Consider the following 129,020-nt stretch of genomic DNA (forward strand, 5'->3'; position numbering starts at 1 on the left):
TAATTAATGAGATAAAACATGAAATGATTTACAATAATAAAAATAGAATCATATCCTATGTCACTTGTCAAATTTTTATTGGCCATTGGAGATACCTTATCTCCTTGGTTTTAAAAGAAAAATGCAAAATAATAATTATATAAGTTTTTTGGTGGGCCCCCTGCAGCAGCCCACTTTTCCCCCCATCTTTTCCTTCTTTCCTCCTTTCTTTCTTTCTCCCTCACTCCTCATTCACGCACACACACACACAGCAGCCCCTTTTTCCCATTTTCCCTCACTCTTTCTCCTTCCACAAACCCACACACATGGCCTAGATTGGGAGAGAAAGGGCTGCAGATTGAGAGAAAGAGGGAGAGGGGTACTGCTGGCTGGGAGAAAGAAAGAGAAAGAAGAAGGAGAAGAAGAAAGAAGAAAAAGAAAAGAAAAGGAAAGTGACGAAATTTGAAGGGGGTTCCGGCTAGGGTGCTTGAGAGGTAAAATCTTTAGTCTTTCCTTGTAATTTTCGTGTTACCCATGAGATTAGAAGCTAGAAATTGTGTAGATTTGTGAGGCTTTGATTTGGGTCCGAAAATTAGGGTTCTTGAGAGGAATTTTGGGGATTTTGTTATATTGTTAAAATCTTTAGTTTCTCTTTAAGCTTTTGTTCTGCCCATTGGATTCCAAGCTTGAAATCACAATGATTTGGAGGATTTTTAATTAGGCTCGAAAATTGGAGAAATTTGATAAGAAAACCTAATTCATAAAATTAAAGTGGGTCTTGTATGTGTAGTAGATTGCTATGCATTATTCAAGTTTTGGGTTATTTAATTTATAGGTTGAAACTCTAATTTTACTTATTGGTAAAATATGGGCATAAACCCTAATTTTATATGGATTGTATTAATTTGGGGTTTTAGGTGTGTGAACACTAAGAATGTTGTTTGAATGGGTTAATTATATTTAAAGTGTTAATTAATCCTAGATTTTCATAGGTTCCATGGAAATTGATAATTATAGGATTAAGTGTAATGCTTAACCTAGAGTGTATGTATATGCCTCAAGATTTAGTGATTTAACATATTACGATGTAGAATCATAGTTCAATGTAACTAAGTTATTAGATAATTAATGCATTAGCATATATATATGTATTAAATGTAAGTAAAGGATTTTAAGGGCTTTAGTTGAATAGATTTGGGATGACCTATAGAATGTGATACTTGTGGTGCTCAAGTATCTTTATATAGAGTATGAGTTGTTAAGCTAAGAATAGAGCTTAATTATGTGTTTATGTTGTAAATGCTTAGGTGTATCGCGGTTGAGTCAAGAGTTCACTGGAGGGTACTCAACTAAACAAGGTAAGTATTTTACTTACTGGGCAAAAGATACTATATTCTAAGGTTTAAAATGTGTTTTGTAATGCATTTGCCAATTTAATGATGTTTCATGAAATATTTGATGAAAGGTTTCTATGAGCTTTTATGAGCTTATGAGATAAAATGATGTTTATGTCATGAGTATGATTCTATGAAATGATTCATAAAATAGCCTATGAGCATTTATAGCATGAGCATGAGCATGAGCATGGATGATATAAATGAGATGATATTATGTTATGTATATATGTATGGTGGATGTTATGAAGGAGATGATGTTATATATGTATATATATGGCGAATGTATGAAGAGATGATGTTATGTTATGTTATGTATATGTGCATGGCGGATGTTATGAAGGAGATGATGCTATATATGTATATGTATGGTGGATGCTATGAGGAGATGAGGTTATATTATGTATATATGTATGGTGGATGTTATGAGGAGATGATGTTATATTATGTATATATGTATGGTGGATGTTATGAGGAGATGATGTTATATTATGTATACATGCATGGTGGATGTTATGAGGAGATGATGTTATATTATGTATATATGTGTGGTAGTTGTTATGAGGAGATGATGTTATATTATGTATACATGCATGACGAATGTTATGAGGAGATGATGTTATATTATGTATATATGCATGGCGAATGTTATGAGGAGATGATGTTATGTGGTGTATATATGCATGGCGAATGTCATGAGGAGATGATGTTATGTTATGTATATATGCATGGCGGATGTTATGAGGAGATGATGTTATATATGTATATGTATGGATGATATGAAAAGATGATGTTGCATGAGCATGCATAGCATATGATTTTGTGATAATGATGACTATCAATATGTTTTATTGTTAAGCTAATTAAATTGTAAGTATATTTTCAAATGATGGTTATTTGGAAAGCCTAGTAATTTCTATACTACTGAGCATCTCTATTTTATGGAGACGGCGGGCTCACAAATCCGCCTGCATCATGGGTGGTGTTGATCCCCGTGGTGCAGGCGATGTGGTTAATGTTGATGCAGGTGCGGGGATTATTGAGGATGACCCAGTAGCTATGTATTTGGGTTACTACAACATTTGAAGCATAGTTGCATCAAATGTTATTTTGTTGGACTAGATAATAGCCCCTTTTTGTAGAGCTTACATGTATATGCTTAGACATTGTTATTTTGTATATGGCTCGTGTCGCATGTGACACTTTTGTATAGCCATTCTTTTGTATGTAAGCTTTAATCACTTAGATGTATTAATCAGCTCTGATGTGTTATATTATATCTTAAGTTATTTATATTCTGTTGCAAGTATATAAACTCTGATGAATTATTGATGTTGCATATAGCTCTGTGTGGCATATGATATTGTCAAACAGGTTAATGCACGGGTTCATGGCATACTACGGTATCGCCATGCCACTGTGACAATCTGCGTTGTGGGTATGTTAAAAAAAAAAAAAAAAAAAAAAAAAAAAAATTAGTCTCGTTTCAATCAAGCGGGTCGTCACACTTTATATAGCCTTCAAACTCTCGGTCGAACGTGTCTTGTGTTGGGATTATGCCCATAATCCCAGTGAATCTTTAATCCACGAAGATATTCCATGTTTAGATATGAATACATTGTTTATTCATTATATCATCCATGAGCTATGACATATATTATATTTTACATGAGTATTACAGAAATGTTCATCCAATATGTAAAAGGGTTCTAGGATAACATTGAATATGGATAAGGGTGTGAGTAACGTTGTTATCACAGGTCTTAATCCATAGATCCTTGTATCCTTAAAGGTTTAAAGTTCTCAGCCAGTAAATAGAATTGAGCATTCCATTTTGATTAGACTGTTACACATTAAATCTTAAACGATCTACCTTGATCAAGCGAAGCGGCATCCTTGAGATTGTTGTGTAGTGTGCTGAGTTCCTAAAGCACTGAACAGACCAAGGAGTTGTTTTTTCAAGAAAAAGACTATACATTGAGAAAAAGGCAATAAACTCCTTAAAAGACTTATTTGGACTTTGGTTCTAAATTCTGAAAAGTTCGTAGAACCAAATGTGAAAGTGTTGATTATTTAGATGCATCATAGAGTGAGACCTATTGGCGGTCAACTGAACTCACTACATTGGGTAATCACATTTGAACATTGTGGGAATACAGACCTCAAGAAGAAATCCAAATCTTTTGTCAGGTAGATAAAGAGATAAGAAATTTTCCCTTAAGATAGATTTTATGGATATTGTTCTTGAGTCTCTGGCCAGAGCATTTTGGTTGGCATACCAAAATATATACATATGATTTATCACATTATGAGAATATCATAAAATCAGTGACTTAAGGAAAAGAGGTAAAGAATTAAGTGGCAGTATCTTTGGCCTTAATTATGCTACGAAAGATTTCATGGAGGAACCATAAGTTATTATTAAGTTAAATGAATTAATTGTTTTAAGCAAAAATATTTATTGGAGTACAGTCAAAATTATTTAGTGGAATTAATTATGATTAAAATATTATCGCATAAAGAATGTTGTGAGACATGATTACAAAAATATTTAAGTCAATAATGATTTTTTCCTTTAGGTCCTCATCAAGCTGATATATATGTTAACCATATAATAGGCTCTTATTTATATTTAGCTAAGTGTTTTATTTAATTAAAACATGGGCCAGAGAAATGATTTAAAGTTGGGCTTGGGATAAAACCCATGGACTTTAAATAAAGCATAAGGCCAGAAATTAATTTCTCAACCTGTGCAATGGGTGCAGTGAGAAAGAGCTGGGATTAAAATCCCAGGCCCAACTCTCAAGAGGGGTGGCCGCATGGCCCAGGGAGTTTTCTCCCTAGACCATGCGGCAAGCATGGATAAAGCTAGGGTTTTAAACCCTAGCCGTCCATGTTGTCCTAGTTGGACTGCAACTCCTACTTTGATTTTTGTCCCACATTGCACAGAATTAATATTTCTCTCCCTAGCTATGCCTACAAATAGAGACGAACCTAGGGCTATCAAAATATTCAATCAAGTGTTCTTGATCATAGTTTCATAAATTCTCTAAAAACTATATTAGTTCTTTGTGTTAACTCACGAAGAACAAAGGTTTAAGTTTTGAGGAGCCAAGCAAGAGCCCACACTCTCTTGGTTACAATTAGTCATTGGTGAGAAGATCTAAAGGCCACAATCTTTCATGTTCTTGGAGTTCTTGAAGAACAAAAGAAAAGTTCTTTTGTCAAAAGCCATAAAATTGGCCGTTGATCTTCTATGTAAGTGATTCTTGTTCTAGCTATTGTTAAATAGCCACTAATTCTTCGTATGTTCTTCATAAAGAATTCTTGGGCATGGGAATATGATTCCTTTCCGCTGCGCAAATACTCGATTTTCATACGTGTTCGCAGCACCATGGAGCACAGTTGATCGAGCTTCCATTGAGGTGGCCCAATTTATTGTTGCCATGTGTCCAACCCTCTTTGAATAGTTGGCTAGCCACCCCATGTGTCTTGCCACATGTTCGAGTTGCCCAAGTGTTACTGTTCACCTGCCACATTAACATGCAGCCGCCCACGTTTTTTATTGTATGCCTCTCGATTTAACAAACCACTTAGCTCGGTCAACTGAGCTTGCTTTGGGAAGAATACCTTTCTGGCTTCTCCGTCCATTTTCGATCCCTTTTCAAACTCCAATCAATGTGATGTTTTGAGCCATACTAAATGAACCATAGATAAACGTTTTGTTATTTTACTTGAATCAATTTATGTGATGACCCAAACATTTTACCATAATAAAAAGGGGAAGAGGCGAGCCCTTCACAATAATCGTAACATCAACAACATCATTACATTAGATATTATAAATCACACATCGGAATAACTTTTCTTTCTTTAACATCTAAACATTAATTTCGCATAATACAATAGAGTTAATAAAGAGACATCCATATCGTTAAACGTTTACATTGTACCATTACATTGAAAATACATTGTCTAAATATAAGTGCCACACATGGCATAATAACCAAGACATCACAAGTGTATATATACTAACAAAATGATGTACAACAAAAGATAGACTACCAAACTTGTCCAACAAGATACAAGGCAACTAAGAGCTTCAACCCTAATAACCCAGGTATAAGGCTAATAGGTCATCCTCTTCTTCCTTGACAACTGCAACAACAATTGTGGGGTTACCACAATAACATAGGCAGATATATGAGTCTATAGTCTTAGTAAGTATAGAGATCACTAACCTTTAACAATAAGCCGTGTTTTATAAAGATATTTCTACTATGAGTTTATAGCATCAACTACGATAGGTTTTCGCAAAACACACGATTTACAAACCAAATCACAGCTAATGAAATAGATCCTATAGAGAAGTTTGCAACACATATTCATGTTCGTACCTCATAGTACGTTAATCGTAAACTGATTCACATATTCCAAATCCCACACAAGAAATATGTATATACATACTCATCTAAGCCTTTAGCATAACTTTTATATCATATAACTAAGCTAAATGCATATTCTTGCATTTCGCAACCCATTAACCAAAATAGGTGCATATGAGCATATCTAAGCAAGAAACAGTTCATAAACATCAATACCATTCTATTATATTCATTTTAAAAACATTAAGACAAAACTCATGTAATGTTTTCTTAACTTTCTTTCATTTATTCTCTTTTCCATTCTTTCCCATATCTCATATAAAGGCCTGTAGTCCTATCGGCTAACTAGAGGTCCATAGTACTCTATGTTTGTGGCCGAAAAGGGTCTAGTCCACTCATTTAACATTCTCACTTTTCTTTTAGAATTAGGTCTCGTACTTCACTAGTCTGGGGTCCGTAGTCTTGATATTATTAACTTAACAACGTCGTAGCCCGTAGTCCACCAATTCTACAGTCTGTGGTCCAATACGTGAATCTCTTATTCTCATTTTTTGAATTTGTAACTCATTCTCGTTTGAACATTCGTAGCTTATTCACACTTTTACATTCATATGTGTCATCATGATATATTCACAAAAACAATCAAGCCTTTTTTTTCATAATCATTGCTTGCTTAACATCATTTCTTAACACATTTTTTAACACATGTAAAATCATCAAAAGTACTCACTGTCATATTCATTCCCAAAATATTCAGCTTGTGTGAAACACAAGGTTCATGCTTTCAAAACAAATATCTTTTCCTAAGTAAGTAATATACTTACCAATATCCTTGATGGTTAAGAAGGATCCCCAACTCAAGAACACATATTGCAATATCACATTGCATAGACTATTAGACTCAAATTTAGAATCAAAGCTCTAAAGTGCTTAAACACTTCAAGCACTAAGCTTCTCTCAAATGGCCAAAGCAAACCTAGGGTTAAACACCATTACACCTTCAATTAACTCAATCTTGACAGAAATTTGGGGTTTAATACCAAAACCCATAATTTAACCCAACTACCTTTGCTAGTATTCTTTGTTGGCTAAATTCGGTGATCAAAATGTACTCCATGCATTGAAGTGTCAAAAGTTCATCGCCGATGCAAGACCATCCGAACGGGAACCAAGGCCGTCTAGACGCGAAGCAAGGCTGTTTGGACAAGGGAAGCAAAGCTGTCCGGACCTGCTTTCCAGAAAGTTCCGTCTGCAAGCCGTTTGCATGCTATCCGAAACTGCTTTCTATAGAGTTTCATCTGCAAGCCCGTCTGCATGCTGTTTGGACACCCGCATCGTAGAACTAGGGTTTTGTGTTGTTTTACTTTGTTCCATCCAAACGGGTCTAGGGTTTCATGAGCTTATGTTTATACATCTCTATAGAACTACAGACATATGGATTTTCTGCCCTAGAGTTCGTGAGAGGCTAAGCTAAGAGAGATCTTATGTATGTGAGCTAGAAATCGTTTCCCTTAGAGTGATTGGGATTGTGAAGTAGTTCATTGATAAACTACGATTGAGAAGTCTATAGGCAGGATACGATAAAGGGCAATCATGTTGAAGAAGATTGTAAGCAATGAGACAAGTTGGAGGTTTGTCGATCTTACAGAGTCAAGGACTTGCAAAGGGTTGTACGTGTCCATGTGTCTATAATCTCTAAAACATTTTTTCTATAGTGATTTCTTGGGTTTGGTTGCCCCGTAAAGGTTTTATTTTTAGAACGGTTTCTAAAAAGTTTCCTCTTCGTTACCAAAATATCTATGTTTGTTTAATTTACTACTTTACATGTTTTGGTGATTGATTGCATATTTTAATTCCGCATATATTGGTTGAACGCTTAGATTATCTCTAATTGAGTGTGTATTGGAGTCTTCTTAGTTTTTCAATTAATATCAAAGCCGGTTCACTTTGTGAAGGATTAAATTCTTGAGTGTGATCTTAGACTCCTTGTTTAAGATGTCTCAAACTCTTTATACTGTGCCTAATTTTGATGGATCTAATTATGGCAATTGGAAGTCTTGTATGAGATTTTTCTTAAAATCCATAGCCGGTTGGTCAGTCATCGAAATTGGATGGGAAGCTCTAGATAAGCTGACAGCCGAATGGTCTAATCTTGAAAAACAATCTCGTATGGCGAATGACAAAGCTATGAATGTCATATGCTTGGCAATTTCACAAAGTGAGTTTTCTAGAATTTCACATTGTGATAGTTCCAACGATGCATGGGAGATCCTAGAAACTACATATGAAGGTACTCATCTTGTTAAATCTACAAAACTTCAAATGTTAGTTTCTCAATTTGAGGCAATTAGAATGTTAGAGGATGAGACATTCAATGAATTTTTTGGTAAACTTAGTGAAATTCGAAATTCCGTGATTAATCTAGGAAAGAAAGTTTTTCACAGTAAGCTGATTAGAAAGATCATAAGATCTCTTCCTAAAAGATTTAGAACAAAAGTAACTGTTATTGAGTCATGCATTAATTATGAAACCATGAGGATAGAAGAATTAGTTGGTGCCCTTCAAACTTATGAGTTTTCTTTGCCTCAACCTAAGAAAAACAAGGATCTTGCCCTTAGAACTCTTAAGAAAAACTTTGATGAGTTATCTAATGAGGAATCACCAGATGATGAGGAACTTGCCTTGATAGCTAGAAGGTTTCACAAAAATGAACATAAAATTTCCATGAGGTTTGGAAAACAAAAAGATAATACTCAAGAGAGAAATGAAAGAGACCCACACAGTCCAAAATGTTAGGAGTGCTCTGGCTATGGTCATGTTCGTAAGGACTGTACAAATCTCAAGAATAATATGTCAAAAGATCAAAAAGCTTTTAATATTACTTTAAGTGACTCCAACGAGGAGAAACTTGATGAAAATGCTAATTATTTAGCTTTTGGTGTGTCTTATGATTATGATGATTCTAAACTTTCTGATATACAGTCTACTTCTGATAATGAATCTAAAAAGGAAAATGATCTTCAAAACTCCTTCAACAATTTGTTGGGAAAATTCTTTATGCTGAGAAATGATAACTTGAAAATTGTTAAGGATCTTGAGTTTTAAAGGGATAAATTATTGAAATCCTTGAGTGATTCACATGCTATTTGCAATACTCTTAAATCTGAAAATCATGTGTTAATTACTAAGAATAAATCCATACAAAATGATTTGAATGAATCTAGAAATCACTTGAGAAAATTCTCTAGTGAAGTGCTTGATATGTATAGAAGCATTCTAGTGACAGATCTGGGTTAGGATTTGATAAAACTGCTAATGTGTCATCTAACCTTGCTTCGACTTCAAAGACAATTTTTGTTAAACCAGTGAAAGTAGAAGAATCTTCAATTGAAGGACATCAAGCAGTTGTTCCGACTCCACAAGGTAATAAATGTAAGAAAATTTATGTTGAGCCTCATGCATCTTACTTCAAGCTTAGAGTTGTGCATCCTCCTAAGAAATTACCTTTTCAAAGGTGTGTCCCTACATGTCATCATCATGGAAAATTTGAGCATATTTGACCTAACTGTTTTAAATTGAAACCCCATGTACATAAAAGTGAGAATTCCTATTCTAGGAAAGATAGTGAGAGTTTGTTCATGATGATGAAAGAAGTGTTATCTAGGTTAGATGAGTTTGAGAAAAATCATAAATCTGGACCTAAGGTCAGTCAAGTATGGGTTAGAAAGGATGATACCACTCACTCATTAAGGGGGAGTGGTAGTGATATCTCACCTTAAGTTAGGTGAGTCAATAACATGTCTAGGATTGTTTGTCTTGCATATTTTTGCATATCCTAGAGCCATTTTCTTTTTCTTTTTCTTTTTTCCTTTTTTTTTTTTTTTTTTTTTTTGCATTTTTTCTATTCATGCATTATTATTATTATTATTATTGTGCATTTTTTTTTTTTGAAAAAAATCAAAAAGACAAATATTGTGTTTTGGTTGTATTCTTCATGCTTTTGTCATACGCACCTTGATAGTCCATTAATTTTTCATGCATTATTCATGGATTTAATTCCGTATGTCTTAGAAAGTTCCTAATATGCATGAGATGAAGAATTGTTTCAATAAACTAGTTTTTGTTTTTACCTAAAGCCTAAGCTTATGTGGTATGTTTTACCTATGCTTAAACTTTTGCACACATTTAAGCTTAAATTGAGTTTATTCTTAACTTTAAATGTGAGTCTTGTTTGGTAACTATATGTGACGAGTTTTGACTAGTTGTATCTATCAAATTGATCATACTCTAGTTGAACCTAGGGCTTAAATATTATAGCATTCCTCCAATTGTGTTAAGCACCAAATGATTAAAGACACTTTCTCAAAGAAAAAAATAGTGAAACAAGAAAACAAAATATCATATTCCAAAAGGATTTTTTTTTTTTTCTTTTTTTCTGTGTCAAACATGTGCCATTTTCAAAAGATGAATGTATTGGATGAGAGTAGCTAGGCTATAGTATGATAAGGTTTGACTTTTGATATGATATACTTATCAAAACCTCTATTTGGTGAACCTTACTCCTCATATTGTAAGTTGTTTACCTTCTCAATGGATGGCTTACACACCCAACACACAAGCATGGGTTTAATGAAACTTTTTTTTTTTTTTTGCTTGTGTTAAACAAGACGATGTTCTTGTCATTTCAAGTCTCATGTAAATTTTGAATATTTGGAGATTTTTTGAGACATTCATTGCTTAAAAACATGGGTCATTGATGTGTGTATCATGGGCGTTTACTTGACTGTTGAGGGGGAGAAATTTTTTTTCAAGTTTCTTGTTGATATTGGCTCATGCTTTAAGGGGGAGTTTTGTTTATGTTATACATGATCTTGCATTTTATAGTTCATGCATTTTCTTTAAACCTTTGATCATGAGTATGTTTACGTTGTTGATATCCTTAACCATTCATGTTCAACATATGCTTAATGTATTTTGTGAGTGTTTCAGGAGAACTTTTGTCAATTTGTGACGAAAAGGGGGATTAATATTGGGGTGATGATGGGTTGGCTTGGGCTATAGGTTTTGTCACTGAATTGCCAAAGGGGGAGTTTGTTAGTATTCTTTGTTAGCTAAATTCGGTGATCAAAATGTACATCTCCATGCATTGAAGTGTCAAAAGTTTATCCCCGACGCAAGACCGTCCGAATGGGAACCAAGGTCGTCCGGACGTGAAGTAAGGCAATCCGGACGGTGGAAGCAAAGCTGTCCGGACCTGCTTTCCAGAGAGTTCCATTTGCAAGCCCATCCGCATGCTATCCAGACCTGCTTCCCAAAGAGTTTCGTCTGCAAGCCCATCTATATGCTTTTCGGACATGCCGCATCGTAGAATTAGGGTTTTGTGTTGTTTTACTTTGTTCCGTACGGACGTGCGTATTCCTCATCCAGACGCCCTGTAATATTTTATGTAAAAATTGTTTAAATTATGTGGGTTTGGGTCTAGGGTTTCATGAGCTTAAATTTATACATATTTGTAGAACTACAGACGTACGGATTTTCTACCCTATAGTTCGTGAGAGGTTGAGCGAAGAGAGATCTTATGTATGTGAGCTAGAAATCGTTTCTCTTAGAGTGATTGGGATTGTGAAGTAGTTCATTGATAAACTACGGTTGAGAAGTCTATTGGCAGGGTTCGATAAAGGAGAATCATATTGAAGAAGATTGTGAGCGAGGAGATAAGTTGGAGGCTTGTCGATCTTACAGAGTCGAGGACTTGCAAAGGGTTGTAAGTGTTCCCGTGTCTATAATCTCTGGAACATGTTCTTATAGTGATTTCTTGAGTTTGGCTACCCCGAAGAGGTTTTCCTTTTAGAAAGGTTTCTAAAAGGTTTCTAAAAGGTTTCCTCTTTTAGAACGGTTTCTAAACGGTTTTTAAACGGTTTCTATGTTTGTTTAATTTACAGCTTTACATATTTTGGTGATTGATTGCATATTTTAATTCGAATATATTGGTTGAACACAGATTATCTCTAATTAAGTGTGTATTGGAGTCTTCTTAGTTTTTTAACCTTGATTTTTTGAAGAAATCCAAGTTCCAATACAACGAATCTCCTACCCAAAGCACAGGCATTCTATTGAACCCTTCCTCTCACAAAAACATAAGGATATTTCTAGGATTAAAGATCATACCCCAAATATTTAACCTAACTTATAGAAAATCTAAGGTTTAAAATCATATCTTTATTAAAGAAAGATATCGAAGTTCCAGTAGCAAGAATCTCCAATCCATAACTTGAAAATGGTGGAGAAAGCTTTCCTTAGCTTAAAAACTGCAATTTTGGCCACATCCAATGGGAGAGAGAGCGAGAACAAATGAGAGAGTGAAAATGCGTGTTTTGGGTGAACTGAAATTGTGGGTCTGCTATTTATACTGTCATGGCTCATCCAGACGAACAAGTGGTTTGTCTAAACAAAGTGACTCATTCAATAATCTCGTCCAAACGTATCACTGGACCAAAATCTTTGCCTATAGTCGTCTTCATGGCTCGTCTGAACCAACTGTGGATAGGAAACTTTGTCAATACTCATCTTACGACTCCTTCAAAGGCCACAAATAATGACATCCTTTTGCGTTCTATCCCATCCTTTTGGGTAGCAAGTCCGAACGCTACAATAGATAATGACACTAGGCAACCTGTTTGGTCACTCGTCTAAACACCTATTGTGGATGAGCACACGTGGCAACTAACTCTTAAAAAATCTATTAATCACAATTCTATTCATAGTATTTTGGGTTAAGAACTAACTAATTAATTTCCTAATTATTGTCTTGTGCATTAAAAATTAAGAGCATTTTCCTGTTATTTTATGTAACCCAATTTCTAGGTCATAACATTGCAAGGTAGAATAGGCTAAGAATTTGAGAAGATCAGATGTGCATTGCTTTAATTAAGAAGGAGAGAGAGAGAGAGAGAGAGAGAAGTTAGGAACTCTTTACCTGATCAAAAGCTGGAACTCAAGGATTCTGCGTATAAGTGAATTTGTAGGGGTTCTTGATATGCCTTTCATAACATTCCAATAAACAACTCACATAACGAGCACTTCTATGATGAATGGCTCTAATTTTCAATTTTGGGTGGAAATTGGTTTTGATGCAATTTTTCATGATTTCAAAACTAATTGGGTTTTTGTACATATTGATATCAGATAAGCAGTGTTCAAAAACTTCAAAAATACAAGTTTCATATAAAAAGTCGGGGAATGGCCATGTGCTTTTAATACTTTGACAAAGCACTTCAATTTTATGTTTAAGGCACCCATGTACTTATTAGAAAAAAAAAAAAAAAAAGGTACCCATGTACTATTTGATACACTGTATCATCAAGTTCAAGGAAAAAAGAAAGTACGATGGGAGGTGGAGATGGAACAAATGAGGTAAGGGCACCATCATTGGCTTGCGCACATAGGAGAATAAGAATAACCAATTCTGTCATTACCAACATAAGCTTTTTAATACATTTCGCAGCCATCGTTTTTTGAACACTTTCGAAACTGTCTTATTTTAAGTTTAACTCAAAATGATAACTAAGGCTCAAAGTATTACATTTATATGCAAGTGAAGTGGCTTTTACTTGGACCAAAAGTTTACAAATTTTCGAATTGACTTATTCCTAAAATAATTTTATTCAAAAAAACTCTTGTTTAGCTCTTATTTTTAGAAGTCTGACTTTTAGATAGTAAATTGAATTTTGGTTAGAGTAAAAGGTTCAAGATAATATTTTTGTTTAACATGTGACTTTTAGCAAAATTAAAAGTATACTTGTAAGCGTTCAATTATTCACAACAAACAAGTTCAATTATTCCTTAAATAACTATGAGGAAAAATACACTTTAGCCCGATATATCACCCCATTTTGCATTTACGCCGTAAAACTTTAAAAAGTGACATCGGTGCGTCCCATACTACAACCGCATGTGAAATTAGACAATTTTGCATTTTCCTCCCAAAATTAACCTTAAAGTTATTAAAAAATAACAAGAAAAATTAAAATAATTAAAAAATTAAACCAAAAGAAAATTGAAAACACCAAAAATGGGTGGCCCTTTTCATATTAGCCCCCTTATTTATTTTTTCCAATGGTTACTTTTATATATTTTTAAAATTTTATAACTTCAAGGGTATTGTGGGAAGAAAAATGCAAAAGTGTCAAAATTAGTGATAGTTCAGGAGACTAAAATATATTTTTCCCTAATTATGATATATTATATCAATTTACCAAATCAAAACATGTAGCTCAAAAAGCATGGTAAACAAATCATGTAAGAATATATCAAATTTGAAGTATATGGAGAGACACTTTATATTAAAGATAATAATCAAAAGCCTTTGTTTATAGAAAGGAAATATTACAAAAGATAATAGAGTTTCATAAACTACAAAGAGACATTTGAGGCAAATACATAACTTACTTGTGATGGGAAAATTTAATGATTCAATGCTTAAGCAACTCAAAATGCTATGCCGCACCATAAAGAAATTTTATTTCAAGTTGTTATAAAATAGTAACTTTTGACCGAGTAAGATAATCATAATGTTTAGTGATTTTTTTTCTTAATTAGAATATGAAATTTTGTCTGTTAGTAAGGTTTATAAGTGCTTTCAAATGAGTAACTCCTAGGTTGGCAATTTTTTGCATGACCCATGAATTCATTACGAAATTTACAGTTTAGGGTTTGGTATAATCGGGTTTCAGTCACTACTGGGTCGACCTGCTTGACACCTTTAATAAACGGGTCAATCTAGGGTCAACTTGCTTAACTTGTAGATGACTTGGTTGATTCGTATAAAATAAATTTTTTTTTACAATAATTGAGATATCAAACTTCTATTTTCTTCTACATTTCTCACTTTTGTTTTCTTTCTCTATACTTTTTTTCTTTACCTTTTCAGTCTACTCACCCAGCCTACTTGTACAATTCAATAGTCACCCTTGCATTTAGCTTGATTTACTTTCAATTTTCCTTTGATGCATAAGGACTCCATAACAAGAAAATAGAGCGTGTCTAAAGAAAGGAGTACATTGTACTTCTCTTAGCACTTTGGCTCTTGGAATTACTCAAACCCACCAACCCATCTACTGGACTTGTAATACAATGTTGGTGCCCCCAACCATTCTATGCTATCGTTCATATACTACCAGCTCGAACGAGTCCGACCTCGGGTAATGTAATACCCCAACAAATCACCATTTTTTTTTTTTTTGAGTTAAAGATTTCTTACCCATTTAATAATTCCTTAAAAGAAAGCCTTAAACCAAGCGGCCTAAACCTTCTTTGAATAACCCAAGCCCCTTAAGACTTTTTAGAAGCCAAAACTCCAAAAAAAACATCCTCACTAGATGAACACTTGCCCCAAGACCACATAGGCACGCGCTCTTGTCCCACATGCGAGCGCTCGCCCATGGACCACACGAGCGCTCGCATGAACATTGCAATACCCCTTGAGCATTTTTTACTTTTTATGAACAGTACATGAGCGCTTGCTGCTACAGTACGCGAGCACTCGTTGACCAGTTTTCAGACTATTGGACAATACCCAATCATACGCCTGAAAAGCATTTTCAACCAGTTGTGAATAGTACACGAGCGCTCGACACCATAGTACACCTTTCCAGAATTTCTCTTGCAGCGCCCTCAGCTTTTTTCCTTATATAAACCCACCCCCCATACGACCTTCAACCCTCATTTCAGCCCTTATTGCCCTAGAGAAACCTTGCTTGGTTGATTTTTGAGAGGTTGTGAGGTTTATGAGTGTTCTTGGAGAATGAAGAGGTTTGGAGCTCTAGCTATCTTCTAAGGTGACTTCTAAATCTCTCTTATATGCTTTTCTAATTATTGTTGCTACTCTCTTAGTCTTACAAGTTTCAAATATGCCATAACAAGTTCTTGTACCCTTTTTTCTTGTAAAACCAAGAACAATTTCGAAAAGCTTTCAACCCACCCTTGTTCTCGTTAAAAGTTGCATGACAATGTGTTTTGCACTTGGATGTGCCTATTTCTTAAAATGATCAAGAAATGTTTTCAAAAGGCTTTTAAACACCTCTTTTCTTTGTGACGTGCTTTCTTGTGATGTATGTGTTTATTTTGGGCCTAGGGAGGAAAATACCAACCCATAGCTAGAAGCCTAGAATGCATTTTTAGGGTTTTCTAGCCGAGTCTTACTCTCTGGCCGAACGCTCGCCCTAGGGAGCGAGCACTCGTGTAGAGAGCAAGCCACCCATCCCATTAACCCCAAATGTGTGGTACCATGCTTTAGCAGCCCTTTTCGTTAGATGAAACCTCGTGAAGTTCTCTAGTACTACTTATAACGATGAGTTATGTTTCATTATAGCCGAGATTCGTGATGTTGGAGGACTCGAGTGAGTGAACGAGGTAAGTAAACACTTACAAAAACTTTCCTAAAAAACATGGGATATGTCAGCTGATTAACCACGCATATGATATAAACATGTCTACTTTTTGTAATAACTTGGTAACTGTTTTAATAACTAGTTGATAAGATGCATTTTATGACATGGTATACTAGTACGTGCGGTATAACGGCCATAGGCTTACTATATAGACTTGATTCTGTGGTCAAATGTGTGCGTGGTTATATGGGCTTTAGATCCAATTGTTGTTTCGTGACTGGCGCAGTCTTAACGGGCGATCACTACAGGACGTACGTCATTAGTAGCGTGCGTCACCCGAGGTCGGACTAGGTCAGGCTACTAGTGTTATGGATGGTAGCATACAATGGTCGAGGCACTGGCATTGTATTACAGGTCCCTCGGGACACCCTACTAAGAAAGGGTAATATCTCGGGTAGACCATATATGATAATTATGACCTATAAAGCATTAGTCTTCTACATTAAAATACTTAGGCGATTGTCGTTGGTAGTGCACCACCCTTTATCAAACTAAACGATATTTTTATGGTGTATAAATGGAGACAAAACCTCATTTTCAATGTTTACCAAAAACTGCATGTTTATTTCTGCTTAATAATCATGAGCTCATGTCATACTCAATTATAAGGTTTACTTACTAAGTTGTTAGACTTACACGGTTATTACTCTTATACAAAGCTTGTTCCCATAACCCAAGAGTTGTATGGTTGCCACTGCAGACCTTTCTTTAAGATCTTCATGTTGTTAGCAGGTTTCCCCCATTCTATTGTTAGTTGCTCTATATCTTTAATTTGAGGCTTATACTTACACTCGAAATGATTATAGACTTCTCATATTTATTTCACCTTCCTATGCATTAACTTTGATAATGCTTAGATAGGCGATTCCCTATTTAGACACCAGTTGGTTAAACTGGGATAGTTGCCAATAACCTTGTCAGGCTGGCCAACACCAATTTTGAGGGCATTACAGGCCCACGCTACTAATAATGTAAGTCCTGTAGTGACCCCTCAATAAAACATGCTTATGTCGGTCACGAAACAACCATTAGATCCAAAGCCCATATAACACATCTGTACACATTTAAAAAATAGAATCAAGTATATATTGTAAGCCCATGGACATTATACCGCATCTACCAGTGTACCATATTATACGATGCATCTTATCAATCAATTATTAAGACAATTACTAAGTTGCGTAAAAAAGTAAATATGCTCACGTCATACGCATGCTTAGTTAGCTGACATATTGTATGTTTTTAAGGAAAATGGTTATAAGTGTTTACTTACCGCGTACGCTCGCTTGAGTCGTCTGACATTCCGAATCCCTGCTATAACCAAACATGACTATCGTTATACGTAGTGCTAGAGGGTTTGCAAAAGACGCAAAAGGTCCTAATCGAATACGTCTAGCAAAAAGGTCACAAAACCTCACTTCTATGTAATTCTAGGCTCTGGTCGAACGTTCTATCCAAGGAGCGAACGTTCAGGCAAAGTCAAAATGCAAAGTTAACACTTATATCATCAGGTCACCCAGTTACAAACTATACCCTAGGCCCTAAGCAAGTTCATAAAAACATAGTAAAGCATGACATTCATGAAAACCAAAGAAAACAATGAGTGCTTCCAAAACATTTGAAAACCCCTCTTTCCATCTAAGGAGAAATGGTACACAAGTTTAGCATGGAATCTTTAGAACTTGAAGAAAACAAGAATAGCATTAAAACAACATGAAGGATTGGTGAAAGGTCAAGAGTTACCTTTGAAGATAGCAAAAATCTCCTCTCACTTTAGGGTTAGGGTTTCAGGTGTAAGGAGAACTTAGGGACGAAGGGGGTATTTATAGGGGTGGGGAGGCGTGCTCCCTTCTGCAAAAGTGGAGAATAGGTTAAAAATACTTTTCAGACTATCACCGATCGTTCGATACTATTGGGCGAATGTTTGGTTTACTATTACACAGTGGTTCAAGGGTTGCGAGTGGAATTTTTGGTCCATTCCAAGTGGTCAAACTTTGGTCAACGAATGTTTGGTGTGGCCCCTTGCCGAATGTGTGGTGAGAGAGTTCGAATTAGGATTTTATCGCTATTTTCAAGTGAGAGCTTGATTAAAGGTTAAGACCTTCCTTGAGGTTTATAAAAAGGTTTTCTAAGCTCAAGTGGACGGTTCCTTTTTGGAAAAAAAATCAAACTTAGAAATTTTGGGGCATTACAACAGTCCATGGGTATAGAAAGTCGCTAACCCAGGGCATGTGTGAGCTCCTAGATAAGATTGGGAGTAACTGGATAGTGTGACCATGAAGCAGTGTCATAAAGGTACCATCCTGGTTGTTGTCCATGTTTACATAAAACTCTCAAGCCAGAATCGAAGATGCTCCCTCCAAAGTGGATAGCATTGCCTCCCATCCCTAATGGATGAACATGCCCAAGATCCGTGAGAGAGACTCATTGACGAAATCATCGAAGACCACCCTCCTCCCACTGACAAAGTTCCTACTAATATAGCAATCGAAATAGGTGTCGATGGCCTCATGATAATATAAACATGGTAGGGTAGTATCACCTAGGCGACGAGGGCGATGCGATGGATAGGGTACCCATGGACCCGTGGGGAGTCGCTGCTGACTCTAAGACAGTCGCCTCCAAGTCTGCAGTGCCCTGTGCGGCCTAGGAAGTAGAAGTTGCTGATGCCTTGGACTCTCGTCTTCTTTTGCAAGCTATCGACCTGCTGCAAAAGAAACACCTATCAATCTTCTATTCTAAGTGAAGTCCTAACCATACCCAATAGTCTATCGGATTCCATTGCAAATGAGGAAGAAAATTCCCAATACACCCAATGTCAAACGCTAGATTAGGTCAAAAATAATGGAATGGTATGTTTGGAGGCTTAGGTAAGGATTAGGTATGGTCCATGAGAAAATCTCGTCAAGTGATAAAGATTTTGAGGTGACCCTTCAAATTCTTCCGCAGAGTGGAAGACTCGACGATGTAAAGGGATAAGTGGGTTTATCAAGACCTTTTTGTCAAACAATTAAAGGTCCGTGAAATTTTAGGCACAGCAGGTCATTAGGATGGTTCTTAACACGGGTATGCCCAGAGTGGGCGTTAGCTCACAAAATCAAAGTTCGGTTGAATCAAGGCTATTTTGGTCATTTTTGGACTTGGGTGAAATTTCCAGATCCGAGTGGTCAACGGGTAGGGTTTGGAGTTTCCAATTCCATTTCAATTTTGATGGTGACTATAAGTCATGCATCCAACAAGGTTTAGGCTGGAGGCATTGGTATTTGCTTTAAATGCAAACCCAATCCAAGGGGGTCTCGAAGACATGTATGGGTGACGGTGTAAAGTCTGGCTCTTTAGGTTTCTCTCGGGAAAGTTAAAGGTGACGGTGTAAAGTCTTCAACCGATGTTCGGCTGAGGAGTAGAGTACGGTGGATATAGTCAGGAAGCAGTAGGGAAGGAAATGGTAGAGCAATTGGCGATCATGTGTGACAGAATTTCTCTTACTGAGGGGGAGAAGGAAAGAATTACAATTGTGGAAGGGGAGATTGAGGATCTTCGGGAGAAAGGTGAACGATGTATTGTTGGCAGGATTGGTTCGGAGAAGCGAATCAATAAGGAAGCTTTTATGTTGATGATCAGGAGGTTATGGAAGATTGTGGGAAGTATTGTTGTTAAAGAATTGCAAGATAATATGTGGATCTTTGAGTTCTCCAAAGTAGAAGATAAGTGTAGGGTGCTTGGAGGGAGACCGTGGTTGTTTGATCGCTATTTACTGATTTTGAATGAATTTGATGGTAGCCCTCCATCTCAGATGGATTTTTCCAAGTCGCCTTTTTGGATTCAAATTCATGATATGCCTTTGGTCTGTATGAATGGAGGGGTTGGACGTAAAATTGGAGAGTCTCTGGGCGAGGTGTGGGATGTGGATGTAGCCGGTGATGGGGTTGGATGGGGAAGCTTCTTAAGGATTCGGGTCCTACTTGATTTATTAAAACCGCTTGAACGAAGGAGATCCCTTCACATTGCTGGGAAAGTGCATTGGGTTACATTTAAATATGAAAAGCTACCTCTTTTCTGTTTTACTTGTGGTCGAATTATTCATGGCCCAAGGGGTTGTCCTGAATTTAATGTGGGACGTATGGGTGATAAAACTGTTGAGAAGAAAGGGGGGGTGTGGTTGCGTGCAGATGGTTACAAACGTTTACTTGGAGATGGTGGAAGGGGGTCGGTTTCTGATTTCAGGGAACATGGTAGATATCCATTTGGATATGGTGGTGTGGTGTGGAGCATGTGATTGAGCATTCATATCTGGGAAAAGATGGGGGTAGCCAACTATCTTCTGCTGGTGGTCGAGCAAATCATGATGGTGGTGATATAGGTAAGTCTTATATCTCGGTTTCTGACGATGGAAAGGGCAGTAGCCGAGTTGGTCAGATTGGAGATTATGACCAGTGTGTTGGAAATCTGGAAGCGGCATATTCCAACAAGCAGAAAGTGGGTGAGCACCCTTGTCCAGAAAGAGAGGGTGGTAGGCAGGTCCCGTGTTCTGGCGGTAGTGCAAGTTCCGATGGTGGAGCTCCAGTTGATTTATCTCTTCCGGTTTCTGAGGCGGTTAACGATGAATGCCGAGTTTCCAGGAGTGGGAATTATGATAACTGCTATGTGGGCATATCTCCTAGATTTGTGGTCGCAGCAAATGGGATCTCTCAGTTGGGCCATGTGGTTAGTGTGGGAGGACCGGATAAGTTGGAATCTTTGCATGAGTTGAAGTTAAATTCTGGTGGGTCCGAGCCGATACTCTCTACTGAGGGGGAGCATATTCTGCGTGGAATGGAACCATCTAGGAGTCATGGTATACAAGTGGGCGATGCTAAGTGGCTAAAGGATATTCCCCAAGTTAAGGGGGATGTTTTTTTGGATGTCCAGAGAACTGCACCTACTTTTTCTTTAGAGGTGGGCCCAGCAAAGGGTTCTATGTTAAGCAAGCAGGGGGATGACGTGGTAAAGTTGAATACAAAGAGGCCCATCAGAAAAATACAAAAGGTTCAAAAGAAGGGAAAGCAGGCGATGGGGTCTTCTTGTAGGGGCCAGGGTGGGCCAATTATTTCTGAAGTTGCTGCCCTGTTAAAGAAACATCTCTCCCAAGACAAAAGCTGTGATAGTCCATTCTCCAAAAGAAACAGAGAATCCGTAGGAGAGGATGAAATGCAGAACGAGATGCCTGATGGTTTGGTGAGTCCGATGGGGAAGATAAGGCTAGGGAAAAAAGGGAAATGGCAAGGGGATGCATCTGAGGTCAGTATAAGGAATTTGGAGGAGGCTGTTACACAACCCCGCCAATCTCCATGAGTATATTGAGTTGGAATTGCCGGGGGCTTGGGAACCCTTGGACAATTCGTGATCTTTGCCGTCTGGTAAAAGAAAAGAAACCCAAGATGGTTTTCCTCATCGAAACCAAACTAGTAGCCCATCGGATGGAAACTGTAAAAGCTAAGGTGGGGTTTGAGAATTTGATTGTGGTTGACAGTGTTGGTAGGAGCGAAGGATTGGTGTTGTTGTGGAGTGCTGACATTCGGGTGGATATACAAAATTTTAGTAGACGGCACATTAATGCTGACATCAGAGAAGAGTCAAATGGTCAACATTGGAAGTTCACTGGTTTCTACAGGCATCCCGAAGTGGGGAAACGTTGTGAGGCTTGGAGTCTTCTTCGCCATCTCCGGTCTTTTTCTCCCATACCTTGGCTATGTGTGGGGGATTTTAATGAAATAATGGAGGAGTCTGAAAAGTTTGGTGCTGGTACAAAGCCACGGGGACAGATGTCTGTTTTTCATAATACAATGGAAGTATGCAATCTGGAGGATCTTGGGTTTTGGGGTTCAAAAATACACTTGGTGTAATATGAGGGCTGGGGGACAATTTATAAAGGAGAGGCTAGAATGTGCCACGGCTAATGTACAGTGGCGGGATTTATTCCCAGTGACGAAGGTGGAAGTTTTAGCCAGTACGTGCTCTGATCATACTCCATTATTCATCATGTTCCAGCAAACTAGTAGACGCATGAATTCACATCATAGATGGTTTATGTATGAAGCCATGTGGGGGAAACAATAGCAGGCCCGTGATTTGATTAAAAAAGTTTGGAGAGTTAAAACTCCAGGGGCAAGAGTTTGGCGGGAGGTTTGCTGTAAAATTGAGAATAGCAAGAAGGTGCTTTTGAGATGGAGAAGAGTGCAGCAAGGACCCACGGAGGGAGCTATTGTTAGTAAAACTAAAAATCTGCAGATGCTACAGGAGGTAGAGGGGCTCCTTGATTTGGTTCAAATCAAAGTGGTACAGAAAGAAGTCAATGCTCTTCTAGAACAGGAGGATTTACAATGGCGACAAAGAGCTAAGGAGCATTGGTTGAAGCAGGGGGACAAGAACTCAAAGTTTTTTCATGCCAGTGTTAAACAGAGAAGAAGGACTAACAAAATCAGTAGTATCCTTGATGAAAGAAGGCAACTTCATAATAACCCGGAGGCGGTTGAGGGTGCGTTTATTCAGTACTATACATCCCTCTTTACCTCTACTACCTCCGAAGGTATTCAAGCTTGTTTGGAACCATTACCGAGTAGTGTTTCTGAGGGTAAGAATGAGAATTTGCTTCGGATGTTCACAAGGGAAGAAATCTGTGCAGCTATTTCTCAGATGGCTCATTTGAAGTCTCCAGGACCGGATGGGTTACCGGTATGTTTTTATCAAGATAATTGGGCGGAGCTAGGTGATGAGGTATGTGAAATAGCTCTCCAATTTTTTAATTCTGGTATTCTTGAGGAAAATGTTAATTTTACTCATATAGCATTGATCCCTAAAATCCGAAATCCTACTAGAGTCACAGAATTCCGACCCATAAGTCTTTGTAATGTACTCTACAAGATTTTGTCTAAAGTTTTGGCAAATAGGTTGAAAACTATTTTGCCTCACATTATTTCTGGTACTCAAAGTGCGTTTATTCCGGGACGTCTGATTTCTGATAACATCTTAGCTGCCTATGAAACCTTACATACAATGCATTCTCGTATGTGGGGTAGAGTAGGGTACATGGCTCTGAAGCTTGATATGAGTAAGGCGTATGACCGGGTGGAATGGGGATTTTTGGAGGAGGTCATGAAAACGATGGGATTTGCATCAAGATGGGTTGGATTGATTATGGCTTGCATTACTTCGGTTAAATATTCCATTATCATCAATGGTCAACCGGTGGGCCATATTAGTCCGTCACGAGGGATAAGACAAGGGGATCCTCTCTCGCCTTATCTTTTTCTTCTTTGTGCGGAGGTTTTGAGTTGTCAATTTCAGCGCGCTGCAGTTTTGGGGCAACTGAGGGGGGTTCCCACATCTTTGGGTGGACCAAGGCTTAATCATTTGTTCTTCGCTGATGATAGTTTAATTTTTTGTACGGCTTCCCCAATAGAGTGGCAACATTTATCTGTTTTGCTTGATGTGTATGAGAAGGCTTCCGGGCAAAGACTTAATAAAAATAAAACTGCTGTCTTTTTTAGTAGAAATACTAATAGGGAGGTGAGGGAATGTATCCTTAATCTAACGGGAATTCCAGTCTCACATCGTTATGATAAATATCTAGGGCTGCCAGCTTTGGTGGGAAAATCTCGAGTTTGTGAATTTCGGGATATTATTGACCGTGCATGTAAGAGAGTTTCGGATTGGAAGACTAAATTTCTCTCTCTAGCTGGAAAGGAAATCCTATTAAAAGCAATGATTCAAGCGATCCCAACTTATAGTATGAGCATCTTCCTTTTACCCAAGACTTTATGTAGGGAGTTGAATAGTATTATGCAAAAATTTTGGTGGGGACATAAGGATAATGATAAGAAAATTCATTGGATGAGTTGGAAGAAGATGGGGTTTGCCAAGAATAAGGGTGGTATGGGATTTCGTGATCTTATGGTCTTTAATAAAGCTTTGCTTGCAAAACAATGCTGGAGATTGGTACAGTTTCCAGAGAGTTTGGCAGGACAAATCATCAAAGCAAAATATTTTCCTAGGGGTTCACTGCTTAGAGCTAAGTTGGGAAGCAGACCCTCTTATGCTTGGAGAAGTCTTCTTTCAACTAAGGATGTGCTTACGGAGGGATTATTGTGGCGTATTGGAGATGGGAAATCGGTCCGGATATGGGGTGATAAATGGCTGCCCACCCCTACTACTTTTGAAGTGCAATCTCCATGTAGGAGATTGGCGGTAGATGCAAGAGTTGAATTACTGATAGACTAGAATTTGGGGGGCTGGAACACAACGCTTATCTATGATATTTTTTTGAAAGAAGAAGCAGAAATTATCTGTAATATTCTGATAAGTAGATATGGATATCCAGATAAGTTAATTTGGAGAGCTACTACCTCAGGCATGTTTACGGTGAGAAGCGGGTACCACATGGAAAAAGAGAGACAGGCTTTACAAATGGGAGAGGGTTCGGATGGCTCTGGATATACGACTCTGTGGAAAAACTTTGGCAGTTGCAGGTCCCAAATGCAGGCTAAGGTCTTCTTGTGGAGAGCATGTAGTAACATACTTCCTACAAAGGATAACCTATTAAAAAGGAAAATTGTTAAGGAGGATGGTTGTATTTTTTGCTGCAGAGCCACAGAATCTGTTGTGCATATCTTATGGGAATGTCCATCGGCGACGGATGTTTGGAGTGCTAGCTGCCGCAGTTTACAAAAAAGTCATGACTATTTTGATTCTTTTATAGACGTATTTGCGAGACTGGTGGAGAGATGCAGCATCCATGATCTTAATTTATTTGCTCTCATTGCGAAGAGGATATGGGCTAGGCGGAACACTGTAGTCCATGGAGGTGAGTTCCTGCATCCTTGTAAAATTGCGCAAGAGGTTGAATCCATGCTATCTAATTATCATATGGCTTTGTGTGTCACATTGGAGGGAGAAGGGAATCAAGTAGTAAGGAATGTGGTGCAGTGGAAGAATCCTCCAGTTGGTTACTATAAACTAAACTGGGACGTGGCTTTAGACAACATTCATAAATGAATGGGCTTTGGCATGATAGCTCGTGATGATCAAGGGAATGTTATAGCTGCCCAAAGCAAACGTATCAGTGTTATACAGGCTCCAGTTGTTGGTGAAGCTATGGCAGCTTTGGAAGCGGTGGAGTTTAGTAGGGAGGTGGGGTTACAAGATGTCATCTTAGAAGGAGATTCCTTACAAGTTGTCCAAGCCATACAAAAAATAGAGCAGAACTGGATTCCCTATGGGCATATTGTTAAAGATGCAAGGTTGATGTTAAATACACGTAGGAGATGGTTGGTGCAACATGTAAACCGCGAAGCTAATGGAGCAGCTCATGTGTTAGCTAAGTATGCTTTGAGTGGTCCTTCTGAGCGAGTTTGGTTGGAAGAGATTCCTTTGTGTATTTATGACATAGTTTCTATAGAGCAACATGCTCTTCCTGTTTAGAGCTTTTTGGCTCTAGATGTTTCCTTATTCTAAATGAATGAAATGATATTCTTATTTACCAAAAAAAAAAATCCAAGGGGGTCTCATGCAAGCGCCCGAGGTTGCAAAAATAAATTGTTATAGAATTCAAAGGTCATGGGCATATTTTGGTCATATTCGGATTTAGACAAAAATTTCCAAATCCGAATGGTAAAAGACATAGATCGAGCCACTAATTAATGTATTTGAGGCTTAATGTGACAGTAGGACCCAATTTATTAACGAAAATTGGACAAGCTTAAGGCAAAAACCCCCAATTTCGAATGGTATAGGATTTGGGCAATTCAAAATTAAGCAATTGGTCAAGCCCCAAACACTCAACCACAACAATTGGTATATTGCTTATGCACAAATAATAAGAATCATAAAGAGATTCAAGGAGATTTTCAGATTTCGTCGAAAGATTTTCAAATTTGGGGGAAAGATTTCCCCAAATCCGAATGGGTATAAATTTGGGGTAATGTGCATGGAATCAAGCCAAACATCAAACCAAAACTAACCTAAGACAGTGATACAACATCTGCACGCTCAATCCTAAGCAAGAATTTAAAGAAAAGAGGAAATCCCTAAATTCAAATTTTTAGAAACCTAGAAATTGAAATCTTGGAATTTAATCGGTGAAAATCGCCTACATTTCTTATAATTTTAGAATAAAGCTTGAACCTTGCAGAGACACGGCTGCAAATTAATTTGGGAGCATTTGGGTTGAGAGAAAACGAGGGAAAATGAGAGAAAGTGAGTGTTAGAAAGCGTTCAGCCGTCTTGAATCGCAAACATGGGTCTAACGTTCGGTTTTTAAATAACGTTTGTCCAGGCCAGCCGAATGTTCGATTGGTCAAATCATTTTAAAATTTTGAATTTTCAAAGTTCTTTATTTCAAGTAAAGTTTAAATGTGAAATAGTATTTTTAACGAAAGGCATCTATCTTTTAAGGACCGCTATTGAAAAATTGTGGAAAATTAAATCCATATAAATTTTTTTGTGTAAAGAAATGTTTTCAAATCTCGGAAAATAATTGGAGGTAGATACTTATACTTAGAAAATATCATTCTGATACTAAAAATTTTAATGCAAGGAAATGCCATTTTAAACATCAAGCAGGCATTTCAAATTCGTTTACTTTTTAATCGATCATTTTCTAAATACAAAAGCAGGGCTACCATTGCTACGTGCTTGTGCCTATCCTGACTATAATAACCACCTAACATCTAATCCTCGGTGGATCCTTCCTCCACGGAATCTTTCGATGGGTCTTCTGTGTCCTTAATCATGGCCACGTAGTCCTTTTCAACACTCAGGAGAAAAGGTAAATATTATTTTTTTGGCCTTGTGAATTGACAAACATATCCCTCAAATAGAATTAGCTAGAGAGAATCCTATTTCGAAGTGTAATATCCCGATAAAGTACTAAGTTTTAAAAGGCTAATAATTTACTACCAAGCAACAAAATGTTTTCATAAAACATAATTTTATAACCCAAAGGCCAAAACCCCTTGTGAGTAGCCTAACTCGTTGAACTTTTTAAGTAAAACCCAAAGCCACCCACTCACTGACCAAACGTACGCTAGGGGGAGCACCTGAACGTATGCCCTTGACCTAGAGTGCGAGCGTACACTAAGGGGACCACCATGAGCGTTCGTTGACCAATCTTTGAACCACTAGGTAATACCCCATAACGTACGCCTGAACCCTTTTACCCATTGTACAATAGTACATGAACGTTCGCCCAAATAGTTGTAACGCCGCCAAATCTAGCATTAACCAGTCTGGTAGGGTTACTGGCAATTACCCTAATTTAGCTAATTGGTAGCTAAATGGAGAACCACTCCAAAGGATCATTTCCATTTCACTTGAAATGGAGAGGATCCAATTAGTGCATTTAGGAGGACAATAGTGTCCATTTGTTTTTTGAGCAAAATGTTTTGGACAAGTATGCCCACCTAATTGCACTAAATGGATGCTCTCCATTTCAAGTGAAATGGAGAGGATCCGTTTCCCTAAGAAACATTAGTGTTATTTCATAGGAAGGTGAAATAATTAGAGAAGTCTATTAATCATCAAAGGAACAAGTATAATTCTCAATACATGGACACAGAGCAACTAACATAAATAATAACTTAAGCAAACCTGATAACAATGTGAAGATATTTCTTAAGCAAAGTCTGTAGTGGCAACCGTGCCACTCTTTGGTTCTAGAAATGGGTTCCCTACAAGATGTAATAGCCGTGTAAGTCTAACGACTTAGTAAGTAAACCTCACAGTTGGGTATGACATGAGTGAGTCATCATTAAGTAGAAATAAACGCACAGTGTTGGTAAACATTTAGAAGAGGCATTGTCTCTGTTAATACACCATAAAACATCGTTTTGTTTGAGAGAAACAGGTGTACGTCCAGCGGCAATCACCTAGGTATTTTTAATGCAGAAAACTAATGTTTTATAGGCCATAACATATATACTCTACTTGAGATATTACCCCTTCTCATCAGGGTTGATGTTGTCTCGTGTGACCTATAATACAATGCCGATGCCCCGACCACCATACGCTACCATCCATAACACTAGTAGCCCGACCGAGTCCAACCTCGGGTGACCCACACTACTAATGATGTATGTCTTGTAGTGACCCGTCCGTTTAGGCTGCTAGGGTTTATATATCTCACCCTATGTTACTAAGTAGACACATGCAAAGTAACCTTTTTAAAATGGGCGTTTTCTCGAGGTAGTACAATAATACCCGAATGTTCGCTGACAACTCTAAAAGGCAATTTTAACCCATTCTCCACCTTTTTTAGAGCAAGGTACACCTCCACAACCTATAAAAACCCCTCCATTTGACCCTCAGCCTCTCCCAACCACAGAAAACCCTAATCCTAGTTTAAGGAGTGACATGGAGAGAGAATGAGGAGATTTTGGTGCTTTCGCTATCTTCTAAGGTAACTTCTTGTTCAAACATCTAGCATTTTTAAGCTATACTTCTTATTTTGTGTCCATTCAAGTTTTAAAGATGCTTTGACAAGTTCTTGTACCTATTTCCTTACAAAGACCAAGAATGTTTTAAGGAACTTAAAACCTGCCTTTTATTGCTTTAAGTTTGCATGAGAGCATGATGTGTTACTTTGCATGTGTCTACTAGGAACCTAGAATGGGATATTATACCACACCTTAGGAGCGTAAGACCATGTTTGGAGCTTCTGGCTGAGAGTTCTACTCTCTGGCCGAACTTACGTCCACGAGGCCGAGCGTTCGCCCAGAGAGCAGGATGTACGCCCAGTGACTCAAATATGTGAGTTTAGGGTTTTGACGACCCTTTTCGCTAGGTAGAAACTTATTGTCTCACTCAAGGAGTTTGCTAGTACTGCTTATAATGGTGTGTCGTATTTCGTTATAGCAGGGGTTTGTGATGTCAGACAACTCAAGCAAGCGCGCGAGGTAAATAAACACTTACAACCACTTTCCGTAAAAATGTGCAATTTGTCAGCTGACTGAGCACGCGTATGATATGAGCATACCTATGTTTTCGCATAACTTGGTAACTGTTTTAATAACTGGTTGATAAGATGCATCGTGTGACATAGTACACCGGTACATACAGTAAAACGGTTGTTGTGCAAATTTATTTAACTCGCAAGTGCACAAATCGTTTGCAATATAATGTTTTGCAAGTGCGAGGTTAAACCCACAGGGAATTTTGTTTTTGAAAGAGCAATTTATATCTAAACTAATTAAATCCTAACTTAGTTCTAAAAGGGTTTTGAATTTTGAGTTTTGAAAATTAAAGATGAAACATAAACTAATTAAAATAAACTAAGAGATAAAATACTAAGGTTTGAGAATTCACACCCACCGAATCATAACAACATACTTCTATGTTTATCAATATTAATCTGAAGTTCTCACAATTAGAATCTTAGATATGTTTTATTATGCTTCAAACAATTAATCAAAACCATCACATGTATCCATTCATTGCACAAATCACAAGAGGAATCCAATATCAATTAAATCATCAGATGTATCCGTAAATCACAAAAGATATCCAATCTTAATTGAAACACTAAATGTATCCGTAGAACAAATCACAAGAGATATCCAATTATTTAGGCAAATAAAATCAAACAATCAATTATGTGAAATTATCTTAAATCATCAAGTGTATCCTTGAATCACAAAAGATATGCAAGAATCACTCCACGCATTGAAAAGAACTAAAACAATTAAAATATTAAACCCAAAAAAATCAGATAAATAAAGACTTACATGAAAGTATTGATGTTTTTCATCGGTGAGGCTTCATCCCAACCTTGGTTGGGAATTTAGCTCCACATAAAAATAAAACCTAAACTAAAAAGAGAAAAACTGTAGAATTTTGCTCTCTAGAATTGTGTATATTTTCTTGAATGCAAAGAAGTCTATTTATAGGCTTAGGAAAGTCCTAGAAGCCCGAGTAAACCTAGATAATTCGGAGGTCTGTCTCCCAGTCCAAATAGAAGTCTAAAATCGAAATAGGATTCGTCCACATTTGTGTCCTTTAATTGTGGGGCGATTTTAGCATAGTAACCATCCGAATTAAAAAAATTAAAAAAAAAAAAAATTCTATTTCACAATGAACTGTAGCATTTTGTCCAATGACGCTCAAATCACCTCAATCCGATACTTGAGTGAAAAGTTATGATCAAAATACCGAGACGTGTGCAGAATCTGAATTTGAATACAATCCGAAATTTTATCCAATCTGATCTTTAATCTGATTTAACATTTTTCTTGGATTTGGTTAAACTTAACCACATCATCTAGGTCTTCTCAAGTGTGCTTTCTTCCAAACTTTGCATTTTTCCCTTTAAAGCTATTGTTTTTCTTCAACGACCTATAAAACATTAAAAACACAAAACTAAAACAAAACATTAGATAATGACACAGCTAAAGGATTAACTAATGTAAATAAAAGGGGTCCAAATATGCAATATTTGACATTTATCAATGGTCATGGCCTTACTATATAGACTTGATTCTATAGTCAAATGTGTGTGGATGTGATATATGGGTCTTGGATCCAATAGTTATTTCGTGACCAGCACAGCCTTAACGGACGGGTCACTATAGGACGTACATCATTAGTAACGTGGGCCACCCGAGGTCTGACTCGGTCGGGCTGCTAGTGTTATGGACAGTATCGTACAATGGTCGGGGCAGCAGTATTGTATTACTGGTCCTTCGGGATAGTGCCAACCTTACTGAGAAGGACTAATATCTCGAGTAGACCATATATGATAGTTATGACCTATAAAGCATTAAATTTTTGCATTAAAACACTTAGGCAATTGCCATTGGAAGTGCACCCATTTTCTTCAATAAAATAATATTTTTGGATGTATTAACAGAAACACCTCTTTCAAACTTTTGTCAAAATTGCACATTTATTTCTGCTAAATAATAACTGGCTCATGTCGTACCCAATTGTAAGGTTTACTTACTAAGTTGTTAGACTTATGCAGTTATTACATCTTGTAGGAATCCTATTTCTAGGAAAAGAAGAGTGGCAAGGTTGCCACCACGTACTTTGCATAAAATTAAGATCTTCACATTGCTACCAAGTTTGCTTAAGTTATTATTTCTAATAGTTGCTATGTGTCTATGCATTGAGGATAATACTTGTTCCCTTTATGATTATTAGATGTCTCATATTTATTTCACCTTACTATGCATTAACTCTAATGACGCTTAGAAGGGCGGTTCCCCATTTAGCTACCAGTTAGCTAAAACTAGGTTAATTGCCAGTAACCCTACCAGACTTGTCAAGGCCAGATTTGGGAGCTGTTGTGCAAATTTATTTAACTCGCAAGTGCACAAATCGATTGTAGTTTAATGGATTACAAGTGAGAGGTCGATCCCACAGAGAATTGTATTTTTGAAAGAACAATTTAAATCTAAACTAATTAAATCCTAACCTATTTCCAAAAGGGTTTTGAATTTTGGTTTTTAAAATTAAAAGACAAACATAAACTAATTAAAATAAACTAAGAGATAAAATACTAAGGTTTGAGAATTCACACTCACCAAATCATAACAACATACTTTCATGTTTATCAATATTAATCCGAAATTCTCACAATTAAAATCTTAGATATGTTTTACTATGCTTCAAACAATTAATCAAAACCATCCCATGTATCCATTCATTGCACAAATCACAAAAGGAATCTAATATCAATTAAATCATCAGATGTATCCGTAAATCACAAAAGATATCCAATCTTAATTGAAACACCAAATCTATCTGTAGAACAAATCACAAGGAATATCCAATTATTTAGGCAAATAAAATCAAGCAATCAATTATGTGGAATTATCTTAATCATCAAGTGTATCCTTGAATCACAAAAGATATCCAAGAATCACTCCACACATTGAAAAAAAAAGTAAAACAATTGAAATATTAAACCCAATAAAATCAGATAAATAAAGACTTACATGAAAGTATTGATGTTTTTCATCGGTGAGGCTTCATCTCCAACCTTAGTTGGGAATTAGCTCCACATAAAAAGAAAACCTAAACTAAAGAAAAACTAAACTAAAAGAAAAGTTGTGGATTACATTCTCTCTCCAAAATTGTATCCCAAAACTAGTCTCTAGAATTGTGTATCTTTTCTTGAATGTAAAGAAGTCTATTTATAGGCTTAAGGAAGTACTAGAAGCCCTATTAAACCTAGATAATTCGGAGGTCTGTCTTCCGGTCAAAATAAAAGTCTGAAATCAGAATAGGATTCGTCCAGATTTGTGACCTTTTATTGAAGGGAGATTTTGGCATAGTAAACATCCAAATTAGGAAAATCCTATTTCACAACGAATTGTATTATTTTGAGTTTGCTTTTCAATGCCGCTTGAATCACTTCAATCCAATAGTTGACAAGAAAGTTATGGTCAAAATACTGAGACATGTATAGAATGAATTTGAATCCGATCTAAAATCTTATCCAATCTGATCTTTTATCCAATTTAATCTAATTTAATATTTTTCTTGAATTTGGTTAAACTTAACCACATCATATAGGTCTTCTCAAAGTATGCTTTCTTCCAAACTTTACATTTTTTTCCTTTAAAGTTGTAGTTCTTCTTTATTGACCTACAAAACATTAATAACACAAAACTAACACAAAATATTAAATAACGACACAGCTAAATGATTAACTAATATAAATAAAGGGGTCCAAATATGGAATATTTGGTACTTCTCAGGGGAGTTACACAAAGATTGTGTTCAACGTTTAAAATCAAATGGGAAAAATAAATAAATAAATGCTAGAAGATGGAAAGTTTCTAATATATTTTATTCAATTACAAAATCGTCTCTTTATAAATTTCCATTTTTCTCTTTATATCCCTATTCAAGCCTTATTCAATTTGAATTCTTGTGAATCTCTTCTTCTCCATAATTTCCTTATTTGCGAGCAACTCAGTCTTTAAGTTATTAAAATCATTCCATAGTTGATCAACGATAAAAAATAAATAAAAAAGGTTATTTACCAAAAACTCAATCAATCACTTTCATTATTATTTTTTATTTGATTTTTCAAAATATACTAATGATGAGACAACAAAATCTATTGAAGAATCTTTTAGAACTGATTACCTCTTATATATAGTAGCTCAAGCTATTTTTTCAATTCAAAGTAGATTTGAACAATTTCATATATACGAAAATATTTTTGGTTTCTTATTTAATTTTAAAAAATTAAAATCACTTGACAATGATAGTTAGCAAAACAAATGTCTTAATCTTGATGGTTTTCTAAAACATGATATCTATTATGATATTGATGATTTAGACTTATTTTCAGAACTTAAAGTTTTGAAAGAAAGTTTACAAATAGAAAAAAGTGCTCCAATTGGCATATTAAATTATATAAAAAGACTTGATTCTTTTCCAAATGCATGTATCGCTTATAGAATTTTCAATTTTATTGACAATGCATGTTTCAGTTGCTTCTGTAGAAAGAAGTATTTCAAAATTAAAATTGATAAAATCCTACTTAAGATCAACAATGTTACAAGAGATATTAAATGAATTAGCCATATTCTCAATTAAAAAGAGGATTTAGAAAATTTTGAATATAAAAACTTAATCAGTAATTTTGCATTCTAAAAAGCCAGAAGAATGATTTTTAAATAGAAATATAATGAATATTAAAATAAATATTATTTAATTAATATTTAATTTTTCTTTTTTTTTTAAAAAAAAAAAGGGCCTCACTTAAACTTTTCACCTAAGGCCTCAAAATATATCGAGCTGGCCCTGCCTGGTGGGGTCCCGACTAGGTTCGGGTGGTGGCCTAGTCGAGTCTGGGTGATGTCCGAGCGGTAGCCAGGCCGGGTCCCGATCGTGTTCTGGTGGGGTTCCAACCGGGTTCTAGGTGAGGTTCCGATCGTGTCTCGACTGAGTCCTTGCGAAGTCTAGGCGGTGGTTCGGCGGAGTCCCGGCGAGTCCCGACCAAGTCTTGGCAAAGCCTCGACCGAGTATCGATGGGTCTCGAATAATACCCCGCAACATCCTAACTAGATCTGTCAATTTGAGAATAAGATACTTAAATATGAAAAATGGTTTATAATTTTCAAAAATGAAAATTATTTTAAAAAAATTAATTAAGTTTTTTCGGTTAAACTAAAAATATTTGTTGTTAACTATTATCTTTCATCGCATGAAACACACAAAAATATGAAAAATAGTTTTTAAATATCACTCTGCACGGAAACAAACAAAGCGTAAATTAGAAAACAAACCCTACAAATCAGCAAAGTCTAGCAATTAATACTCTGCACAGCCTGGATATTTGCCTATCATCCAAAAAGTTAAAATAAACTCCAAGTTTGAATTGACAAATAATATCAATTATGGTCTCCTTTTTCTTCATTGTCTTATATTTTGGGTACAAATGCTCCCATCATTTTCTTGATGCAACCTTTTCTCCATCCCGTTCTGGTGGAAGATTGGTGGAAGTAAGCTTTCACTTGGACTTGAGTCATGATACAACTTATGCCGGTGTGCTTCAACAGTGAAGCACGCCAGGCTAAAATTTTTTTTTAAAAAAAAAAAAAAAAAAATTAAAATAATAAAATAATAATAAAAAAAAAAAAATCACGGCCAACGTGTTTCACTGTTGAAACACGCCGGGTGTGCTCTATATCTTTACCCATAAAAATAATAAAAATAATATATTTTGACACCAAGACAAGACAATATGATTCGTCGGCAACAACTTTTGGCAAGTTCCAAGCCCCGGCAGCACTTCTGTCATTTCTTATGATTGTTTACTTGTTTTTGTTGAGGTGATTAAGTCAATAGAAGGTACAAACTCATAAAAATAAGCATTGGGGAAAACGTAATTAAGAAGTTGACATGGGTGATGCTAAACATCACGCCTGGCGTGATGTAGGCCGGGGTAATTTGATATTTTAAAATAATAAAATATTATATTTTATTATTATAATTAGAAAAAAAAAAAAAAAAAAAGTTTCTTGGCGTGCATTAACCGTTATACACGCTAGCGTTCTTAGTATCATGGCCAAGATGACATATACATACACTTTTTGGGGTAGCTGGGTTGACGATGTGAGATTTTCGAGGCATAAAAGGTTAGGTGCGCAATTTTATCCGTGAATTCGATACAAACATGACATATAATTTTGAAATTAGAAATTATGTTAAATTGACGTGTGATGTTTGGGTTGACATGTTTGACCCCTTTACTAAATGGATCGGTTTCGTGTTGGTCGGAGTTGGCGGGCCAAACAGGTCGACCCGAACCCGTTTTGCCACCCCTATAAAAGGGTAAAGAATTAGGGTCGAGGAGATTAACCCGTTTAATTAAATGGGTTTAGTTAAAGTTAACATATATAATCTTATACGCATACCTTAACTTAAACTGAACCCGATACGTGACATAATGTAAGCAATTTTTGACATGACTTGGGAACCTGACATGAATCCAATACAAAATTAGAGGGTTAAGGTTAATGAGCTTGACTCCTTTAATTAAATTAGTCTGGTTAAGATTGATCTTTATAATTTTATACATATGTCTCGACACGATCCAAACCTAACATGCTAACACAAATTTTTAACCTTACTCTAAAGTTATAACCACATGAAATAGGCCTACATGGTCATAATCCGGATGTTAGGCTTTATGATTCATCACAATTCACAAGCAACAATTATACTGCTTGCTTTATTCAAAAGAAAAATGAGAAAGTAAGATGCATTCTTGTTCATAGGTTTATTCTTTTTTTTTTTCTGTTTTTGTTTTTGTTTTTTTAATAAAAGAGCAATAATTTCTTTTACAATAGAATAAGTGTGAGAACATCTAAAATTTATATATTTTTTTTATCTTTAATTTTTTTAAGATTTTTTTTATTTTTTTATTTTAGCAATAATGATATGTTTTTATAATTTCAAACCTGATTAATTTAAAAATATGACTTAGTCGATGATATTACTTTTTTGAATGGAAATCTGAGGATTTCATTGATTAAAGATACAGTATAAAGCATAAAGCTCTGCAAAATCATAGCTATATGCTATAAGGTTACAAAGTCATAGATACAAACGAAAATTCTTACAATCAAATGCTACCTAACCCATGTACAAATACAGTTAAAGCGAAGATCTGTTCCGAGCAAATTAGATCTGAGACATGGGTAGCCAAATTTTTTAACAAAATTTATTTAAACCGGCTGTGAGAGATAACTCCTCACACTGAAATATCTAGGCCATGAGAAATAACCCCTCACGTCCAATAATTCCTCCTCACTCATGAGGGCAGATTTAGAGAGAATAAACCTCTTATTCTAAAAAAAATAAATAAATAAATAAATAAAAATAAAAATTATAAATAAACAACCAACAAGCAGTAGTAGCAGCGGGGGAGGAGATGAATGACACAACACGGTAGAAGGTAGATGGATGCATAGCGAAGATGCTGAAGTTGTTGATCTAGTCGAAGAACACCTACAAACATTTAAAAAAAAAAAAAAAAACAAAACAAAACAAAACAAAACAAAACAAAATAAAAACAAAACAAAACAAAAAAAAAAAACAAAACAAAAAAAAACAGAGTGGGAAGGTAAAAGTGGGGAGTAGAAGATTGAGAAATTGAATTTTATACAACATTTTTTATTTCTCCAATTTGTCCTACTAATAATATTAGAAAAGTGTTTTTTCAAAATTTAGACTTCTGCTGTTTTCTTAGCTATTTAGGGTGCGTTTAAGATTGCGATTTTGCAAGAATAATTTGCGTTTTTAAAAGCTATCGCAAAAGGTAAGATATTTGGCATTGCAATTTAAAAGCACTCAATTTAAAATAGGAAAAAAAATCTGCGATTTCTATAAGTAGTGTAATGTATAAATTTAATTGTACTCGCAAGCGCACGAGTCGTGTGCAGTAAAGTCTGTGCAAGTGCGAGGTCGATCCACAGGAAATTGTGTTTGCAAAAATTAATTTCTAATTTAAATCAATCATATTTTAACCTAGTTCCGCGTTTCGTGATTTTGACGTGTAAACAAAACATAAATTAAAGAAAATAATAAAATCAAATGAATTAAAACACTAAGGTTTTAGAATTTACTTCGTCAAATCTTAACTCTATATTCTTGTATTTGCTTATACAACCGACAAACTATTATGCTCAAAATGTTGTTCGATGTTTTACAAAAATATAGTTTAAATCATTCACTGAATCCACCAATTTTTACAAATTACAATAAATATCCGATTGAAATTAAATCATCCTATGTATCCGTTTGATTAACGAATCACAATGGATACCCGATTTCAATCGAATGATTTGATGTATCTGAAGGGTGAAACATATCAAATATCCAACTCCAATACACAATTGCTCATAACATTCAATTAAAAGAGATGATTCAATCAATTGAATGGAAAACTACAATATTCTTATTCAAAGTCAGAATTGTAAAAACAACTAACGAGAATATATGAGTTTGTCCATGACGAAGCTTCATCTTCAACCTTAGTTGAAGGACTTAGCCTTTCATGACTGAACACTACATAATGAATTCAATTGAGAGCATAAAATTAATCACACTTACAAAAGAATGCAAAATAGGAGCTTGAAAATCGTAAAAACTCGAAAATAGTCAGAGAATGGCGCCTCCCCTCCTTTTTACAAAAGAAAAATATGTTATTTATAACCTAATCTAGGGTTTCAGCACTGCCAGGTCAGCGCAGGTGCGCTCGAACGCACTCGGGACTTCATCAAATCTTCCGCGGTGCAAGCGCATGCTCAAGCGTGCCTTGCATGGGCTCGAGCGCAGATGCGCTTGATTGCCACACTATGCGCTCAATCGCTCTTCCATAGAACTTCAACTTCTTTGCAATTTCCACCTTTCAAATCGCAGTTTTCTCTCAATGACCTGCAAAACACAAAAACTACCAAAAAAATCATAAAATAACATAGTTAAGAGCTTAACAAATACAAGTTAAGGGTCCCAAATATACAATATTTGGCACTTATCACAGTGCTCAGAAAAACACTCAAATTAAAATAAAAATAAAAATAAAAATAAAATCTGCAATTTTCTGAAGCATCTGTTTCAATGATAAGTTTATCTATTTTGTTAGGAAAATAAACTTTAGATAAAACTTCTAAATATTTTTTGATTTGTTTTACTACTATTTTTTTTTTTTTTTTTGGTCCAAACAAATTCTTTTTCCTTTTAAGTTTTTCAAAATGTGGGATTTCTTTTATTGAGAATTTTTTTATATAATTTCTTCATTATTAAAAATTCCAAAATAACTGTAAACTCGTTTTATTGTTGATTAAGATAAATCAAGGTCTCAATCTTGTGTTACAAAAAATGTTAGAAGACACCTATTTCATCATGATATGTTCATTAACAAAGGCCCGAATTTGAGATTCTTCATTTTTTTTTTTTTTTTTTTTTCAGATAAGTTTAAAGATTAAGTGATGTCAACAAATTATAACTTTTACTATAAGCTTCTTACAAATTAATATGACAATACATATACCTCTTATCATGTCATCCATAATAATTTGGACTATCATTTGGTAGTTTACATGACTTACCACGCTTACAAACTCATGTGACAGTATACGTGGCATTTACCACTTCAGCTACTAAAATGTAGATTGTCACATATGGCAGTTCACATGACACATTAAATAAAATGTAGACTGTCACGTAAGTTTGTAACAATATTGTATTAAAAGTAGTATGGAAAACTTCACAAAAGACCCTTGAACTACCATGCATTTTGAGAAGACCCTCAAATTTTAAAAACTCTCAATTTCACCCTTCGAACTTTCAATTTGATGCAATTTACCCCCTTTGCCAATTTTTTATGTTAAAATCCTACAAAAACCCCAAAAAAGACCAAATTACCCTTCAATTTTTGTTTTAATTTGAAATGAAGGGTAAATTAGGAATTTTATAAAAATATCAAGAGTACAGAGTCATTTTATCACTTTTAACTTTCGGCAACTGACGGAGTGGGGTATATTGCATTAAATTGAAAGTTCAAGAAATGAAATTGAGAGTTTTTGAAATTTAGAAGTATTCTCAAAACGAGTGGAAGTTCAGTTAATACGATATTGTTACAGATTTTATTATCCCAAGTATTTTCGTTAAAGATTGAATGTTATTAGGGGTACTACAACTTTTACTATAAATCATTTACAAATTGACATTACTATACAAGTAGCACTTACTACGTTAGCCACTAAAATGTAAATTGTCATGTGCCAATTCATAAAATGTTGATTTTCACGTGAGTTTTTAAAATGATTGTAGTAAAAATTGTAGCATCCCAAACATTTTAGTTAAAATTGAGTATTGCTAAGAGTAGCACAGCTTTAACTACACGTCCTTACAAACTAGCGTGTGAGTGCATTGATGTGCCGGTCCTTTACAACAAATTTAACCACGTTTACAAACTCATGTGGTAGTCGATTTGGCACTTACCACATCAATTACTAAAATGTGAAATTATTGCAATTTTTTCCTTTTGAAAAACTACAAGATTTAATATAGACATAGCTGCCCTTCATATCCTTCCTAATATCGTTTGGTGGAATCCATCCAAGACTAAAATTAATTTCTTGTTCCCAGCCAATAAGATCCGACCATGGAAAAACAAACATTTGACGTCTTATATATGGAGGAATATTATAATCAAATAGTGTTTCTCTTAATTAATTTAATCCAACGATAATTAAATGGTATCTAGAGTTGGTTACCAAGCTGATAATTAATATCCATCCTATTTTGGATATGAAAATCCGTTTTTGGATCTTACGTAATTAATTTTATCCAGTTTTCTATTCATAATAAACTAATTCGATGTTTGATGTTATTGAGTTAACGATCTTGAGAGCACAAACAAAAACGATGATGTTTCATGACATTGACTGCATTGACCTAATCAATCCCATGTGTATATCAGTACCAAAAAATTAAAAACTTAAAACTTGACTCTTTAATCTTTTCCTTCGCACTTGAAGATGTATACGATTAGGCTCTGTTTGTTTTTACGTGAAATATTTTTTGTCAAAAAATATTTTCCTGAAAAATGATTTATTGTAATATATATATATATATATATTCTAAATTACGAAAATGTCCCGATCAAGTCTTAGAGGTGTTCTAACCAAGTCCCGCAGGGACCTAATGGCGACTCACTCAGGACCCGCCCAGACCCTATCGGGGTCCTGCCGGGATCAACCCGAGACCCACCCAAGACTTGACAAGGACATTTTCGTAATTTAAAATTTAATATGATTTTTGGTACACCCAAATACCAGAAAATATTTTCTAGGAAAATGTTTTCTGCTAAAATCATTTTCCGACGTCGGGGACCCAACCTAGGCCCCACCTAATTTTTCGTACATGCCAAATACCAGAAAATGTTTTCTAATAAATCATTTTCCAGAAAAATGTTTTCTGCCGAAAATATTTTCCAACATCGAGTCCTGATCGAGTCCGGAAAGGTCCTAGTAGGGTCTTGGACAGGTCACAAGCGAGTCCTGGCGGGGTCTTGGTCAAGTCCCGGGCAGGTCTTGGGTGAGTTCCGGCGAGGTCCCGGGTAGGTCTGGGCGAGTCTCGGTCAAATCCCGGCAAGTCCCGGTCAAATCCCGAGCAGGTCTCGACGGTGTCCCCAAGCAGGTCCTAGGTGCGTCTCGGCGAGATCCCGGGCAAGTCTGGGCGAATCCCAGTCAAGTCCCATTGGGGTTCTGGTCAAGTCCCGAGCCGGTCCCGAGCACGTCCTGGGCTAGTCCTAACAAGGTCTCGGGCAGGTCTTGGGCAAGTCCCAAGCAGGTCTAGTCGGGTACCGGTCAAGTCCCAAGCAGGTCTGGTTGGGTCCCAAGCGGGTTCCAATCAAATCCCGGACAGGTCCGGTCAGGTCCCGATCAGGTCCTGGTCAACTCCTAGCATGGTCCAAGGCGGGTCTTGGTAGGGTTTGTCAATTTAAGAATGAGATGCTCAAACTCATAAAATGGTTTATGGTTTTTAAAAATAGAAACCATTTTTCAAAAATTATAAGAAAAATTTTCGGTAAAGGGAAAATATTTTTCATTGACTATTATTTTACGTCGCAACAAACACCCGAAAATATGAAAAACATTTTCCGAAAATAATTTTAGGGCGAAAGAAATAGAGCATTAGTTATATAAATAAGTAAAACATAATTCCCCTCCCTTCTTCCCTTGCTGTTGCTCACCAAAAATAAAAAATAAATAAAAGAAAGAAAGTAAAACATAATTATTGGGAAAGCTCCATCACCAAGAAACAAAGTAGGAATTTAGTCTAAAAAAGACTACGTTGAATCAGGATTTATTTTGAGAGCCATCACTAATAAAATGACGAAGAACGTATTATTTTTTGGAGTAATGCTATAAGCGGCCAATATATCCGGATGGGCTCCATATAACATTACTCTATGTGGTTATATAGAGTAATATTAGGTACTACCTTTTTAATCGGATTTCATCATAATGGAAATGTTTTTTCCTTTACATTTTAATGGTCTCCCCTTTCACTCATTTTGAAGGAAATATATTTCTGTTCTGATGAAATCTGGATGAAAACGTTGTATCTAGCATTACTCATATGCCCATCCCGATGAAATCCGAATAGATTGACTGCCCATAGTATTACTAGATCATTTTTTTTTTCATCAACGTTTTGGGGATCAATGCTTCCTAATAAGAATAAAAATTCTTTATAATAAATGATGATTGATTTGGTTATCCTATTTAAGAGATTTGTTTGTTTTTAAAATTATTCAAATAATTTGTAAAGCTCTATAAATAAAGCCTTGTACACAATCAAATTAATCAAGATTTAACCTTTAAAGCTTTAACCAGTAAATATAAGCTATAAACCGAACCACGTAATTTTCTAGTCTCTCTTTCTTTAGCCTCATTTTCAAGAAAACTGGCAAAGCTTTGTTTTTATTTGATTGCATTGCATAGAAGTAGGAAACAAGATAAAATTTGCAACCAAAGTGATTAGCTAGAGCTGCATATCCTATGCCTAATAGCATTCATATAACTTAATATCCATCTTGAGGCGAAAATAATATGCACCCTGCAAAGTGTCTGTACGAATTGTTGCAATCCCTCTAGTCATGAAAAAATCTCCTGTCCCACCGACCACTGAGAAATCCCTGGTCTCCTCTGCCATCAAGTCTGCACCCATGATGTTTATTGTGCCCTTATGCTGGCTGGAGTTGAAGACCAATGTGAAGGCAAACCAGGCATTGTAATCATCCTTCTTGTTGTAGAAAAATAAGCCTTGAGCTCTTGCAATTGGAGGAGAAAGAAGATGGTTGTTTTTTGTAATAGGATCATTAAAGACAACCAGCATGCCAAAATTGAAGTTTCCAGGCAAAGACTGGTTTGCAACTTTGGTGGAGGTTGCGTTAGCCGCGTTTGTGCCATTGAAGAGGATGTCGTGGTAATAGAGCTCGAAATGCTTGCATGGTTTTCGGTGTCTCAATGACTTTTGGGATGCCAAAACAGATTGGCAAATGAGGAAGAGGAAAAGGAAGAGGAAGAAGCAAGATTTTTGTACAAGCTCTCCCATTGCTGTTCTTGGGTAATGGTTGTGTTGGAGATAGTCATGTTAATGGTGTTTATATAGCCGCTTCCAAGTGCTTAAAGCACATATATTAATTTAATTTAGGCAGTAGAATTTGGACATGACCAACAAAATTGGGAAAGGGTACTTCATTATTGTACCTAAATGATAATATGGATACGGAGTAATGCTATAAGGAGAATTATAGTTCTTTTTTAATCCTTTTAGATATGATGTAACTTTTAAATTTACCAATATGTCAAAATTCAATAATGATCATCTCAAATTCGATGATGATTTTAAAAGGCACATCACATTTAGGAGGACTAGTGGAGAACCCTAATCTTCTTTACAACATTACTCATGAATATGATCTTACGAAGATTTGGGAAGAAAAAAGCTACACTCATGCATATTTTGCTAAGATAATTTTAGAGGAAGAGTGTAGGAGGGACCCCTAAGTGTCAGTCCCAAACTATCTCAAAGAGTGGTCCTTGAGTTTAGTCAATTTGACCACGAATGTGATATAGTTTTTTCAGTAACTCCATTATTATACCTGAATGATAATATGGTCATGGAGATGGTCCTAAGAAGATTTGGGAGTGTATGAGGGGACCCCCTTAAGTATAAGTCCCAAACCATCTCAAAGAGTGGTCCTTGAGTTTAGTCAATTTGAAGTTCAAATTTAGCTTGGGTGCTCTAAAAAAAAAAATTTTTTAAAAATTATAGCACATGTACAGTAGTTTTTTCAATGGTCGAGATTTAGTTTAACTCTCTTTTTTTAATGGAAAACTTGAAATTAAATGTAGAACGTTGAAATTAAATGCTGTTGTTTTTTTTTTTCCCAGTATCTAAGCGATATCCTGTGAACCCTCTCTTGTGCTTGATATGCTCTAAAAGTAACAAAGATTGCTTTTAACCATGGTTATATTTTGTTAACTTTGGTTAGTAGTAGATGAGATGTATAGTTTAATGTTTTCCACGCTAAGGTCTAAAATGGGTATAAAACAAGTATATAAAGTTAATTGCAGTGCTAGAACAATAGAAAAAGAACAAAATAAATAAATAAATTGATTGTGCCACTCCCATCTTCCCTGTTTCTCTGCTCTGTTTTCTGCAAAAACAGAGCAGAAAAACAGAACTGGTACCAAAGCCACGTTCAAAGAAGTGTTGAGAACATAAAGTTGAAGAAAAAAAAAAAAGGACTTAGAGGGAGAAACATGGCCAGATCAAGCAATGTAAATTGGAGCAGCTTCCAATTTTTTGTGGGGAGAAATATAATTTTTGGTGGAGAATTGCTATACGTAGTACTTTCATCCATCTAAAGGTAACGTGACTTTTAAAATTACAAATAAATTTTGGATGGATTACTATTAAATTCGATTCAATTGTGATTTTAAAAATCACATTTCATTTAAGGCAATTAGAACTTGACCCGATTTTAGTTGTGGTCGAATATAGGAGTAGTTGTATGAAGATGAAGACCTTGTGTATTTGTTTGTTTGTTTCAAAAAAGGGAGTCAAAAGGAGAACAAAAGAGTTGTTAGAATGATTCAAGGGGAGTAGCAAAAGCTATTTTTCTAAGAATTATGAGAGTAAGAAGGCCAGGGAAGGATGAGATATTCTGTAAGAAGAATTTCAAAGGAGATAAAAAGGTATGGACCATCAAACTTCAACTTCTTAGAAGAAATTTTGAAACTATGAAAACAAGGGAAAATGTAAGTGTGAAGAAGATATTACCAATTGGAAAATAATTGAGAAAATATTTATAAGTTTGCTAGAAAAAATTTGATCTTATGATGGATTCCATTGAAGAAACTAAAGGTATCTCTAAATTGGATATTCAAGAGTTGTTGAGTTTTTTTGAAATCTCACGAGCAAAGATTTGAATGACTTTTAAAAAGTTCATTGAGAATGCATTTCAATCTATACTCAATGTGAAACTCTAAAAATCTTAAAAAGAAACAATCCACTCATGATCAAAGTGAAGGCAACTCATTTAGAGTAGGGAAAGAAGGAAGAGGAAGAGGTTGAGGCAACTACAACACAAAAAACAAGCAATGAAGGCTGTCACAAAAGATATAATATTTGTAAGAGGAAGAGTTAGAGGCAACTACGACACAAAAAACAAGCAATGAAGGCTGTCACAAAAGATATAATATTTGTAAGAGGAAGAGGTAGAGGCAACTACGACACAAAAAACAAGCAATGAAGGCTGTCACAAAAGATATAATATTTGTAAGAAGGAAGAGGAAGAGGTAGAGGCAACTATGACACAAAAAACAAGCAATAAAGGCTGTCACAAAAGATATAATATTTGTAAGAAGAGTTGGCATATTGAAAAAGATTGTTGGTTTAAGGGAAAGCCTCAACGGTGATTATGTATGGACGTCGACGTTAGAGGATGGCCCACCTTGTGGTTGGGTGATTGAGCGCCATAGATATTATCATGGGCTACTTTTGTTATTTTCTACATTTTATTTATATTGTTATTTAGTTTCAGGCTGGTTAATGTTATTTTTATGATATTGGGTTTTATGTTATTTAATGGGCTTGCAAACAGATTTCAAATGTTGAAGAACAATCTCAATGTTCATTCCTTCATGCTGTGATTGTGGGAGCGTTTTGGAAGCTGGAACTAAGGATGAAATCTCATTCGATAAGGAACAAGTCTTTGGATAGACCAAGGAGACCACACGAAGATATCAAGAAGAGTTAAAACTGTGTTTGGCATTGTGATTTTGAAGATAAAAAATGCGATTTTAAACCAAATCGGATCGTTTGGAATTGGGTTTCACGATTTGAAACTATATAAAATTTGTATTTTCAAATCGCAGGCAATATATATATATATATTTTTTTTTTAACAAACAATTTTAAAGGCCAAACTGCAATTTTTTACAAACTCTTATAAGAGAATGACTCATGTTACGTTTGTGTGATGATGTCTTACTTCAATCAGAGTATGCTATTAGTTATATAAGGAAGTTGGGTTACAAGCGGTTATTAGCAATATCTACATCCGTATAATGTAGGTTTTTTTTTTTTTTTTGAAACATATCATACTCATTCATTGATAAAAGTTGCGAGCCTAAAGCTCTTACAAATAGAGCAAAAAGTTCTGAAGTAAATCATAGCCGAAGTTAAAGATATAGTCATCAACAACAGACCAAATCAACCAAAACACAATATCCGCTAACCTATGACTAAATATCAGATTTAAAACTCAGATCTGCATCAAACAAACACCATCTAATGCATAGGTAGCGCTTATTCCTCGGCCTTGAGAGCAAAACCCCCAAGCCGATACTCATCCTCCTCGACTCGAAAGCCAGGATAAAGTTCACATTCACAACCTAAGGGTTTGGACCAGTAATAACAGCCAACAACCGGGCGCAACAAAGCAGGAGAAGAGAGCCTTATTACAAGCATAAATAAAACCATACAGGGAAATAAAGGGAACAATAAAACTAATGCAGGAAAAGAAATTACAGCAAAGAAAATCAAATACAGGAGAACTCAAAGGAAATACAAAACAGAAAAACAACAATATAGGGAAATAAACGCGAAAAACACTCAAAGCAGGTCACGGCAGCCAGAGGAGGCCGATCGCGAGCTGGCTGGAAACCACCGTGGAAGGTGACACAAAAAGCTTGGAGCGGGAGGGGCGCGTGAAAAGATCCGACAACGAGCGGTGAGCAGCGAAGCAGGCGCAGAGGAGATCGGCGGCACACACAAACAAGCAGGGAGGAGGAGAGTTTGAGTGAAAACCCCCAAAAGTAGTACCCACCGAGAGAGAACACAAGCACAACAGAACAGAAAACACCAAAGACAGAAACAAGCCTAAAACAAAAACCGGAAAGCAAAGAAGGGAGGAAGGATGCAGGCAACGGGCATCCCTCCTCCCCTGAGGTGGCGGCGCTCTGGAGGGGGGCTTAGGGTTTCTCTCAGGTATAATGTAATTATCAGTTTTAGGTATCTGTATCATGTAATTACTATCCACATTTGCGTGCAGTGATTGTGGTTATTAAATGCGGCTATTATCCATTATTAATAAGCGTTTTGGACCTTGAAGTTGTAATTCCTCCTACTTCTAGTAAATACAAAAAATGCATTATCTATAGTTAACAACTGTTATTCATATTACAATTGCTAATCACTTTGCCATAAATTTTAAATCCCAAAAAAATAAAAAAAGGAGGAGGAGGACCGAAATTCAAAACATATAATAAACATGAATTATGTCTCAATGTAACACATTCATAAGTGATGGCAACAAATCTACGGCACACTATGAATCCAAATCAGTAATCTTACGCATACAAATCATGAATCAATTAAATGTAAAATGTAGTGACAATTGAATTGTAAGTAAAATATGACAAAATAATAACATTCATTGCTAACGAACTTCTAAGCAAAAGAAAGAGATTTTTCAGTCCTTGAATTTGAAGCTTATATATATATTTATATAAAGAGTATGTGGATGTGTAACAGTGTTGTACTTCTAACACACTGTAATGGACTGAAATGGATGGAAAAGGAACAAGATGAATGATGAATTGATGAAAATGGAAATTGTTTATAGAAAACTAAGCATTTCGAGATGCTTATACCTCCAAAGTTCACAATGAACATTCTACAAATTTGAAAAGGCTTCCTTCTAAGTTCAACCTTTTATACTTACATTTCTTGCCCAACTACTTAACAGCTTTCCTAACAGAATTGCTAACCACACTCGGTTACAACTGTTTATTACAAGCAAGCAAAACGTAGCTTAATTGACTACTTCCTGCTGTAACCATTCCTTTGCCACGTGGTTTTCTCAAACAGTTGCTACGTGTCACTAATCTAATATACCTATTACAGGATCCGATTATTAACCACATCACTACATTTGCATACTCTAAAACCGTTATTCACATCCGCATATGCGGATTGTAGTATTTGCTAACCGCATCCGCATATGCGGATAACACATACGGGCGGTTATTATTCACCCGCATTTTCACCCCTATGAAGAGCTGCTAATTAATAAATTAAATAAACAACTGTGATGTCAAGTAATACAAATAGATGCAACTTTATCGCTTGGACTTGAAACGTTTGAGTGAACCACCATTGTAGGAAACTGATTTGCTGAAGTGTGTAAATCCTTTCGAGATTCTTGTGCTCTGACTACGCTTACCTGCATTTTTAGAAGACACTTTTTCAACTCGCACATTTTAAATAGCTATTTTTAAATTGAACTTTTTAAAGTCCCACTAACTAACTGTGTATTTTGTAAAGCTTATCAATTGTACAGAGTCATACCCTTGTAAACACTTGATGTATAAATTCAACAGAGCCTCACATGATTCCGTAGATTCGTTGAGGCATTTCATCATACAGTTTGTGTGCGTTTCTTTCCTTCTGTTTGTTTAAAATTTTAGAACCTCCTCAGGAAAAGATAGGTAGTTCAGCACTAAGTACTCATTTCAGTTATCCCAAGTGTTTAGAGCAAAATCTATAACATATGCTATTTTGAACAGAATAATCAAAAAGGACAAGAAAATAAAATTGATACATGAATTTATTTATTCTTTACTCTTCTTCAATAGAACGTATGAGATTTTCAACAAATGACCAATGAATTATCTAAAACACGAGTATCATAACCTAAGAAGAGAACATAATCTGACAGCATTCAATTACATTCTACACCTCAATTAACTTGGTCCTGAGCCCTTAAAGGTGATTCCGGCCCCATCCATTGGACCAAATTTGGAGATACCCTACTATTATATTGTTGGACAACCAAAACTGATGCTGTTGTTGAGAACTCAGGTGATGTCAACAAACTTCCTACAGGCCCCAGTTCTGGGCATTCGCTCCTCCTGCTTAAACCTAAGGCTACTGCACCTTCAGGCATTCGACCCACCAAAAACAGATTGCAGTGGTTTACCTCACGGAGCACAGCAATTGTATCTGCAGCATTTCTGACTACCCTCTCCTCATATAGGGAGTTATCCTTGACCATGTTCTGCTTGAATGAAGTGAGGAATTCCTCATCTGCTGACCCTCTGGTGCGAGAACTCTCATCCATATTTACTCTGACAATCTCCCCCAGGCTTTCAGGTTCCAATATGAAATGAATAAGCATTAGTCTTATACCAGGGTGCTCCGCCACGCGAGCCCCATAAGCAAGGGCTTCACGGTCATCACAGCCTCCAAAGAAGAGGACCGTAATGAAATAAGAAACATTACTTGCCGCTACATGTGTGGTTCCACCAAGCCCACGATCTACTAAAATTCCTACTGAACATTGTGCATGCTCAAGAACCTTACGATTAACCGTGCGGAAATCATTTCGCGTCGTTTCTAGAGAACCATCAACCCTGTGGTGCTTATGGTATGGAACAATTATGATTGCAGCTCTCTTCGTCTCAGCAGTGGAACATATGTCCTCATGCATGCCAGAAATTGATGAGATTGCTCTCATTGGCCGGATAGACACACGACTCAGTTGCCTGTAAGCTTCAAACCCCACAACAAAATGGTCAGAATCTGATCGCTGGCCCTTATTCCAGAAGGGCAACCCATTTCTTCTTGCCTTGTGTACCATTAATATAGCTGAGGACCTCTCAGAGAGCTCCATGAGGTGCATTGCATACACACAAAGTCCTTCATGCTTCTCAGACCCCCTTGAGGCCTCAAGGAGGTTAACCATAGATGGAATGTTTCTTGCACTGTGGTAACAGGCCAAAATCCTAAGTTGGGTATTTGGATTTTTCCTTTCAATTGTTCTATTCTTGTAATCATCTATTCTTACCCTTTTTGATGGCCCATACACGGCAAGGACAAGAGGGGTAGTGATGAAGGTGGTAAACAGAGCCATTAGAACCATTATGGCAAAAGTCTGGTCATTCAATACCTGCAAATGGAAACAGCAAAACATTATTATCTAATAAAGTTTTTAATCCTCATCATTTACAGAAATGATACTTGCATTACCTTTCTATCTTTACCTATATTGAGAACAATGAGTTCAACCAATCCTTTGCTGTTCATTAGGAAACCCAGTGCAAAAGCCTCACGGAGAGGCACTTTGCAAAGAAGGGACACCACAAGAGTGCCAAATATCTTCCCAAAGCAAGCAGTAAATATAACTAAAGCTAGAAGACCCCATGATTGGAGCCCCTGAATTGTGGCTACATCAGTCTTCAATCCACTTGAAACAAAGTACAATGGCAGGAAGAGACCAGATACAAGATCCTCTACTTTTTCCACAAGAGCGCCTGCAAATGACCCATCCTTTGGAACAAGAACTCCAATCACAAAAGCACCAAACATGGCATGAATTCCAATAGCATCAGTAACAAGTCCAGCAGCCAGAACAGCAGCTAATGTAGCACAAATGTATATCTCGTCTACCGGCTCACCTTCATGGCACCTCTGGGCCATCCATTTGAAGATTGGAGGGAAAACAAGAATAGCGATAACAACAAAACCACAGCCACATAAGAAGACCCAAATTGGGACAAGGGGAGATTTGTCAGAGCCAGAGAGGGAAATGGCAAGAGCAAGAAGAATCCAGGCAACCACATCGTTCACTGCCGCAGCTGACATAGCAATTCTACCAACATCAGTGGTCAAAAGTTTCAGCTCAGCCAGAATACGAGCTAAGACAGGGAAGGCCGTTATGGAGAGGGCCACGCCCATGAAGATAAGAAATGAAGTTGCATTTACACCTTTAGATATTGTTTCTCGGAGGACAACTGAGGAACCAATTCCTAGTGCAAAAGGAAGGGTGATTCCTGCAATAGCAATGCCGAGTGCTTTACTTCCGGTCCGACGAAGAGATTTAGGATCTAACTCTAGTCCTGCCAGAAATAAGAAGAATAGCAGACCAAGGTTTGCTAGAGTGTCTAACACGGTTAGACTATTGGGCGGGAATACAGTGTGCATGTATCTTTTGTTTCGTCCCAGTGCTGATGGCCCAAGTAATATTCCTCCCTGCCAAATAGCGACATTAGTGTAAAATCACCTGTGTTTAAAAAAGTAAGCAATGGTATCTATTTCGGTTTGGATGAGTAATCTTAAAGGTGAAAAATGTCATTTTGGTGAAACCACAGAGTAGGTCTCATGGCTCAACAAACAATTATAACCCAAGTAAAAACCTGTGATTCTCTTTCTTCTTTTTTTCTCTCTCTCATATGTTTTTTCAAAAGCAACCACCATGCCATTTTGTGGCAGCCAAATTATAGTGTAAAAACTCCAAGTTTTACACCAGGAAAAAAAAAAAGAAAAAAGAAATAAACTTTTAAACCTAAATGTTTTTTAAGATTTTTTTCTTTGTTTCTTGTACCTCAGATGTTACAACAAAAGGGAATCAAAAGATGTAAGAGTGCAGAACCCAAGCAGTGATCTTTAGTTTTCTTCTTGGTGGAAAAAGTGAAAGTTTATGCATAATAATATATCATATTAGGCAACATAAACTGAAACTTGATTATATTTATGCAACTATAGAAAGAAGAAATGAACTTACAAAAATCTCTGCAATAACACGTGGCTGCCTTAACGGCTTCAGGAGGAATGCAAGACCCCTTGTAACTACAAGTACCAAGCATATCTGCACTATGGCAAGAGGCAGCGCAAAATGAAGAGGATCATCTCCCTGAAATATTCCATTTGATGTAGCTTTCATTGGAGCTGGACAGGCATCTGTGGAAACCATTTCGCCTAAACAAAATCCCAAAAAACAAAAGTTAGCAAATTTCACTTCAGAACCTGCAAAGAGAGATATCTTTACATAAGCTACGACTAGAGTTTGACCAATGAGCTTTTTAGATCAAATGATACTTCCTCACTTTTTAGCAAGGTGAAGGGTGAGGTAGTGGGTTCAAGTCCCACCGGGTGCTTCCCATAAAAAATAAATAAATAAATAAAGGACTAGGGTTGCATGGACTCATTGTTTACCACCAAAGCAAACTCATTGACATACTCTAGATCATCCCAAACAACTCTTTCCTACAGATCTCTCTCTCACACGTACACACACAAATACATACACACGTATAATGGAAACCCACCTATCATCTAATGATGACTTCTAATGACTCTGCTTAAAAGATATTTAAATTTTCTAAATGTTATGTCTTTATTCTACGCACTAAAATTAAAAAAAATACTTATGTAAGTAGTTAATGTGGACTCAGTTCATGCACCAACGTTCAGAGAACTCACCTCCCAGCAAATTTCCACTTCAGGAGCTGGACAACAAGCAAAAGCATACCAACCAACCCCATAAATAATGAAATTACACCCTCAACTCTGGCCTGCTTTAGACCTACTTGGCTTAGATTAAATACACTTTTCTCTTCCATGTTAAGTCATTAGTACAGTATAGCTAAAGCCTTCTGGAGGATTCCAATAAAGATCCTGACTTCAAACAAACTCAAATTCCACAACTTTTAACCTCAACAAAAAAAAAAAAATAAAAGAAATCAAAAACCAGGAAAACAACTCCAACAATTTACAGATTCCATATGGCCTTATTGGCAAAACTGACCCACATAAACTAGTGCTCCACTAATTCATTCCGGAGGAAAACAGGAAAACAAGTCCAATAATTTACAGATTCCATACGGCTCTTATTAACAAAAGTGACCCACTTCAATTAGTGCTCCACTAATTCATTATCAAATGTCTGAAGACCATAATTCATGCTAGATTTTCATTTAGCAATGGTCAACCCTGATCCTTGTCCAAGTTGACAATCCTAACTACCAAAGAAACAAAACCTGTCTCTGTAGATTTCTTTTCCAGATTCTATGATCCTGTAATAAATTCAGTCCAACAACCGACACAAACAACAACATTCTCCACAAATCTACAAGCAGAGGAATCAGAACCCAAATCCACAAAACAGATAACCATTTAAAAAAGATACGATGCAGCGATCGTTACCTGGTTATGGCTGCAAATCCGGTGACAGAATGGATCCGAACAGACCGTCTGTTAACCGGACCAGAGCTTCTTGAAGAGCCCAAGTGCTTATGCGAGCTTTGAAGTCTGAAAGTCCAAATCAGAGAACATATTTGAATAATCCAAGTGTGCTTTGAAATCTGAAAGTCAACGAACTGAGATTTCAGGCTTTGGTTATGGTGACTTACGACTGAGCACGTCATCCCTGAAAATCGGAAGCCGCGAAAACAGTCGCATGAGTCCCTTTTTTACACTACTCGTCTAACTCCACATGTAGTTGGAGTTAGGATCTGTTTGGTACATTTATTTTTTTTGTTTAGAAAATTATTTTGATGTGACATAAAAAGTGTTAATCGTTTTTTTGGAAGTATAAAAAAAACAAAAGTGCTATATTTTGATGGCTACCATCCATTTGATTTTGATTGGGGTCCTTCCTGAACAATGAATGCACTAAAAAGTAATTGGAGAATCTGTGGAAGAGATATGGGTCCTCCAAGGCCCCTACTTTGGTAATCCATCAATTGTCACATGCCAAGCACTCATAGCAGTTGACAAGCTAATCGTCCAAGGGGGCTATTGGAGGATGATATAACCGACCGGACTTTAAGGGCCGGCTATGAAGCTCGCCAACTTTGATGGGTAAGATGAGCTTCTTCCGGATTCTCTCCATTTTAAAGAAAATTGAGAAGAGTCAATCTCTTGTTTTTTAAGGGTAGAATTGTTCTAAAAAAAATAAAGTAAAATAACAATTTTACCCTTATGAACATAAATTGATAGGACCCATTTCCTCATTCGCCCTATGTAAATATATTTCATATTCTTCTCATAATAAATGTATAATTTTGTGGTCCTTTTTTTTTTTACTAAGGAAATACACTTAGTTCCCTAAATTATTATCATTTTTACACTTACACCTCCAAACTTTAAAAAGTAACTTTGAGGCTCCCACATACTATCATTACTTGTCAATTAGACACTTTTGGGTTTTTCTTCCCAAAATACCATTGAAGTTATTAATAAATAAAATTAAAAAAATATATATATTTAAAAAAAAACCATTTGAAAAAAAATAATAATAATAATAATTAAGGGCACATATGAAAAGGGCTAACCTTTTTTGGTGTTTTTAGTTTTCTTTTTAATAATTTTAGATTTTTTCAAGTAGTTATTTTTAAAAAAAAAATTAAGGGTATTTTGGAGAGGAAAATATAAAAGTATTTTATTTTACACACAGTAGTAGTATGTGGGCCCTAGTATCACTTTTAAAGTCTAAAAATATAATTACAAAATATGTGATAGTTGGAAAGTTTATAGGAGTTTTGTAAAGGGAATCCTATCATAAATTTGATTGAGAATACAATATGGAATTAATATGCTTGCAAAGAGAGGAGAATTCTTGAATTAGCCATTTATTTGTCAATATGTTTGGAACATCCTGAGGAAAACGACTTGTTAAAGGCCAAAAGACCAAAGACAGTAAATGAGATATCTAGGAGACTTGCAGAAGTATAACCTCTGACAATTTAATGAATGATAACGTTTTGGTCGAAGACAATAATTAATCATCACAGAATTAATTATGCAAAGAAATCCAAAAAAATTGTAATCTATATATATTTGTTTGCTGTACAGTAGCTATGAAATTCATTATTGGGCCAAAAAAAGCCAATCACTTGGATTCTAAATCTTCCTCAGGAGGCTGCAGCACCACAGAGACATCCTCAGGCAACACTCTCCTTGAAGAAAATGGAGTAAAATATCTCTGGCTATGATATTGCTGCACCACCAGGACTGATGCTGGAGTTGAGAAGTCCGGGGAAGTCAACAAGCTGCCTATTGGTCCAAGCTCTGAGCAGTCAGTCTTAACATTCAAAGATGCAGCCACTTGACCCTCAGGCACCCGACCAACCAAAAGGAGATTGCATCGACCAACCTCCCTCACCACATCAATAGTTTCTGCAGGATTTCTCACAAACCTCACTTCAAATTTGATTGAGCTGTCATTCAAAGTCTTCTGCTTGAAATCAGCAAGAAAGATTTCATCTTTGGTTGCTGCTGAAGTGTTGGAGCCATCACCATCACCAACATCAACTTCAACAATTTCCCCTACAATCTCTGGGCTTGCTAGGAAGTGAATGACTGTCAAACTATTACCAGGATGCTCCGCCATCCGAGCCGCATAAGCAACGGCTTCACGATCATCGCAGCCGCCAAAGAAAAGGGCAGTTAAGTTTAGGGAAACATTGCTTGCAGCAACCTGTGTGCTTCCACCAAGTCCACGGTCGACAAGGATCCCCACAGAGCATGGCGCATGCTCAAGAACCTTCCTGTTGACCCAACGGAACTCAGTTCGAGCCGTCTCGAGTGCTCCATCGAACCTCTGGTGCTTGTGGAATGGGAGAATTATGATTTCTGCTCCTTTCCTCTCAGCACTCGTGCATATGTCCTCATATATATTTGTCAATGAAGATATTGCTGTCATTGGGCGAATCGACACTCGGCTGAGCCGCTGGAAGGCCTCAAAGGCAACAACAACTTGATTGGAATCTGATTGACGACTCTTATTCCAAAAGGGCAAGCCATTCTTTCTTGCCTTGTGAACCATCAATATTGCAGACGGCCTCTCGGTTAGCTCCATGAGGTGCAATGCATAGACACAGAGTGCTTCCTTCTTCTCTATCCCACGTGAAGCCTCAATGAGATTAATCATGGCGGGTATGTTTCTTGTGCTGTGGAAACAGGTCAAAATCCGGAGTTGTGATTTTGTGTCATTTCTCTCAATTGTTCTGTGCATGTGAGTGGCTTTACTTGTTCTCTTAGCTGGCTTGTAGACTGCCATGACTAGAGGTGTTGTAATGAAGGTTGTGAAGATAGCCATAAGAACCATGATGGCAAATGTTTCATCATTCAATACCTGTAACAAAAATCCATGGCTTACATCAAATCCAGTTACACGTAATAAAGTAATGCAATCTAGTTGACTGCTATACGACTGTCATATAACTAGGATGACGTAATAGTGAAAATCAGAGCCTTTGAATCAATGTTAGTTATATAGTAATCTACTGAACAATATTTCTACACAAGCCCTAATCTAAAAGCTAATTTTAACTACTACATTATCGAGTTGTATGTTAGTGGTACAAAAATCTACTAAATAAAATTACTTAATGGCATTGATGTGTTAGGTTATGTTAGGAGGCCAAAAACTGATTTTACCTTTCTGTCTTTGCCAATGTTGAGGACAATGAGTTCCACCAAGCCTTTGGTATTCATTAGGAACCCTAGAGCCAGAGCTTCATGAACAGGTACTCTGCAGAGGAGGGAGACTGCTACAGTACCAAGAATCTTCCCAAAACAGGCAGTGCAAATGACTAATACAAGGAGACCCCATGACTGCGCCCCTTTAATAGTGGCTACATTGGTTTTCAATCCGCTTGAGACAAAGTACAAAGGAAGGAAAAGACCAGTTACAAGATCCTCAACTTTTTCCACAAGAGCACCTGCAAAAGGCCCTTCCTTTGGGATAATTACTCCAACCACAAATGCACCAAAGAGGGCATGAATTCCAATAGAATCAGTCACAAACCCGGCCGCCAAAACCCCGGCTAAAGTAGCACATACATACAACTCTTTTACAGGCTCACCCTCGGGGCAACGCCGCGCCATCCAATTAAAGATAGGGGGGACAAAGACTATGCAGCAGAGAACAAAAGCAGTCCCACTCAAGAACACCCATAACGAAACCAACGGAGAGCGGCCGGTGCCGGAGAGGGAAATGGCAAGAGCAAGCAGAATCCATGCAGCCACATCATTGACTGCTGCAGCAGACATGGCCATTCTGCCAACATCAGTAGTCAGTAGCTTGAGTTCAGCCAAAATACGGGCCAATACAGGAAATGCAGTGATAGAAAGTGCCACCCCCATGAACACAAGAAATGGGGCCCTATCTACTCCTTTGGCAATTGTTCCCCGGAGGACAAATGATGTTCCAATTCCTAATGCAAAGGGAAAGCTAATTCCTGCAATGGCTATGCTTAAAGCCTGCTTTCCTGTCCTGCGGAGGGACTTTGGATCTAACTCTAGGCCTACAAGGAATAAAAAGAAGAGCAGGCCAAGATTGGCTAATGTATCCAACACTGTGAGGCTTCTTGATGGAAAGATTGCATTTAGATAGTTTTTGTTGCGACCTAGCGCTGAAGGGCCAAGTAATATTCCACCCTGCCAAAAAATGCAGACATTTTAGTCAATTATATGTATAGTTTTATTAGACATCTATCGCTGTAATCAAATGCCAACAAGAAACTTTCTTCCATTATGGAACACAATACAAATTTCATTTTTAAACTTCCTTCTGAACGTTGTTAAAGAAGTATTTTTTACCAAACATACCAATTTTTGTCAAACAAAGTTTTTTATGTACTAAAAACACTTTTTAAACTCCTTAACGCAATCTCAAACAAGCCCTCCCTCAACAAGAACAACATCTCAAGTATAGTCCAGTTTGTCACAAATAACAGACACATGAAGATTGGAAGTGCTGGAGACATAACAAGCACCAGAGTTCTGAAAAGTATTAAGATAACTAAATTAAACCCTTAATTTTATCTACATTAACTAGGTATCAAAGTAAACACTATCACTTGTAAATTAAAACTCATATACTACTGCATCTGTTCTTCAAAGTTTACAGTACTCTGCAATACTCTCTCTCTCTCTCAAAATGATGATATTTTAAAGAGTTTCTCTTGAAATCAAATCCAAGAAGACTGATTCTGATACAACATACATCAAAACTTAATAGCTTGAGTTCAGCCAAAGAGCAGAACATTTCCAAAACTTTCGATTAAAGAAAAAGACAATGACAGTATAGAACACTCAATTATAGAGGCAGAACTGATCAAGATGCAAAGGTGGCCGGAAAATCAAAACAACATATATTAAACTTACGGAAAGCGTGCAAGAACTGCTTATAAGTTGATCATGATACGTATCTAAATCCTTATTAATTATTATAAAGAACACAAAAGCAGCACATATATACATAAAGAAACAACAAAGAAAAGAACTTACAATAATCTCAGCAATGACGCGAGGCTGCCTCAATGGCCGCAAAAGAAAAGCAAGAATCCGGGTGAGTGCAACTACAATACATATCTGCAAGATGACAAGAGGGAGTGCAAAATCAAGAGGATTATCCCCCTGGAACATCCCATTAGATGTTGCCTTCATGGCTGCTGGACATGGACTAGTTGCAATTGTACCATTGCTAGCCATTTTTTTATTCTTTTCTGCACCAAATTAATCAAACCCAATTCTCAGAACATGAACAAAAATAGTCTCATATATATATATATATATATATATATATATAGTCAGTTCTTCAACGCTTTGCACAGAAACATCGAACAAGTCGTATCTGTATTTAAAGAATAAATTGAATCAGAGTTGTATCAGAGTTCAACATCGATCCTATCTGTATTAGGATTGAAGAGCATTGTAATTAATTAAATTACGTGGAAAAAAAAAGAAAGAAAGAAATCGTATAGATTAATAACACTTTTCTTCTAGATTCACTAGATGATTAGTGTGCAGAGGTGGTAAGATCAATGTGGCACGTATTTGGGTGTGGCACATGGTTGCGTACGTGTCACATGGTACAGCTTGATTTTTGTAGCCATCTCAATTTTAGGCCGACCAAAAAAGAGAATATATGAAACAATTTCTAATTCTTGGATTGTTTAGGAATCCATGTCCGTCTAAGGATTAATACTCTTTCTTAAACATAGGAAAAAAAAAAAAAAATCCACTCTCTTGGTGATCCTTAAATCAAGGGAACACTCTCTTTACTCTTATCATTTATTTGAAAGAACATTTAAATGGCTTTCTTTTTTCTCTGTTTTTTTCTATCATTTAATTTAAAGAATATTTAAATAGTATAAAGAAAAGATAAGAGAAGTTTTATTATTCATTCAAGAAAACAAAAAGAAGATATTGTAGAAAACAAAAAGTAGTTTGGTAGGTAAATCTAAGGGAAGATATATGGTATCATATCATTTAATAACGTCATTAAATACAACAAAACAAAATTTAAACTATATTTGAAATGGTTTGTCGATCTCCTAGTATATATATCTTGTCAAGTAACCTATCAAAATAAAGGCTCTATTTGTTTTTCTCTTTCTCAAAATGAAAATATTAACAAATAATTCAAACGTAAAACACTTTAAAATAAAAACAAAAACACTATCCGAACACTTCTTCAAATAAAACAGAAAAAGCTTCATAAAATGCATTAACAAACATAACCAAAACCTAAGCTTTACAATTAGTGGCCACTTTTATTGACCCAATGACCTCATTTTTCTTGTCTTTCAACCAAACAAGATCTCCCAAAGCTATTCGAAACCTATTTTTCTTTTTCTTTCTGAGCCGTGATACAGATTACACGACGTGCTTAGCACACCGTGAAGGAAAAGTTTTTTTTTAATATTTAAAAAAAAAAAAAAAAAAAAAAAAATTGCATTGGCGTGCTAAGGACGACCCGTGCGATTTTGCTTCACCCTTTCTTTGACCAAGAAAAAAAAATTAAAGGCTAATATTAAACAGAGAAAACCTAGGCTGTCGATGTTGAATAGAAGTGTCACAGCGTGGAAACTACACCAGCATTAAATTACATTAATGGGGCCATAATTTTCTGCATGGATCGGGGCATTATTGTATTTTCGATACGAAGGGAAAAATCTAATGTCAACAGATCGACAAGACAACCAATGACTGTGAGGGTACGTGACTCAGAATCACGCGTAAGCAAAAGCGGAACCATTGCGGAAATTGCATGATCCGGGGACGAAAATGCCCTCTACGCCCCATTAAATTTAGGGTTAAATACTAAATTAGTCCCTAGGGTTTCACAACTTTATTTTTTCCCCCCTGGGTTTTCATTTTTATCACAAGAGGTCCCTGTGGTTTTGATAAGTGACCAAATTAGTCCATCCGTTAGTTGACCGTTAGTTGACCGTTAAACTGGACACGTGGACCAATCAGACGTCGACACGTGGCACATATATTAATTTTTTTTTTAATTTTTTTTAATTAAAAAAAATGTTTTTTTTTTTAAAAAAAATTAAAAAAAATATATTAAAAAAAAAAAAAAAAAAAAAAAAGAAAAATCGGAAAAAACTGGGGGTGGCCGAGCCACCCCCTTGGCAATTTGGGGGTGGCTCGGCCACCCCCTTTGGCCATGGGGGTGGCCAGGCCACCCCCATCTGGCCGGATGGGGGTGGCCGAGCCACCCCCTGGGCACCAGGGGGTGGCCGAGCCACCCCCTTGGGCCCCAAGGGGGTGGCCGAAACCACCCCCTTGGGCCCCAAGGGGTGGCTCGGCCACCCCCATGGAGCCTTGGGGGTGGCCGAAACCACCACCAATGGTGGTTTCGGCCACCCCCAAGGCTCCATGGGGGTGGCCGAGCCACCCCCAGTGGGAACCGGGGGTGGTTTCGGCCACCCCCTTGGGGCCCAAGGGGGTGGCTCGGCCACCCCCTGGTGCCCAGGGGGTGGCTCGGCCACCCCCATCCGGCCAGATGGGGGTGGCCTGGCCACCCCCATGGCCAAAGGGGGTGGCCGAGCCACCCCCAAATTGCCAAGGGGGTGGCTCGGCCACCCCCAGTTTTTTCCGATTTTTCTTTTTTTTTTTTTTTTTTTTTTAATATATTTTTTTAATGTTTTTTTAAAAAAAAAACATTTTTTTTAATTAAAAAAAAATTAAAAAAAAAAAATTAATATATGTGCCACGTGTCGACGTCTGATTGGTCCACATGTCCAGTTTAACGGTCAACTAACGGTCAACTAACGGATGGACTAATTTGGTCACTTATCAAAACCACAGGGACCTCCTATGATAAAAATGAAAACCCAGGGGGGAAAAAATAAAGTTGTGAAACCCTAGGGACTAATTTAGTATTTAACCCTTAAATTTATAAGTAGTACTCCTACCGGAGCTCCGTGATGTCGTCTCTCAATGCAAAAAACGACGTGAAATTTTCAATTTTCCAGACATGCCCAATTGAAAGAAACAAGAAAGGATATAAATTATGGTAACCCCACTTCAATTTCATTGGGAAAGAGTAAAAGAAACAAACAGTATACGACCCGTTTGGTTGCCGAGAAACGACGGGAAAAGAACCAAAACTTGGACACATGGAGTACTATATATTGCATTTCCATGTTCCCAGGAGATTTCTCGGCATCCAAACGAGTCCAAGAGAAAAGATAGAGATGTGTCACCTGGATCTTAATTCCTCCGAGAAAACGCCGACGACCAGCCTACTACATTTACTTCGGGACTCCGGTGGAGTAATTTCTTAACAACTCCGAGGACAAATCAGGAAACAAATGGACGTGCTTCGGTGCTTGTGAGTTGAGAGAAAAGCTCTCAAACAAAGACTTATATAATGCAACCAGGTTGAGATACAGAGCACTTCATATATAGCCACGCAATTGCATAAAACTAAGGGGATATTTTGATAAATATGATAAAACAAATATTTTTTTTTTTTTAATATTTAATAATTGTACATTAATAATAGAAGTGATCATCTAGTTGTTCTCTTTCTCCGTAACTGACTTCCATTGATTTTCCTCTAAATATGTTTAAAAAATGATCCATCGTGTGAAAAGGTGACTTTATAATAAATACCCCGATTATTAAAAAAAAAAAAATTATTCTCGTAATAATAATACTCTTGTGTTGTATTATTATTATTGGGTAGAGATTTTGTTTTTCGCCCAGTTTCGATGCATGTTTCACTGCAATGCTTTGTTGTTGCGGTTAAGGGAGATTTATTAGTCGCAGTTATGGTTGTTAAATTTTCTACTGATAATATTATCTATGTTGCCGCCAAACGTCTCTCGTCTTCTACTACCATCAATGAAGCTTATTTTGTGCATGCATCTCAAGATTGGAATGTTGTCTTTCGGTGTTCGGAAACATTCTCGACTGTTTTTCTTCTCATTTTCTTCATTTGAATTAAAAATAGGAAAAGCCCCCTCTTGTAGCCTTCTCATTATTGGCTAAAAAAAAAAAAAAGGCAGAAGGTCTCACTCGCCTAGGTCTTGAGGCGGTCGGGTCAACAAGTAAACTTTTTCCACCCTTTTTACCACTATTCATTTATGTTTTTAGTTTAGAAAAAATTTATTAAAATACATTTAATTATTTAATTAATAATATCTTTTATTTTCCCAACTTTTGACTAATTATTGATGTCTTTGTTCCTTGTATGACTCGACTTAGTTTTAAAGAACGACTTTGCTTATGAATTCAAGATCATTTAATATTTTCTTTTACAAGGTTTAATTTTTCTATGTACTTCATGTAGATGCAATATCCTATCCACCTGTCCCTGCATTAATTAGATATCCAATTCGTGATATGTTTCAATTAGTTGGATCACTTATATATAAACATAAAATTATATTAATTAATTGGAACATGACATTGACAAGCCAGTCAATTTAAGATAAGTTATGCTTTAATCTCGATGATGCCGAATTATTTACAATGTTTTGTAAAAGGAATATACTTTTCATTAAAGAAATCATATAATTAACTTAACAAGAAACGTGAAAACTAATCATTCTGCTGACCAATCCCGGAGCGGCTGTACAAAAAAGTGACTAAAAACTCTACGTGGTAAGCAAAATTTACAAATATATAGGTCAATGCACCAAACTTCATATAAAATTTCGACAGAAACCATCATAATATCACGCCAACAATAATAATATTGCGATACATGTAACATATAATAAAAATATATAAAGTAATAATAAAAAATTCAAAAATTCCCTTTGGGTGAAATTGGAGGTGGTTCCACAACCCTAAGCCGGCCATGGGGTGGGCCATAGGGTGTGGCTGGGCCAAACCACCCCAAGGCCAGCCATCCCCTCATCTAATTTGGGCTTAATTATTATTATTAATTTTTTATATATTTATAATTTATAATTTAATATATTTTTTACTATATGGGACACATGTTACAATATTTTTAGTGTTGATGTGGCACTATGACAGCCTTCATCAAAATTAAAAACAATGTTAAAACTTCATTTAGTAGATTCATTAATTACCAATGATTATTTAGTCAATTTCATCGAATTAGGATCCTATCATGTTCATGAGGGGTATTTTTGTCCCCTCAAAACGTGAAAAAAAACAAAACAAAAAACAAAACAAAAAACAAAAACAAAACAAAACAAAAAAACAAAAACAAAAAACAAAAAACAAAGACAAAAATACACTTCAAGTATAACTAACGGGAGAGAAGTCCCCAAGAGGTAGCTCAATCGGCTAGGACAACACTTAATGAAGTGGAGGTCACTAGTTCGAATCCCCCTCCCCCTCTTGTGCGGACATGTCAAAAAAAAAAAACTAACGGGAGATAATTCTGTTCACAATTCATTCTATAATTATTTTTTCTAATTTGTTTTAATTAAGGGATCCTAATCATCTTAATCATATGACACAATGCTGATACACGAGATGCTGATACACGAGATTTTTTTTTTTTTTAGTACTTCTTGGTCTTTTATGTTGAAGTTCTTCTAATTACTTCTTTTGTTTTATTTTTATTTTTATTTTTATTATCATTTTATAGTCAACGTTATTCCGTCTATATCGGCTGCAGCACTCACCGAGTTTTGGAAAAAACGTTTCCATTCTAAATCGGCTTTGACGATGACTTTACTCATCCACACCATTCACGTGTTCCCTCCGTCACTAGGAATCATACATGTCGACCCACCGGAATATACCATAAGGAAGTCAACCTTATGGAAATGTCCATTTGGGCATGCTGCTGTAATTGATGACTAATGGTATAAGTCTTCTTAAAATTTTCTTAGAATCTTCTTAAATATGATGTGGATTTTAAAATTATCAATGATTAAAAGTCAACAAATTACATTTCAAATTTAAGGGTGATTTTAAAAGTCACATCACATTTAGGATGGCTCTAGAAGGACTTTAAAAAGACCTATAATATTACTCTTATCCTATTCACCTCTCATGTTTTTGTTACTTTTTTGAATTATGTTGAAAAATAAAAATTAAAAAAATGAAAAAAAAAAGATTTATTTTTAAGTTTTTTTAAAAAAATATGTTTTTTGGCCATTTTATTAAAAATGATTTTTAGAACATTTTTTCAAAAAAAAAAAAAAAAAAAAAAAGGAGGCTCAAAACACATTAATAAACAGAACCCGGATTAGTTTTTTTGATCTTTTCTTAATTAAGATTATTAGAGCAATTTTCTCAACAACCGAAAGGAGAGGTATAATTAGAAACCGCTGGTTCAGAGAGACCAAAGCTACTCTAACACCCAAGTCAGTATATTTGTTGGAGAGGAAAGTGAATGGAAAGAGTATGAGAGCTAGAGGGCATGATGTACGTGTGTGAATGTGCGGAAAATTTATGAGTATACCTAGTTTTGAGGATTTGGTCGGTCCTCCAATAGTCTCCCAATTCCCCTAAACGATTATAGCATGTCAAAATCCGTCCATAAGAATTTGGTTGAGTTGTTTTCAACTGTGGATGGTCCACTAAATTAAAGTTGGGTGGATCTTCTCATGGTGGTATGGTCCTCCACATATTCTCCAATTATTTTATAGTGCATTATTCATGAAGGACCCAATAAAAAATGGATATGGAGCAAAAGGTATTTACAAAAAAAAAAAAAAAAAAAGTTGTGTGTCGCATTTCTCATAGGTTGACTATTAGAAATTGACCAGATCCAAAGTTTCCTTCAACTGATGTGTAATTAAACAGCTTAAATAGAATGATGGCCGATTAAACAAATTTATCATATATACTGGATGATCATCAGATAGACATGCAGTTTAATCAGTTGTTTTGTGTCGGTCCAATTTTTTATTTGTCGGTCCAAAAAAGATTGCAGTACTCACTTGCCTCCGGTAGGTAGGCTTCTTCCAGACTACTTCAAACAATAAGTCTCACAACCCCGGATAAGGAATCTCGAAGAAATTTTAACTCCATTTTTAATATTACTAAATTGAAGCCGTCTCTTGCATCAAGCGGTTTAAAAAATGTTACTTATTAAAAGGGTGGCAAGACTTTTCCTCTTAAAAAATGTTATCTTCATTTTTAAAAGAAACGCATATTTTTCAACAAAAAAATAATAAATAATAAATAAATAACAACTTTTGACTCAACTTTTTGGGTGAAACTATTGAGTAATAATCTCACATTATTTGTAGACAAGATCTTGGGCATGTTTATAAGGCTTGAGCAACCCTCTCTTACTAAACCGATTTTATGAGATAAGTTAGACTCACGAATTTCTTCATAATATTAGAGCCTACCACAAGATAAATAGGGCTCACACTACTTACCCCATGACAAGGACCAGAAAAAATAGGCACGTGAGGGAGGGTATTAAGAAATTATCTTACATTGCTTGTAGACAAGATCTTTGGCATATTTATAAGGAGTGAACAACTCTCTCTTATTGAACCCGTTTTATGAGATGAGTTAGGCCACAAATTTCTTCACTTCACAAACCTCCCCTTGAACTTCTACTCATTCTATTAGAATATGTTTATTTAATATATATATATATATATATATTTGCAACCTGTTGCATTTTTTATAAAAACAAAATAGGGGTATTTTGGGCATTTTATCAAAAATTAACAAAAAATCTTAAGAGCATCTCCAGCAACACTAGCTTAAATAGCTAGTCAAAAAGTGCAAATTTTTATTTTAGCTATTGCTTTTTATAAATATTCTAGCAGATTCTCTATTCTACTCTTTATTTTATTTAAATACGACAATTTACCCCATAAACTACCAAAACAATGACAATGTACCCCCCAATGGTAGCAAAATGACAAAATTACCCTTATAACATTTTTAATAAGACAAAAATATCCCTAAAAATTTGAATATATATATTTATTAAAACATTAAATATATTTAAAATAAAAAATAAAAAAGTTGAAAAAAAACAAGGGTAGTTCAAAATGGTTGGCACGTCTACCGCCCCTAGAGGGTGGATCGGCCACCACTGAATATAATAGGGTGGCCAGACCACCTCAAATATCTCTCTTCCTCTCTCTCTACTGTTGAAATAATGATGATGCGAAAATTATAGCGAAAGCAATTTAGAAAATAAACACAAAGAACTTTATGGGTGATTCGGTGTTAGACACCAACGTCTAAATACAATTATTGTCTAAATATTCTGGAACCTTAAGTTTGAAATCTGAAACAATGATGACGACGGTGGTGGAGGCCGAGAATGAGCCGTGGATGGTGAAGGCTACTAGCGGCAGGTGGCTGGTGAATGCAGATTCAAAAAAAAGCCGACAACGGGCCAAGGCTGACAACGAGCCAAACTTTAAACGGGGCTGACAACGGACCAAGGCTGACAATGAGCCAAAATTCAAAAGGGGCTAACGACGGGCCAAAATCCAAAAGGGTCCAACAACGGGCCAAGGCTGACAATGAGCAAAACTTCAGAAGGGGCCGAACAATAGGCCAAAATCTAAAAGGGGCTAACAATGAGCCAAAAATAAAAGGGGCCGACAACAGGCCAAAATCCAAAAAGTGGTCGATAACAGGTCAGGGCTGACAATGAGTGAAACTTCAAAAGAGGCTGACAATGGGCCAAAATCTAAAAGGAGCCAAAAATGGGAAAGGGCTAACAATGAGCCAAAAATAAAAGGAGCCGATAACGGGCCAAAATTCAAAAAGGGGCCGACAACGGGTTAGGGTTGTCAATGAGCCAAAAATAAAAATGGCCAACTTGGGCCAAAAATAGAAAGAAAAATGAGCACACTTGGACGGTTATCAGATCGGCGCACCAAACCTGACCGGCGCGTGACGCACGTGATGTAGTCACCCTTGGACCGCTTCTTCTTCTTCTTCTTCTTTTTTTTTTTTTGCTGCACAAGTTCTGATGCGGCTACTGTAGAAGAGAGCTGGTCAGCTTGGCTGATTTGGCTTATGATTTGTTGTGGGCGAGTGTATGGGAGGGTTTGTGGGACCTCAAGGCCACAATCCAGTGTGGCGTACACATGTGAAGCCACAGGGTTGTGATTTGATGTTGTGCTCCCACCATAAGGAGAATAGAACCTACAAGTACACGGCAGGTAGGTATATGGTGTGATGCACAAGTGGTGGATCCGCAGGCTAGGATCTGGTGTGGCGTGCAAGGTGCTGGACAGTCGCTGGCGCGTGCGTTTACACGCAGAAGAATAGGCAGCGTGTGGCGGCACGTAAGGCAAACTCGCAAGAGACTTCAATGGCGCTTGAAGGCACATGGAGACTCTGACAGCATCGGGCTAGGACGATCTGGAATCGCCGATGGAAGATTTGTCGAACGGAGGTCCTTCAGTTGGAAGAGGACGACGGTGGCGGTCTATGGCGGAAGCGATAGTGGCGAAATGACAGAGACTTTGGGAGGCACATGGAGGCGCGTCAAGAATGATATGGCGGCGTTTTGGGCAGATCTGGGACGTCCAGTGGCCAATCTATTGAACTGTGCGTCCACCTCCATGATCAAGGAACTTTTGCGGCAAGTGGCTGAGCCGACAGAGAGTTTGGGTGGAGCGTGATGGCCGGAGGCGATGCATGATGATTGGGGGTGGCGTATAGAGGAGCGTGGCATGTGGATGTAGTAGAACAATGAGAAATGTCATGTGGCTCTGATACCATATTCAAATAATGATGATGCGAAAATTATAGCGGAAGGAATATAGAAAATAAATACAAAGAACTTTACGGGTGGTTTAGTGTTAGACACCTACATCCACCACTCGGAATACCCCTAGGGGCTACATTGTGCTTATTAACTTGATTTGTTTATAATACAAAGGTCTCTATTTATAGGGTAATGTCTAAATATAATTATTGTAATTAAATCCCCTTGATTTGATTACAATCTCAATATTTGATTACAATCAACCCATAAATAGAGAATATTTGATATCAGCATAATTATGGATTATATTTTCCGTATATTCTAACATCTACAACCATGGCTGAGACCTTTGCTGAGATGCCCATTGACCCAGTCCCTACAAGGAGGCCAAGGAACATGAGGAAGGCATTGAAGGAGAAAAACCCATCAGCCAATGAGGCATCGTCGCCTTGGTTGGGAAGGTCTCCCAACCATCGCCGAGCCCGGTTCCGCCGACCGATGACTACCTAAAAAAAAAAGAACCATGAGAGCCTCTCACAGCCACAGCCTTGCCCAAGAAAGGCAAAGCAGCGGCCTCCAAGAAACAGTCAAAGCAAAAGCAGCAATCTTTTAAGCAAGACTTGCTGGAAATGCAAAAGAAGCAGGAGTTCAAACCCACAATGGTTCGTTTTCTTGCCTTTCTTGTCTTTTGTTTTTTGCATGTTTGGTTGCTTAGAAAATAGAGAGAAGTTTTAGGGGAAACTTTACTTTGACCCACTGACTTTCCACACAATTTTACAAACCCCCTTGACCTTCCAAATTTTTCATTTTAGACTCCTGAACTTTCAATTATTTTCAATTAGAACCATTCCATTAATTTTAGCTGTTAAAAATACAAAAAGACCAAAATGTCCTTGATTTTCATTTTTAAAAAAATAAATAAAAAAACGTTTTGGAAGTTGGAATTTTATACAAAAGTCATGGGTATAAACGTCATGTAACGTTTAAAATCTGACGGAGGGGTCCACATTGAGAGTAATTGAAAGTTCAGGGGTTCAAAATGAGAGATTTGGAAGTTCAAGGGGGTTTGTAAAATCAAGTGAAAGTTTAGGGGGCCAAAGTAAAGTTTCCCCAAAGTTTTAAAATTTAGTTCTTGATGTATGGTTCTGAAATGTCTATTTTAATGCTTCTTTGTTGATCTTCCTTTTAAATAAACATCATCTTTTCCTTTTCCTACCATTTTAGTTTGGTTGCTCAGAAATTATGGGTGGTCAAACCATCCCTAGTTACCTAGGGGTGGTCCGGCCACCATCCAGGAGTGGTCCGGCACCCTTGTTATGTTTTTATTTATTTTTAGTTTTTTCGTTCTTTTTTCTTTTTCATAAATTTTCGTATTTTTGTTTTTATTTTAGTAAGAGTAATTTCGTCATTTTGTTACCATTGGGAGTACATTGTCATTATTTTAGTAGTTTTAGGGGTAAATTGTCACAATTGATAATTTGCACGGGGGAGGGGGGGATATTGTCATTGGGGTGATAGTTTGAAGGGGTTAAGAAGATTTTGTCAAATTATTATTTTTTAATTGTTTTGTTCCCCTCTCTCTCTCTAGCCTTCCGTCTCTCTCTCTCTTCCTCTCACCGAAAGCTACTAGCCCCAATTCCACCTCCTCTTTCATCTTCACTCTTTAGCTCCTCAAACACTTTATCTCAAGCAAATCAAAAGAGAAAAGGCAAGAATCAGCTCTAGCTCTTTCTTATTCATAATGGTAACAGTTTAAGAATGGGGAGAGCTCAAACCCACATCACTCAGCAGTAAAAGAGGACAAAGAGGAAGGTAGAGAGAAGGGAGGGAGGAAAGAACAAAAAGAAAGGGCGAGAGGAAAGAGAAAAAGGATGAGGATAAATAAATGATTTGTGTGATTGAGAAGAAATAAATGTTGTTGGCTTGAGAGATGTGTTTAAGAAGAAGAAGAAGAAGAAATGGTTTTGAGTAAAAAAGAGGAGAATAATAAAACAATAAACAAAGAAAAAGCAATAGTTAGAAATAATATTTTATTCATTTAGTGTGTTACAGTGAATAGCACTAAATTGATACTCACTATAGCAAATTAGCAATTAAAGTATTGGAAAAATTATAGTTTACTCTTTTAAAGTTGGCAATGTTTGAACACCAAAGTTTCAATTTTTGCAATTAACCCCTACAAAGTTTTAATTTTTTTTTAATTTAGCCATTTCATCGGTTAAAGCCATTTTGACTGACGGAACAGTGATCACGTGCGGCATCTTTCTTTCCCAAAGTGGCCCTAAAATTATCCCAACCAGAGATGACACGTCACCTCCACTCCATCGACGAAAACCTTGGCAGAGGCGATGGTGTCGTTTCCGTTCTTGGACCTCTCGGAGGTGACGGTAATCCTCGCCAACGTTGGTGGTTTTTGGCGTGTTGTCGCGTTCCAATAATCCTCGCCAATTTCTTGAACGACAATCAGCTTTTACCAACTTTATGTTCTGCAATTTATTGTGGCATGTGCCATGTGCTTTTGTGACCATCTCTGCCTGCAACAATACTAGTTGGGATGGCTCATCAAAGATTCATCTCTTTCTTCTTCCAAATTTTTTTTTTTTTTTTTTTACCTTGTTTCCTTCAATTATCAAACTGACCTTTTTCGCGTGTTGTCGTTCAAGAAATTCCGTTCCAAATTTTTCCAATTTTTGTAATCCTCTCTGATTCTCTCTGTATCTCTCTCTGTCTAGCTTTGTATTCTGCTTTGATTTGAGCTGCTTCCTTAAATGGGTCTCTCTCACTTTAATTGCAGAAGAGTCGGAGTTGGTAATGGTTGCAAGGTTGGAGACGACAACGGCAAACAAAGTAGAAGTCTCAAACACTCTCTTCTTCTTTTCTGACCTTTGCTCAGTAGCGAGGCAGAGCATTACTTGTAAAAACAGAGTGAATTCGGTTACTGGGAGATGGGATTTTTATTTTTATTTTTATTTTTATTTTTTTTAATTTTCTGATTGATAATTGAAGATGGGAAGGTGTTTATGTTGTTGTGTGGTAAACCATTTAGGATGAAATTGAATTTGTTGAAGGCGTGAAGCTTTGCTCAAGTCCTTCAATGGTGATCACGCTGGAGAAGCAGGGCGATGCAAGGAACGAGAGATCAAGAACATTGAGAGATTTTAGAGGCATTCTGGGGAAGAAAGATGCATAAGTGATGACGTATGTCGCACGTGATCACTATTCCGTCAGTCAAAACAGTTACGACTGACGGAATGGTTGAATTGAAAAAAATTGAAACTTTGTAGCGGTGAATTATAAAAATTAAAACTTTAGTATTCGAATTGAAAAATGCTGTCAACTTTGGAGAGCTAAACTGTAATTTTTCCTAAAGTATTCTAGCTAATATTATGTTGGAGCTAAAAAAATGACAAAAATAGCTAAGTGTAGCTAGTATATCTCATTTAGCTAAGCTGTTGGAGTTGCTCGAAATAAAATAATTAAAAGAAATTGAAAATTCAATATTCTTAAGTTATTAATTAAAAGTTTTTAAGCGTTAAAACGAGTAAAAGCTCATTAAATTTTTATGGAGTTTTTCCAAACCTTTTTTAAAACCCACAGCCCCCTCTTCATATTCTATAAGTTATCCTAATCGCATTGTAATATGAGCACTACACTTGTAAAGATCGTATTTCCCTATATCCATTCACTTTCCATTTGATTTTTCTATCATCATTCATCATTAAAATATTTGGTTTATTTGAGTCCAACGTGTGCTAGATGTGATAGCAATATGAATGTAGCCATGAATTAGGCAAAATTACAAATCAATAATGGGTCCTAAGCTATTTTTACCATTTCTTTTCTTTATTTTTTTTCCTTTGTCGGTCGTCATGTACTATGTCAAACACCATAAAATGGACCTTTTATGTTGCGTATCAAACATGGGGTAAGACAAAGGATGAGAACAAAAGGTTTCACTAGCAAATCTATCGTGTTTTTATTATCTAGTTATTATCTATTGGTTGGAGTCTATTATTAGTAGTATTAAAAGTCTCTACGGGATTAAAAGATGTCATACGTGTCTCCAAGAGTTGGCTTTCAATTACGTTTCGATAATAACTTCAATCATGATGTCACCCTCGAATAGGAAACATACATTTAAGCTTAAAATACCAAAATATAGTATAACTATTTACACAAAATAGTTTTTCTTCTCTTGACAAAATACCTATTGATAAAATCATTGACAAAACCACCGAAGCTACCGTCTTAATTGATTTTGAAGACTCCAATTTTGGAGGCTTAGAAGTGGGTGGAGGGTTCGGTGGTGGGTGGCAAGCGTTAGGTTAGAATGAATAGAAAAATTCATGTGATTGATTTGAATTCAAGATACGGTATTTTCATTTTTATTGTATTTGGTGTTTTTATACGATGTGTCAAATTTTTATTAAAGGCTATAAAATGAGGTTTTATACCACATCCTAATAGAAGGGACTCTCTTATGTTTCTATTTGGTCTTGTAAGTCTATATAATCTAGATTGTTTGATTAACGAAAGTAATCAAAGAAGTTAATTATCAACTTTAATAATGATTTTGAGAAGTTTAAGATTTTTCGAATTACTATATTTTACTATAATTTATTCATTACGTGTAATGTGCATGTTAGGCAGCAATGAGTAGGATTAATTGTTATTGTAATTTGCTTTATAGTTACGCAATCTCTTCACTTGGCCTCATGAATATCAGTTGACTTTGCCAGATTGGGGTTGCTGATGATATTTGTTGCCTACTATTTTAGATTTTTGTAATGTCTTTTAGACTTTTGTTTCATATAAAGTTTAGGGCATTGAAAAGTCTTGTCTATCTAAGTATGTGTGTGGTTGTTTTACTATTTCTTTTTATGGGTGGAGTTTATCTTTATCTTTTTTGTTTGATACTAGTCCTATAAGTTGAATCATATTTGATCACTCTCTTCCGGGTCACATTAAAAAGATGAGTAGTTCATATAGAGTAAGTGAGACGACTGAGTTTTACAAGCAATTTTGTAAAAGCTCTAAATTAACTAGTCTTTTTAGATCGTTACAAATTATGAGGAGAGGCGAAGTCAGCCCTCTACTCTCGTATGGAAGGGCGACCCCCAAAAAAAAAAAAACAAAACAAAACAAAGAGGTGACTTGTACTACCATATCTGCAATAAGGGTGCCTCAGCAAGATGAGGCCCCCGTTAGTCCTTCTAGGGGCTCCAACAAGTCCTTGCACGGTTCCTATAACAAGGTGCGACAAATTTCCTAAAGGTACTCTATGTTTTATATTATTTGTTAAGAATTATGAGAAAATTTGTATTTTTAATTTTTGAAAACAGAAAAGAAAACTGTTTATCGGCTACAGTATAAACTCCATGTGATGACTTGAATTGTGGGTAATAGATAAGTACACTAATATAGCATTTTTTTTTTTCTCCTTCTAATTAATAGATAGTAAAGAAACATGTTCAATTGAAAATTGCTCCTTCAAAAAAAAAAAAAAAAAAAAATTGAAAATTGCAGGCCAAAAGCGTAGGAACAAGAAAAGAAAAAATTGAAGGTCTACACATATATAGATGAATAAAGCCTTCCTTGGGTAGGCACATACCAATTAATAAAGTATTTTAAAATTCATTTAAGTAGTAGAATCTAGTGCAATTGAAGATTCTTTCGCATAAACGGGGAAGCATGTTAATTTTTTCCTTTATCTTTAAAAAGATAGGACGATGAAACCAATGAAACCAATTCTTGGTGTTATTATTATTTTTGGTGTGGCAAATGAAACCAATTCTTGGTGTTATTATTATTTTTGGTGTGGCAATGAAACCAATTCTTGGTGTTATTATTATTTTTTTGGTGTGGCAATGAAACCAATTCTTGGTGTTATTCATGATGTGGCAATGAAACCAATTCTTGGTGTTATTCATGATGTGGCAATGAAACCAATTCTTGGTGTTATTATTATTTTTTTTTAAATGTCAATCCAATTGCTAATAGTTATTGTCACATCATCAAATTGTATAACAGTTTTCTAAATAAAACTACTCAATTTTAAAGTGAGTTCCGTTTGAGAAGTTCGGTAACTTAATGTTAAACTCTGTTTGTTTCGATGTAAAATATTTTCTAAAAAATGTTTTATGTATTTTTCGGTGTGTGGTGCGACCGAAAAGAATAGTCAAATCAAAAATATTTTCGGTTTAACAAAAAAAAACTTCTTTAATTTCAAAAATAGATTTTGTTTTTAAATTTCGTAAACTATTTTCCAAGTTTGAGTTTTTCCTCATCCTCAAACTGCCAGACCTTTGCCAAATGTTGCCTGAAGTCGCCGACCATTTTCCGCTGGCGTGAATTTTTCGTACGAGTTAAACATCAAAAATATTTTATGTCGAAACAAACGGATCAAGTCATTCTATAGTTAAATTGAGAATAGACAAACCAATGCATGAAAGATCTCTATCCAAATTTTATATAAAAATAGAGAATAGAGATGTCAGGCACATGAGAGGGTGACTTAATCTCCCAAATTAAGCTTTTGCTTCTTATAAAGGAAAGGAACCACTAGTTGTTATATATATCTTCCACCGTACAAAATGAAAACACCATCTCCATCTACCATATCTTATACATAATAAGTCATAATAAACAATCACTCAAATATGTTGAAAGCATGTGTGCATGATCAATTCTTACGATGCAATTTGTCATTGTGTGAGTATATTGTGGGATATGATTTGATATTGAGGGATAGATTACAATATCAAATCACATCTCACAATATACTCTAATCGTCATGAATACCAATAATATTCATGTCATTGGCACTAAAATAATCTACTTGTCTACAAAAAGTCTCATGTGTGCAACTAATATAAGAATTGCATTATGAGCTAAATTTAATTTTTTTTAAATAAGAAGCCCTTGCATAAATTCTCTTGAAATGATTGACTTTAACTAAGTACCATTTATGTTCCACCTGATATAGAGATGACAAGTTGTGATGGGTCTAAAGAAACTCATGTACCTAATTCATCTCATAAAATCGGTTCTATAAGAGATGATTGTCCACTACTTATAAACATACCTAAGGTCTTGTCCACAGAAAATGTGGGATTCTTTCTCAATACCTTCATTTTTCCTGGTCCTTGTCATGTAGTAAGTAATGTGGGCCTTATTCGTCCTGTGGTAGGCTCTGATACCATGAAGAAATTCATGAGCTTAACTCATCTCATAAAACTAGTTCAATAAGAAAAGGTTGTTCATTCCTTATAAACATGCCCAAAGTCTTGTCCACAGGCAATGTGAGATTATTTCTCAACACCCTCCTTCACGTACATGACGGTATTTTCCCTGGCCCTTGTCATGTTAATTGGTAATTTGATATGGTATCAAAACCAAAGGTCATGAGATCAAACATTGACTCCGTCAAATCACCCCCATTTAAATTAAATATTCTATGTGTTGGCATCACCTATTAAAAGGGAGTTTGAGCCTACACGTGAGGAGGGGGAGTGTTAAACTAATGATTAAATAATTAAATTTACTTCTTCCTATAAGTTTAAGCTTGTGGGACAAGTGTAGTAGGACATAGTTTTATATATATATTATCTTTCCACAACTTCTTTTTTCTTTTTTTTTTGTTGCTAAAATTGCATAAACTATATATCCCATAGTTGCATGGTTTGGATTTGATTAAATGATTCAATTTTGGCATAGGAGGGAGGATTAACTTGGGCACTTTGGATTAGGATTTCTTAAAATTTCAAGGGCATTCTACGGATCAGAAGATTTCCTCAAATCTCAACTATTGTTTTCAAATTAAATAGTTGAGAATTTTTTATATTAACACATTTCAACATATATGACTTTTAACAACTCAACATTTATCCCTTCAATCGTTACAATATTTATCCATATTTTGAGAGTGATAGCTCTTGATATGACAAAATTTCAACCACTTAATTTGAAAATAATAGTTGAGATTTCAACCACTCACTCAACCACTTATATAATTACTTTGAAAATAATAATTTCTACCCTAGAAATTATAGGCAACTTTGATCCAACCTTTTCAAACCTTTAGGTTTAGAACCAATAGATCTGAATCATGATCCTCTAGAATTCTGTTACGTGAATACGTCATGTGATAGATTTTAGATTCTGAGGGAACCTAAACTTTAGATTCTAAGGGAACTAAGACCTTTTAGATTTTGAGGAAACCTAAAAACCCTTTTCAAACTCAAGCTTTGGGATTAATTTTCTGAATCCATTTTATTAAAATATAATCATTTAAATATGAAGATTACAATGACTTAGATTTAGAGTAAAGCTCTAATCATTTTATTAAGCTTTGGGATTAATATAAACCTAAAAAAATAACTAGATAATTGAAATACAAATAGATATCTCTAATATAAAAATATTGATAACAAACTAATCTAAACTAATCTAAATGAAATCTAATTCATTTTAAATATAAATTTACTATAATTTAATGCCTACTTTATCTCTACGTTTCTTTGGTAACAAATTCATAATGTATTATCCCGAGTAGATATCTCTTGGGCACTTTCTGGGATTCAGGCCCATGCTTTTAATGAGATGCTCACTTCAATCTTATGGATTGACAGATACTTAAATTGTTTGATCACTCATCTTGGAGTCGTAAATGTCTTTAAATGTCTTTATCTATCTATCACAAGACGAAAACTGAAGGACTTTTGAGACAATTCTCCTTTTCTTTGTTTTTTTAAGCAAAAGGTGACCAATCAAATCAATCACATGCAAGGGGAAAATTTTGTACTTTCTCTTTTTCCATTTACACCCTTAGCTACATGTTATATTTAGCTCGGTAGAAGCCATTAGATTTATGGGCTAATAGGCCACGATGATCAGCCCAATTTTCTGGATTAGTGTGCAGATCCACACCAAGTACTTCAACGGAAAAGGTCCATGTTTACTCCGGGCAAATCCACAATATCTGGGCCCAATGGACATCTTACAATGTTCTTATGTTTGTTGTTTGACATGAAATCGAATGAGCCGAGGTGGTCAAAAAAGAGAAGTGTTACATATTCAATGGTAAATTTGTCAATCTTTTATAGAGAATGTACCTTTGGAGTCCTTTTTTAAGCCCATAATTTAGTATGTTGAGACACCACACAATCCAAAAGCTTAAGCTGAGTTCATAATATTAGTAGCAGTTACCTACTATATATATATATATATATATTGTAAAAAAAAAAAAGAGAAAAAACCAAGCTCATGAGTTTGGATCTGAACAATACTATATTAACCATTCACACTTCTTATATGTTTCAAATGCGAGATTCTATTCTCTTTACACTCACACATATACTCAACATGGAGATAGACAAGAAATGAGTAAAAGATGAAAACCAGACATTTCTTGTCATTCCGTTCAACTTTTCCTTGATTTTTGCTTTGAACAAGGTTTGAAATTTTAAACAAGAGCCATCTAATTTTTTTTTTGAGTAACTGCACAACAGACTTTAAAATCTTAATTATTATTTTAATTGAATGGTTTAAATTTTACCAATCCAACCTTTATCACTTTTAAGGAATTTTTAAACTTTTTGTGTCTTAAACTTTTTTTTAAAAAAAAAAAAAAAAAATTTTTGCACGCGGCGTGCATATCTTTACCCCATTAAGTTATATATCGAGATAATTAGTTAATGAGATTTGATCTATGATACTGTGAAAGAAATTATAATATTATGAAAATATAAAATGAAATGCGGAATAAAAGAAACTAAAGATGAGAGATTTTACGTGGTTAAGTTATGATCTACATCCATGAAATAGTACAAAAATAAAAAATAAGTCGGTTTATAAAAAGTTATCACAGCACATTCGAACGAAACTACTTACCCTTTTGAGTGGGAATAAAACTCTCAATCCATACCAAGCACTTAAAGTCAACCCGTTTCAAGTGCCGTTCGAACGAACTTGGGATGACAATTTCTATCTTTTATGTTCGAACGGATAAATAATCTCGTTCAAACATTCTCTACTCCCATTGAGTCATGGCTTGATCTAGATCGCTCTAGTTGTCCCTAGTCTAAATCAATCATGTTTGTAGGAGACATAGGTAGCCTGAAAGGAAATCTAGACCTGGAAGGAGTAAGATCCAACGGCTTTAGTGGCGGAGCCACAACACTCTTTGGGGGTGCCTTTTTAATTTTTTTTTTCTCACCCCAAAATTAAAAAAAATTAAAAAAAAAATCTTTTTACTTACCCATTACCCAAGACACGGCACTTCCAATATTACTAGTATTGCCATGATTTCTCAACACAGTTTTTACCTTGCTATCTTCAATAAGGTTGTCAAGCAAAGTGGGGTTGAGGATCTTTTGTCCCATATCGTGTCTAGGCGCCACCATCATCATCACTAAGCAAAGTAACTCCTCCTCTCTGACTCTCAGTCGCTTTTGTGTTAGATTTTTGTTCTAGTTTATTTCTTTTACTTAGTTTTAATTTTGAATTTTTTGATTTATTTTATCAATTTCTTGAGGTTGTAGGCGTGGCGTGGGAACGATCGAACTCGATGATGCAACTGCCAAATTAGGTCATGATCTGATATCTCTGATTATTAATTCTCACATATTTATCTTTTCTATTTGTAATTTTTTTTTTTTTTTTTTTAATTATCTTCTGTTTGGTTGCCTAGAAAATTGAATAAAAGTTAGTAAACCTATATGTATGTATCTATGGAGTCTGGTTATCCAGAAATGGAAAAACCCATAGGCATCTAAATCAAAATGAATTTTTTTATTTAGATTCGATACTTAATGATTTTGTACTTCTAAGAGACCATAAAGTGCATTTCTAGGCTTTTTTTTTTTTTTTTTTGTGCGTATTTCTGCCTTTTTGATTTAGTGCCGACATGTTACATTTCTAATATATAAATTTGAGCACATATTAATGAACTTTTATAAATATTTTTTTGGTGATGCATATATTGTGTGAATTACCAAATTTTTAAGATGAAGAAAATTTTTAAGACACTAAAAAATTTTTAACGACACTCCCAATATAAAATGTCTAGTTCCACCGTTGTACGGGGTACGTATTGCCGCGCTTGACAGATGAGACTCCAACACGGCACGTAAAAGGATTTGGCAGAACGCGAGCCATTTACCTATTTACCGATTATCAGTGTACTTTTTTAATATAGTAATAGTAGGTAACTGCTATTTTTCATTTCTTTTTGAATAACTCCAAGCATGCTATTTCCAAGACAATTTCTTTATAAAAAATTTATCTGCCACTTCTACTTTCTCATGCGGTGATATTCATCATGCTGCAAACTGCAGGGCCTTTTTCTTTTTCTTTTTTTCTTTTATTATTTTTTTTTTATTTTAAATTCAAATGTGGGAGTGGAAAAAGGAATTATAGATATGAACATTTTCCGCTCATGATCCTAAACGAAGATAAAAAATAAAAAATAAAAAAAATACCAAAAGTAAAAATCTACCAAAAATGCAATTAGAATTGGCTTATTTAGCACTATGAGATATACTTGGAGGTAGCAGTAGGTATCGGTTTGGTTTGCTTCGGTTCGATAGAGTCATTTTTTGTTCAGTTAAGTGAAAATGTCGGTTAAATCAGTTAATTCACTGATTACATTTCGATAATAATTTATTTCAAAAGTTTCGGTTAAGCGGATATTTCTGTTAAAATTAGTTGGGTTAATCAGTTAATCGTTGACTTTCTTAATTGGGCCAAAAATTGATTGTTCTGGCCCAAATTGTTTTTTTGGGCTAAAATAACTTATTAAACCAATTTTTTTTTTTTTTTTTTTTTAAATGAGCCCATTAATTAATACAATAAGAGTTCACCATATATATATATATGTTTTATTCATAAATTGGTCCTAGAATCCACCAACTAATATGTTCTATTAAAAAAACCTAGCTAATGCTCTTGTAATCATCATTTTACTAAAATAAAAAAAAAATTTATTATCGGTTAATTATTCGATTAATCGATTCGAACTGACGTCGGAATAAAAATATTTTACTGATTATCAACTGACTTCTAGCGACATATGATTAATATCGATTCGTGTCTATAAACAATCGATATACAATAAACAATTAACCTGTCCACCTCTAATGGTCCAAGTGTTGAAACCTTGGAGCCTAGCATTAATTTCTCATCATTAAATCAGTATGAAAAAGAAATAAGAATGGATATTCTATACACATAACTTTTCCTTTTTATAGGCTTTGTTCGGTAAACTCATTTTCCTTGGACGCTGTAGCTAAGTGCATTTTTTTTTTTTTTTTTTTTGTAAACAATATAGCTAAGTGTATTGATATAGAAAAAAAATAAGAATATTTGGTATAAAAAAGTTAAAAAGTGATATGAAAAAGTAGAAATTTTTTTTTTTTGTAATAATTTTTTTATTTAAATAATAATAAAAATAATTAATATGATATATAAAGTAAATAATGTGATATAAAAAATAAAAAAAGTAAAAATATTTTAATATTAATTTTTTTTAAAAAATAAATAAAGTAAATAATACTTAAGGAGAGGGGAAGGAGTTTACCAAACGGAGCGTAAACTCTGGTCTTTTCGGTGAGTAGGTTTCACCGAACGTGGCCTATAGGGCGTAGGTTCTTATTCTTGTTTACTTTCCTACAGTATTTTGGTGTTTTTCAAACATAGATTAAGACACGCAATCAATGTCAGAAGATTGGGTCGGTGGTCCTATTGAATAAATATCAGGATCCATCAATCCTATGATGGCCCGACCATAATTATAATTATTATTATTTTTTTTCTTTTTCCAACTTTACACGATTACAAATATAAATATCCTTGTGTCAGGCAAACTACTGGGTCAATTAAAATAGGATATATTTTGGCATTCTAAATTCACATTCAGCTCAAGTGGAGTACATAAAATCTAGTAGCAAGGCAAGAACAGTAATAACAACATATATATATCCACAAAAAACTTGGTTATGTTTGTTGAAATGTTTGTTTTTTCTATGTTAAGGAAGTGAGTATGAGCAAAGGAGGAAAGTAAGTGAAAACTTACCACAACTCAAATCAATTAAGAAAACTTCTGTCAAGAAATTTGTGGATCACCTACCAAGTTTGTGGAGAAAGGATAATTCCTCTTCTTTTTATGGTGATGACTTCCATGTTTAGATCAACAATCACAATCAATAGGTGCCATGTAACTATGGGATTATGGGTCCTTCTGGCAAACTCTTTTACCTTAGATATTGTGGCTGACGTGGATTGATGTGATATAATGCTTTAAATTTTTTGTATTGAAAAATGAAAATGTTTTATTTTGTAATAATTTATTTATTTAAATAATAATAAAAAATAAATAATGTGATATAAAAAGTAAAAAATAGGATAATATTTTGATGTTGATTTTTTTTAGAAAAAAGTAGCGTGAACAGTTAAAAAAAAGGGAAAGGGTTTGCCAAACGGACCCTATGTCTCCTAATTCTTTTTTTTTTTATTTTTTTTTATTTTTTATAAATACCCCATATGTAATCAATCATTCATCAAGTTATAAATGTACAATTTGTATAAAGCTTTTTTTTTCTTTGTTTATCTTTTTCGTTTTTTACATTATATTAGAGTCAAAAATCCTGAATTCGAACTTTGTCTTTATTAACTGACATTTTATTTTAATTAAATATTTTAGGTATTGGGTCTCACTTATTAAAGAAGAGTTTGAGTTCACACGTGAAGGAAGTATTAGAATATTAATGAAATGATTAAATTTATAATTTTTTATAAGTTTAAGGTTTTAAGATAAGTGGTGATTTAACATTCTATTTTCAAAACAAAAATATTAACAAATAACCTAAAACACAAAATACTCAAAATTATTTTATTTTTATCTCAATGAGAAAACTATTTTAAATTAAAAACAAAAAATACCTCCTAAAATAAATTAACAAAAATGACATAAATCTATCACATCTAATCGTATATGCCTATTTAACATGCATGTATGTAACATGTTTATACGTCCACATGTGCATGTAAAATAAGCCCACGATTCCACTCGGAGGCCTAAAAGAAATTTACCCTTTCAAACGTACAGTAACCTTATTGTGGCGGGTGACCCAACTAAATGCGCCACGGGTAATCCAACCAAATTCTCATGATCCCCTTTGGCCATGGAGGTCAAAGACTGAGCTGGAGAAAGAGGAAGAAGATTGAAGAAAGCAAACACAATTTAAGAAACCAAACCAGACCCAAGAAAAAAAAAGAAAAAAAATCCAAACCCACCAGGCCTTTACTTTCCCAAACCCAAAACACAAGAATTTTTATTTTTTATAAAAAAGAATGAGAGAGAAAGAAGCATAAAAAAGAGAGAGAGAATGGAAAGGGGAGGGAAAAGTGGGGAAGGGGGAGCAGAAAAGGAGGAAAATTTAGGAGAAAAGTTGAGGAGAGGGGTATTGTTGGAAGGGAAAAGAGGGGGCCCTTGTACTCCAGTGCTCTCTTGGAGACTTTGGGCGCCTCCTACTGCCCATGATACCATCATTAGGAGCTACCCTTTTCACCATCCTTCTGCTAGAAAGCTCGCCGCGGCTCTCTGGGAGTTTCAGCAGCTTTATTTTCCACTCTCTAAAATGCACCGCGGTGTCAGTAATGCTGGTCCTGGGGCTGACTCTAGGCTGCGCCGCCACCAGCACCACTATAATAAGCTGAGAAAGGACAAGGGCCTGGATCTTTCCCACTTCTTGGCTGATAATTCTACTAGTTCTCCTGACCAGGTATTGAGGTTTTTCTTTTTCTTTTTCTTTTTCTTTTTTGGCTAGATTTGAGGTGTCTGATTTGGGTTTTTGATTTTTTGGCATGTTTGAGCTTGTGGGTATGTCCAATTTTTAGTGGGGTTTCTTTTTTTCTTTCGGATTCTTTTCCTAACACCTACATTTGTACTTGGGCAAGATCATGCGTGGATGACTGTGTTGATGTTTATGAGTATTTTGTATTTTGCTTTGTTTTGTATGCCTTTGTTTATTGATGGTTCTTGTGATTCATGGGGTTTCAGTGTATGGAGTTTCTTGCGTTAGACAAAATCACTTGTTAAATGTCACGTGTTATTAGACTTATTGGTTTCTTTCTTTTCCGTAAATATGTGTTATACCAAGCATGTTTTATTTGTTTAAAGCTTCCGCGTGGCTCTTTCATTTATAGATATGTTTGTTGGTCCAGATGGGCAGGAAATGTGAATGGGTTTTTGTTTCTTTTCTTTTTCTGGTTAAAAGGTGGTTTTTGATAAAATTTTGATTGTGGGTTTCTGGGATTTTTAATCCTCTTTTATTAGGCCATTGGTAAAGATTGTCTGTTGTTTGTTTTTCGCATTGATTCAATTGTAGAACCTATTTTTTGTCCCCAAGAGCTAAGAGGCAGCTCAATCTCAATCGGCTGGGGCCACGCCTCATGAAGCGGACGTCACTAGTTTGAATCCCCTTTCCCCTCTTGTTTGCCCATGTCAAAAAAAAAAAAAAAAAAAAAAAAAAAAAAACCTATTTTACATCTTATGTTGTCGGTTGTCCTGTTGATTTTCATGTTATTCATTATCGTCATTTGTTTTGAATCTGTGGTTCCTCTTTTAGTTCTCTACTCGATGGTTATAATGGGTTCTCATTAGAAAGTTAAAAATAAAAAAATCGGTTCTCATACAAAGCAAAGAACTCTGAAGTTGCATTTTCTATTTGGTGAGGATTTCTACAGTAATGATTAGATTTTTCTTGTTAATTCTGCAGTGCCATATACTTGCTAGCTGCTTTACTCTTACTAAATTAACTTTTGTATAGAACTTTCACATCCAAAATGTTTGAAAGTGCTACATAATTCTTCAACCCTGATTATGCCACCCCTTCTCTGTTTAACTCCCTTGGATAATTAATTACAATAAGGGTTAATTATCTTTTTAGTACTTAGGTTTTCACATTTTTATTTTTTTCCACTTAGGTTTCAATTTGTATTATAGATGGTACCTTACTTATGGGTAAATACAAATTTAGTACCTTCATCACGATTCTGTTAGCCAAACTAACGGATTGTCATGGGGGTGGTTTCGGCCACCCCCTACGGCCCATCTGTGGGTGGCCGAACCACTCATAAGGCCTTAGGGGTGGCTGAAGCCAAAAAGGGGTGGTTGAATCACCCCAAGACCAGCCGCAGGGGGTGGCTGAAAGCAGCTACATTACAGTCCGTTAGTTTGGGTGACGGAATTGTGACAGAGGTACTAAATTGGTATTTACCCATAATTCAGGTACCATCTGTGATACGAATTGAAATCTAGGTGTGAAAAAATAAAAACGTGAAAACCTAAGTAATAAAAAGGTAATTAACCCATAAAATAATGACCTTGACAATTGAATGAAGAAGCATATATTTGATACAAATTGCTCAAATTGAGCAGTGCGAGAGATGTTTATTCTGTATGTTTATTCTGTATTGCATTATCTCGTAGCCTTGCCAATTCTAAGTATATCTACTCCACTATGTGCCATTTATGGAGGTTTGGAACATTTGTGTGTTTTGGATAACCTTAGAAAGGATGGACTTCTGAAACTAAAGTTGGAAGTTATCTTTGATAGATTTATTTAAAATATTGGGTATTTCAATAGTTATGAAATCTATTTTATATCTAAAAGTTTTATGTGCATTTAATTGAAAGATTTACATCTTTCAAGTCAATCCAAAATTTTGGAGAGAACCAATATTTTGAAGTGTAGGAAGAAAAGTTGTCCCACATTGACTAGATAGTTGGATGTCAACTAGCTTATAAGGAATCATTTTCACTTAACAATAAATTGAGTGATGGATAAGAGAGCTAGCCGCCTAGCGGCGGCAAAGCTGCCCGTGTCATGTGACATGAGCACGGGTAATGGGTGTTATGAGGTGCACTTTGCACATGCACATCGGATTTTGAGGAACTCTAATTTATTTTGGAAATTAAAAAGTTAACTAAGACTACTCTCGGTCGACCGAGCTTGATGCATCACGGCTACATACAAAAACCCGAGAGCCTTAGTAGAATGCTTGGAAGAAGCTCGGTCAACTGAGATAGCTCAGTTGACCCAAGTGCGAAATTAAAGAGTTTTGTATTATATATTAAATTGGATTTGGTGGTTACAATTTAAATTATCTATTAAATTGGATTTGATGGTTACAATTTGTGACCAATGGATCAAATGATTTTGGACCACTGGATGTGTCCGAAATCACTATAAATATGACCCTTTGGTCATACGCAAAGACACACAATCTCATAGCTTTTCTCTATTCCTCCTACATATCTCTTTTGTGTTATTCTCTCCACTAGGTTGTTTTCTCTATTCCTCCTACTCTTTTGTGTTATTCTCTCCATAAGGGTGTTTTCTTATTACTCTAGAAAGTGCTATTTTAGAGTACCATTTGGGTTTCGTTGTATCCTGAGAAATATTTTGTCAACCAAACCCCTAGGCACTTATAAATGGGACAAAATACATCTAAAGATATCATCGTTGCGATTGAGCTTTGAAGTCTCATTTTATTTTGCCTTCATAATGGTCCCTCTTGTATTCCATAATATTTCCAACAATCTCTTCGCAACTGATTTTTATCTGATGATCCCTGCCAGCCGGGGAGTGCAAGCAGTTTGAGGAGGCATGTTGCTGCATCACTGATGCAACATCATCGATCAATTGAAAGGAATAATCGCGCCCTGCAGCCTGTATCTCCTGCAAGTTATGGTAGTTCCATGGAGGTAAGCATCATGATCTTTTTGACAAATTTTAAAGTTAATGCTCTTTCACCAGTAATTTCAAGTAGAAGAGCGATACCACATAAAATGATTATATCCATTTTGGTTTAATATTGGTTTTGCTGGAGATAAATATTATTAAGAATCCAGAATAAGGCAGACTGCCTGTTATGCATCCTACACAAACTGATGAGACATGGGCCAGATTCACAAGTCGTACCTTTGAATAGTATGTGAAAGACTATAGAGCAATGCATTTTCCTTGAAGTGTCGAGAACGCACCACAATGGTGCGTCACTGGAGAAAGGAAATATATATCTAGGGAAGCATGACGGAAGCGTAATGCTGACTGTAGCCCTTGGGCAGTGGGCTTAATCAATTGACTTGTATTATTATACATAATTTTGGAATATTTCTAATTTGTGTTATGAATCTGAGTCAAGTGTGTCTCATAAAGTTGACTCCAAAGACATTACACACGGTACAATGTGCACCTTATGTTTTCTCTCATTGAACTTCTGTCTTAGTATCCTAACCTTCCATAATCAGGTTTCTTCATCATACTCATTCATTGGTTTACATGCCTTTCTCTTACAGGTGGCACCTTATAACCCTGCAGTCACTCCTACTAGTTCTTTGGATTTTAAGGGAAGGATTGGTGACTCACATTATAATCTTAAAACATCTACAGAACTGCTCAAAGTATTAAATCGGATCTGGAGCTTGGAAGAACAGCATGCGTCCAATATGTCATTGATAAAAGCATTTAAAATGGAGTTGGATCAATCCCGTCACAAAATCAAAGAGTTGCTTCGGGACAGGCAAGCTGGTCGACATGAGATGGATGATTTATTGAAGCAAATTGCAGAAGATAAACTAGTTAGGAAGGGTAAGGAACAGGAACGAATCCATGCTGCAGTTCAGTCAGTGAGAGATGAGCTAGAAGATGAGAGGAAGTTAAGGAAAAGATCAGAGAGCCTCCACAGAAAGTTAGCTCGGGAGCTTTCTGAGGTGAAATCTTCTCTCTCTGTTGCTGTGAAAGAGCTGGAAAGGGAGAGAAAATCAAGGACTTTGTTGGAAGACCTCTGTGATGAGTTTGCTAGGGGAATAAAAGACTATGAACAAGAGGTCCATGCTTTAAAACAGAAATCTGACAAGGATGGGACTCGAAGGGCTGATCAAGATCGTCTGATTCTTCATATATCTGAATCATGGCTTGACGAACGGATGCAGATGCAGCTAGAAGAAGCCCAGCATGGTTTTGTGGAAAAGAACTCAATAGTTGATAAGTTAAGCCTTGAAATAGAAACCTTCCTTCAAGCTAAACGCCTGGATAACTCTAAAAGTATGGATAACCAGCTGTCGAGAGATCGCCGCAAGTCACTTGAATCTGTCCCTTTGAATGAGGCTCTGAGTGCACCTCAGGACATGGGTGATGAAGAAGATTCTTTAGGCAGTGATTCACATTGTTTTGAGCTGAACAAACCAAGCAACAATGACTTAAAATCACATGGGGATGAAGCTGCGGATGGTCATATTGATGAAGCAGTGAAATCAAATGAAATGAAGAGAAGTTTCATCTCTCATCAACGGGTAAAAAGTCGTACTCCATCCAGCTTTCAAGTTAAGTTTGAAGAGCAGATGGCTTGGGCTATGTCATGCAATGGAAATAAGAAGTCCCAGGTAGTGGATACAGAACAGGATAAAACCACAGAAGCGAAGCCAGTTGATGTAAGCATTTCCCAGAATTCTGAACATCACGAAGCGACTGAAGACAGCAGTTACCAAAATAGGAATTTACATGATGAAATCCATGGGATGAGTTCCAATTACATGGTTGATAACCTAATAAGCCAATTTTCATTGTCGGATGGTGGGAACTTAAATCCTGACAGTAATTATGGGGAGGCTTCCTGCAGTAACTCTGGATGGAGGAATCAGCCGAGTCCAGTACGACAATGGATGCCAAAACTAGCATCCCCAGATCTTGATGTCTCTGAATCTTCAAAATTGCCTCCAGTCTTAAAGGAGAATACTTTGAAGGCGAAGCTTCTTGAAGCAAGGTCAAAGGGTCCACGCTCACGTTTAAAAGCTTTCAAACGCTTCTCATAGGTTTCCTGAATTTACTGGTTTAGAGCTTATGAAGGTTCTAAAAGCTTCCCACTAGGCTTATGGGAGTGGATGGGTCTGCCTAGCGGGCTGGGAATTTGCAATTTGTGAATATTGGCCATGGTACCTTCTCTGATTTTGGATGTCACTTTACTTTCAAATGATGATAGTTCTGTTTTATCTTTTGTAATTTTGTAATTCAAGCCTGTATATGAGTGTAATGTTACTACATAGCTACATGGATAAGAAGAATTTCCAGACCGATTACAATTTTGAGTAATTACTTTGAGCCTTTCTGCACTCATCCCAGGTAGTTATCACTAATATATATGTGTATCCCATGTTTGCACAAGAATAACTTTATATGGAAAGTCTCTTTCATTTGTTGGAAGTGATCCTGAAACCATGCAAATGCTTTCCAAGTTTTTTTCGCTTCTTTGTATATTCAATGATTGTTGTATACAAAACCTTGTGCCGCAAGTCTATTTCCCAGAAGGTTATTGAGCAAATTAATTAGCTTTTTACAGCTAAAGTTGGTTGGGTATTGTTTGTAGACTGAGAAAGGACGGAGGATTTAGGCCTAGTTTGTTTCGGCGGAAAATAGTTTTTGTTAGAAAATGTTTTTAGTTGAAAATATTTTTTTGAAAGAAGTGACTATTTTTAGTCTTTTGTTTGCTTGTGACTCTATAAAAGTGGCCATTTCTGGTAATTGGGCAGGTTATTGTCGAAAAGTAAAAAGTTCTTGTGGAGTTTACCTGTCCAAATAGGTGTTGGGCAGCTCGAGACTTGCTTGGACGCCCAATAAAGGGGCTTCTCATAAGTATCTATCCCAGATCCTTAGACATATTTTGGTCATGTGCAATAAGGATCACTTCCTGTGGCAGAGATCAAGACATGGATTTTCAGAGTTGGAAGCTTTTGGGTTGTACTAGCCTCGTCTTCTTGTTCATGGGGATGGCTTGAACTTCAGAGCTTTTGCCCGACATTCTTAATGGCGTCACATTGCAGATCAACTCACATGTGGCATAATGATATGCACCAAGATGGACCATTGCGTCTAAAATATGGAATGAGGATCGTGTGCGATGCTGCTAGTGTTGCAACTATTACCGATGGCGCCTACTACAATGGCCTCGAGCTAGGTCTGAGTTTTTGTAAATGCAGGACTGGGATTCTTTCCGGTCGGACCGGAGAGGACCCGGTCTTTGTTATTATAAGGATATAATTGTTATTTTATATTTTTTGGACAATTCTGCCCTTATAATTAGAAGGACCGGATCTTCGGACTAAAGAGAATCCAAATGCGTCAATATAACCCAAACCGTAAGACCCGAGAAATTTGAAATAAAATTCTAGCATTTAAAGATCACTAAGAGTAATAAGATGGAAAATTCTCCATGGGTCGTATAGGATAAGCACAATTTAACCCAATGATATTTGGGTCGATTGGGAATCAAAACTTTGACTTTGTGGGACTTCGTAGGTTTCTCAAATGAAGGGCTGTTTGGACGAGAAATGGATCCCGTTCACTAAGGGCAAAGCCTTTGATGCGTGTATAAGTGACCAGTCAAAACTGACGTCTCAAAGGACTCAAAGGTGGAGAAAAAAGTTAGCCTTATAACTTTTCCTGCTTCAATGAGGAATGTAGGTCTCAGTGAGGGAGAGCCACTATTTTGGTGGAAACTTGTGATGAATGATTACTTAAGGATTCGTTTGGGTGTGTAATTTTTTTGTATGCTTTTATATTATTTTTCAAATTGCGAATAACCAGTTTTATTTTATTTTATTTTTTATTTAGAAATTATTTTTAAATGATGTAGAAAACAGAAAATAAAATTGAGATATTTATGTAGAAAAGTTTACACGTTAAATCATATTTAATCATAAAATCTAGACCCTTTTATTGTACGTGTAAAAACGACATACCGTTGAAACAGGCAACTACAAACCGTCTCCGTGGTGGTCAGCCGATTTACTAGACCATTCTCTCTCTCTCACGTACACACACAGAAGCGAGAGAGAGGGAGAGATGGCGACGGCGTCATTTAGGTGGTTACTACAGCTACACAAGGACGTACCCAAAGCCGCTCGGTTCTACTCAGAGGGGTTGGATTTCACCGTCAGTGTTTGCACTCTCCGATGGGCTGAGCTCCAATCCGGCCCTCTCAAACTCGGCCTTATGCAATCCCACAAGTAATGAATTCTCTATCTTCTTTGCCCCTATGCACTGCTTGTGTTTGACAAATTGCCTACAAAAGCTAGATACTTGATAATAACTATCTTGTCTTTTAGTTTTGAGTTATAGTGACTAATGAGTAAGCTCGAGCATTGCACGTTTGATTGATGTTTCTTCTGGCACTGCGGGGCAGCGGGTGGTAGAGCAAATGTTTATAATTATGAAACCTTTTGCTGAGTTTTTGGCTCCTCTAGTGATAGGGCTGTAAACGAACAAAGTTCGACAACCCGCTCAATATCCGGTCATAAACTCGGCTCAAAAAATTCTGTTTGTTTAGTAAATGAGCCAATCGTGAATACAAATTAGGCTTGATTATTAGGATTTGTTCTCGTATAAACTAACTTTATTTTTGTTATTTTTTATATTATTATTTTAATTTTGTAACTAGTACATCTTAAAGTAAAGATGAATTATCTTTCTAATAAAATAGATATAGCTTGAATTGTTGTTATTGTGAATCTCGATATAGATATATGTGTGTTTGCGTGTATGTGTATGTGTATATATATATATATATATATAGATAATGAATTTATATGCATACTATTAAACATATTTATAAACTCGAGATTGGATTATTTAATATTCAAGTTAATTTATTTTATTTAATTAACTCAAATAATAAATCTTGATAATAATTAATTAACTACTAATTAGTATGAATTTACGAAAAAAATAAACAATGAATAAGTTAATTGAGTAACTTGTGAACAAGATCGAATTTGTCCAAAAAATAAATGAGCCAAACCTGAACAAATTATTTAGCTGGATAATAAATTTGAGCTCGACTCGTGTTCGAAATAAAATTAAATAAATAGAGCTTAAATATTCAATAACCGGCTTGATTACAGCCCTATGTAGTGATATTAGTGAACCCACATCTACCCTGTAGAGTTGCATGTTACAGAAGACGTATGCCATCCACATAGTACCAACGATGTGAGGCCTATATGGTATATTTTTAATGTCTTCTAGTATTTCGTTATTGGAACTTTTTTGTGGGAAGGTAATACGTTGGTTTAGTGTGTGTGAATCTAATCACGGATATGAGATTTATCCTAAACTTAGGTGGCACCCTTGTGTGTGTGGGGGGAGCATATGGCAGGAGAAATGCAACTGTAAACATGAAATTCATTTGGTTTAGGTGATATGCTAAAATGTTTACTTTTGGAGAAATGCTAGGGTACCAAATCTTTTACCAAGAAATGAGTACCAACATAATGTGGAGCTATACATTGAAGATGATCAAAATAATTAATAAAGACAAATTGTACGGGTACCAATAAATAAGCTCCACATAATCTTAATACCCATCTTTTGATAAAAAATTTGGTATCCATAACATTTCTATTAATTTTGACATGGAGTAAATAAGGTGGTTAGCAGGCAACTTATACCGGGCTTTATTTCTTGGTCATCAGACTTTTCTTTGGCTAACATGGAACAATTTTCTTAGTTAGTGGACCATATATGTCGGATTGGAACATATTCTACATGAGTTAACAAATAATCTTGTTTCAAGTTGGTATGAAGTGGAACTACAGGAAAAATCGGAGGAAGATTCTGTACCGAGGAAAAGGGTATTGGTAAATTTTAGATTGGAACTTTGGGGTTCTTTCCATTGCATTGAAAAAGAAAATACTTGTGGGTACCTACAAGAAGATAGAATAGGAGTTTTTTGGCATCTCTGTTTCTAAAAAGGGGTACATCTGTTCCTCTTTAGGTCCATTCCAGGATTCATATTCCACTAGTTTTTACGCGGAAAGTGCAGAAAGATGCTTAGATATGCTTCTTCTGGTGGTGCAATAATGGAATTTAACCATGTTTCCTATCCACCTTATAAACAAAACTAGTACGTCAGCTTTCAAATCAATTTGAATCTCTATACCCTGTAATCAATATGTTTTATTAAAGTTTAGTCATGCTTTTGGTTTCTCTTATGCGATGATTGGCTTATTAAGCACAAAATAGTTTGGCCTTCTTTGCCGGTCTTGCAAATTTTTGAAGTTTTAGATAATGCAAGTGGTAGGAAAAACTACTCATAAGATTATAATTTTAGTAGAAATTCTACAGTTGAACATGCCAGTTGCTAATGCAGTTTCACAGTGATCATGTCATGCAGAATGGATACTCTTCACTTCTATCATTCACAGTGACTGACATTAACAGTACAGTGACAAAATTGATGGCATTAGGAGCTGAACTAGATGGCCCCATCAAATATGAGATCCACGGAAAGGTAATATGCCCTTAATCTCTCTAGAAAACTTTAATTTGATTTTAGACTCGTTATTCAGGATCTAAAGGTCTTGTATAATTTTTCTTGAATCAGGTTGCAGCCATGCGAGGTCTTGATGGCCACATGTTAGGCCTCTATGAACCAGTTTAAGTATAATAGAAATGAGTTCCTTCTGATTCTAGGAAACGAAGTAGGAAGGCAGCTAAGAGCTTTATTGTGGCATCTTGAACTCTTTTGATGACATGGTGAAGACATGAGAAGCTTCTCCTTTCTTTGGATTCCCTTCAATAATTGATAGAGTTTGTTCATCCAGATCTATTACAGCCGTACATAGTGTGTAAAGTGTTGGACCTGAGAATATGGCATAAAGGGTAATCAGGAAAGGATTCAGAGAAGGTATTCGAATATTCTTCAGAGTACCTGTCCCGTAGATGGGGTATTTTGTGTCATCCATATCTCCAAGAAGTGACAGGAATTCGTTTCTTGATCCTTTTGGTAGCTGAGCTGCCCTATTTTGCCTGCTTATGGAGTTCTCATCCTGTTCCTTTGCACATGACCCATTGTTCAAATATTCAATTGAAGTTGACTAACTTGATAAATTAAACATTTGTTTGGTTCAATTTATCTGGATGTGCCTTATTTCATACCTGCTGGACAGGAAGATGGAGATACATGTTTGCATGGAAAAATGGTGTTGCTCCAATCTCTCTAATGGAAATCCGGTTCCTTGACGCTGTTTCAACGTTGAGAATCTTGCGTGTTCTTGTGTCAATCAGATTATAATTATGTCCCACAGAAACTTCTGCTGATAAACGAATTCTCTGAAGAGACGAGCCATGATATAAACCTTCCATAATCAACATGAACCATAAATTCCATAGGAAGGGAAAGGCTACAACATCTTACAGTTAATGCATCATCAATGCTTGATGCTTCAAGGAGATCGCGAGAAATGAAGTTCCTTCCAATGCCACCAGCTACAATCTCCTCTTCAGTTGGGGGTACTGAATTCAATGTGAATGCCTGAAAGTACATGCATAAATAAATTATATACACATATTCATCTGCTGAGTATTATGAAAGATAGTTAAATTCGATTATATTTCTGTCTCATACGGGTTCTTGATGAACGAGAAAATCTTTACCAGTCCATGACTGTTGAATCCAAATGCACAGGTTGGGAGCTCTCCCGCATATGTATAAGCAATGAAGGATACTCCATTTGAAAGCGTTCCCTTTATCAAGTAGCTGGAAACCCACATAAGAAACGTTACAAAGTACGAAAACACGTCACTCATTTCACACAAGTTGATGTATAGCTTTTCTTGTGTTTTTAAGTGGCTGAAACGGGAATCGACTTAAAACACGTCACGTCAACCTAAAATAGGATGCAAAAGAATAGACATTACGTGTGGCCAACTAGAGCAACATTTGCATCCTCATTGTGTGCTGCCATGGCAATGGAATCACTGACAATGAGAACATCAGAGCAGTCATCTGGAGTATCGGCAATGGAATTTACCGTAGTCTTTGGAAGAAATGGAAGAATCTCTTTCCTGAAGTTGATCAGTATTATCTGCAGATGAACAACTAGAATGTGAATGACAGATAAACCGAAGAAATTCTTTTTGTTGGCCAGAAATGAAGTCGTATAATTACATCAAGAACAGGCACTCCACTGCCCTCAGCTGTCCCTAGGAGTTCATCCCAATATCTTGGAAACTTCTTTTGGTTATTATCAGTAAGAGCTTTGAGAAGTGGTTGTGCTTGTGGGGTTTGGGCAAAAGGTAGGAGTTGGTCTTGAAGAATCAGGTCTCTGGCCAATCTGCTTCTGATGTGATTGGAGAACCTCTGGCCTATTAGGAAACCCATCTGGTAAGCATCTCCACATGGCCCAACTTCAAACATTTCCAGCACTTTTCCTTCAAAACCTGAGCTCCCCATTTCAGCTTCTCTCTCTAGGTGAATTCGATAGCAAAACAGAGGATTACCTTATCCTCTGTTTTGTCCCCACATATTTATATATTCGTTTTGTTCCAGTTATATACATATATAATATATTTATTTATTTATTTATGACAACTTTTCTCTCAATGCACACCAAAAGTGGACTTGGAAAAGTGTTTCCTTACCTTGTTCTAAATCAGTCTGTTCGACAACCCGTTTGCTATTCGCTCGGTTTAACTCGACTCAAACTCGAGCTTGATATTGTAGAAGCCCACTTGTTACTGTAGAAACTCGCTCGATTAGTAAACAATATATATCCAACTAACTCGAGAAAACTCGATAGGAGCCCACGAGCTCAAGTCGTTTAAAGCTAAATGGCTCGTTAGCTCGTTCATATATCTTGTATTATATATATTACAAAAGAATTAGTTATATAAATTTAAGTATGTATATTAGTAATTAAGTAATATATGTTATATAAATTACTTAATATCTATCAGTGTGTATTAGTTAGCATATTAACTAGTTAGTTCATAAACTAACATATTATATAGTTAATTAATAAATACTAAGTAAAAAAGCAATTTAGTAAATATAATTAACTGTAAGTTACTCAATATTTCTATATATATAATCTATCAGTGTGTATTAGTTAGCATATTAACTAGTTAGTTCATAAACTAACATATTATATAGTTAATTAATAAATACTAAGCAAAAAAGCAATTTAGTAAATATAATTAACTGTAAGTTACTCAATATTTCTATATATATATATATATATATATATATATATATATGCGTGTGCGTGTGTGTGTTATACATTAATATTAACATACTAACGTGGTTATGTGTAGGAGACTTCAATGAGATCATAGAAATCTCGAAAAAATATGGTGTGGTGCTTCGACCTGATAGACAGAGGGAAGGGTTTAGGGAAGCACTGGAGGCATGTCATCTTAGTGATCTCAGGTTTATTGGGTCCAAATTCACTTGGTGCAATAATTGAGAGGATGCTTACTTCACAAGAGAAATGCTTGATAGAGTTGTGGTTAACTCGGACCGGTGTGAGAAGTTCGGGGAGGATGTCTTCGTTCTAGCACCTTCAAGCTTTGACCATTCTCCCCTTCTTGTAAGTTATGGGGGGAGGAGAAGTGGGGATACAGGAATATGAGAGGCTTTTAAGTTTGAAGCTAACTGGATGGTTAATGGTGTTTGCTATCAAGTGGTCAAAGATGTGTGGGAAGGAGGAGTGGACGAGGGGGATCCACTCGACATTTTTTTTAGTAAGCCCGAACAATGTAAACTTCAATTGATGGAATGGAGTAAACGACGAGGTTATAGGTGGAAGGCGGATTGGTTAAAAAAGAACACAAACAAAATTGAGTTGCTTCAGGCTCAAACCGATCTGGAGACTGTGGGTGAGATAAAAAAGCTTCAAAAGGCTATAGATGATAAGCTTGAAAGAGAAGATTTAAAATGGAAGCGAAGGGTGAAAGTTCACTGGTTACAGAATGGGGATAGAAATACCAAGTTTTTTCCATATGCATCCGAACTAACAGAGGGAAACTTCACTTACCTCCCCTATACTTTCATGCTTTTTGCAGACACCTCCCCATTGTTCAAAAACTCTCACTTTAGTGTATCAAACTTTCGTTTCGTTCCAAATACCCCCATACCATTAGCTTTGCAGTTAAATCAAACGGTAGATTTAGTAAAAGACCTTTATACCCCTAAATTTTTTGAAAATTCCAAATTTACCCTTATTTATAAATAAAAAATTATTATTATAATTATTATATTAAAAAATAAAAAATATATATAAAAAAAGTGACCCACCGGGAGTCACTTGTCACCCGCCGGTGGGTCACAAAGTGACCCCTGGTGGTCACAAAGTGACCCCCGGTGGTCACAAGACCCTCTAGGGGTCACTTGTGACCCATCGGCGGGTCACAAGTGACCCCTGGCCACTATATATATATTTTTTAAAATATATATAATAATAATAATATGACATGTGGGTCATAATACGGGTGTGTTAGATCCACCGGTAAACCCACGAGTCAGGATTTAAAAAAATAATAATAATAATAAAAAATAAGGGCAAAATTGGAATTTCACACCCCTCCGTTAGGATTTCATAGAAAATCCTAACGGAAGGGGCAAAGTGAAAGGAAACGAAAGTTGGATACATCAAAGTGAGAGTTTTTGAACAATGGGAGGGTGTCTGCAAAAAGCGCGAAAGTATAGGAGGGGAAAGTGAAGTTTCCCCAAAGAAACCACATAGATGAAGTCATGAATGTGGAAGGGGTTAAATGTACTAATCCAGACAATATTTGCAGGGCATTTTTGGAGTACTACCAAACTCTTTTCACGACCTCAGACCCAACAGGAGGGGACAAATGCTTGGGGGCGTTGGAAGAAAAAGTCACAACTGAGATGAATAGCCAACTTGCGTTGGACTTCACTATAGAGGAAGTTTGCATAACTATATTGCAGATGGCTACATATAAGTCCCCAGGCCTGGATGGGTTTGCTCCGTGCTTCTACTAGAAAGTTTGGCAGGTTATTGGCAAGGAGGTATGTCAAGTAGTCCTCTTTTGTTTAAATTCGGGTAGATCTCTTGAGTCGATTAATGATACGAATATTGTGCTCATCCCTAAAAGAAATTTTCTGCTAGGGTTACGGATTTTAGACCTATTAGCTTATGTAATGTGATTTACAAAATGGTCGCTAAAGTTATTGCTAATAGACTCAAACGGGTTTTACCTTATATTATCTCTCCGAACCAAAGTGCATTTGTAGCTAGTAGACATATCATTGACAATGTTATAGCTGCTTATGAGATTATGCACACTATGAAGACTTGCATGAAAAGGAAGAAAGCCTTTATGGCTCTGAAACTTGATATGAGTAAAGCGTATGACTGAGTGGAATGGAGATTTTTAGAAGGGGTCATTAGTAGATTGGTTTTTTTTTTAGCAAATGGATTTCTTTAATAATGAAGTGTATAAACTCAATCTCATACTCAATTCTGATTATTGGGAGCCCAAATGGTCATATAAACCCATCCTGTAGTATTCGTTAGGGTGATCACTTATCCCCCTACCTTTTCATTATGTGTGTGGAGGCTTTTAGTGCCATGCTACAAATGGCCGAAAGGAAGCGAGAAATTACAGGCGTCCCTATTGCACGTGGAAGGGTCGGGACTAATCACTTATTTTTTGCAGATGATAGTCTTCTTTTTTGCAAGGCAACCTCCTAAGAATGGTCACAGCTACAGATGGTGTTAGAAAAATATGAAAAAGCATCGGGGCAGCGATTGAAAAGAGAAAACCTTGCTCTTTTTTAATCATAACACAGAGGCTAGTATAAAAAGGCAAATTTTGCTAGCATCAGGAGTACAAGCCACTCAATGTGTTGAGAAATATTTGGGTTTGCCAACTATAATAGGAAGATCCCGAAGGAAGGCATTGACTTTTGTGAAAGATAAAATATGGAGTCACATTTGTAATTGGAAGAATAAATTCCTCTCCCAGGTAGGGAAATAAATTTTACTAAGAGCAGTGGCCTATGCTATCCCTACTTATACTATGAGCATCTTCCTACTCCCAAAAAATCTAGGTAGAGAGATCAATGCCATGATGCAGCGGTTTTGGTGGGGCTTTATGAAAAAGATTCGAAAATTCACTAGATTAGGTGGGAGAAAATGGGTATGTCTAAAAGTCAAGGAGGAATGGGCTTTCGTGATCTAGAGAGTTTCAATAAAGCCTTATTGGCGAAGCAGTGTTGGCATATCCTACAGAACCTCGATTCCCTCTCTACTAGGATCCTCAAAGCTAAGTATTTCCAACACAGTACGATCCTAAATGCAAAATTGAGATATAATCCATCCTATGTGTAGAGAAGTATTTGGTCTACTTGAGATCTCCACAAGGCGGGATTACAATGGTGGGTCAGTAATGGATGTTAGATACATATCTGGGAAGATAATTGGTTACCTCATAAAAAAGATATTGTTAGCCTGTAACCCAGAGAAGAGGTCAACAAGGAGGCAAGGGTAGCCAAACTCATCAATTGGACCTCTTAAGGTTGGCAGACAAATTGGTTGTAGGAGCGATTTGATGTGGGTACGGTTGAGGCGATATGCCAAATTCCTATTGGCTCTATCAATAATAGTGGCATGCCGATCTGGAATGCTTTATCACACAGAGAGTTCACGGTGAGGAGTGTCTACCACCTTCAAAGAGAGTTACTCACACCTACTAAAGGGGAATGTTCTTGGGCACAACAACACAGTACTCTGTGGAAGCAGATCTGGCAGATGAATACTCCCAATGTCGTGAAGGTGTTTATGTGGTGAGCATGTCACAATGTTTTAGCAACGAAATCAAACCTGTATTGACGAAAGATTACAGAGGATCCTTTATGCCCCATTTGTGGTATCGAGGTAGAAACTACGTGCCATGTGTTATGGAGTTGTCCGACAACATAGGACATATGGAGTAGATGCAATAGCCAAATACCAAAAAAGAGTGTCAATCATGAGGAATTTGTGTTTATATGGGAGGAGCTTCTATGACATCTGAACATAGAGGACATGGAATTTATTGCGGTCGTTGCACGACAATTATGGTTTCGTCGTAACACCTTTGTTCATGTGAATAAGATCAGCTCGTCTAGCATGGTGGTTTAGTGTGCTGCGGACTCACTAGAGGCTTATCAACTGCAAATTCTCGGAAAGAAGAAGTTGCCACTAAGGTAAACACAAATGATCTCAGATGGGAAGCCCCTAATAATGACTTTGTTAACATAAATTGGGATGCCATTGCTGACATAAACATAATGAAGATGGGGATCGGGTGATAGTTAGAGATGGGATGGGAGAGGTCTTGGCGACTTTGTCATCACCAAGAGATTACATCACCGAGCCAGATATTGCAGAGGAAATTGCGGCATTGAGAGCAGCCTATTTATGTCGTGAGCTAGGATTTTATAGGGTGGTCCTCGAAGGTGATTCTCACCAAGTGGTGCAAGCATTCAGGAAAGATGGAAGGAGTTGGAGTCGGTATGGACATCTTATTGAGGAAGCTCGAGAGGTCTTAAAATGTCTACAAAGATGGAAAGTCAATCATGTTAGACGACACCTCAATGAAGCAACCTACCGCCTTGCGAAAGAAGCGTTTTCTCTCCCTATGGAGCAAGGTTTTATTGAGGAAATCCCCCATTATCTTTTAGAAATTATCTTTGTGGAGTGTTGTGCTTAATTTGTTTTACTATTTATAAAAGTCGCTCAATTCATTTCATATATATATATATATATATATATATATATATATATATATATATATATATATTAGAAGAAAAAAAATACACTTTACCCCATATGTTTCACCTCATTTGCAGTTTGACCTCCAATGTTTAAAAATTGGCAATGTACCCCAACAAAGTATAAAAAATTTGCAATGTGACCCATATGTTTAACGATTTCCATCAAATTTAACCAAAAATTTCGCACATGCGGCGCATGTGCATTTTTTGTTTTTCTCTGATTTCCAAAATTGCCCCATATTTTTTATGGAATTCCAAAAATGCCCCTAACTAAAAAAAAAAAAAAAAATCGGGGGTGGATCGTAGCCACCCCCAGTTTTGTTTTTTTCATGCTATTTTTTATTATTATTTTTTTAAATATAAGGGCAATTAGGTCTTTTCAATAATTTTCGTTTTCTTGAGAAAACGAAAATTATTGACGGATGGGTCATATTGCAAATTTTTTATATTTTATTGGGGTACATTACCAAGTTTTAAACATTGGAGGCCGAATTGCAAATGAAGTGAAGCATTAGGGAGGTAAAGTGCATTTTTCCCTATGTATTAACATACTAACTAGTAGAGCATCCAAACAGAATAGCCAAACTAGATTCTTTTTTCTTCTTCAAGTATAACTATATACTATACTTGTACTATAGTTAATTAGTTATACATAGTATACTATATTTATAACTTACTCACATTATTATTATTATTATTTTGAAGTGGTTCTCATTAAAATCCAAAGCCAAAATTAAACATCATTAGATATAATTTCTTTCACACAGAAAGGAAAGTCATTCCTCCACTCTTTACCCTCCTTGTGCATGAATGCTAACTGGCTTAGGCGGTGTACAGCCCCATTAGCTACTCTACTAACATGATGAACTACCCATCCCTGCCATTTGTCCATTTCCTCCTTAGCGTCATTCACAGTCTGGCCATAGATCGTCCAACAGTCATTCTCCTTGTTCAAAACATGGACTACTTCCAAGGCGTCCCCCTAAAAAATCACATTTCGTAATCCCATACGCTGTGCTAGGTCCACCGCTTCCCATGCGCCAACGGCTTCCGCCATAAGGGGGTTGTTGATGTAGCCTCTGCTAGCACACGACATTGCCAAAGCCTTCCTTGCATGGTCACAAACAATGACTCCAACGCCCATGCTGTTCTGCTATTTATTAATCGATGCATCCCAGTTTACCTTCACATGTCCAACTGGTGGCTTTGTCCAACCCACTACTGGATTGGGTGGAGGAGCTACTTTACTATTATTTCTCCCCAGGGCAACATTGCAGAAGTCCTCCAGCTGGTCCTTTGCAAGTCGAACCAAGGATGAAGGATCAACCATGTCACCGCCAAAAACAATATGTTTTCTTCTTATCCAAACTTGCCTCGCCACAGTAGCCACTAACTGAAGCTGATCATCGTCCAACCTCTCAACTAGTTTGGCCATGATATGAAGAAAATCTATTTCATCACTAGTACACTTATGAATCTTGGGGCTGCACTCCATCAAGACATCTTTGGCTGACGGATAGATCCACAACATATGCCCAATGGTTTCGGTTGCCAGACAACATATAGGACAGAGGAGATCCGAGATAATATGCCATTTGAAGAGTAACTCCTTTGTGGGTAAAATATTATTACAAGCTTGCTAAAGAAAAGTTTTAACCACTCTAGTACATTTGATCTTCCATATTCCCCTCCAAATTGATGTTATGTGTTGGGCATTCGAGCTGTTGCCCTCTTATCTGAGACCGTTTTCTTTGATCATATGATAAGCACTGCACACAGTGTAATCGCCATGCTTCGTACCAGCCCAGACAAGCTGGTCTTTCTTATTTCGAAGACACACGGCATGTTGCATATCGCTCTAGCTTTATCTGTACCGAAAATGTCATGTACCATTGTGGTGTTCCACCAATTTGTATCCAAATCAAGCAACTCACTCACTTTACCGTCCCTTGGCAAAATCCTCACTAGGGATTGGACAAGGTGTGACCCGAGTGTTGGAAGCCACTGATCCTCCCAGATTTTAATTGAATCACCATTCCCCACTCGCCATACAAGCCCCTCTTGTAAAAGAGGTTTTGCATCCCAAATACTTCGCCAAGCATATGATGGTTTCCACCCCAATTTAGAATCCAAGAAGGTTCTATTCGGAAAGTATTTCACCCGAAATATTTTTGCCACCAGAGTGTCCAGCCTCTGAATGATTCTCCACCTTTGTTTCGCAAGGAGGGCTAAGTTAAACATTTTGAGATCTCTATACCCCAGCGCCCCTCTCTCCTTGGCTCTTCCCATCTTACTTCAGCTCATCCAAGCAATCCGTGCATCATTTCCCTTGTGCCCCCACCAAACTTTGGACATCATGGAGTTAATATCCTTGCAAAGAGTCTTGGGCAATTGAAACACACTCATTGTGTTGGTTGGGATAGCATGTATCACCTCCTTTAATAGAACTTCCTTACCTGCTTGTGATAGGAACTTTTCCTTCCAACCATTCATGCGGTCCCAAATCCTTCCTTTTAGAGCCGTAAAGGAGCTCACTTTCGCTCGACCTATTAAAGCAGGCAAACCCAAGTATCTTTCATAGTTGGTTGTAGAGTTAACTTCAGCCATTGACAAAATGAGATATTTGGCTTCCCTTTTTGTGTTTTTGCTAAAGAAGATAGAAGTCTTGCCTCGGTTCAACTTTTGGCCAGAAGCTTTTTCATACACCTCCAAAGCCTTTTGGATTCGAGCCCATTCCAGTATACTCGCTTTGCAAAACAACAAACTGTCATCCACAAAGAACAAATAGTTAATTTTCGTGCCGCTTCTCGTAATGGGCAGCCATCTGTTATTTTCCTTTCTTGTTTCGCCCTTCGTGGCAAGATACTTTGGCCTTCGGCACACAAGATGAAAAGAAAAGGAGACAATGAGTCTCCCTGTCGGATTCCCCTGGAAGGCACAATTTTCCCATTAGGTTGGCCACTGATCAAAATAGAATATGACACAGTACGAACGCACATCATCACTTTATCCACCCAGCTCCTTTCAAAGCCAATCTTGAGAGCATAATTGCTTCCAAAAAATCTCACTCTACTCGATCATAGATCTTGCTCATATCCAATTTGAGCGCCCATATACCCCTTTTTAGGCTTTTTTCCTTTCATCCGTGCGTCCATAGTCTGGAGAGCTTCAAAAGCCACCAAAATGTTGTCCGTAATGAGTCGTCTCGGTATGAAGGCACTTTGGTTGGCCAAGATTATAAAATGGAGGACCTTCTTCAGTTTGTTAGCTAACACATTGGCAATCAACTTATAAATTACATTGCAAAGATTGATGGGCCTATACTCAGTAATTCTGGAAGGATTCTTTAACTTTGGGAATCATATATATATATAAAAGCTGAATCACTCTTTCAAGTGCCTTAATATTGCGACATGTGGTGTGAACCCTTTTTTTTTTAAAGGATAAACTGGTTTTTTAAGGCATAATTTTTGAACCGATTTTTTAAGAGTGAACCGGTCATTAAATTAGCTTCATTAAAGGCATTTAATTATATTTCAATAATTTTCCTTATATGTGATTTCATTAAATTCAAACATTTAATGCACAATATTAAGTATTATTAATGTCCAAATCAAATAAGGAAACAAATAATACAAATCAAATTATTATGTATTAATACTTTTAGTCACTTTAATATTTTTAATTCAAATTTAGAAAATGTTAGAGAATAGGATTTTTTTTTTCTACATTTACTTTGTCCATGTAATAATAGATAATTTCTAAAATAAGAATATTTTTTTTTCTAAATAATAAGCCATTGAAAAAACAATTTGATTAATAATAGACTATCTACAAAATAATAAGGCCTACAAAATAAAGATCTCCGAATTATTTTGGATTTTTTTTTTCTCTCTCACCGATTTAACTTTTTTTTTTTTTTTTTTTCTCTTCCCATGTCTCTCTCTCTCTCTCTCTCTCTCTCTCAACTCTTATAACAACCTAAAAAATCAACCTTAAGTAATTCTTCTTCTTAATCTTCCATGTGTATGTTTTTTATTTGAGAAAAAACTACAACTTCAAGAATTAACTTTTTTTTTTCTTTTTTCTCTCTCCACTCTTCAATAATAATAACCTAAAAACTCAATCCCGAAGTAATTCTTATTTTTAACCTTTCACAAACACAATTTTTTAAAAAATTAATTTTTAAAATCGTACTTATTAAAACTGCAATCTCAAATGAACCCTTAATAAGGATAACACAACCCTCTCCAAACAATTAGAATTGAGTATTAACTGTATTTGTCGGTTGTTTATTTTTTTCAGTTTGTTCTTTGGTGACAATTGCAACTTATGAATTAAGATAATAAATTGTTTGGATTTTTAGTGGGCTAATGGAAGATTATAGTGTGTTTATTTGATTTTTGTGCAACAAAAAAAAAGAATAGAAACTCTTTCGAAACACTAAAAAGATAATTAAACATTGAACCTGAAATGATTTATCTGATCTTGTTAAATACTTAGTGCAATCTTTGTTTTATTAGGTACTTATAAAATAAAAAGATTTTGTTTATTTTTGCTTTGTATTTGATTCTGTCTAGGGTTTCTATTTAATTGAAAATTTTGTTGTATGGATTTATCTTTATGTATCTATGTATAAATTTTTCACCACAGTAAATTGATTATCTTTATGTTTGTTTCTCTAGAAAGTTTTTTTGTATTGAAATATAATAGGTATCACACCAATAAGATTTTATGTTTTAATTCATTTGAATATTTTATTGGATTTTTTTTTCGGTTTTGTGATTTACTCGGATTTTCTAGCATTTTTTGAAAGTGTTGAAGAGATTTATTTGATTGCATTAAATATTGAGTGGAATATGTGTTTTATTTTGTATTAAAAAGAAAAGAGAAGATTTTGTTTATTGAGTGAAGATTTTATTTTGATTGTATCTTAGACATTGTAACAATGGAGCATACCGTTCCATCCATTGATTTGTTTTAACGAGAAACCAATTACCACTATTTCAAAAAAGAATGAATGATATATATTCTTTGTAAGATTTTGTTTATTTTACTCTGTATTTTTCTGAAATGATTAAAACTTTATTGGTTTTATTTGTATTGAAATATAATAAGTATCATATCAACAATATCAGAGTTTCCTATTAATTTTCTATTAATATTTTGATAATCAGAATTCAAGTTTTCTTCTTGCTATTTTTTTTTTCTTCCTTTTATACTTTTCATATAAAATAAAAAGTATACTTCAAAAAAGAAAAAGTACATTTTCAGTAATGTACTAGTGTATAACATTTAGTATATATTTTCATTAAAAGAGGCATGATATATTTTTGCACACACCTATTTTAACTTATAGTGAAAAGTAAGATGTGATGCATTTAAATTTTTGAAATTAAATTATAATGAAAAATCATACGCATATCACGGGTTATGTGCTAGTTAATGTAATATACGTATTATTAATTGATGCATCAAAAATTCCATTATTCAGAAAATCTAAAATTGCCATCCATACCTCATTCCGCACTGTTGCCCATGAATGTTGATAAAAGCATGCTGACATGCCATCAAGTCCTTGAGACTTCAAAGGGTACATTTGCTTCAGTGCTACATCCACTTCTGCCATGGTGAACACCTTTAGCAAATTGCAATTCATGTCTACAGTAACTCGAACCTCCAACCCCATAAGGCATTCCTCCACACTGTGCACCCCCCCTAGCCGTAAAAAGTGTTTGGTAAAAATCAATAAAAGACTTGCTAATATCCTCTGGTTTTGTCCATTCTCTGCCCGCATCGTCTTGGATTTTCTGAATATGATTGATCCTCCTTCAATGACTAGCCCATGCATGAAAAAAGGTTGTGTTTCTATCACCATTACGATACCAGTTTTGCTTGGCTCATTGTTTTCATCTTGTGTCCTCTTGCTCTAAAAGGAAGTCAATCTCCTCTTGAAGCTATTTAATTTTTTGCCCATCCGATCCTCCTTCATGCCTCTAGAGAATTTCTAGCTGCTTAGTTTTCTCCTTAATTACTTTATCGGCACTTCCATGCTTTTGCCAGTTCCATCTCCGTAAGTTAGATTTACAAGCCTTACCTCCACCCGTATCTTCTTTCCATGCCTTTGCAATAACTTGATTTGCAATAACTTTGTGCCATGCTTAGCCTGTGTATAGTCCCCTTCCCTATCAGAGAAAGTGATAAACATAGATTTGTGGTCTGACGAATGGGCTGCTAGAATATTAACCTCCACCCTCTTATTCAAATTACACTAACCCAAATTTGCAACAGCCCGGTCCAAGCACTCTTTGATGAAGCTGCCATCTTGCCTATAATTAGTCCAAGTGAATTTGGATCCCTTAAACCCTAAGTCACTAAGTTGACAATCTTCCAACGCCTCCCTGAATTGGGTCATTTGGGTCTCTTTCCGCAGAAACGCACCCATCTTTTCCGGTTGATCCGTTATTTCGGAGATGGTTTAACAAAGCCCAAGATTCGTGTCTTTTAGTCCAATCTGGGTGCCCATAAAACCCAGTCATCTTCCAAAGACTCCCTTAATCCCCATGCCTCACAATAGCATTCATGTGTCTCCTTGAGAAATTTTGTATTTCCAGCATATCAGTATCATCCTAGAGCAGTGCAAGGCCACCACTCCTACCAACTGGCTCTACTACAAACAAACAATCAAACCCCAACATCACACATACTATCTCCATTCTATTCCTCCTGCATTTTGTCTCCATAAGAAACAAAATTGTGGGCTTCTTTTCCTTTGTGAATTGACAAAGGTCTCGAACTGCCCGAGGGTTCCCAAGCCCTCGGCAGTTCCAACTTAAGAGGCTCATTGGTGACGGTGGGGCTGGGACTCAGACGCCGCCGCCATGTCTTGGTTCTCTCCATTTTCCACTTCCACCTCTTGTCTCCCCCTTTTGCCCTCCCTAGTTGTCCCACCATCTCCACCACAAAGGTTCTCATTCCTCTTCCTGCTTAAAGTGTGTCCCACCCCATCATTACCATCAATGTTATTTCCCCTATGTGCTTTACGTTTCCATGTACGTAGGTTAGCCCCTGATGATTTCGCCAGTTACTTCGGGTATGGAGGAGAGTCCATCTGCATGCCTTCAGCCCCATTCTCTTCTTGACCCATCATCTGTGGCCTATTAGCCCATTGTCTATTTGGCACGTCTTCTTCTTGGCAGCTAGGCCCGTGGAGGTTCTTTCTGTTGGCCCTCTACCAGTTGTTGTGTCAATTGTAATAGCAATAGCCACCTCAGCATGACTACTCTTTCCCGCCTTAGCTAAATAATTTCCTTCTAAACATTCCTTATTTACCGCTGAAGACTGCCCAACCGAATCCTCCAACTCCGCCTTGTCCTTCTCACCCAATCTCTCCATATTTTTGTTTTGGAAGGAAGCAGAATCTCTGCTCCTCATTCCCTAATTCTGCCAAGTTGATTGCCTAGGGTTTCCATAAAATCTGGAGGATCCCATGTAAGTACTTCCCCTTTTTTGATCGGCGCCGTCTCCCCCTATTCACTCATGCTAACTAGGTTTCTGCCCCCCATCAGTTGAAAAGGTGGCCCCGCCACTTGATCCTCTTCTTTTGCCGTCATCAGCCCTTAGCCACACGCCCCATTGTTTCCTTTCATCAATTGCACTCATTCTTGTACTCCGTGGTACGGGACAACCCTTCTCCCCATGAACTACTCGGCCATAGTCAAAACAAAACAATGGCAGTTTCTCGTACTTGAAGGTTACCTAGTGAGACTTCCCTTCTAGCATAAGTGCTCGGCCCCGCTCAAGATGCTTCGATAAGTCAATCTCCACCCAAAAACGTAAACATCTTCTCCATCCAGCCCCGTCGCCTGCCAGGTCAACTTCCTCCAGCCTACCCATCGATTCTCCTATTTCGTAGCAATCCCTTTAGTCATGCAAAGTAATGACATATCATGCACCTGCACCCAGAACGGGAAGTGCATGAATGCCATCTGAGACGACGGAGTGCTTCCATTGAAGTCATTGAGTACTAGAATCTGGTGGTCGAAAGACCATGGCCTCCCCTCAAAAAATATATATATATTATTTAATTGGTAACATCTTAACTTGCCAATTAATTTTTTTGGAAAACTTTATTTTTAACCTCTTTGACTTTTGATACATTTGTAATTACTCCTATATGTCGAGCGACCCCCATGGCCAGCAATAACTAATAACTAAAAAAACTAATAAAGTAAAATAAAATATAAAAAATAGAAGTGAAGGGGTTGCCAAGCGACCCCCATGGCTAGCAAGGGGAGGCCAACCCACCCCCATAGCCTTGTGGGTGGCTCGGCCACCCCTGGAAGGCCAAAACACACACACACACGCACAAAAATTAAAGCAGGACCACCCCCAAGGCCTATGGGGATGGCTGGCCGAAGAGGGTGGCCAGAATCACCCCCTGGCCTAATGGGGGTGGCTCGAGCACCCCCAAGGCCTATGGGGGTGGTGTTGGCCATAGGGATGGCTCAGCCATCCCTTTGCTTCTTCTTTGCTTTTTGTTTTTTTAGTTTTTTAGTTATTATTTTTCTTTTTCTTTTTATTTTTTTAAATTAACTATTTTAAAATTTTTTAATATTACTTATTGTTACGTGTCAGCTTTTTATTGGGATGACATGGACTTTTGTCAATTTTTTTGACGAAAGTTGGACGGGAGTACTATCTCTTTTTTAATCAATAAGCGATGTACCATTTGCGATACAAAATTAAACTAAGTTGAGTAAAAATAAAGTTGTTAAACCACAAGAGGCAAAAGGTATTTAACCCAACTTTCAATTTAATGTATCTATCTTTCAATTTTTTTTTTCAATTTCACCCATTTGTTTGGATTTTCCACTAAATCCTAATAGAGGGGTGTCAAAATTTTCAAAATACCCCTCATTTTAATTTTTAGGAAAAAATTGCAAGGATTTAAACCTTGATTAAGATTTAACAGAGTTTGCAAATATATATATATATATATAAAGAAAACATTGAGAATTTGAGAATTTTGTTAGGATTTAACGGAATATCTTAAGGAACATTGATATTTTGAGAATTTTGCTAGGATTTAATGGAATATCTTAACGAACGGCTGAAATTGAAAAGAATTAAAAGATGGATATACTAATTAAGAGTTTTTAAAGTTTAGGGAGATAATTGCAAAAGAAGTGATAATTCATTATAGTTCAATGAATGTTTTAAAGTTATTAGAGTTAAACGAATTCATTAGTTCGTTTATACGTAGTATAATGTTTGAAAGTTAAATACAAAATTAGCTGGAAATTACGTCTCCTAAAAAAGAGGTTACTAGTTCGAATTTCCATCTCCTATTTTCCTTCCCTTGTGCATATATATATATATATATATAATACAAAATTTTTGGAACTATTGCTGAATAGGGAGAAATATTATATATATAGATCATGAGTATATAATAATATAAGGATATGATTCCTTAATCTAAACCAGATAGAAAGCAATCCATATCTTTGTGTTTTTCTTTTTTGGTCGAAAGCAATCAATATTTTGAAGATAAGACCGCCACTAATGTTATTTCAACATCCAAAAATGTTGTTTTTACACCCTTCTCTCACTTGGTGGATTCCTTCTTGCATGGTGGGTTCCATCAATGCAAGAGTAAGGTGATCAGAGAGCAATACAGTTGGATGTGGTTTAATATCCTCTAGAATTTATAATTACTCTATTTATAAATTCAATGGCTAATGGACACTGGTACATCAGCTCAATGGGACGAGAATGAGATGTGAGTTGAGTATTTATAATTATTCTATCTAAAAAAAATGACAATGAGCAATTAAGCTCTCAGTCAAATGGGAATCAATTGAGCCGGGGACCGATTATTGTATGATGCAGCACCTTGGTCAAACGGGAATTGATCAACTTTTCGACCAAGGCTCTCAATACTATTTTTGTATTTCTCTTGACAGCTGGTTTTGGTCAAGAAAACATTGAAATAGGAAAATATTCATGAAATTTGACTTTGTATCCATTTGAATAAGCTTTCCAACGCCACTATTATTGTTTCTATCTGATGTTAAAATCACAAGATATGGACATTTTACTCTGTTTAGTCTGCTTGTAAACTCATTTGCATCATTCTCCCCTAGTTGAAGAGAATTTCTCCTCAAATTACGATTGTCATTTAATTGATCCTTTGGATGCCCCATTAATCTATTTAATCCCATTTTTGTTAATAGTAAGATAAACCAGAAGAAAAACAACTTATAACCAATCATAAGATAATTTTGAATAGTAATTTTGAATCGCTTCACACAAACTTCAGGTAACTCAAGTTTCACAAATCGTTTATTTATATTCTCAAACTCAATATGCATAAAATTTTTCCCAAAAAAGATAAATTATTTATTTTCTTCTAAAAAATAAAATTTTCCTCAAGTGCACACAAACCAACATCAAAATCATTATTAGAAGAACTCGATAGAAAATTTTCAATCCCAAGAAAATCAACATAACTGATCTAATCAAGACCCAACTCAGATGTCCCCAAAAGGTAGCTCAATTGGTTGTAAACCACGCCTCATAAAGTGGAGGTCACTAGTTCGAATCTCCCTTCCCCTTCCCTTGTATGGACATGTAAAAAAATAAAAAATAAAAACTCAACTCAGCTACTACATTCTTTAGGTTTGTAATTAAACTAATATGCATCAAAGCCCTTGCATGGAATTAACCCTAGTCTTGATATTGTTTACTCATCATGAACACCTTGAGGGTTTTTTATTTATTTATTTATTTAAAGAAAAAAATCAGTAACTTATGAATCTTGTTTAATTATTTCATGCCAGCAGTGAAGATCCTCATACTTTTCTCAGATATGAACGCAGTACATGTAGTTTGTTTCTTTGGAGTACACCTTTATTAAGATTATGATCAGCTTTGGCAGTGCAATTAGAAAGTATAATTTGAATATTCTTTATGATATAGGTTTGAAATTGTGTCAAATGAGTCTCATTATTCACTCAAAATTACAACCAGAAGAAAATCTAGTTTATTATATCTAAAGATGATGCCAGACAAGACATTTTGATTAAGAAGATACTCAAAGTTTAATCACACTAGACCTTTTCCATATGGGTTGGAACATCCAGGCCCCAAAGAATAAAGGATATCAAACTTTACAACACAGGCAGATTTTAATAAACATATTGCGAAATTCCTTAAGATTGTCAAATCCCAACTTTGAGAACCCAAACATATTGAATCACCCTCGGGACCAGTCCTGAACTAACACGTGGAAAATTCTCCATTTCTTCAAGACACTAAAAAAACAATAAATAAATGACAAAAACCAATGGCACTTGTGTTTGTTAAAGATGGTGCAATGATCAATCATGCCAGGAGAAAAGAGCCGTTGGATTTCGATAAAGTGGGAAAGAGAGTAACAGGGAAAAAGGCTTGTATCCAAAAATAGTATAGTGTTTGTATGCTAAGAGAGGTAAAAAAGATTAAAAGTAAAAAATTAGAAAATAAAAAAATAGAGTACTCGTGGTAATTAGTATATATTGGGGTGGAAACATTGTTGTTGGAATTTGTTTTTTCTCTTCAGATATTCGTTTGGAAAAGGGAGTAGCAGAATATGTGATCATTAACTGGCCATTGCCATGGTAAATTTATATGGTAATTTCCAAAACATATATATTTTATTTGTATTAATTAAAGAAAAAAAAATCCTGGAAATTAACTTAACAAGATGAAAAAAAAAAGAAAAAGAAACATTCCCTCTGAAAAAGATTCATTGATCATTATCACACATTTTCAGTAAAGAAAATGGCTTTGAGTGGAAACAAAGGAGGTATAAATATATGAACCCTTGTCTCTTCTTTAGTATGCCAGCATACTAATTTAGGGTTTAAATGAAGTCAGCTTATGTTGATTGGAGCAGTATATGTGTTGGGTTGCTTAGATAATAAAAGATAGCCATATTCCAATTGACTACGGATTCCTCTATTTCCACAAATGTTAATGTCTATGGGTTGCTTAGCCCATAACAAGTAAACATTTTCTGAATCCTTAGCTAGCAATTCAAGCCGTAAATGTAAAAGAATTCTCATATATAAGACTCAAATTCTAACAGTAAATATGAAAGAGCCTTTGAAAAAAGATTACAATAAATGATTCTTACCGCTCTTTATTTGAAAGGAAGAGAGTAAAAAATCATAAACAACAAAAAATCAAAAAATGGGTAAACTCTCCAACAAGAAACCTAAAATAAAAATAACAATGTAAAGTTACAAGCAAAAAGTAAAAATAAGACAAACAAGTGTTACGGTCCTCTCAATAGAGCAAGCATATAAAGGTCTCAATAGGGCAAGCATACAAAGATAACAAAAGCAAAAATAGCACAGATTAAAGCAAACATATCTGAACCCCACATGTTTGTTCTATTTTCTACTGTTTGCTAGTAATTTAAGTAACAATTACTAAGCAATTGTAGTCGACAATTGGGTTGCTTAGATAATCAAGGTTTTGGTTGAGGGACTAACAAGTAGAAAAGCGCTAGCAATTTAAGTAACAAAATTACTAAAAATATCAATCCATTCAACAATATTGCATATAATTATTATTATTTTTTTCTTTCAGTATCTTATCAATTTAAGGTCGCAGTTTATACTGATCCTGTGCTTAATTGTCAATATATAGCTAGTACCTCCCATTTAGTGGAGGAAACCAATCCCATTGGCTTGGTGGTTAGTTATGTACCCCTATTAACATTAAAGGTTCAAAGGGTGGCAAAGGACAAAACAAACAAAAAAAAAAAAAAAAAAAAAGAGAAAAAATATAGTATAAGAATGAGTGGAGATCAAATCTTAAAAGACTACAAGATTTGCCTTTGTATTACAATGAACAGGAGCCGTTTGTTTTGTTGCTCACTCCTTAAAAAGAAAGCAAATCTATTAAACCAGCTTTGCTCAACTATTTCCATCTTCTCTTGTTCATTGGATGAGAGTAGGGAACAAGATCTCAGTCAAAAATACAGTCGAAGCAGGTATCTTGTCTTCTGGCATCAAGATATAAGAAGTTGAAAAAACAAAACCCATCATACAGATTTGCAAATTCCAGAGAGAAAAGCAAAGAAAATGAGCATTTGTTTTTCATACAAATGGGAAAAACTGATCATCAGTCCCACATATTCATGGGGGAGCTCAAGAGCAGTAGTGGTTTTAAGATTTTCCCACTGATCCTTAGGTTAACAATTAATAAACTGAAAAAAAAAAAAAAAAAAAAAGCATGAAGCAATAAATATGAGATATTGGAGATTTCTTGAGAACTTCTTTTCCATTGCTGCACTTGGAACCAACCACATAGGATGGGAGGATATTTCGGTAATTGCACTATCTGGGAGACATGTCTAGGAACTTGTTGCAGTAAGAGAGCAAGACCCAAGAAACTATTGTCGTAGAGCGTTAGCTTCTTTAATTATCATGCCTCTAAACATCAGCTGCTCCACTGCCAAAACCCTAAAATCATTGTTCAAAACAAGAAGGAAAAACGTCCTCAAAATCAAAGAAACATATATTTATAAGCTTCTACACCTAAACCCTAGTTGAAACAATTTTCAATGGAAATAATAATTAAGAGAGGAAAATACATTAATTTCATGCTTGCTTGCTTGCCAAACAAGATAAACATTAACAAATTAACATAGAGTAAGTGGAGTGGCATTACCTCAGCATCACAAAAGAGACAAATAATTGAAAAAAAAAAATAATAATAACAAAAAAAAAAAAAGAGAGAGATTTGAAGAAAAGAAAGGGAGCTCCCTTCAGTCCAAGTACAGGAGGCTTAAGATTCAATTTGTCTCCCGCATCATGCACTCATTTACTGGGTATTCTCCTTTTTAACGCAGTATTTGGATGAATGAGTCGGCAGCTAATTAAATCCTATAGGCACCCATGAGTGGACAGAAGAGAGCTCTCTTCACCATTGATCATCAAAAGAAAAAAGAAAGACAAACAAAAAAAGAAAAAAAAAAAATGAATCTTTGCTTAAGATGAAAGAGGCTGAAATGAAATGATTTTCTAAAGGTTAATGGAAGATGGAAGACAGAGAACTTCTGCTGCCACCAACTCACCAAACCAAGCAACTGATGGATGATGGATGTATAGGGGAAGGAATGGCTTTATATATATAAGCTAAAAGGTAAAATAGAGGCTGAGATCAGACTACAAATGTTTTAAAATATTGGGAAAAAGAAAAAAAAAACAAAAACAAATGAAGAAGATAAAAGGGGAGTTATTCATATTCTTGTTTGCTTCACATTGGCCATTGCCATGTACTACAGTACTCCTACCAATAGCGTGCATTATGGAAAGCCCATCACTTCTTTTGCATATGCCTAGATCTTTATAATTTATTGAATTTAATTATAATACGCATGCAGGATGCTATAATCAAGTCTAATTAATTAGCTGTTAATTAATTACATTGAGAACAAACATACTAACCTTTTATATCATGAATGGAACAGAATCTTGATTGAAAGTTTGTGTATTTAACGGTGTACATAATTTTACATTTGAAACGGAGATTATATATATATATATATATATATATATGGATCATTATTAGGGGATTAAATTAGGCACCCATTTGCTCAATAATAGAGCACATAATTCAGAGTGAAATGACTAGCGATTCTCTTCAAACCACTGTTTTCTCTCCTGAAATTTGAAAGGGCAATTTTTATGGTCCTACTCGATGCGAGATCTATCAAAGTAGGGTAGCGCAGCTGAGTCCCCTCCCTGATTAGTGGCGATTTAGGTATATTATTAGCTGTATTATAGGATTAAAAATGGTCTCTGGAAGCATATTTTAAAGAAAAGTTCTCATGCAAAACCATCTTTGCATCCGTATATATATATATATATATATATATATATATATATAGCTTCAAGATATATGCTGTTTGTTCAATAAGAAAGTTGCTACGTGGAATGGAACTGTGAAACTACTTTACAGGAAAATTGAATTAAACCCTAGAGATCCCTGTGAAAACCTATCTTTCCTAGGGCTTCCGTATGGGCTAAAAAAACAATACGGTAGACATAAAAATAAAATAAACCATATAACACTGTGAACAGATACAGACCTACTTGGACATGTTCCAATAGCCTTTTTGTGTCCTACAATATAATATATTTGCAGGGCTGTCCGACCATTAGGTATTATTTATGTTCCTCACGGCAAGAAAAGGCAATCTTTTAGGTGATATATATATATATATATATATATATATATATATATATATGTTTTTCCTTGGCTGAATTTTTTTTTTTTTTCTTTTTTTCTCTGAACACTTTCCTTTGCAGATAAAAAAAGACAAGTCAATTGGGGATCAAATAATGAGTACATCTAGCAATATTTAACAGTGTGATGATCATGATACCTAGCTAGCTACAACAATGCAAGTTTCCGTAAAGAGTATTTAAAGAGGGTAAAAGTTTATAGATAAGTTAGTAATACGTGCAAAGTAACGAAAGATACCCAATAAACTGAGGGGTTTGAACTAATTAAAAAGCATTGCATGATTAATGCAGTCAATATATATGTTTATGTCATAATCAAGCACACAACATATGTATCATAAATCCATGCTTAATTTAGGGAAGTTTTTTTGGTCCCAAAACATGTTATAAAAAGGTTACCACACTATAGTAATGTCTTCCGAGTTCCGTTGCTCCACTTTCCTCATTACCCATGTAGTTAGCAGCACAAGGCAAGTTGATGTAAACTAAGAACCTGACAAGACAGTTTTGCCTTTTCTTTTCTTTTTCTTTTTCTTTTTCTTTGTTTTTTTGGGAGGGTTGGGCAACTTGGGCGTTTGGCACAAATAAACAGCATGACTTATGTTATTTATTTGAGTAATGTTATTTATTCTAACTAAGAGTATTTACAACGGAATACTTAAATGTTATTTTTATCTAAAATGATTCTTCGGATTTGTAAAAAAATTTCCTATATTGGATTAGCAAAAAAAAAAAAAAAATTGGATATTTGATTGGAAGAGCAAAAAAAAAAAAAAAAAAGCTAAATGTAGCAATATTTTTCAAGAGAGCCATTTTATTTTTTATTGTTTCTTTCACCTATTTTCTCTTTTTACCAAAACTTTTTCCCAATAAAGAGTAAAAAAATAATATTTAAATAATATAGATAAAAATATAGCTAATCAGATGTATGAGGCTTTTAAAAATTCCTTAGCTAAACCAAATAAAGTGAGTTTTGAGGACCTGTTTTGCATAAAAATTTGGCTCATCCATTGTGAATGCTCTTAGAAAAGTCAAATGTTACTTTTATCTAAAATGGCTAATCAGATTTGTAAAAAATCATTTACATTGGATTAGCAAAAAAAAAAGCAAAATTGATATTTAATTAGAAGAGCAAAAAAAAAAAAAGTTAAATGTAGCAGCATTTTTCAAGGGAGCCATTTTATTTTTTATTGTTTCTCTCACTTGTTTTCTCTTTTTCCTAAAACTTTTTCCCAATAAAGAGTAAAAAAATAATATTTAAATGATATAGATAAAAATATAGCTAATCGAATGCAAGGGGCCTTTAAAAATCATCAACTAAACTAGATAAAGTGAGTTTTGAGTGGCCATTTTGCATAAAAATTTGGCTCATCCATTGTGAATGCTCTAAGGGAGTCAGGATTTTGGCTCGAAGAACGCAAATAAACATATTGATGTTATTTATTACAGTAATTAGTATAACATTATACGACTGCTAATATGATAGTCATGATTTTGGTTCGAAGAAGGCAAGATTAAAAATATTAAAGAATAGAACTAACAAAATAAATAAATGATTCAACAAATTTTAATTATCGTTTAAAACATATAAATGAAATTTGAATTTTATTTTGTCACGCCTAACATTAATATATTCAGTTGTCATCGACGAGTTTTTATATTTTGAACTAGCTAGCATGTTCTTTGAACCGCATTAGATGAAAACCACCCCATAATTTTCAAATTGTTTTTGTGAAAAAATATGGTTAACTTCTTGGCAAGGTTCTTTTTGTAGAGATTTTGATCTGTATCATTCAGATGGTAATCATAATTTTTTCTTCGTAAGAAAGAATCTATTAGTAGCTAGAGATTCATTAAATCTTCATTCGACACAAGCTTGCTTTCAATAGAATTATTGTTCTCCATAATCTTAAGCAACTGCAATTATATATTTCCTAAAATTAAAATATGTAAAAAAAAAAAAGAAATATACATATTTATTGGCAATTAATTTAAAAGAGCAATCTAAATATAAAATTTGACATAAACAATTTTATTACTTGGTAGTAAATTTAAAAATAAATCCATATAAAAGTTTAATTACATACCTAGCTTAAAACTGGATCCAATGCCATACATCAACAACTAACCTTTGTGACCATAGGGTCAGCCCATATAGTAAGCTCATGTCCATTATACCCCATGTATTAGTATATCATCTCATACAATGCAACTATCGTTCATTTATTCAAAAAATCATATTTAAGATTTATTCATCTATATAAAAGTGATAGGGTCAGAACATGTTATTAAAAAGAAACACATGCTTAGTCCTCTGACATATCACATGTTGTTATTAAGCAGTTTTGTAAATATTTACTTACATCGTCCGCTCATTCAAACTTTTGGATATTTCCAACTCCCGCTATTGTGAAACATAATCTAACATTATAAAGGGTACCTCGAGAGTCTAATTTATGCACTTAAAAACCCTAATCAAGAGTTAAACCATTATTAAAACCCTAATTATACATTCTGGGCATTGTCGGACGTTCGGTCTCGATATTGAATGTTCAGTCAACAAGGGTTGAATGTTCGACCATATGCCAGAATGCATGAAAGCTCCAAACTTCTACTCATTGCGTAACGAATCTCAAGTAAAGCTTCTAACACCCTAATAAAAACATGTCGTTAAACCATATCAGCATAATAAAAATTGAAAAACAATGGAAAGTTTATAACTTTTTGGAAAATCATGGGCTTTGAAGTATAAATTCATCATGTCACACTTAAGGCTTGTAAAAATCATGGCAAATCACATGGTTAGAACATGAACAACATGAAAAACGAGTAAGGTCCAAGGTTTATCTTAATGAAGATTGAACAATACCAAAATCATCCCTTTCTCTCTCTAGGATTAAGGTGGCTGAGGTTCATGGGGATGAATGAGGGCTGAAGGAGCGTAAGTGGAGTATTTATAGGAGTGGGTGGAGTTGATAAGATTGAATGATGTGGCTAATAGATTAAATTTGCTCTTCAAGCTTTATTGAATGTTTGGTGTACTACTTTCGAATGTTTAATGTACTGTTTTATCAATGGTTCTAGGGTTTTACTCGAATGTTCCAAAAAAGCATCGAACTTTCAAGTTTAGGGTTTACAAGTGTGAAAGAAAGCATCATCTCTTGAACTAACTTTTGGGGTTGAAAAATGCCCAAGACCACGCAACACTTGTTGTCAGATTGTTACTCATTTCACTATCGTCACTTAAAAGTAATCATTATTACTATTGATGAAGTTGTTATGTTCCTAACTCATGAAGCTGCATCACTTCTGTTGATAAAGTCGTTATTGTCCTTACACGAGTCATCACGATTATTACTATTGGACTTAACATTATAATTACTGTTGAATGTATAATTATTAATATTGCTAAACGCATAATTTTTATTATTGCTAAATGAATAGTTCTTATCACTGCTAAACGTACATTTATTATTATTACTGAACGTGTAGTTCTTATTTGTGTTGAACACTTGGTTCTTATTACTAAGTACTGAACGCACAATCTTGGTTCTTGTTACACGCACAACTATTGTAACTGCTGAACATGCAGTTTCTATTACTGGTGAAATTTATTGTTATTACTATTGCTATTGAATCTATATATACCTATTGTCACAAGTGAAACAACCATTATTATTGCTATTGAATTTATATTTATCATTTCTAATAAAATTATAATTACAGTTGTTGAAATTATGGATAACACTATTCTTGAAACCAAATATAATGACTCTGGTTTCTTGTCTTTTGGGATTTTGGGTTTTAAGTCTTTTGCGGCTTTATAGTGCCCCAATAGCCACCAATTGCCCTGGTTGGCGTAAGTTTCAGACTTGACTCTCTTTCTAAAAAGCCTAAGCCCATAGGGTGTTGTCCACTCAATTTCTCACACTAATTGGACATCAATCGAAAAAATGGTCTATCACCTAACTTCTTGAAACATTCACAAAATCATTAAACACACACAGAACGTGTGAAACTAATAACTTTAATAGTAGATATTGAACATTAAATTAATGATAAAAATTTCCTACAAACCAATTTATAAGTTTTCAAGTGTTTTCTAACATGTGAGAGGCAAATGTTTTTAATAAACTTAACATAATTTTTTGCAGTTAACTCTCCCTCCCTTGTAATTGATCACCTCCAAACAACATGGGGGGGGGGGGGGGGGGGGGGGTGTTGGGGTTTGAATAGGTGTTTATAGGCAAAAGCATAAAACAAACTCAACACAAAGATCCTGGTGACAAAGTAGAAAGAAATTTTCACTATAGAGGAATTTAAATGTTACAATCAGTATATATTTACAAAACCTTTGTACCCTAAACCCAACATTATAACATCAACAAACAACCCATTTGTCTTCTATTGTTACAGCTGCAGAACTCTAACATTATTTTCCATGAACGAACTTGCTTGCCACAACCCAAAACTCTGGTGGTAATCTAAACTAGCATATGACTAACGTTTTTCTATCATGTGAATTTTGGAAGAAGTTTGTATTTTAGTTTAGGCTTACGAAGTTTAGGGCTTTGTTTGCCAAAGCCTTTTCCTTAAACACTATAGTTTAAGTAGGATTGATGTGAAAAAAAATAAAATAAAAATGTTTGGTATAAAAAAGTGAAAAAATTTTGTTTTGTAGTGATTTTTTTATTTGAATAGTAATAAAAAGTGAATAATGCGATATAAAAGATAAAAAAAATGAAAATGTTTTAATATTAATTTTTTTGGAAAATTGTGCATGAACAATAATAAAGGAAAATAAAGACTTTGCCAAACAAAGCCCTAGGATTCTCTCAATGGTCAAAGAACGACTGCCTCCTCTCACTTTGAAATTCCTGCAAATGCAAGGCCTTAAACATATAGGTAGGGTAAAACTTAGGATTGGTGTGGCAAAGTTGTGCTTTGAAGAAAACAATGTCATAAACTCACTCGAACGGGAGTCGAGTGAAGGTCAAGAAAACTCTCAGGTTTAATTGCCACACAAGTTTGCTAGGGTGGGATTCGAACTTAGGATTAATTACATATAAATTGAATAAAAACCCTCTTTTTTAAAGGGTTACTAGCTGGAAGTAGGAGAACTCATAATAGTTAAATATAGCTATTAAAAATGCTCTTGCAACCAAAGAGGCTACCATCTAGCAAATTCTGATCTCTTAGGACACTCACAATGGCTTTGGCTTAGTCATTTATTACTTTTATCTAAAATAGATTAGCAAAATCTTAAAAAACTTTTTACATCAGATTATATATCTTAAATGTAAAATACATTTTTGTTGTATTTGTGAATAGTGCATCGCTACATGTAGTGGGCACTGTTCATACATCCATCTTATTAACATACTATTTCTCTCTCCATATCTGTCTTTTTTTAAAATTTTCTCCTATTATTTCTCTCTACACTTATCTTTTTTTCTAAAAATTGAAAAATATGATATTTAAGAAAAATGCAATTCTTATAAAAAAAAAATTAAAAAAAATTAAAAAAAATTAAAATTTAATTAATATAGATAAAAATAAATAAATAATCGGATATTTATTGCCTTTTAAAACTCATTAACTAAATTAAATAAAATAAATTTTGATTAGCTATTTTATATAAAAATGTATATAAACTAATGTGAATGTTTTTAGCTATACACGTATATGCATTTATTTATTTATTTTTGAAAATTAGTCATTTCAAAGGATATTAATAAAACTCCGAAAGTTTACACTAGCTAGGTAAAATTATTAAGGGGGGTGGCACTACTAGGATACAGACAGACAGTGGGATAGGGGGAATCCATGGAAGAGGCAATAGGAGTATCATGGCAATGGGAAATTTTTTGAATGTTTGAATCGTCATATTCTCAATCAGGGTCTTATCAAGGCAAAAAGGCTGCCTATGAACTGAAAATGGGGCACCTCTCCCTTCACCAATCTCATTTCCCGTTTCACTTCTATTTGTCCAATCACTACTTTTTTCTCATCTGTCCATCCATCATCCATCAAGTCCCTTCTTATTTCTACAATATTTTCTTCTTTTCGATCTACTCATTATATTTATTTACATTGCTTGATTTTTTTCGTTGGATTTTATATGATTAGTTTCTTAACCTTGTTGTATGTGCATGAGCTATGGAGCTGGCGGAAAATCGGAATTATTCTATTCAAACTGAACCGGTTCTACAATTTTCACTCTCCAAGATGAAAACCCTAGCTAGTACCTGCCATGAAATCATTGTAGGAGGAAGAAATAAACTTCTGTTTTTCCTCTCCTCCCTTCAACTCTTTTCTTTTTATGAATAGTACAATGGTGAGTCGGATGATGCTTAGACTCTGTAGTAGTAGTTATTGTTTTTTTTAAAAAAAATTTGCTTTTAGAAGTGATTTACAGTAGTTTTTTTTTTTTTTTTTTTTTTGGCGAGGGGGGTTTTGATTTTTTTTAGTCATTTTCTAAGGTTTTGTTTATCTCGATCTCCGGTCTATCTTCCGTTTTCTCCCTGCTTCATTTTTGGGAGCAAATCACTGGTCAATGTGAGGAATTATCAGACATATAGAAGTATTGTCACTGATAATAGAGATAACGAAAGGAATTATATTTGGAAATGCGCTTGTAATAGATATGCAAATGCAAGGAAATCATTGTCTAGTTAAAAAAGTTCTAATGGTCCGAGCAATGGTCAATGACGTGATTTGTCGAAATATGCTGCAGATCTAGAAACTGATTGGAACGGTGACATTCAAATAGTTAAACAAAACATAAATCATATTTAGATAGAAGAAATTTCTTATTGTATTTATGATATTATTTTGTTAAAGCAATATGTTCTAGTTTTTATGAAATGAATAAATAAAAAGCATTGTTATAAAAATAAAGAAAAATCGGTTATATAAAGAAAAATTTATTGTATACTACGATAATGTAAAGATAATATCCTAATTTTACTAGCATAAAAGAACATTTGTTTTATGTCTTGTAAAATAAGTGTAAATATTGCTGAAGTACAATTCATTCATCATATCAGAATAAGAAAATGAAAGGATTAACTTTTAAGAGTAAATTATGGAATGTTGGAAAAAAAGAACAGATAGAATAAGGGGAAAAAAAAAAGGAGAAGAAATTAAGACTTTAAAGCTCGATCACAATAACGTTATCTTTAAAACATATTTGATCCAATTTTTAAGTGCTAAAGAAATTTGACAAAATTGTTCACAAAATACAGTGAAAGAAGATGACCAAATGGTCATAATTATAGTGATTTTTGACACATTTAACGGTCCAAAAAGCATTTGATCCAATTGAAAGAAATTTGTGGACCTAACTCATCTCATAAAACGGGTTCAATAAGAGAGAGTTACACATTCCTTATAAACATGCCAAAGATCTTGTCCACAGGCAATGTGAGATTATTCCTTAACATCCCCCTCACGTGCAAGCTAATATTTTTCAGGGTCCTTATTACGGGGTAAGTTGTGTGGGCCCCATTCGTCTTATGGTAAGCTTTGATACCATGAAGAAATTCGCATAACTCATCTCATAAAACCGGTTCAATAAAAAATGATTGATTATTTCTTATAAATATGCTCAAGGTCTTATCCACAGGACATGTGGAATTATTTCTCAATACTCTCCCTTATGTGCAAGCTGGTATTTTTTTTTCGGTTTTATGAGATAAGTTAAGCTTATGAATTTCTTCACTTGTCACAAAGTAAGTAGTGTGAGCCCCATTTGTCATGTGGTAGGCTCTGATACTATAAAAGAAATTCATGGGCTTAACTCATCTCATAAAACCGATTTAATAAGAGAAAGTTGTACATTATTTATAAACATGCACAAGATATTGTCCACAAGTAATGTGAGGTTATTCGCCAACACCAATAATGACAAATTGTAACCTTCAAATTCAACTTAATAAACACTTTAAATAGCATATTAATCCCTTCCAACAGGCGGAAAACCTCGCTCCGATTTGGTCAATGAAAGGAGTAATTGTTGAGCTATAACTTAATTCTTTGTATTTCCTTCTCTCTATTTTGCTTTAAATCTCAAATTTAAACAGTAATATTCTAAGAATTATTTTTTCTTTGTGTTTGGATTATCCCTACACGCCAAAAGAAAAAATCTCATCATGTTATCTTGTCGTTGATTTTAAATTCAATTGTATTCATCATTTTGTTCTCTCCTACTTTATCAGTACATAGGCCGAAAAAGTTTCAATGGGGTTCTTGAAGACATATTGCCCAACGAATTGAACAATGAATATGTTAGAGCATTTATATATATCTCACTCTTTAAATTTAAATTATTATTTTTTAAATACCACACGCTCCACTCTCTAAATATTTATCTATTTCATTTAAATATATATTTTTTATTCTTTCTTTACAAAATCTTAGGATGAAAACTTAATTTTGAAGGTTTAACTTATTAAAAAAAAAAAAAAACACGTAAAATTTACATGAACTTTTAAAATTTTTAGAGATTTTTAAAAAGTTTGCGGGCCTAATGCCTCCAAAGCCAGAATATATAGTTCTGCCAACTTAAAAAATGGTATGAAACTAGTCTATTTTAGAAACAACTTTTTAGCCATATATAGTTTAGATATTTCTTTAAGAACAATGAAATAGAGATAAGTAATGTTGCACTTCGTGTAATGTTACAAGTTCTTTTTGTGTTTCTCTTGAGTCCCTCTAAAAATGATGTGACTATTAAAATTACTATTGAACTTATAATTGATCATTATTAGATTTTGATCAAATGATGATTTTAATAGCCACATCATTTTTTTTTTTTTGACATGTCCACACAATAGGGGAAGGAGAAATTCGAACTAGTGACCTCCGCTTCATAAGACATGGTTTCTAGCCGATTGAGCTACCTCTTGGGGACATAGCCACATCATTCTTGAAGAAACTCAAAAGGGACACTAGAATTACTCTTACACTTCTTCAAGTTCATTTATTATACGCATTTTATATCCATTCTTATTTTAACCGCTTAAAATAGAGCATATTAGCTAATATAAAATGAATATAATAAATAAATGTGTAAAAAATAACGTTATTTAAAAAAATAAATAAATGTGATAGGGTTAATTTGATGGTTTACTCAACCGGGCTCATTAATATAAGATTTAGTGATGAGTAGATCTCGAGTTTGAACTTTAATAATAACATTCTTTTGACTTTTACTAGCATTATCTCCTTTCTTTTGAACCAATGATAAAGCATTATTCTAATTATAATTATAATAACACTACTTTTTGTTAAATTATCATTTATCATAAAAATTTAAGCTTATAGGAAAAGATAAATTTAATCACTTAATCATTATTTTAACACTCACCTTCACGTGTAGGCTCAAACTCCTTTTTAATAAGTGAAACCTAGCACATGAAATATTTAATTTTAATGAATGGGTGAATTGACGGAGTCAAGATTCGATCTCAGAACCTTAGGTTTTGATACCATGTTAAATCATCATTTGTCCCAAAGGCTTAAACTTATAGGAAGAGATAAATTTAATCATTTAGTCATTACTTTAACACTTTTCACACCTATTTTATATCTGTTAACTTGACATATATTTTAAGTGCATTGACACTTTTATTTTTTAAAGTGATTGACATGAAAAATCACCCAAAACACATAAAGCCAAACAATATAAATTAAATGAGTGTGATAGATGCATTCAAAGAGTAGCATTATTATTATAATTAACAAGATAAATGTTACATACATTCTTACTTCCTACTCCCAAATACATTTATTGACGTGACAGTGACAATTACGGTTAGATTTTAAATGATTTTTACTGATATATCATAAAGATGAATGTTAACGTTATTTTTAGTGTTCTCTTACTCCTACGTGAATATTATTATTTTCTGATTTATTTTTAGGGACTAGTATGATAATTTTTTTAAAATTTTTTTAGAAAATAATATCTACAGAAGATCATAAAAACATTAAAAAAACACAAGAAAAAATCGTAACATTTCTTTATAAAAAAATATATAAATGAGAATATGTGTAATATTTATCTCGCAACAGAGCTGCTTTCAAAGGGTTGCTCCCGTATTTTTATTGTTAAAAAAAAAAAAAAAAAAAGGAATATCATAGAAACAGTAGTGTATTTGTTGGAAGAATATGCAGGGAGCTAGAAGACCCCAGAGCTCCCAGGTTCCTTCATGAACGGGGGAAAGAAAGAGAGAAGACAAGACAAGAAACGTCACGATTAGCAGAAAGACAATTACCGATGCAAGCAGTGAGGCATGCAACAGAGTGGCAGCTCATGCTTTTTAATATTGTATTTTTGTATTTCGACAAATCGGGTTGTCCCATGAAATGACCACCTTCTTCTGTTGTTTATGCTTCTACAGCTGTTTCTTTTTTCTCCATTATTTGTCAATTATTATATATATATATATATATATATATATGAATGATAAGTTTTTTTTTTTTTTTAACAACGGGTGGGGTAAGTTTTTTTTTTCAGCTTTTTTTTTTTTTTTTTTTTTAAAATACCCACATAAGATTAAGGATCTGTTTGAATATGCGTTTGATAGGCCTAAATATCCGTTTAACACTAAAAAAATTTGTTTGAAGAAAAAAATATTTCTTTAATAAAAAAATTTAAAAATACTTTTAAAAATCTAAAAAATTTAAAAATAACAACACATTTTTAATAAAATTTTAAAAATAAAACTTTTACCAGAAAAAAAGTTTTTTTACTTACAAATTCTATTTCTTATGCATGCCCCAAGAGAACACTATATATATATATATATATATATATATATATCCAACTCCTCCTCATAATGGGGTTTTGCCGGGTAAGTTGATAGACCAATCCACGTGGTCTGGCCCTATGTTATTTTTCTTCTGTATCTCAACTTGGGATATATGGTCAGAGAGTAGGAGTAGGCTTTGCTTGGCTTTTGCTCCCTCTCTTGTCTTTCTTGATTTGCACTTTCACCTTTCAACCCATTGTCAGTTTACTCTCTCTGTATAACTTATTTCCATCCATCGCTCACTATCTTTTAGACTTTTTACAATGGACGACTACTTTTTTGCATTCTTTTGGTACTTTTTCACCTGACATAACATGCTTATTCTTTTATTCTTTTAGTATAATAAAAGAGGTAAGTTTTTATTATATAAAGGCAAAACTTCCCTTACTTAAGAATTGTCCCATCTTTTGTAATATTCTCTTTAAAGTTCAAAAAGCTCTTAATTTAAGATATTAAATTTTTAAATTTTTTCAATCTCTCTATTAGTTTAGTTAAATTTCAACAAAAAAAAAAAAAAAAAATTCCAAATTACCCCCATTTTTTTTTAGAAAAAAATATTTAATTATTTTTTTATTTTTATAAAAATTGAGGAATGTGTATTTTTGCAAATACTGTTTAATTCGGACCAACGCCTTAATCTTTGTAATTTTTTTTTCTAAAAAAAATAAAGGGTATTTTAGAAAAAGTTAACAAAGTAATGAGATTGTAAATAATTAAAAGATGGATACACTAAATTGAAAGAAATTAAACTTTATAAGAGACATTACAAAAGTGATGACAATTCAGAGGAGATTAAGTGAAGTTTAACTAAAGTTTTCAAAATCAGGTGTAAATTCAATGCAAGCTCTTAATGATTTTTGGTGCCTCACATTTATTTTTTATATTTTAGGGGTGTAAATTATATTATATAGGAGAATGACACTCTTATTTCGAATGGACATCCACACTATATATATAGACGGATAATACTCTTACTTCGCATGCTCGTAGCTGCACAAGGGGAGGCAATTGTTTTTTTACTAACCGCTCATAACATTCACTCTGCATTTTGGCTCTCTTTTTCTTTTGCTTTCTGAGTTTTTTGGTTTTTTAGTTTTTTTGTGGTTTAATTATGGATTTAATTTATGTGGGCATATTGTTTTTAACTTTTTTAGATGAGATAAATCTAATTTTTAAATTAAATGAAATACAACTATAAACTGTAATATGAAAAGACAAATGAAATTGTAAACATTGGACAAAATCTTTCAATTCGTCCGCCTAGAATTAGGGGTTGAAAATCCATTTGTAACCTATACAAATCGGCGAATGGTAAATGCTCAGCGATTTGTAACTGCCCACTAGAACCCTTAAGTTGACCCATAAATAGTTCCGAAGTTTTATTTTATTTTAATTTTTGTGAGTTATAGTTCTGTGGTATAACTCTGAAAATAGTTGTAATTATGAGCCTTCATGTAATCCCAGTAGCCTCTTTCCTCAAAATAATGTCCAAGAGCTTTATTCAAATAAGAGAAATGCTGGCATGGGGGTTCAGGAGGATGTGTGTTGGCATGGGGTCCTTTTGATTCTAAGGTCGAGGAATAAGAGCTACTTATGCATTAGTTTGTGTCTGCCTAGCGCAGATCTGTTATTCCAACTGAAGATTAATTATAGGTTAACGGATATTTGGCGTCTTTGATGTGTAATCTTTTAGTTACGACTTTGATCTTTTAGTTTCGGCTAGGATCTTTCAGAACGTTATGTTTTGTGATTGTAAGAGTTTTAATGCTCTTGATTCCTCTATTAATGAGATAAGAATGATTTTCCTTAAAAAATAAATAAATAATAAGAGAAATGCTATTTAATTTTCACTCATTTTTCTTGATCCTCATCATTTAAAAATTAGTCATTGAATTTGTAAAAACCATACAATGAATGTGTAGATTCTACAAATTAGAATACTATATACTATTTCTCTTCAAATAATTCGTTTTGCTTGTAAATGGCTAAAATAAATCAATATTTTTTTTATTTTTATTTTTATAGTCAAATCCAACTGTACAATTTTCATCTAGCTAGCTAGCTAGCTAGCCGGATAGTCAGGTATAGAACTATATAGCAAGGAATCAAGAAAAAAGCCTACCCTAATCCAAATAGGTTGAATAAAGTCGAGTCAAACTTCATTACTTTGCAACCTATTCTCTTCTTTTATAATATATACTTTGATAATATCCTCTCTGTTTGTTTCAACCTCTTCTTTTTTGTTTCAGTCTTTTTTATTATAAGGAAAATTTCAGAAAATTTCCTTAAATTTTCACTCGTTTGGACACTAATCTTGTTAAGTTTAAAAATTCTCAATTAAAAGCCTATTTGAGTGTGTATTTGAAGCCTAAAAGTGTGTTTAACACTCAAAATGTCTGTTTAAAAAAAAGTTACTTGTTTGATAAAAGAAAAAAAATTGAAAGCATTTTAAGGGTATAAAAATCACAAAAATGGCTAAAAAGCGTTTTTTAATTAAAAGCTTTATTTCTTAAGCACAATATCGAATTTTCAATTTATTTCAATTGCCCATTTCTATTAGGATTTTTCGTTAATTTTTGTCAAAATGCCCAAAATATCCATTTTTTTTTTTTATAAAAAAAATTGCAAAGATTTTTTTTTTTTTTTTTTTTATAAAAATAAAAAAATAAATGCCAGAATATTTAAAAAAATTACTTTTATTTTATTTTATTTAAGTAAAAAATAAGGATATTTTAAGAATTTTGACAAGATCTAACGAAAATTTTTAACGGAATGTGGTAATTGAAAGTTTGATACTTTTAATTAAGAGTTTTGGAACTTCAGGAAGGTACTTTCAAAACAAGTGAAAATTCATAGGGATTTTGTGAATTTTCTCATTTCTTTTATTTTTTTTTTTAAAAAAAATTTTCTAAAAAAAAAAAAAACAAAAGAAGGCAAAAATGTTAACAAGCAACATAAATACAAAACACTTTTAAGAATATAAATAATTTTACCTTTATATCACGTAATAACACTATTTCAAACTAAAAAACAAAAATGACCTCTTTAATTTTCACATATATATATATAAAGTGCCACATCATTTTAAATTATTCACCATGGGCATTTAGACTTGTCAGAATTAATTATATCTTAGCCATGCATAAATTAGTGTCTAGTTATAAAAGACAATTGAAGAGGATGTTGTGAAACCCTAAGCCCCCTCTAGAGCGCCGCCGCCTTAGGGGAGGAGGGATGCCCGTTGCCTGCATCCCTCCTCCCTTATTTGTTTCCCAGTTTTTGTTTTAGGCTTGTTTCTGTCTTTGGTGTTTTCTGTTCTGTTGTGCTTGTGTTCTCTCTCGGCGGGTACTGCTTTTGAGGGTTTTCACTCAAACTCTCCCCCTCCCTGCTTGTTTGTGTGTGCCGCCGATCTCCTTTGCGCCCGCTTCGCTGCTCATTGCTCGTTGTCGGGTCTTTTCACGCGCCCTTCCTGCGCCAAGCTTTTTGTGCCACCTTCCACGGCGGTTTCCGGCTAGCTCGCGATCGGCCTCCTCTGGTTGCCGTGACCCGCTTTGAGTGTTTTTCGCGTTTATTTCCCTGTATTGTTGTTTTTATGTTTTGTACTTCCTTTGAGTTCCCCTGTATTTGATTTTCTTTGCTGTAATTTCTTTTCCTGCATTAGTTTTATTGTTCCCTTTATTTCCCTGTATGGTTTTATTTATGCTTGTAATAAGGCCCTCTCCTCCTGCTTTGTTGCACTCGGTTGCTGCCCGTTATTATTGGTCCAAACCC

General features: G+C 35.3%; 6 protein-coding genes across 8 annotated transcripts; 2 read left to right on the plus strand and 4 right to left on the minus strand.

Annotated features, from left to right (window-relative positions):
* Positions 1-42,265: 42,265 nt before the first annotated feature.
* LOC132176258 (dirigent protein 6) lies at positions 42,266-42,855 on the minus strand. Its single transcript, XM_059588413.2, has one exon. The coding sequence runs from the start codon at positions 42,823-42,825 to the stop codon at positions 42,274-42,276; it is 552 nt and encodes a 183-aa protein (XP_059444396.2). The 5' UTR covers positions 42,826-42,855; the 3' UTR covers positions 42,266-42,273.
* A 5,514-nt stretch (positions 42,856-48,369) lies between these two features.
* LOC132176148 (cation/H(+) antiporter 18) lies at positions 48,370-53,069 on the minus strand. The gene is made up of 5 exons (XM_059588277.2): positions 52,974-53,069; positions 52,768-52,872; positions 51,347-51,540; positions 49,813-50,814; positions 48,370-49,732 (listed from the first exon to the last, which is right to left on the minus strand). Exons 3-5 carry the CDS (start codon positions 51,533-51,535, stop codon positions 48,524-48,526), a joined length of 2,400 nt encoding a protein of 799 aa, XP_059444260.2. The 5' UTR covers positions 51,536-51,540; positions 52,768-52,872; positions 52,974-53,069; the 3' UTR covers positions 48,370-48,523.
* Positions 53,070-54,310: 1,241 nt separating this feature from the next.
* On the minus strand, positions 54,311-61,209 carry LOC132175232 (cation/H(+) antiporter 18). The gene is made up of 4 exons (XM_059587101.2): positions 61,071-61,209; positions 57,859-58,076; positions 56,005-57,006; positions 54,311-55,699 (listed from the first exon to the last, which is right to left on the minus strand). The coding sequence occupies exons 2-4, from the start codon at positions 58,060-58,062 to the stop codon at positions 54,455-54,457; spliced, it is 2,451 nt and encodes an 816-aa protein (XP_059443084.2). The 5' UTR covers positions 58,063-58,076; positions 61,071-61,209; the 3' UTR covers positions 54,311-54,454.
* A 20,488-nt stretch (positions 61,210-81,697) lies between these two features.
* On the plus strand, positions 81,698-87,644 carry LOC132173797 (uncharacterized protein At5g41620). The gene is made up of 3 exons (XM_059585404.2): positions 81,698-82,281; positions 85,143-85,268; positions 85,863-87,644. Exons 1-3 carry the CDS (start codon positions 81,886-81,888, stop codon positions 87,375-87,377), a joined length of 2,037 nt encoding a protein of 678 aa, XP_059441387.1. The 5' UTR covers positions 81,698-81,885; the 3' UTR covers positions 87,378-87,644.
* A 1,719-nt stretch (positions 87,645-89,363) lies between these two features.
* LOC132175261 (uncharacterized) lies at positions 89,364-92,031 on the plus strand. Its single transcript, XM_059587140.2, has 3 exons — positions 89,364-89,567; positions 91,717-91,849; positions 91,943-92,031. Exons 1-3 carry the CDS (start codon positions 89,404-89,406, stop codon positions 91,997-91,999), a joined length of 354 nt encoding a protein of 117 aa, XP_059443123.1. The 5' UTR covers positions 89,364-89,403; the 3' UTR covers positions 92,000-92,031.
* LOC132175259 (uncharacterized) lies at positions 91,730-93,834 on the minus strand. Of its 3 annotated transcripts, XM_059587139.2 has the most exons (7): positions 93,509-93,834; positions 93,259-93,425; positions 92,995-93,097; positions 92,756-92,872; positions 92,497-92,670; positions 92,270-92,393; positions 91,730-92,200 (listed from the first exon to the last, which is right to left on the minus strand). In XM_059587139.2, exons 1-7 carry the CDS (start codon positions 93,791-93,793, stop codon positions 92,061-92,063), a joined length of 1,110 nt encoding a protein of 369 aa, XP_059443122.2. In that variant the 5' UTR covers positions 93,794-93,834; the 3' UTR covers positions 91,730-92,060. The 3 variants fall into 3 exon arrangements, with proteins under 3 accessions (XP_059443122.2, XP_088370830.1, XP_088370829.1); XM_088514704.1 differs by having other exon boundaries at positions 91,730-92,387; XM_088514703.1 differs by having other exon boundaries at positions 91,730-92,393.
* Between the last annotated feature and the right edge of the window lie 35,186 nt (positions 93,835-129,020).

This window comes from Corylus avellana, chromosome 3, assembly GCF_965113065.1.
Source record: "Corylus avellana chromosome 3, dhCorAvel1.hap1.2, whole genome shotgun sequence".
Lineage (NCBI taxonomy): Eukaryota > Viridiplantae > Streptophyta > Magnoliopsida > Fagales > Betulaceae > Corylus > Corylus avellana.

Coding starts and splice junctions, on each gene's coding strand:
- LOC132176258 (XM_059588413.2), bottom strand. CDS start 42,825: ATGGGAGAGCTTGTACAAAAATCTTGCTTCTTCCTCTTCCTTTTCCTC.
- LOC132176148 (XM_059588277.2), bottom strand. CDS start 51,535: ATGGTTTCCACAGATGCCTGTCCAGCTCCAATGAAAGCTACATCAAAT. Junction 50,815..51,346: donor GTGTTATTGCAGAGATTTTT/GTAAGTTCATTT, acceptor GCTATTTGGCAG/GGAGGAATATTACTTGGGCC. Junction 49,733..49,812: donor ATATAGGTAAAGATAGAAAG/GTAATGCAAGTA, acceptor TTCCATTTGCAG/GTATTGAATGACCAGACTTT.
- LOC132175232 (XM_059587101.2), bottom strand. CDS start 58,062: ATGGCTAGCAATGGTACAATTGCAACTAGTCCATGTCCAGCAGCCATG. Junction 57,007..57,858: donor GCGTCATTGCTGAGATTATT/GTAAGTTCTTTT, acceptor ATTTTTTGGCAG/GGTGGAATATTACTTGGCCC. Junction 55,700..56,004: donor ACATTGGCAAAGACAGAAAG/GTAAAATCAGTT, acceptor TTTTTGTTACAG/GTATTGAATGATGAAACATT.
- LOC132173797 (XM_059585404.2), top strand. CDS start 81,886: ATGGAAAGGGGAGGGAAAAGTGGGGAAGGGGGAGCAGAAAAGGAGGAA. Junction 82,282..85,142: donor CTACTAGTTCTCCTGACCAG/GTATTGAGGTTT, acceptor GATCCCTGCCAG/CCGGGGAGTGCAAGCAGTTT. Junction 85,269..85,862: donor GTTATGGTAGTTCCATGGAG/GTAAGCATCATG, acceptor TTTCTCTTACAG/GTGGCACCTTATAACCCTGC.
- LOC132175261 (XM_059587140.2), top strand. CDS start 89,404: ATGGCGACGGCGTCATTTAGGTGGTTACTACAGCTACACAAGGACGTA. Junction 89,568..91,716: donor GGCCTTATGCAATCCCACAA/GTAATGAATTCT, acceptor GCAGTTTCACAG/TGATCATGTCATGCAGAATG. Junction 91,850..91,942: donor AATATGAGATCCACGGAAAG/GTAATATGCCCT, acceptor TTCTTGAATCAG/GTTGCAGCCATGCGAGGTCT.
- LOC132175259 (XM_088514703.1), bottom strand. CDS start 93,793: ATGGGGAGCTCAGGTTTTGAAGGAAAAGTGCTGGAAATGTTTGAAGTT. Junction 93,426..93,508: donor GTGGAGTGCCTGTTCTTGAT/GTAATTATACGA, acceptor GTTCATCTGCAG/ATAATACTGATCAACTTCAG. Junction 93,098..93,258: donor GTTGCTCTAGTTGGCCACAC/GTAATGTCTATT, acceptor GTGGGTTTCCAG/CTACTTGATAAAGGGAACGC.